Here is a 144,179-nt window from a genome sequence, read left to right on the forward strand (position 1 = left end):
TACTTCCGAAAAAGGTGGGAGATTTTCTTCCTTTGAGTAGGTTTAAGAATTATTTCAAAAACATAGTGTATGGGTTGCACAAAGTGTTGGGAAGTAATGGTGCAGAAGATCATGTTTATGGTTCTCTTTTTTTGATGGCATGTGATATACAGGACCCTTTCCACCATAAGGAGTATGATTATGTGGCCTTCATCATTGACAGTATACACATGCAGATTTGTAATGCAAAGAAGGGAGAGATGAAAGACTTCAAGTTCCACCATTATTTGGTGAGTTACCTGTGCAACTCTGGACTCATATTTGGCATAAGGATTTCTATTATTCAAATGCCCTTGTGTTCTTTAATTTGTTTAGTTCTACTATCATGAGGCAATTAGATCATACTTTCTTTAGGGCACCAAATGTTTTGAAGACTTTTCTTAGGCCCTCATTCTTAGATGAAAAAACCAAATTAGATCATAATTGGGGGAGTATCTTTTTGTTTAAGGAGTGCACTTTAATCAGAGTGTTTGCATGCCCATAGCATCCTCATCTTCTGCCTACATATTTACCCCCTAGATTGGCTATTATTGAATTCTTCTGGCAATTTTTATTGATGAATAAAGAAATGATCCCTCCCTCTTTGTACAAGCCTACTTTTGTCTGTAGAACCTTTAAAGTAGGAGATGTTGAAATAGGAAAGAATGCATTTGAGGAATTAAGTGAGTATTTAGGCTAGTACAAATTTTCTACTGGGCCCTATAGGATGTATGACCTTGACAATTACATTACCAATGAGGTCAAGGCCATTAGGGGATACATTTTGCCTCCAAGCAAGCCAATCCTTGTAGAGGACCTAATTGCCAACATAGTAGCAACATGGGAGGCAGATGAGTTATTAAGGAAATATGAGGAGACAAGGAGAGTAGAGGAGGCTTTGAAGAGGACCAACCCTAATTTTAAGGGTTTTTATACAGAGATTCCATATCCTAATAACTTGAGAAGAATGGTGGATAATTTTGACCACATTATGCCATAAATGCCACATGAACTAGTGGGAGAGGAAGCCATTGTAAATAGAGAATCCCCTAAGCTAGATACACAATTGGAGTTTGAGTTAGAAGAGGAGAAACCATTAGCTTCAACTTGGGTGCCAAAATGAAATAAGAGACAAAAGACAATGCACATCCCAGAAAAGGTGGTAAGCAGAGCCCTACAAGTAATGTCAGGGAGTAGTGAGTATTTTGCTGATATTAGGCAAAATTATTTACACCAAAGGGCTACAGAAGTAGGGAAGGCCTCTACTGATCTTCAAGTTGTAGCATCAAGATTGGATAGCAGGCTCATTCAATCTAAAAAGTTCATGGAAGATGATGATTTCATTAAATCATCAAAGTTTAAAAGTTTTCTTTATCAAATCAAACAAAATGAGCTCACATTGAGTCTCATGCTAGGAGAGGATCCAGAGAAGAATAAGGAATTAGTTGAAAAACTATTGGCTTATGATCTTGAGAGTGAAACAATGACTACAACAAAAGTGAAGGAGTTGGTACATAGGAGTGGTATGATTCTAATACCACATTGGGATATTGAGAGGGCCTTTGTTTTGGATCAAATGAGAAGACAAGACAAAGCCATTAGTTATGAAACCACTAGTAGTGAGGGTTTTAAAAGAGGGTCAAGTTTTAATATAGACACAAAAACCCTAGCAATATGGAGTGTAGCCCCTGACACTAAGAAGCCCAAAATGATGGATATAGAGGAGATTGTGCAGGGCAATATGATTGTGTGGACATTGGAGAGCACCACTGGGAAAGAGATTTCTAGTTTGGTTAAACACTTTTCTCTCATGAATGAGGAAAAATTTGATGAAATTGAGGATAAGCTAGCTGCAATGTGCAATGAGTGCCTTGACATTAGAATAATGTATGAAGAAGAGCTCAAAATGAGCCATGTATAGAAGTAGAGAATAGAAGAGTTGGAGGAAAAAATTAAAAATCTGGAAATAGAAATAATATCCCTCAAAGAACAACTCAAGACAGCAGTAGAGGTAGAACATGCACCGAGGAAAGAGGAAGAAATAAGGCACACTATAGAAGCAAAGGCCCAAATAGAAGAAATACCTATAGGGGTGATAGTGCTAGTGCCTGTGGTCAATTTGGAGTTAGGAATTTCTCAATCTGGTAGTGCCACCAAGAAATATGTTTTGATGAATGTATTAAACCATAGAATAAGCACTTTGAAAATGATATCTCAAGATGCTTATAATGCATTCATAAATCTACAGTCTAAAAAATAGGTATGTAAGGATGCAATTGGATGGCTTGAGCCAACTTTTCAACAATGGGGGCTATATATGCAATTCTTTGACAAACTGATACCCTTGTTAGCCAAGAAGCTAGATCTCCTAGATAAAGTTATTACTGTGAAGGAGGGTATGGATAAGGTGAAAGATTTATTGCAAATTTTCACAGGGAAGCTGGTAGTAATTAAAAGTAAAATGAAAGTATTAACAAGTGGTTTTTATTCTTTAATTATTTCTGTTATTAATCCTGATGACAAACTAAAAGATTTCAATGAATGGTCTAGTTTTTTTTTTATCATATTGTAGACTTGCCATAGGTGGCATCTATTTTTGTGGATGATATTGATTAATGTGCTTTCAATGAACTAATTGATACCCTATTCAAGGTTGAAACTGAAATGAATAGGTTTGTCATAGAAGGAAGGGTAATTACTGATGCCAGGTGGCAGAAAACTATTAGTGAACTAACAACAGTCAAGGAGTGTGAATGGCCCACTAAAAGAGAAATATTTTTTTGGGAAGCAATCACAAAAATTGAAGCTTTACCAATAGGGAGTAGTTAGAGAAAAAGACAAAGTTAAAGATTTTATGCTCCAACTGTCATCTACGATTGTTTCTATTGTTTCTTTTTGAGTTAAGGTGTCTAGATATTTTGTAAAGGGGTAGTGTATTCATTGTTGTAAAAGGATACCTATCAATCACATTTTCCCTTTGCTTTTTGCAACTCATGCCTATATAAGTGAGTTTTCAAGGCAATGTGAGGGTCCAAATTTTATATAATTTTGACTCTTTTTAGAAAATACAGTCAGTCCAATAGTGTGTAGTTGTTTTGAGCTTATTTTCCAATTGTACTTTCTGATGATATATTGAAAAGATAGAATTAGTAAGCTATTCTGAGCTTTCATTTCTATTGATCATTGTATTAGTCATCTAAAAGGATAATACAAAATGGTATTTGCAGTATATTTGTGTCATCAATTTTTGTCTCCATTTTATGTGTTTATCTGCTTTGAAGTCATTTAAATAAGGTTTAAATTGATTGAATGCAATCTGGATGGGTCGTATACTATTTTCATTGTTGCTTTTAATTCAAGGAATTATAGAAATGCTTCAGTAAATTAGTAGGGTTTATGAATTTATGAAAAGGATACTTCATAAGAATGGGAATGGGTGATTACAATTGATTAATTCATTTACAAGTTGTTTGAATCAGATCTCCTACCAATAGTTAATTTTCTGCCCAATGGATAAGGCACTGGTCATATAAGTCAGAAGTGAACAAGGATAAATTTTGCTACTACATATCAAACCAATTATAAAATTAAAATCATTTTTCGTTCAATTTTGTTCAAAGTTATAAATACTCGTCAATACTCGGTTATATCTATTCTCTGAGTCTTAGGTAGCTGCTATTACAAGGAATATTTGTAAATTCAAGGAGAATGACGACCAAATTTGCTGATAAGGGATGCATACAAGTTTGAGAACATTGAAAGAAGTGAGGTAAACTGCTCATGTGTTAGTGGGTAATAGATGAGAATCATAATGAAACTAAAAGAATCTCTCCACAATAGTTTGCATTAGAATCATCCTTAGGTATAACCGCCTTGGTTTAGTAGAGCCAAAAGAGTAGGAAATTATTCTTTCATTTTTTTGAAGTTGGGTCCAAATGGTTCACTTATGTAATTGATAATAGGAATTGGCTGATCCTTAGGTTATATGAGTGTTATCATTTTGGTATTGAACATTTTTTTGTTCAGTAGTTTGAAACACCAACACCATGCACATCAAGAGCTCTACTATATGTATTCATATATTTCACTGAGCTTGAACTATCTATTCCTCCCCTTGCCAAACCTCAATCATTGCCCATGATGCTCACAATAGTGTCCCACTCCAACAACACCAAGTTGGTAAGATAAACTCTAGATCTAGATTCAAAATACTTCTATACCAAAATTTGTGTTCTCCTTTGCACTTTAGAAACTCTCTGCTAGATATGGACTTGCAAGGATATTGTAGGCAACCCTAACTAAAATGGAACCTCACACTGGCTTCAATGATGGATTTGAATTTGGAAGCCTTGTTCTTGGCCCTTCACTAATCTTCTTCTTCCCTTTGCACTCATTTCCTACCATACACATGTCTTCTTTATTCTCTCAATTGAACTCTTTTTATCATTTGAGAAAGGATGACCAACTCTGAATTTTATCTATTGTATTTTTGTTAAATATTAACATTTAGAAATCACTATACTTTTCAAAATTTTAAATATTTATTCAAGTATATCAGTCTCAAGTTTGAATATGTATCTAGATTACATCATAAATTTAATATAAATGGATTAATGTAATCATTGGTTTTATTAATGTAATTATTATATCTACGTCAAGATATGAAAAGTGTAGATGTAAAAGTATAATAAAAATAAAAATATTAAGGATTTTATTTTCTAATTAAATCAACCACTTTAAAATTTGTATTGCATGCAACAACAAAAAAAAAACAAATTTTTCTAGGAAGATGAAGAAGGAAAGAGAAAGAAGGGTGCATGAGGAAGAGGGGCAAGGTGAGGAAAAGAGAAGAGGAAGAAACAAAGATATAAAGACAAAGATGGAGGGAGCTAGATACAACATGGTCATGCTAGCACATAAGTGAAACATATAGTTTCACTAAATGGATAGATAGATAGACTAGATTAAAAAGATATAGAAGAAATGAGATATATGTAAATAATGTAACTATTATTTCCACTAATCCAATTCTTACTGATGACATCTCCAAATTGTGTTAAAAGACTCTAATTGTTAAATATATATATTTCATGTCCATTTTTCTGTACTTAATTATTTATTTCTCTCTTCATGTGTGTATAATGCTCTCTATATTTCTCTTTCTTTATCACTTCTTGTTACAATCTATATCTTTCTATATCCCTCTCAATAATTTCTTAGAAGATATCACCCTTTTATAAATTTTTTAAAAAAACATGATTATATCCCTTATATAGAGTAATTTTTCCTCATTTAAAAGAAAATCCATAAGGCATCGATCATAGTTGTACTTGTTTGTCTCTCAAAGTTTTTATTTAATAGAGGTTGAATCTTTGTAGTGTGGGTATTAACCAAAAAATAATTACCATTTCTCTAGTTAAATCACCAAGCTTGGACATTTTCCTTGTAAATGGTGGCATTATACTCATAACTATTTAATAAGTGTTTGGAAATCCTAAACCCTATTTTCATACGTTTAACTCCTATTTTCACTGGGAAGAAAAATGTAATACAAATCATTGTGCCCCAAAATTCATTCCAGTCTCTATAGATATATTACATGCAAGAGAAACTTATGAAGGTAATGGGGGAATGAGGGAGATGAGGAAGAACACTTGTTATTATTTTAAGTAGCCGAGATAAATTTAGATTACTAAGGTCCAATGTCACTAGAAATGTGTATCATTGGTCTTCTAGCATACATTCCTTGATGATTACTGATCTTAATTGTTGCATTGCATTAGATCTTCTTTTCCCTTTCACCAAATGTAAATGAAAAATGATCACACTTGTACTACCTATATTTAAGGCAATGGCTTCTTTATCTTTGTTCAAAATTATTACAATAGGAGATTGATTTGATGACATGCTTTGCCTGCAAATAGGATAGCTAATATGGGATTGTAAGCACATATTTATGCACTCTGCATGAGAGCTGTGATTACAGTTTAAAAAAATCCTAAATTTCTCATTCTCTACAAAATTAGAGAGACATAGTAAGCATTTAAGATCTTCTCTCATATTCTATGATTTATATTCATACAATGGGTAGAGCAATGAGATACTCTTTATCCAAGCTAGTATTCTTAGTAGTTGGAAATCACAGGTTGGGTAATTAAATGTGTGTTGTGCCTTCTTAAGGTTAGAGTTGATCAATCGCAACAAGAGCACATTAATTTTATTTTTTTATTATATTTGGAAGACTGATCACATTGGCCAGGATGAACACATATTCAACCTGGGAAGTACATGAAAAGAAGCCATTAAGATAGCACTACAATGCCACCTTCATTATTTTCCACCTTTTCAGTCCTTTTTTTTTTACATAAGATGACTGCCATAAATTTTTCAAGTACAATAGGATGGATCTCTAATGATAGTAGACACATATGGAAACTTGCAATTACTTGTTAGGAGAAATCCATATTTTGGTGTCAGTGTGAAAAGTGTTTGTCGGAAATTTTGATGAAAAGAACTTCAATTTTTGCCTCCAAATACATATCTAGATTGTAATATATTCATACATACTAGTCTTACAATAAGTGGAAGTACTCCTAGGTTGGTTAGAAAATAATGCCAGGAATTATAACTCTTGTTTTTTCTTGCACAAGAATTTGTATGAAGTAGAGATTACAAAGCTCAATTTCTCTATTTTTGACAATTCACTTCAAAATCTCCATTTATTTTTATGAACATCATCAATAAAAGTTCTTACTATATTTACCAAGGAAATTTTTTCTTTATAAATGTAGTCATATACATTTTCTTGATAGAATAGAGTATACCAAATATTAGCAGGATATCGAATTTAGTTAGTGTAGAAGCTATTTCTGAGATTCTAAATGGTACACATATGGTGTAACATTCATGATCTCTTTTTTCCTACCCGAAAAAATGATGATTTACATTGTACAACTGATTAGCCTTTATTTTTTCAATGATCCACCTCAAATGTATTGAACTTATGGTTTAGCATTTCTTCAAACATAGAGAATAGTTATAAAAGACAAGTCTCATAATATAAAGAATAATTTGGAAAGACTAAATTTTCTTATATTTCTAATTTATCTATTGTCAAAAAGATCAAATCTCTTCTTTAAAATATAATCAAATTATTTCAAAAATAATAAATTTAAAATTTCTATTCTATAAAGTGCATCTTATAAAGATTTAGAAAAAAATTAATATTGAGAAAGTCTCTAAAAAGGGGTCTTATAATATAAATTTGTTTAAATGAATCATATTTCAAATAAATAATTTTTTTATTGAAAAATATTCAAAAATATAAATTGACATTTTATAAAAACTATGAGTATTTTCAAAATAGAAAAAAATTGTTTTAATTGATTTAAATTAATTTACTAATTGACACAAATGAATCCCATAAAATTGTTTCTACAAGTACATACAAAAACATTAAGTCTAAGAACTAATACAAATCTCCCTTAATAAATTTTCTTTTAATATTAATATTTATTTATTTGTTTTAGGCTGACTTCACCTACATTTTGAAGTAGTAGCTTCATACAACCCATCTATTTCACATAAATTATATACAATGTCTTAGTTTACTAAACATGCATGTGAACATGATAGAGCTAAAAAATTCTATTACTACCTCAAGTAGAATCATGTTAATATATTGTAGACATGCAATTGTATTCTCCTCACAATATGTCAAGGACATCTAAGTGGTTTCTATATCTAGAAGACATATTAGTACTAGATTTTTACATCTTACGAAAGATGTATTAACTTCGCATTTGGCTCTCCCATCACTTCTAATTGTAACTATTTGTCTCCACCACCTTGAGAGGTACTATCTCATGTACATGTTCATAAAATTGAATTTATTTAATTTTTCTTATATAGGGTTGCATTTAAATGGATTTTAAAATTGGTTGTCTTCATATTTTCTAGGATCAAACATGAATACATTCACAAAAAAATTGAACATAGCATTATTTACTTTTGAAATAAGATTCTTATGACTTATCTGTAAGGTTGAATTATATGTTAAAGAAATATTTAACCAGAACTATCTCTTTCTTAGTCAAATATGTCCATCAAAGAAGAGGACAAACAATTTCAATTAGGCACAATTTTGGATGAAGCAAAAAGTGAGGAGGAGAGCCAAGAAGAAATAAAGGCTCAACATAATGGATTACAAATATGAGTGGTGCAAATGTTAGCAGATGGAAATTGTTTTTTCAGAGCACTAGTAGATCAACTTGAAGGTGACCAAGAGAAAACTTAAAGTATCATAATATGATAGTGAAGCACATTATGGAAAATTGTTCATACTTTGAGCCTTTCTTTTCTTAGAAAGATGACATGAAGTTTGAAGAGTACTATGAAAAATGATAGAAGATGAAACTTGGATAGACCATTGTGAGATTTATGTAGCCTCCATGGTGACTCAATCTAACATTCATGTGCACTCTTTCAAGGGCCAAGAATCCCAAAACTACAATATTGATAGCTCAAAAATGTTAGAGTAATTATTTTGTTACACTTATTAATTAGATCATCTTGATTTAGTTAATTAAGTTATTTAGTACTCTAGTTACTTAAAATTACTCTTAGGTGCATATAATTAATATTTTTTATTAGTTATAATGCACAAACCTAGTTTTCTTTCCCTTTAGGGTTTTGTTCACCTTTAAGGTTGAACCTTTGTACTTTTTGTTTTCATAACTTGGAATACAATTTGGCTCTCACACCGTTGAGATTTTTCAAGCTCTGCTTTTTCATTTTCTAGTTTCTCTTCAATGTAGGTTATTTGGATGCAAGTGTTCTTGGTGATTTGTGAAGTTGGTTTTCTCAACTTCTACATGGTATTAGAGTGGACTTGTTGCTTCCTTGTCTAACGATTCTTGAAGCCATGATTCAAAGACAAAAACCCTAGCTTTTTTAGGGTTTTTTTCTTCAATAGGAAGAAGGGCCATTTTTTAGGCCACTTTGGGCCCAAATGGATGCTACCATTGAGTCCATAAGGCCCATTATAGTAAGGATTCATATAAAACTTTTCATTTTTGGCTTCCAGGCATTTGGGAAAAAAAATTTGGGCCCCTATAGGTGGTCGTACAGATTGTACGGGCTTGACACGCAAACAAATTAGAAAAAATCAAAAAATGTGTGCCACTATAGCTATGTTTAGTGACCACCATGACACCACTCCCACACCACCCATGCACACTCCAATCGGTAGGCTCTGCAGCTACCTCACTATCACTGAATTTCCATTTCTCGACCGCCACCAGCATTGTGCCCTATGGCCACCATGGCTCCATTCTGCCAACCATGCCACTGATAGCACCACTGGGTTCTCCTCTCAAGCACCATCTCTGCTAGTAGTGCCATCACCTGAAAACCTTACTAGCTAATGTCACAATCTAAAAACTCTATGTCAACATTCTGATCACTGACGTCATTTTCCAGTACTATGTGTTAGTGTAGTTTTTTAAAATTTCCTAGTGGGTTATTTATTTTTTCCTATATTGCTAGTTTTTTCCTACACTTTTAATAATCTTGCTTAGGTTAATAAAGCATGTCTTATGTAGAAAGTGGTTGTGAGGTGTCACCTTCCTACATATGAGCATCCATTATCTATCTTAGGAGGATACTTTGCTATCTTTAGTCTAATAGATGGTTGCTCCTCATTGGTTGGTGTTGCCACCTCCTCCCTCTTCCTAGTCTATATAAGCATGCTACTTGACTTGTATTTGTGATCGATTTCATTTGCATCCTCTTAATGCTATTTTGCTTCCAAAATTTGCATTACTCTCTTGGAGACTAACTCTATGTTGCTATTTTGATTTTATCAGTTGCATTCATAGTTTAAATATCTATTCTTTGCACTAGTTTGCTAGGTTATCAATTTTTTCAGATTCTAACACCATGTCACCCTTTTTTGGATGTTGATGTTATCACCGTTAGCATGTGCTGACATCATTTTCTAGCCAGGTGACATTATCTTTTTGGCTATTGATGTTAGTAACTCGACAGCCAATTTTTTTTTGGGGACTGGTAGTTGACTATTGTACGACCATCAAATTTTTTCCTGGGTCTGTAATTTTTTAGAGAGCTCCTTTTTTAGACCTATAGTTGGTTTTTTGGCCATAACTTGAGCATACATAGGTATTTTATTGATTTGAAAGAAGTGCTAGAAAGTTGGTTCAAAGATAGAGATAATGGTGCTAATTTCTTTTCATTCCAAGTTTATTTGAGCTTCCAATTTTGGAATTGAATTAGAGGCTTCTATTTCGCTCTTCTCTGCATTTGAAATCTAGGTTCTTTTCTCAATTTTTCTACTTTCTATAGTTGTTTTCTTTGGTATTTGAGGGATATCATTATCTATTGTAGGGGGGTTATTTTCTTTTCTATAATTTAATTTAGAATAAGACCCTTCTACTTCCATCTTCTTCTCTAAATGTTGGATCCTTCTATGACCTGGCTCATGCCACACAACTATCATAGCTAGAAAGCACAAATGACTAGGCTTCTCATGTCATGCAATCTATGATCATGACTGTATGAGAACCAACCTATTTAGCAGTGCCCTTTTGAGGTTTTTCAGCATAGAAACAAAATGGATGAGGGCATGGGATTGATTGCATTAAACATATCAGATAGTCTACTATTACACTTGGATGGTTTGACCACTCCTCGGGCTATTTGGACCAAGTTCTACAACTTGTTTGGCATAGTGAATGAGTTTTAGGCATTACAGCTTGATGTAGAGTTGACTTCTTTGTCACCAACTAACTTCCCCACCATTGAATACTTCTTGATGAAGTTCAAATCTTTGCGCATAGTTTTGTAGGGATGTGGTAAAAAAAAAATAGATGATGAGTGTATTTTTTTGATACTCTCAAAGTTGTGAGGATAGTATCAGATTTTTTCTTCCACTTTCTACTCCACTATGGATGCCTTGGGTAACAAACATTAGATACCTTCTTTTGAGACATTTTGTGATCAATTGACATGGGAACAGGCTAAGATCCAATAGGTGGATGTCTTTGGCTCTTTCAGCCAAGCATTGGTTGCTCAAACTTCTTAGGGGAAACCAAAATAGAAAGCCAAATAGAAGAAAGATACACCAAAAATTGATGCCAAACCTCCAACTAACCCTTCCAAGGGTAAATCTACTTTGAAGTCTACTGAGTCTACCTCTAAGAATAAGAAGAAATCAGCTAAGACCTATAGTTTTTGTGGAAAGGATGAACATCCCATTTCTAGGTGTTGGAAACATTTGGAGGCTTTAGAGGAAGCCATGCAAGAGCATCATATTTCAACTCCTAAGTCTACATCCACCCTATAGGGAAAGGTCACACTCTTACTGCACTAGCTATGACTTTTGGCCTACTTGGATTCTTGATTCTGGTGCCTCTCACCATATGAAAAACACTCAGCAGTTAGTCACCTCACTTGCTCCTTGTGCTACTTCACAGATTGCTTTTGGAAACTCATCACATCTTTAATTCATGGGTTCTGGTTCTTTTGCATTAGTTGGGGGTTCTTTTTAGGATGCACTTTTTGTGCCTGACATATTGATGAACCTATTGTCCATTTATCATATTTTCCACTCTGGCTCTTGTAAGATAGTTGAGTTCTCACCACATGATGTGGCTATTTGAGACTTACTTGATTTTTAGATGATTGTGACTACTAGGAGTGTTGACTCTGCATTTCACCTCTATAGCTTTGATGGATTTAAATCCTCTTGTGACATAGGTTCTTGTCTTGTAGCACATGTAGATTTAGTAAGAAAACTTTGGCATGAGCATTTTGGCCATGTCAATTACACATATCTTCAGTAGATGAGCACACAGGCACTTGTTCCTAGGCTTCCCTAGATTTCCTGCACAGATGGTGTTTGTCAAGTTTGTGCACTTGGAAAACAACATAGGGATCCTTTTTCACATGTACAAGCCACTCATGCTTTGGAACCATTGGAGTTGATTCATAGTGATCTCATGTCATTTCCCACTCCTCCTTTTTTAGGTGCCAGATATGTGCTTACTTTCATTGATGACTTCTCCAGATGTTCATGGGTGTACTTTTTGAAGTACAAGTCTGATGTCTTTGATTCATTTTGATTCTTTAAGACATTTTTTGAGAAGCAGTTTGGTCTTTCTATTTGGTAGATATGAACATATAATGGGGGGAAGTATGTAAACCAAGCTTTTAGGGATTTTTTCTTTGAACATGTTCTTCAACATTAGTATTCAGTACCCTACACCCCTCAACAAAATGGTGTGGTTTAATGAAAGAACAACACCCTTCGAGAGATGGTTAATTGTATGATTCAGTCTAGGTCCATGGATTCATGTTTTTGGATAGAGGCAATCAATTGTGCAACCTATATTCAAAATTGGATGCCTCACAAGGTAGTTCAAAATATGACTCCTAAGGAGGCTTGGGCTAATGTCAAGCCTAATGTATCTTCATTCTAAGTTTTTGGTAGTGAAGCATGGATATTTATACCAGATTCTCAGAGGAGAGCTATGGAGTGGAAGAGTAGACACCTCATTTTTTTGGCTACTACAAGGATGTTAAGGCCTATAGGTTTTTTGATCCTAATTCCAGAGAAGTCCTATTTTGATGGGATGTCCAGTTTGAGGAGTCCCTTCATGCAGTAGATACCCTGTCTCTAGAGTCTACTTCACTTACCACTACTCCCTCATCCTTTCCACTCTTTTTTTCAGATGATGAGGATGATGATCATGGTGATCCCCATTTACCTCCACCACAGAATCCTCCCAAGATGCTTAAATGGGCTTGAGCTACAATTGAGGCTGCAGGATCTCTAGTTGGTGACCCTACCACTTCTTGTCACACCCATTCACATACTGTGAGTACTAGTCTTCTTAGTCATGCTATTTGTGATGATCCTCAAAAATTTGTAGCAAAAATAAGAAATCCTAAGTGGGATAGTGCAATGGAGGAGGAGTAAGGAGTATTCTTCTTTGATGAAGAATCATACTTGGGATCTTTGTTCTCTTCCTAAGGGAAGAAAGTTAGTGTGATGCAAATGGTTGTATTGTACTAAGTTTTTTGCTGATGGTTCCATTGATAAGTGCAAGGCCTACCTTATTGTAAAGGGGTTTTCATAAGGTTGAGGGTATTGATTACACTGAGACATTTGCTCCTATCACCAAGATGAATTCTATTCATCTTGTTTTATCCAGGCTTGTAGCTTATTAGGGATGGCCCATTTTTTAGATGGATGTGAAGAGTGCATTCTTGCATGGTGATCTTACTGAGGAGATTTACATGGAGTAGCCTTAGGGATTTGTGCAAGATTCCTCCTTGGTTTGTAGACTTTAACACTCATTTTATGATCTCAAATAGGCCCCTTGGGCTTGGTATGAGAAGATGGACTCTTTTCTTCTTTCTATAGGCTTCACCCACTGCCATTCTAATCCTACAATCTACATTTAGCATCTTGAGGTTGAGGTTTTGATCTTTGTGCTATATGTTGATGATCTTCTTCTCATAGGTAGCTCGTCCTCTATGATTATGGCTATCCAAAGTGCATTGATGTATCAATTTGAGATGACTAATTTGGTTCTGCTACACCATTTTCTTGGTCTCTAGATTATTTAGTCCTCTACTGGCATTTTTGTTTATCAGCAAAAGCATGCTCTTGACATGCTTCAACGCTTTGAGATGCTTGATTGCAAGCTTGCTTGAACACCTTTTCAATCAAGTATCACCTTGTCTACCTCCTACCCTTCACCTTCAATGGATCCTACATTGTACCAGTGGTTGGATAGTAGCTTATTGTACTTGACACACACTCATCCTCATCTCTTCTTTGTAGTGGATCTTATCTCTTGGATCTCATGTGAGCCTCATGAGAGTCATTGGCAAGTTGCCAAGCATATTTTGAGATACATTCAGGGAACATTGATGTATGGCATTCATTACACATCAGGGACTCCTCACATTGTTGGCTACACTGACTTAGATTGGGCCGATGATGTTGATGATTGAAAGTCTACTTCTAGCTTCTTCTTCTTTTTTTGGCTATGGTCCTATCACATGGTCATGCAAGAAGTAGCATGCTCATGCACTTTCATCTATAGAGGCTAAGTATCAAGTAGTGGTGCTTGCTAGTCAAGAGATTTTATGGCTTCGTCAACTATTGATTGAGTTTGGTTTTTCTCCTGATCATCTCACTATTCTATGGTGCAATAATCAGAGTGCTATTCATATTTCTCGCAACCCAATGGAGCATCAATGCACTAAACACATTGAGCTTCATATGCATTTCATTCATCATTTGACCCAGGATGATGTTCTCTCTTTGGAGTACATTTCCATTGATGCACAGGTTGCCGACATCTTTGCCAAGTCATTTGCATCACCTCGCTATATTCAATTACGGTCTATACTTGGGGTTTCAAAAGTTGTCCTTGGGGGTTTTCTTGAGGCCTTCCTTACTTTATGTTTTTTTCAGTATGTTTGTTTTATCTCTTTTTGAAGAGGGTTTTTTCCACTGGGTTTTCTCCTTTGTCTCCAATTTATAGAGATTTCCTTTTTGGGTACCTAATTAGGCCTTGTTGCCGGGACCCATTTTCCTACTTTCATAACTTTGCTAGGTTAGCTTCCTCCTAAGCTTCGCTTAAGGGGGGGTGTTAGAGTAATTATTTTGTTACGCTTATTAATTAGATCATCTTCATTTAGTTAATTAAGTTTTTTATTACTCTAGTTACTTAAGCTTACTCTTAGGTGCATATAATTAATATTTTTTATTAATTATAATGCACAAACCTAGTTTTCTTTCCCTTTAGGGTTTTGTTCACTTTTAAGGTTGAACCTTTATACTTTTTGTTTTCATAACTTGGAATACAATTTGACTCTCACACCATTGAGATTTTCCAAGCTCTATTTTATCATTTTTTGGTTTCTCTTCAGTGTAGGTTATTTGCATGCAAGTGTTCTTGGTGATCTATGAAGTTGGTTTTCTCAACTTCTACAAGAAACACCCACACTTCATGTCTCATATCATGCTGAAACCACTACAATAATTTGTACTTCATTAATTAAAATACCAATGCTCATGTAGCACCCATACTTTTGGAGGAGGATAATCAAAGTACAAGCCATAATGACCAAGATCCTATCGAGTTCATTATAGATGAAAAAGGGTTCAAAGATACCAACAAAAGTTGCATAGAAGACAAATTATTGAAAAGAAAGGACAAACATTGATGAAAGAAAGGTTTAATAGGGTCTATTCCATGGTTAGAAAGGAAGAAAAAATAATAAAGATTTTAAAATTATCTTTCTAATGTTCTACTATGTATAGAAAATTTTATTAGAAATTTTATTGTGATATTATTTGATATATATAAAACTATCAATGTAACACTTGCACCCTTAAAAGGTGCAAGTACTAGTATATTCAAATAGAGAACTTACTAATGGAATGACTATGGGATATATACCTTAAAATCATAGTATTACCATTCAAACCTTGGTTGACTACATATATATGCTAATTCTTTAATAATTTTCAAGAGATATATCATGCTTTCCTTCTTTAAATATACATATATTTCAATGCCTTGCATTCTTATGTTACGATTGGCTTCTAATAATATTTTCCTTGATCTCTTTTGTTATATCTTTTTCCCCATGTTTTATACATGCAATGTGATGTTTTATTTACACCCTCACATGCCCTTTTCCCCCCTATATTATGTTCTTCGAATTCTTTGGATTCCAAAATGAATCCAACTCTATATTGGGAAAATTTGGTTCTGAATAAATAATAGGATCTAATTGCGTTCAATGCCACATATTTGGCATCAATACCTATGCCTCTTTGTCCATTTTATATTCTTCTTTATAACTCTTATATAACTCTTACTTTGTAGCTTAGGTATAACTTTTAGCACTTTCTTTCTAGCACTTTAATGTCTTCCCCACTGCTCATATATTTCTTAACTTTTTTTTCCTTTGTATCCCTCAGTAATGATATAAACATCAAATTTATGCTTTTAATAGTAATGGACCAAATTATTTGGGTTGGTTATAATTCCATGCTAGGTATTCTTTATTGTTTTCTTATTCCTTATCACCTTACTTCTCTATTTTGGTGATTGCCATAATATATATAAAATGATAGGCTTCTTCTCTATGAAATACTTTGGCTAGATTATTTGGAGAATTTAATAGTCTTATGCCATAGAAATGAAAAGTGGTGTCAAAAACATTCCTTTCTTGCATGGAATAAGTGAATTACATGTTATGAGTTTATAATTTGATATGTAAATTGGTGTTTGAAACTAGGACAAAATTAAGAAGTACAACTTTTTAGAGTATTAGTGTAAGCAAGTCACACTACTTCTCTGTCAACACACGACATTCTTTCCAATAGCCAACTGATAATAGAAACATTTTTTCTTGTTTGTCATTGCATATCAAATCTCCTCATGCATGAGCAAAATGAATATAATAGTTCCAAATCCCCATATTCATGAATAATTGGAGGAGGTGTAGTGATTTCCACATAAATTCCATCTCACAAACAACCCATATATCTTCTATTTGCTGCTATTTTTCAAGTCAATTTATCATTTATTCTCTAGAGTTTAGTCTCTATGTTCTGTATTAGTACATCATTACTAGTCAATTTGGAATGCTCCCTAAATTTGGCATATCACAATATCTGGGAACCTGAGCCATAAATTAGTTGCATTTTGATTTTTGTATGCACAACATTTTGGATACACACAAATGGTGATTGAGTAGAAGTGACACCAAGTGAGCACAAGAAGAAGATTAATGGATATTTACTATAGTTTTCTAATAAGGGACAATGGTAGGATGGGATTCAAACCCCTTCTATTGATGATATTTTCTCCAGTACTCCTATAGTTCAACCAATTACTAATGCAAAATGGACAAATTAGGGTGTCTAGAAGCATTCTTTTCAGAGACAATTTAATCATAAGAATGTAGGGGCTTGAGATAGAGAGGTGGATGATCTATACAAAAAAAAAAAATTGTAGGGTGGTAGTTTAACTTGCCCAACCATTTTTTTTCAATTCATGGTTTCATGTTAAGTTAGTCTCAACTACTAACACAAAGGGTTTCCTAGAGTCACATCACTAGGTGGTATTGGCTTTGTCAAAACACAAGGTAATTTCCAAATTTGAGGTAGGTAAAACTTTGGAATCAGGGGCTCTTATTGGATCTATGCTTAATCATTCAAATCTAAAGATTAGGAGGGAAAAGAAATTTTATGTAAAATCATAGGGATTCAAATAAGAAATGAAGGAAGTTAAAAGTGTGATCCACCAACAATTCAATATATGCTATCGGACACTTCCTAGATCTCTTGTAAATATTTTGGTGTAGGATAATGACCCTCTAGTGGTCAAATTTTAGGGCAACCATTACCACGTCAGGTCAAATTCTATACACCCTTTCAGTCTAAAACCACCATTACACAAGACCAAACTCATGTGGAGAAAGATTCAATAGATAAATCCACATACTACTAAGGATAAAGAATGTCAAGTCTTCTTTATAGATGATTTGATAAATAAACATGTGCACAATCTCAGAGAATGTGCTTTAATTGGTAAGTTTTTGAACCCTGCATTGTTAATCAATGATATTTCTATTCGAGCTTGACATAATTGGCTAGGATTAAGGGAGATTTTCATTTTGGATTCTTCTTTGGAGTTTTTTATTTCTATTTTTTAGTCTAAAGAGGACAGAGATAGAATTCACAAGGATATAGGCTGGTTCTATAAGGGATCAAGGCTTTTTTTCTATGGTTTGGTCCCCTAATTTTAATCCTACTAACAAAGTATGTCAATATTTTCCTATATGGATTCCCCTTCCTACTCTACCTTTGGAGTATAGAGAACCAGATCTAGTGGAAATTATAGCTAATCAAATAGGCATTTTTATAAAGCATGATCTGATTCTATTTGAGTTTCCCCACATGGAGGTAAGAGTTTGTCTTATGCTACCAATGACTAAGAAGCCTCCAAAAGAAATCCTTCATAAATCTAAGTTGGGATCATGGTGAAAATAGATTTAGGTTTGGCAGGAAAATTTAATTAATAAGTGCTAGGAAAAGCTAGGCCATTTAAGTACCCAATGTGGTTCTTGGCAGATTGCTTCAGCCAAATATGTGAAAGTGTGTAGTGATCACAATATAGATCCACCAAAATTTTCTTTTCTATTTGTTGATATCTCTTCATCTCCATGTCTACTTGGATAGTTGAGTCAATGATAGGCCAAAATCATAAATTTCTCCTTTTGACTTCCTCAAATCAAGAGAAATTATTGTGTCAAGAGTTACCCTTGGAGACATACATACATACACCTTCTCATGAGCTGTCAAAATTTCAAAATTGGGAAGACATGTTGTCAAAATTACAAAAGAAGGCAAAATATTCAAAACCTTTAGAAGTGAAACTTTTATTTGTGGCAAACCATATTTCTATCTTTGTGGCAGGACAACATTTTGATGAAATTGTTTATGAAGAAAGTGATATTGTTCATGTTCAGAGCACTAGACAAAAAAATATTAAGTCTGCCCTCAATAACAAGCTTTTATATGTTAATAGTAAGGTTTCAGTAGGACACTTAGGGGATCATTACCAAATCTTTTCTCCATGAATTAACTATTCCTCCTCATCCTCTTACTATCTCAGTGTCAATTCAGGAAATGGACTTATGCATTGCCCCAAATTTAGTTCTCCAAAACTTGACTCTTGTGGTAGAATATTTTAGTACATTTTTAGTTGGTTGGATCTATCCTTCAAAACATAAGGATGCGGCCCCAAGGGGATGTTGTTCTTGTACAAAGAAATAGCCAACATTTAATGTCTCAGCCACAACCACCCCCTAGTGAGTTTTGAAGGGTCTTAGATACACATGATTATTCTAAAGAATCCTCTTTTAAGGAATAAAATATGGATAAGTTGATTGATCAGATGGATTTTCACTTTATGAAACAAGATATAATTAACTTGCTATGGTTTCAAATTTTGATCCTTCTACAAAGTTATATGTATCTCATACTCCGCTATCTAATAATGTATTGATTAAAGCCCCCAAGGAAAGAGGTAGAAAACCAAAGAGTGTTAAAATCCAAAAGGAAATTACTACAGGAATGCAATCAACGCTTGATGGAAAATTTTCTTCAGTCCAAAGAGTTTTGAGGAGAACCAAATGTTCTCCTTGATCCCTGTGAGGATCCTTGCCTGGAATGTCAGAGGCATTAATGCCTGTGACAAGTGGAAAATAGTTAAACAAGTGGACTCTTTGCATGCTGATATAGTTCTTTTGTAGGAGACAAAACTTATAGTTGACTCATTTCACAAGATAGTAGATAAATATAATTTATTGGAGTTTGTACACTCTCCTAGAATTGGGACATCTAGTGGTATTACAATGTTTTCGAATCCTAAGACAATTTTTGGGAACCTCATTCAACAACAATAGAACTAGAAATTAATTAGGTTCAAGCATTTCCAACTCTCTTTCATGATACTTAATGTATATGGCCCTACCTTGGTTTCAAATAAGAGAAATTTGTGGATAGAATTAGCTTAGGTAATGCTAGATCATTAAGGTTCCAATTTTATCTTTAGTGGGGACTTTAATGCCATTTTCAATCATGAAGAGAAGCAAGGAGGTATTTCTCCTCCACTTAGGGTCATGGAAGATTTTCAAAATTTTATTTTGGATAATAACTTGACAGATATTGCTCCAAACAATGGTAAGATCACTTGGACAAATAGAAGATTGGGATTCCTTCATATAGCAAAATGATTAGATAGAGTTTTATTATCACATTCTTGGAAGTTGCTTCATCTCTCTGCTTCTACATAAATATTGTCATTTATAGGTTCTGGCCACTATCTAGTGCTTCTAAACATTTCTCTAGATTCCTTAATTCCAAAATCTAAGTCCTCTTTAAATATTTAGAATATGTGGTTTAGGTATCCACATTTCCTTTCACTTCTTAATCAATGGTGGACTAGTGCACCTTTTGAAGAGGGATCTAAAATGTTCCAATTTTTCAAAAAACTAAACTTCCTAAAGAGGCAAATTAAACGGTGGAACAAACATGCTTTTAACAACATCTTTGCTAAAAAAGAATGAGTGTCTTGTGATCTATAGCAAATCTATTCTCATATTATTCAATATGTGTTAGACTTAGCTACTTTTGTCAAACAAAATTTTTTGTAGGATGAGTGGGAGGAGCTTTGTGGGAGAGTGGAGGAGTTATAGAGATGAAAGTGAAGAGAAATTTGGCTTAAGGATGGTGACAAAAACACAATGTTCTTTCACATGTCTATTAAGAAAAGATAGGTTGCCAATGCTATTTTTTAGATTACAAATTCAAAATTAGGTATTTCTTTGAGTGAGGAAAAAGCCATTCAAGATGAGGGAGTTAATTTTTTTAAAAAACCATTTATCTCCACCCCAAGATCACTTGTCATCTCCAAATTTAGAAGAGGATTTTCTTTCATTTATTCCACAATTAGTTACTCCTCTAGATAATGCTAGATTATTGAAGCCATTCACTCTTTTAGAGATTCGAAAGGTTGTCTTTTACTTCCATCCAAATAAGGCTCTAGGTCCAGATGGATATACTACAAATTTATTTTAGAAATGTTAAGAAATAATTCATTTTCACCTTCTCTCTGCCATGGAAGAATCTAGGAAGCATGGTTATATGCTAAAAAAATTTAATACCACTAATATTGTCTTGATCTCGAAGTTGACTTCCCCAAAAACCTTTGTTGTATTCAAGTTGATCTCTTTGTGCAACATAGTGTACAAGATTTTTACAAAAGCCATGTACTTACATTTGTAAAAACTCTTGACTAGGATCATTTCTTTAGAGCAAGGAGGTTTTGTGTCTTGGAAAGAGATAATAAAAGGTGTTTTAGTGGCTCATGAATTAATCCATTCTATCAATGCACATAAAATTCCATCATTTGTAGTTAAACTAGATACAATGAAAGAATATAATAAAATAAACTAGAATTTTCTCATTAAAGTGCTTTTGAAATTTGGTTTTTCCACAAAATGGTGTAAATGGGTCAAAGCTTTCTTAGTTGGAGCTTCTTTTTTAGTTATCATAATTGGGGTTCCTTTGGCCTACTTCTCATCCCCTCAAGGTTTAAGACAAGGAGATCCAATTTCTCCATCTTTGTTTGTTATTATGGTTGAGGCCTTTAGAAAGGCTTTCTTATTTGGAGCTTCTTTTCTATTTATCATAAATGGGGTTCCTTTGGGCTACTTCTCATCCTCTCAAGGTGTAAGACAAGAAGATCCAAGTTTTCCATCTTTGTTTATTATTATGGTTGAGACCTTTAGTAGGATGATTACTTGGAGGCATGTACAATATTAATGGAAGGGTGTTTAGTGATGTAGTTCAAGGAAAGAGAATCCCCAAAGGAGATGTCCTAGCCCCTAGCAAATAACAACACAACAAAAACTCTTTCAAAGATTCAAGAGGTTATCTTTTCCTTGCATCCAAATAAAGCTCCAAGTCCAGATAGATATACTACAAATTTATTTTAGAAATTTTGGGAAATAATTTATTTTGACCTTCTCTCTACCATGGAAGAATCTAGGAAGCATGGTTATATGCTAAAAAAATTTAATACCACTAATATTGTCTTGATCTCGAAGTTGGCCTCCCCAAAAATCTTTGCTGAATTCAAGTTGATCTCTTTGTGCAACATAGTGTATAACATTTTTACAAAAGCCATGTACTTGCATTTCCAAAAACTCTTGCCTAGGATCATTTCTTTCAAGAAAGGAGGTTTTTTGCCTAGGAAAGTGACAATAAAAGGTGCTTTAGTGGCTCATGAATTACTCCATTCTATCCATGAACATCAGATTCCATCATTTGTAGTTAAACTAGATACGATGAAAGCATATGATAAAGTAAACTAGAATTTTCTCATTAAAGTTCTTTTCAAATTTGGTTTTTCCTCAAAATGGTGTAAATGGGTCAAGGCTTCTTAGTTGGAGCTTCTTTTTCAGTTATCATAAATGGGATTCCTTTGGGCTACTTCTCATCCTCTCAAGGTGTAAGACAAGGAGATCTAATTTCTCCATCTTTGTTTGTTATTATGGCCAAGGCCTTTAGAAAAGCTTTCTTAGTTGGAGCTTCTTTTCTAGTTATCATAAATGGGGTTCCTTTGGGCTACTTCTCATCCTCTAAAGGTGTAAGACAAGGAGATCCTATTTTTCCATCTTTTTTTATTATTATGGCTAAGGCCTTTAGTAGGATGATTACTTGGAGGCATGTAGGATATCAGTGGAAGGGTGTTTAGTGATGTAGTGCAAGGTAGGAGAATCCCCAAAAGAGATGTCCTAGCCCCTAGCAAATAACCACACAATGGAAACACACAAAAAAAAGCTAAACAAATGCAAGATCTAATACCAAATTAAAACTCTTTATTTATAAAAAAAAAAATTTACATGCAATATGTTTGACTATAAGGCCTTCTAAGTTAGGGCCAAATATAACAAAAAATACAATAATAGTTCCACAAGATCCCACAAGATCTAACTCACAACACTAATCCCAACTAGTCCAGATTTGCACTATAGTAGAAAACTCCAAGGAAGATATCAACTTGTGCTCATAAGTCCACCAAGAATTCCCCTTGTTTTCCAAGCCATAGCCACTAGCTCTTCAAAGTTCACTCCTACACTTTTTCCTTTTGTCCTAGCTGCTCTAACTCTAAGCCTAAACACCCTATCTATACTTGCCAAAATGACTTACAAAACATTCTATAACATTAAAAAATAGAAAGCTTGACCTAAAGATGGTTTGTACACATCCCAAGAAAGGATATAATCATAAATGTCATGATCAAAATTAATCTCACAAGTTAGCTCACTTTAAGAAACAAAACATAGAGTATGCATCTAAAATACTGACACTCGGCATCAATAGGAACACTTGGCACATGAAGGATCACTTGGCACACACTTTGGAACTTGGAACATACTGTAGAGTGTGATGGGATAACATGCTAACCTGAGTGTTAACATGATGTGGGATAACTTCAACTCAGCTTAAACTGCAAAATTACTAGCACTTGACAATTATTGAAACTCGACAACAACTAGCAGAATGAACACAAATGAGAAGGATAACACATCAACCCAAGATGCTCCTACATTAGACACCTCAAGTATGAAAAGATGTTCTAGAAGCTAGAAGAACATCTTTAAGGATTCAACACATAAATCCAAAATTAGTTCTTCACATACATGCCCTCCAAGTCTTTAACTTGCACACTCTTTCTCTTATTTTTCCCCTTCTTCTTCACATCCATCACAAGTGTTCCATAGGCCTACTTTCCATGTTGATCTCCAACATTACCAAAATCTACCAACTCAACTTGGCTACCAATACTTAGCTTTCTCTTACTGAGCTCTTCATTCTACAAAGGAATTAGGGAAAATTTCTTGCCACCTTTCTTAATAGTAAACACATTCCAAAAACAATCATGCACAACCCTACAATCATACTGCTAAGGTCTACCAAGCAACACATGACAACTATTCATGTCCATAATCACATAACACTTGATCCTTAGACTACCCAATCTAGAAATCAACAAGGCATTTCTCCCTCACTTCCAAAGCATGCTCACCTTGTAACCAACCAATTCTATAAGGATAATGATGTCTCACTCTCTTCAAACAAAGTTTCTAAACCATCTCCTCAATAACAACATTATTAGTACTACCACCATCCACAATAACCTTGAAAACTTTACCACCAAACTTACATTAAGTTTTAAACAAACTAGTCCTTTGCCAAGAATCTAGTGCTCTCTAATCTACCAATACTTGTCGAGACAACAAACTTTCTCCTTGCTTAGGCTAACTACCTTGGACTTCAACCTCATTCTCAACAAAAATTTCCCTACCTATAAGATATTCAATAGATCTATGACCTTCTTTGCCACATTTGAAATAATTAACTCTAAACACACCTCCACGTATCCTCCTTTTCTAATCAATAGGTTTTTGGTTCACCTTTTGCACTTAGTTTAGCTTGTGCTAAGCCATCTTACTTCTCCTTTCCTCAAGGATTACCTTGATGTTTCCTCTTCAACTTCTCTTCTACTCTCAAAGAATACTAATAAGTATCCTCCATCAAAGAAATATTTAGCATATCAACCTCATCTTGAATATTGAATTTTAAACCATTACTGTATCGAGCTACCTTCTCCTTTGGAAATTCTTTGTGCCCAGACTGAATAGTCAACTTTTAGAAATCTTCAGTATAATCCTTCATAGTCATATCCTTTTGTTTCAAAATTTTCAACCTCTTAAACAACTCAAGTTCATAATCAATAGGAATGAACTTAGCCTTGAGTTTAGTCACCATCAACCTCCATCTAGAGATCTTCATTTCACCTTCCTCCTCTCTATCTCTTTGTAGTTCCTTCCACCAAGAGTAGCATGTCCTTTCAACTTTGTTTGTGCCAACCTCACTCTAAGTGGATCCTCAATATCCTCAAGCTCAAATTAGTCTTCCAATTCACCAATCTAACCAATTAGGTCTTTAGGATTCAAAGTACCTAAGAAATTAGAAACTTCCATCTTATGCTTCAGCTTTAACTACCCTAATTCTAATAGGTCCCTCCACACATTTAGTTTTTCCCTCACCACTCTATCCAAAAACTTAAAAGTCTTCAAAAACTTCCTAATAACTACCTTTAGTACCTACATTCCAAGGTATGCCACCTAAAGCACTCACAATTTTAGCAATCATGTCACTCTTTATCAATGAAATCTCAGATCTGAACTCTGCTCTCATCTTTTTTGAGATCCATTCTTCCAAAACATCACTAAGATCATCGATCACCCTAGGGTCCAACCTTCTTGGAGGAATATTCCAAGATTTTCACAAACCCTAAGTAATAGATCCCCAAATCCAGAAGATCAATTGGTTCCACCAAATCAACCTTCTCCAACCCAAGATCCTAGTGTAGACTACCTCGGCTTTGGTGATCTGTCTATAGACATAGGAAAAACCTTCACTCTGATAATACCTAATGCAATGTAGGGTAGGATAATCCCCAAAGGAGATGTCCTAGCCCCCAAAAAATAACCACATAGTGGAAACACAACAATAAAGTAAGACGAATGCAAGATTTGATATCGAATCATAACTCTTTATTTATAAAAAATAATTGTTTACATGTAATATGCCTAGTTGTAAGGCCTTCTAGGTTAGGGCCAAATACAACAACAAATACAATAATAGTTCTGCAAGATCCCATAAGATCTAACTCACAACACTAATCCCAGCTAGTCCAGATCTGCACTCTAGTAGAAAGCTCCAAGGAATATCTCAACTTTTGTTCCCAAGTCCACCAAGCATTCCCCTTGTTTTCCAAGCCACAGCTACTAGCTCTTCAAATTTTACTCCTACACTTTTTCCTTTTTTCCTAGTTGCTCTAACACTAATCCTAAACACCCCATTTATACTTGCCAAAATGGCTTATAGAACATTCTAGAACATTAAAAAATAGAAAGGCCAACCCAAATATGGTCCACACACATCCCAAGACAAGATTTAATAATAAATGTCATGATAAAAATTAATCTCGTAAGTCAACTTGTGTTAAAAAAAAGGCAAAAAATGTGTCCAAAATGCTGACACTTGGCATCAACAGGAACACTTGGCACATGAAGGATCACTCGACACATATGATAGAGTGAGAGGGGATAAAATGACATAGGATAACTTCAACTCAGCTTAAACTACAAAATTATTGGCACTCAACAATTGCTACAGCTCGGCAACAACTGGCAGAATGAACACAAATGAGCAGGATAACACGTCAACCCAAGATGCTCCTACATCATTTAGATTCTTAAAAATTCTATTGTTGTAACACATTCTCTATTTACTAATGATACTTTATTGTTTGGGCATGTTGTAGTACAAGAAGCTAGATCTATTAAGAAAGTGTTAGATCTCTACACTTGAGTATCTGGCCAAAGGATTAGTGCTCCTAAATCAAAAGTTTATATTTTATTTACTAATGCCTTTATTTCATCCAAGATTGTTAAAACTTTGGGTTTTCAACAAGATCTTCTTCCTTTAGTTTATCTAGGAATTCCTTTCTTTGTTGGGAATAAGAAGTCAAATTATTGGAAATTTATAGTGAATAGAATTAATGGTAGAGTGTCATCTTGGAAGTTTAGATGGCTCTCCTTAGCATTCTTCTTATTAGAGATGTATTATCTATGATTCCTAATTATTTTATTTCTATACTTCATGCTCCTTCAACAGTTCTTAAACAAATCAAACAAATTATCAATAATTTTCTATGGAGTAGCAACATGACTAGGCAAAGAAAAATTCCCCTTATATCTCTAGATCAAATGGTGCTAGATAAACAAAGGGGTGATGGTGGCCTTCATGATCTTGCAATCTGTAATAAAGTGTATGGAGGTAAGTGTTAGAAATAGGGATTACTGAGGGGGGTTCAATTAGTAATCTACAAACTTTACACGCCAACTAGATATTCTTTCTTACTTTAAACCATACATAAAAAAGTAATAAATTAATGCTAAACAGTAACAATAACCATGCATAAAGATAACTCAGAACACCATATTATGTTAACAAGGGAAACCCTAGCCAAGGAAAAACCTTGGTGGGGACGATACCCACTAGATAATATACTGATATAAAAGTTCTTTATTAGAGGATGGACCCTATTTAGGAGTTAGTGAGAAAATTTAGTATAAAGAGTCCTTGTTAGTAGAATTTTAATCCCTATTAGGAGATTCCAACCCTATTAGGAGTTGTAGTACAGTAGATGCAAGATGAGCCCACTGCCCAAACATGCACTTCCAATTACAAGAAGAGCTCATTGTCCAAACAAGTAATCAAACTTCTGGAGTATAGGTACTATAACTTCTTCCTTGATTAATCTCTAATCTTTAGCTTGATCTCAAATCACAAAATAGATTTCACAAAACTTCACATATATCACTCTTACAAAAGTTCACATATAATTTCTCAACATCACAATTAGCTCATATGGTCACCACTTCTCATCGTAAGATGTCCTTTGCATAAATACCATACCTTTACACAAATCACAACTAGGTCAGCTAGGACCATAATATACTTTTCCAACTTAGAATAAACATCTAAGATGTCAGCCCTAATTGGAAAAGTACTTATTTTGTAAACAAAATAATCCTTTCCTTCAATTTTGTTGTCCTATTTCATTAAAACATGAATATCTTTGTTCCGTATAGTCCATACTAACTTTTGAGGTTATAAATTTCATCACCAACATGTATACTATCTTCATCTAGCTTCGCTAGTCATAATATGATGTCAGCAACAAGTTATAAACAAAATAATATACTAATATATACCAAATTCCATACTTAGTCAATTTTTTGATTACCAAATGCTAAGTATCTTTATCTCTAAGATTTCCTGTAAGCATGTACATCATGTGTTGCCATAAATGACAACAATTACATACCTCCATTAGCCAATTATCAACAATCTCCCCTTTTGGCATTGATGGCAACAAAATAGGGAAAAATGGCTAAGTAACAAATTTTTTAACAAAATATTTTCATACTACATCTATTACAATTTTTCCATCTTTACATATGCTTCCCCTTACAATATGCTTTACAATCCTTTTTACCTATTGTATCTCTCCCCTTAAATATACTTCTCCCCTTAACAATCTTAACAATTTCATGTGTACTTCTCCCCCTTTGACATTAATGACAAAGGTCAAAATGTCAAAATTTGTCCAAAAACTATCCATCTATTGTCAAAAATGTTGTCCTTCTAACTTAAGCTAGTTGAATCTTCATGCAATCATCAAAATTTTCCTTAAGATTATCCATATCTTTTGTCCATGTCTCCTTGGTTGATTCTTTTGGTGTTTTAAAATGCACTAAAACTACTAAGCAACAAAATGCTTAATATCAGAATGACAGTACATACACAATCTAAAGACTAGCCAATTCTTATTAACAATTGCATATGCAAAGTATTTGGACCCAACTTCAACAAAACCATAGATGGCTTTCTACTCTTTTGGCTCTGCAAAACCAAGGTGGGTATACCCAAGGATGATTCAAAACTGGAACAAATATATGAGGATTAGTCTTAGTTTCATTCTGATTCTCATTTCAAAAATCCTCAAACATATACATAATTCTTTACTAACTTGATAAATAAATCCCATAAAATAGATATGGCCAAGAATTCTTCTATAGATCTGCAAATGTTCTTAACAATAGTGGCTAATTGAAGCTAAAACATTCCATGTAGACAAGTACTAGCCAGCCTTTGAAGATCTACAAGAAATAAAAGTAAAATTTGATTTAATGCTGCATTTTGATAACCATTTATGATATATTTCTCCTTCAGCTGAATCAATTTTGATCAGTGCCTAGTCCATTGGGGTTCAGAGTCTATAGCAAGTTCTCAGATCTAGTTTGTTGCCTTAACAAAAATTCTATCAACAATTCTTATCAGAATTCAACATTCAAAATCTTTTCCACTACTAAAGAAACCTTATCATATTCATCAAAGCTTTTATTTAATCCATTGAATTAATAGCAGTGATAAATAGATATACAACCTAACTAGATTTCATTCAATTGCACAAGCCTTTACTTATACAATATCAAGACAACCAAGTAATTGGAAGGAGAGAAGATTTAGAAAAGAATAATATGGGGATAGTTCACAATTTGTATTCATTTTCTTTGAAAATGGTATATCATTTACAATAGACTCAATATGACCTTCAGAAAGAAACACAGCTCATTCTATATTCATTTATTCACAGAAAATTGACAGAGAAAATACATCATAAACTTGCTTTCAAAATTTGGACCAAAAATAGACTAAGCATATTAGCTAGAAAAATAAAATTCAGACCAGTCTTTAGCCTTGGAATCTCACTTAAATAGTGTGAGATGCAACAAGCTTTAGGCTAAAAGAAAGTGACAGGTGTCTTTTAAAAGATACTGACATACATCTGTCATAAAAGACAAAAGCAAATAACAGAAAGGCTATTACATCAAACATTCCTTGGTGGGTCCCTTTCTGTTATGCTTCTCAGTTGTTGAGACAAGAAAATATGATCTGATTCTTCATTTATTCTTCATCCTCAGAGTAAATAGCCATGAGGTTTGAAAGTGATGTATCATCTTCAATTACCTACAAACTTACTTTAACCTAGGGATTTTCCATGTCCTCATTACTAACTACAAGGGTAACTTTTACTTTTGCATCTTCCTCCTCATCATCTTCTGACATTTGTTCTATAAACTGATTTTTCCATTTATTATAAGCAGCATCATCTAGCCAATCAAAATTTAGAGCCTCTCTTTGTATAACCAGTAAAGAATTTGCAATTTCCTCTAAATCATCAAGCTCATTTCTGATGTCATTATAAAATAATTGTATCTTTACCAACTCTTCGTTTGTCATTGCCCAAAACTAGTGGCCAGTTTCACTCATGATGTTCCTAATCCTTTCATAAAATATTTCATCTAACTCCTTTTTCCACTTTTCTTTTTCCTTTATTGTATCAACAGATTCTAAAGAACAAGGAAATAAAGTGAATTTTTTAGCAATATACTTGGAAAAACAAAGTGTTAATCTTTTTTGTAAAGAATCCCTTTTATCATCAAAATCTTCTAGTTTATTTAACAAATCAAAAAATTTCTCTACTTGACGATAAGGCATTTGGATGGCAGATATACATATAATTGTAATATCATTATTCCTCTCCCTCCACTTCTATGCAAGGGGAGTCAATTTATCCTTATCTCTATTCAACTCATCCATGAGGGTTGCAATTCTTGTCAACTAATCAAAGAAGGTTGACCATTGTATTTTATCCCTTAAATAAATCACACCCTGCTTTAATTTTCCTTCATACTAATTTTTTAAGTCTACCTACAACTCATGTAATTTGGTTTTTTATTCTTCAAAGTCTTCTGCAGTATAGAATTGGGGCCTTTCAGGGGTGTCTAGTATTTCAGTAATAGGGGTTGCTCCAACAAATGACTATGAAGGGTATTCAATTCTAGGTGCATTGCATTCTCCCACCTTTCTTTTCCCAAGTATCTTCTCCATTTGAGACACCTTGTTTTCAAGTGACTGTATCTGTATACCTCTTTTCTCATATGCTTTTAAGACTGTATCTGTATACCAGTATGCTCTACTGTAGGAAACTCATGCATCTTGGTATTTTCCCTCTTATCTATGGACCATATAACAAGGGCTTGGTGGTCATCACTAAATTTGACCCCTCTATGAGCCTGTAGTACTTCTTCAGCAGTTGTTAGTTGAACATCCTTCTGCTTCCTTACTAAATAAAAAACAATAGCATTTGCTATATCCCATTCCAACAGAAGGAGGACTCCTGATTGTCTAACTATTTGCCTCCTAGCTTCAGGAGTAAACTGGGCAAAATCATTCAAACATTTTGACTTTACCTCTTCTTTAATAACCAGGTCGGGTTTATCTGGTTGCTTAGCCTTGATCTTCTCAGAGGCTTTCTAAAAAAAATTCATATTTAATCTCCACAAAAACTGTGCAAATGCTCTAGATCTTACAAAATTTTCATCATTAATAAATCTTTCAGAAGCCTGGGCAATGATTGGGTCAATTTCCTTACCTTGGTAATCAGAAATGGTTAGGTCTAAGGAAGGTATATGAAGTTCTTGTGGCTCTCCAATATCCAGGTCTGTAGAAGTGAAAATCACATCCCCTTCTCCACCCATTTGTCTAAGTTGTTCCCTTAGAGATGCCTCATCATCTATTTGGATTGGGGACTAGCTTGGGGAGTATTGTTCCTTTTGAGAAGAAGAAAACCCCTGCTCTAATTTTTGTCTTTTTGGAGAGCTGGCTGCAGATGGACTTCTTGACCTTGATTTCTTATGAGGGGGTGCCTGTCGCACATTTTGAATCATGACATAACCTACCCTTTTCTGCAATGTATATTGGTCAGGAGCTACCATATTTCTACGGCTTATTCTTCTTTGTACTTCTACTGCCTTGCCTGGATGTGCCTCAACAAACATAGCTTTCTTTTCATTCATGGTTTGAATTATTATGGCAAAATTATTCATTAATGCCTGTATTTTGGCTCCCCAGTATTTCTTATCTTTCAATGGGTCATATTGGGGGTCAAAAGCATTAATGAATTCCATGGTTTTACTAAAAACTATCCATTTCTCTTTCCTCAATTCTTGCTCCTGCAATGTGAAGATATTTTTTATTATATCTTCTGGATAGTAAACCTGATGTACCATACGGGAAGCTCTCACCCTTTCTTTTAATAGGTCATAGAATCCTTTAGGGTCAATAAATTGGGTGTGAGGCTCTACCATGTTATACCTATCCAAAAATAAAATTTAAGTGCTTCCACCCCTTTTTGACAAAGACAAAATCATGCACTACAGTAACCATTGGAAATAAAGTGCCCTTCTTAACCAATTCCCTCTCATCTATAGTACCTATCTGTGATAAGAGCTCAGCAATCCCTATCTTCAAAGGCACATGAAATGGTAGCACATGAGGTTTTCTCAAAAAACCATAAACTCTTATCACTGTTGAAATATTGTAGGGAATTATATCCCCCCAGTTATGACTGACAAGTAGCCCTTTAGCATGGTCCTTGGGTTTGACCAATTATCATAATGCTTGTGGGATTCTAGGGCTATCTCCTCTTAAAAGTAGTCTAAGCTTTGATGCAAAATACCTATCAAATCTTACATAGATAGCATTTGTGGCTTCTAAAGTCATATCCACACTCCACAACTACACTGGATTCCTCTCTCCATCCTTTGTTGTTTCCAACTCCATACCCTTGGAGAAGAAAGTATATCCTTTGTATAAGCATACATGCATCATCAATGAATACCAATAGAATGCTTTGTTTACTTTTCCCTTTGCTATTCCAACCAAACCATTGTGAATCTCTTTTGCTAGAAAAGTCGCAAAATCCAGAATGGTACTCATTCCAAATTGAAGGGTTTGAGCAATTATAAGGACAACAGAACCTGGAATTTGATCACCTTCATCTATCCCAAAGATCTTGCAAAGTGCTTGAGCTCTCAAGTTGAAATTTCTTCTCAACAATGGCTCTGGGGTACTAGCTATAATCACAAGCAAATTACCAACCTTGGCAGCATGCTCCTGTAGTGGCCATGTTCTCAAGTACATTCATTGTGCATCATATCTGGCTTGCAAATCATCCATATCAATTATTTCATGCACAACGTGGTTAGGGTTAAGGTTGAAAACCTCACTGAACAGCTTAGGACAAACCCTAAAAAGATTGACTCCAGAATGATTTTTTACCCATCCTGTGATAGGATCATACTTCTTTGCTAGGTCCATCAATAAATCACTATCAAGGAAAACAGTGGGGACTATTAATTTTCCAATATCAAATTCCCAAACATTTCTCATAGGAGTGTCCATTTTTCGCTCTGAAAACCATTTCTTAAACAACTCCAGACCTCCCATGGAAACCTGGGCATCCCTTATCCAATTGGCTTTGTCATAAAAGCCTTCTGCTACAACTATTCTAGGATTTTTAGAATGAGTTGCCTTCCCTTAGTTAATTCATGCACTAATAAGGCAAATTTTTCAAGAAAATTATCATGCAGAGAACATTTTAAATAATCCTTTTGACTAGTAAACTCTTTTCGAGGAGGCATTTTGAATGAACCCTAGGAAATTCACAATAGAAGATGCTTCAAATTTACTTAGAAAGTCACAGAGCACTTACCTACCAAAATTTACACTTTTGCACTATATGATGTCTTCTGCAATTTTACTAGATTATTAACCAAGAATTTTCGTGCCCTAGCTCTGAAATCTTGAATGCCCTAATGTTCTTTTTGCACTTTGGTGGTTCATTAATGGTGAAATCGTGGGCTCTTTTTATAAATTAAAACTGCACACACAAGGTATGAATCACATTTACTATCAGTAACTATTGCTCGCAATTTGCACTCAAGTTTGAATCCCATCCATAGATTTTCTCAGATCAGATGGTTCTGATTTAAAAATAATAAGCTTTACGACTTTTAGAAAAATGCTATGTGTCAAAAATGCACTTCCCTGCATTACTTAAAAACCTTCAACTTCATAATGCGTGGATGCATCGTCCGTTGATCAAGACAAGATCAACGATCAGAAATAGCCCTTTATTTCATGCTTGCATTATCCACTTGGGCCAATGATATGACTGTTGTTAATCCGTGTGTTCTAACTGTTGTATTTATTTCTAACACCTTTTTGGCCCACATGGATGAGTAGTTCCAACTAAGCACAATTATCAAATCCTATGGCATGACTTTTGCATTCTTCATAGTCTGGCCCCACTGTGACATGCGTCATAAATGTGCTTCCCCGCTTTACTTAAATTCCTACATCTTCATAATGCACGGATGCACTAACCGTAGATCTTTGAAAGATCTACGGTTGATAAGATTTAACTTCCATTCAGTAGCCAAAATCCTTCAGTGCATATTTGGCAGTACACGTCATCCATTGTTTACAGTGTAGCACACTAAATCAAAAATACCCGAACCCACTATGCCACACGTCGCAAATGCGCTTCCTCGCTTTGCTTAAAAACCTTCATCTTCATAATGGGGGGATGCGCTGGCCCTTGATCTCTGATAGATCAACGGTGTTTGAAAAAAATCTTCAACTTGGCATCCTTTCAAAAAGAATATCACAATTAAAGGCACATGAAAGGTTTATCACAAGGATTAAAAAATATTCTGATGCAAACAAAACATTAGGATAAAACATCCCACCAAGATACTTGAAGAAAAACCCCCCTTTTTTTAAAATTTGAAAATTAGGGCAACATAAAACCAAGGTATAAGGGTTTTTTATGCACTTAGGGCCTTTTTATGGATAATTTGAAAGCCAAACCCTGAGAATTTAAAGGGAAGATACAACTTACAGAACAGGGCATAACTAGGGTAATCTAACAATTTTCAGGATTTTACAAAATAAAACCCTAGTCTACAAGAAACAAAAACTTAACTAATTTTTCATCCAAATAACAAAATTTTTCTATACTGTGAAAAATCACACCAACAGTGGCTCTGTTTGGGGATGATAGACTACCTAAGTCTATGCAAGAATTCAGAATGTTTGGGAGAGTAGACCACATATTTGGTAAAATGACAACTTCTTCAGAGAGCACTGAGCAACACACAAAAACAAGGAACCAGACTGCACAAGTATGTTTACAAGGATTTACAGAATATATAGAATGTACAAAACACTAGGAAACCCTAAAACTACTATTCATGGATAAAATAAGTATCTTTTAAGAAAAATACCTCTTCAAGAACTGTCCATGAACTAGCAGTTCAAGAATATTGTCCAATAAATCTTTGAGTATATAAGAATCCTCACCCGAAGTAGTTTCAATCAAATAAGGGCCTAACCAGATAGGATAAAATTTTCCATGTTTTCCTTTATCTTCAATTCTGGCATTCCATATTAAGACTGGATCTACATCTTCAAACTTTTTGCTTATAGTTCTTTTATCATAGAATGTCTTGACTTGCAATTGCAACTTTTGGTTCTTTAGAGATGCTTCTCTCCTGATTTCTGTCAGTCCTACCAATTCATCCATTCTTTTTTTCATTTCATCTATAGTATCTTCATCATACAACTAGATGTAATTGTAGAGTCCCATCAAGTTGTTCTAAGGCACTCTAGCTTGAATTCCATACACTAAATCAAATGGATCTACACCAATTGCTTTCTTTATAGTTACTCTGTCAGCCCATATTGCCAACTATAACTTGGAATCCCATGCCTTTTTATTATTATCCAAGGTTCTCTTAATGACCTTCAACAGGCTCTTATTTGTGGACTCAACTTGTCCATTCCCTTGTGGATGATATGGAGCAGATGATGACCTTATTATTCCATATTTATCACAAAATTTGATGAATTCCTCAGACCTAAAGCACATAGCATTATCTGTTACAATTTTCTGTGGACAACCAAATCTAGAAATAATATTATTCAATAGGAAATTATTGACAACTTTACTTGTTGCATTTCTTGTGGGGATAGCCTCTACCCATTTTGTAAAGTAGTAAGTAGCAACTAGAATCCAAGAATAGCTAGTGCTAGACTTGGGGAAAATCTCTCCTATGAAATCCAGACCCCATTGTTGAAAAGGTGCTTGGATCTCCACTGGCTTCAATGGGGTATTTCCTGAGAACTTTAGCTTTCCAGCAAACCTTTGACAAGGGTCACACTTCCTAACCATAACTTGGGCATCCTTGAAAAGGGAAGGCCACCAAAATCCAGCCCTCATTATCTTATATGCAGTAGTTTTGGCCATATAGTGTCCCCCACACACTCCAACATGCATTTCTTTCAAGACCTCTTTTGCCTTTTCTTTATCAACACATATCAATAATATTCCCTCAAAATTTCTCCACCATAGGTTCCTTTGGACAATTACATACTTGATGGCTTGCAATTTAGTATTCCTCTTTTCATTTTCAAGCAAATGGGGAGGAGCTTCCATGTGTTGCAAGTAATATATGACATTGGTGTACCAATCACACTGGTCCATGTCACATAAGTCAGCTCTGAGATCATCATTTACTAGATTTATCTAATTAGCCTCTAGATTAGCTTCAGCCATGAGTTTGGCCAAACCTTGACCCCTTACTAACTTTGTTATCTATATAATAATGTTGAATTCCTAGATTCTATTGATCCATCTACATCTCCTGCCTAATACTTCCTATTGAGAAAATATATCCTTGACTACAACACTAGGTACAAAAGCGATAATAGTAGCACCTACCAGGTAACATCTGAAAGCTTTTATAGCCTTTACTAAAGCATATGCTTGCTTTTCATTTATTTCATACTTATGTTTAGCAGGTTGTAGTGACTTACTGAAAAAGGGAATAGGCTGCTCATATCTTTCTTGATTTTTCTGCAATAAGACTGCAGCCACAGTGTGGAAGGATGCAAAAGAAAAAATATGCATGGGTTTCTAAAAATTTGGGGCTCTCAATACTGGAGCATATTTTATTGCAATTTTAATATCCTAGAATGCTTGTGAAGGCTCACCATTCCAATCTATAATGGCTCCCTTTTTGAGCATCTTTGAGATAGGTCTGCTGATCTCAGAAAAATTTCTAACAAATCTTCTAAGGAAATTAACTTGGCCAAAGAAAGATTGAATTCTTTTACATTTTTTGGCTTGGGGACTTTTTCTATAGCCGCTACTCTCTCAGGGTCTATTTTCACCCCATCCTTAGAAACTATATGTCCTAGTAGTTTGCCTTCTGTGATCCCAAATGTGCATTTCTTTGGGTTTAAAGAAACTCCATATTCCAGAGCTTTGATAAAGATTTTTTTTCCAAATATTTGCAGTGATCCTCAGCCTTATTAGAATATGATGTAAGATCATCTTGGTACACAACCATAAATTTATCAATATAATCATGAAATACTACATCCATGGCTCTTTCGAAGGTAGCTCCTGCATTAATCAGGCCAAAAGGCATCCTCACATATCCATATGTTCCCCATGGGGTTGTGAAGGCTATCTTGAATTGTTCACTTTCCTTTACTAGAACTTGATTATATCCAAAGAAACCATCCATCATTGACATTAACTCATAGCTAGTCACTTGCTGCAACATGGCTTCCATATTTGGTAGCCCATAATTGTCTTTCAGAGATGCAATGTTTAAATTTCTAAAATCCACACATAGCCTAATATCTCCATTCTTCTTCTTGATAGGAACCAAGTTTGAAACCCAGGTGGAATGCCTGATTGGTTTGATTATCCTGCCATCCCTTAGTTTCATTAGCTCTTCTTTCATTTTTGGGGCTAGGGTAGGATTCACTGGTCTCTATTTTTGCCTGAAAGTTTTTACATTGTCTTTTAATGGTATAACATGCTGGAAGAGATCCTCCCTATAAGCCTTAAGGTCATCATATGACCAAGAAAAAACATGTCTATATTTTCTAAGTAGGTCAATTAATGTTTTCCTAATTTTAACAGGCAGATTTTGGCCGATATAAACCCTTTTGGGAACTTCATCAGTACCCAAGTTTATCTCCTCTAACTCCTAAGGTTTGGGGTCATTAACTCCTGATTTTACTCTATCCTGGTTATCAAAAATACTTTCCAAGACTACTAACCCCTTCTGCACCTTATTTGTTTTCAATTGCATAATCTCTTGACCAAAAATAGTTTCCTTTCCATTTATGGTTTCAATCAGTCCACTACAATCCATTTCTTGATTGTGGTACTTGTCTTCATTTAACAAAAAATTTGTAATATCTTTGTCATCTTCAAAGACCTGCCAATTTTCAATATTATCAGGTATGGAAGGTCTATTTTGCACCTCAATCTGAGAGATTCCTGCAAATGATATCTCTTTTGGCTTGATTGCTACGTTCGCTAACAAATCAGCCATCTTATTTTGATTCCTATCTCTCCATGATATCCCAAATGCATCAAAGAATTCTATCTAATCCCAAACTACATTTCTATATTGCTTCAATCTCTTATTCTTGGATGAGTAGGTTCCTTTGATCTGAGAGATAATTAGTTCAGAATCCCCTATGACACATAATTTCTTAATTCTATGATGTATGGAAACTTTGAGTCCTAGCAGCAATGCTTCATATTCTGCAATATTATTTGTGCAGGAAAACTTCAAAGTGAATGAATACCTAAAAGTGTTATTTTTAGGGGACACAAAAACTACACCTGCCCCTGCACCCTCTTTAGAACTAGCCCCATCAAAGAACATTGTCCATAATTTTGGTGAGTTCATGCAACATTCAACTTCATGTTCAATGATAGCAGGTAAATTTTCAACTTCTTGAATAATTAATTCAGCCCTGAAAGCATTAATCCCAGTATCTAGGAAACAAGTGGTATCTTTGTCAATTTCTTCTCCTAAAATGTGATTAACCCTTGGCTCCCTATTCACCCTAACAACTTTGTCCGCTATATGAAAAGTGGCATAAGTGATATCACATTGTAGGCTTCCCCCCATGGCAGCACTCCATTTCTTGGAGAGTAACATTCCATAGTGTAGAGGTATATCTACCACAAGGACAGACATGGTTAATTCTACTTTAGGATATGCAGCCAATTTGAATGGTAAGGCATTTATGGTACCTATGACCGGGACTTCCCTAGCATCCATTCCTCTACATCTGCCCTACTTGGTATCCACCTTCAAACCTAAGGCTTCCATTACTTTGAAAGGCATTATAGTGTTGGAAGCTCCTGAGTCTATCATGCAATTTTTTAAGGTCTTCCCTTTTATGATTAGACTGAGGAAAAAAGGATCAATATCTTCTATAAATGCCACTGAGGAATCATCTAAAAACATTTGAGGAATCTGGGATATGATACCACCATCCTCTATTACTAATGGGGTTTGTTGCGACACCATTTGATCTACAACAATATTATTGTTTCCTATTCCACCCAACAATGATAAAGCCTTGTTCTTATGCTCTTCAATTCTAAACAGTTCAAACAAGGGCACTTTTACAATAATTTGAGACAACATAGATATCATATCAATAGGTTCAACAACAGTGGGTTTTACAAGAGTACCTGGAGTTGGAATCTTTTGAGCAGCAGGCACCACTATCTTGATAACATTAGGTTCTGATTTCTTTGGTTGCATCCCTTGTCTTGTTACTTCACTTATCTGAAATTGAACCTTTTTCTTTGGTTCCCATTTCTTACCCTTATTTTCCTTGATCTTAGGCACATCTACATTGACTTTCTTGTTTTGATCATTCATCTTAGGATTGATATCTTTGATGAATACACTGGATGGCTTTCTTGCATCATTATTTACTACTCTATTTCTCAAATTGTAGTTACTATGGACTTGTGAAATCATTTGTGCTGTAATTCTATTAATCTCCTCTTTGGAGGGCATTCTTAAGCTTGTGAGACCTACATCAAAAAATGTACTGCATACCTTATCTGTATCATACCTTTCATCATCTGAAAGCACTTTCTAATGATGTAGATGTTAAGAAATTCTCTAGCTAGTAATATCATTTTTAGGTTCTTCTGAATCAAAATCTATCAAATCATCACACATGCTCACCATATTGCAACTTATGTCATCATGGCTTTTCTCTTTCGTTTCTTCTTCAGGTTGCACTCCTTGACCTTGGGCAAATGACTGAGAAACAACACAATAATTAGTAGAATGAGATGATTGAAATATAATTCACCATGGTACATCATCATTCATATTTACAGTGTTCCTTTGTAGGGGATCTGGAGTACCCTTATCCTTCACATTGTGGGTCTGGTTGGGAACTAGCTTACCATCTTTCCATTGAGTGGTGTAAGGGTAATTTTGCATTCTAGGCTACCTATTGAAACTATTGTTATTCACAAGGAGTCTTTCAGCAACATTTGGCTTATTGAAATTAGTGAGATTCATCTTCTTGAGCAATTCCAAAACCTGGCCTATAGTAGGTTCTTCAGGCTTCTTTCCTATAGGAGTTTTATCACCCTCACTTTTGTTATTGTTCTTAGGATTGAAAAGCTTAGGATCATCCCTCCTACCCAGTTTACCAGATGCCTTCCTATTATTCTCTATATTTACTGCAATTTTATAGGCATCCCTTAAAGTTTTGGGATCCTTATCCCTTAATTGATAAGCCATTTTGCTATAAAAAGAATTGAAATATTTTGTGAGACAGACATCTTCATTCAACCTCATAACTTGAAATAATTTGTACATACCTTTCTAGAATCTTACATTGAAATCAAATGTGGACTCATTTGGATTCTTCTTGATGTTGTTGAACTCATTCAACATGAATCCTGCATTAGTGTTGTCTCCATATTTCTCTTTGAACAATTTCTCCAAGTCACTCCATGAGGTAATACTATCATCAGGAAACCTCCTAAACTAGTCCCTTGCATCCTCAGTTAGTGAATGCACAAACAATTTCATTACCATATCTTCATGTTCAACTTCATAATCATTCAACATATCAATGAAAATTATCAAATGTTCTTCACCAGTAAAAGAATTATTCCCAGAGAACTTAACCACTTTATCCCTTAAATCAAACGATATGGGATGTGGAGCACTAGGAATACCAGCAAATGATATTTGTCTATACTTTTCTAGATATATAGGTTTCTTCTAGAAAATAGGAACATTTGAGGTACTAGCTATATTAGCTTGACTCAAAGGAGTAGCTTGGGATTGTTGAGGTGGGACAAATGGGACTTGGGTGCCAATAGTGGAAGATGAGGTAGGAGCAGATTGGGGTACTCCCTAAGTTGAGATTATTGGACCACTAGCTAGTGCAAGAATTTTAGGTGGGATAGAAAAATTGGGCCATGAAGCCAATGCAAAATTAGACTTTATGAATTGGATTTTTCTCCTAGTTTCTGTAGCTTGAGCTTCATTCTCAACCTTCTCAAGTTCTTTTGCAAGATCTTCCATCTCTTTTCAAGCCTTCTCTAGATCTAGATCTAATTTTGACATGGAGGGTTGTATAGGTTTGCTTGGTATAGCTTGAGGCTCATTTATTTGGATTCTTATAGCCTTGCCTTTCCCTTTATCTGGAGCTTTTGCAGTGGGCTCTACAGGATCCACTTGAACAGGTTTATAGGCTTGGATTTGAGCAATAACTGATTCTTGCCTTTGATTTGGGTGTTTCTCTTGTTCTTGAACTTTAGCTCTCAGATTATCAACATCTCCAAAAACATCCTTATGGAGAGTTGTGGTATTTTCTTCTAACTTTTTATTTTGCTCCTTCAAAGTAGCCATCCTTCTTAGCAAAGCATCCCTTTCTATTATGGCATCCAAGGTGGCTTTCTCCTTTTCTTTTTCAAGATGAATGCATTTAGCTTCTTCCTCAGCAATCCATTTCTTCAAAAATCTTATTTTAGAGTGCACTTCTTTAAGATCTACAGAGGTTGCCTCTGAATCAGTAGGGTCATCCAGATCTATAAGATTTGGCTCTACATAAGGGGGTGCTTTGAGATTAAAAGGATTATCAAATGAATTCCTAAATCCTAGCCTCTAGTTCATATCTGCTATAGGATTTGGCCTTGATGAAGCAATTCCCATAGTAGACACATTTTTTTCTTGAAAGACTCTCTCATCTGGTAATGGGGTACTAAAAATGCCTCCTAAGAGTCTTGTAGTTTTGGATTTAGAACTAAGCGAAGAAGACTCTCTTCCTACTACTAGTTGATAATGAGAATTGATGGATGCATTACCTCTGGGTTTCCAAGTGGGACTTGGGTCTGTCTTCTTCTTATTTTGGTTCTTCCTACCACCTTGGGGTAAATTAGTATACATTGATACATCGAGATTGGCTCTTATGTAAGCTCTTGTGTTCTTTCTCTTGTCATCCATGTTCACCTTTTGTTACAATAAGCACAAGCTTCAAAACCTTGACTGAGTCACCACCCTATCTTGGAAAAATATATAATAACACTTATTGCTAACTTAAGGAAAATAATACACAAGTAGATACAAAAAGATCTGGCATAGACAGACCAATTACTGATGTCGTAAGACTACAACTCTTGCTTGTTAGATAAGACACTTGGATAGGCTAGATATGCCAGTGTGTAACAATGGTACTTGGGCTTTATCTTCTTTAAATTATCAAGGTTTGTCACTAAAATATTCCCTTATAACCACGGGAAAAACTTAGATAACCTGACACACACGTACACAGCAAGACCAAAGAAACTGCAGTACTTTTTCACAGATGTGTTGGACAACTCCCCAGTAGAGTCACCATTTTGTTGGTGTTTTAAAATGAACTAAAACTACTAAGTGAAAAAATGCTTAATACCAGAATAATAGTAAATATACAATCTAAAGACTAGCCAATTCTTATTAACAATTGCATATGCAAAGTATTTGGACCCAACTTCAACAAAACCACCGATGGTTTTCTACTCTTTTGGCTCTGCAAAACTAGGGTGGGTATACCCAAGGATGATTCAAAACTGGAACAACTATATGAGGATTATTCTTAGTTTCATTCTAATTCTCATTTCAAAAATCCTCAAACATATACATAATTCTTTACTAACTTGATAAACACATCCCATAAAATAGATATGGCCAAGAATTCTTCTATAGATCTGTAGATGTTCTTAACAATAGTGGCTAACTGAAGCTAAAACATTCCATCCAGACAAGTACTAGCTAGCCTTTGAAGATCTACAAGAAATAAAAGTAAAATTTGATTTAATGCTGCATTTTGATAACCATTTATGATATATTTCTCCTTCAGCTGAATCAATTTTGATCAGTGCCTAATCCATTGGGGTTCAGAGTCTATAGCAAGTTCTCAGATCTAGTTTGTTGCCTTACAACAAATTCTATCAGTAATTCTTATCAGAATTCATCATTCAAAATCCTTTCCACTACTAAAGAAACCTTATCATATTCATCAAAGCTTTTATTTAATCCATTGAATTAACAGCAGTGATAAATAGATATACAACCTAACTAGATTGCATTCAATTGCACAAGCCTTTACTTATACAATATTAAGACAACCAAGTAATTGGAAGGAGACAAGATTTAGAAAAGAATAATATGGGGACAGTTCACAATTTGTATTCATTTTCTTTGAAAATGGTATATCATTTACAAAAGACTCAAAATGACCTTCAAAAAGAAACACAACTCATTCTATAGTCATGTATTCTTATAAAATTGATAGAGAAAATACATCATAAACCTACTTTCAAAATTTGGACCAAAAACATACTAAGCATATTACTTAGAAAAATAGAATTCAGATCATTCTTTAGCCTTGGCATCTCACTTAAATAGTGTGAGATGCAACAAGCTTCAGGCTAAAAGAAAGTGACAGGTGTCTTTTAAAAGATACTAACATACATCTGTCATAAAAGACAAAAGCAAATAACAGAAAGGCTATTATATCAAACATTCCTTGGTGGGTCCCTTTCTATTATGCTTCTCAGTTGTTGAGACAAGAAAATATGATCTGATTCTTCAATTATTCTTCATCCTCAAAGTAAATAGCCATGAGGTTTGAAAGTGATGTATCATCTTCAGTTACCTGCAAACTTACTTTAACCTGGGGATTTTCCATGTCCTCATTACTAACTACAAGGGTAACTTTTACTTTTGCATCTTCCTCCTCATCATCTTCTGACATTTGTTCTATAAACTAATTTTTCCATTTATTATAAGCAGCATCATCTGGCCAATCAAAATTTAGAGCCTCTCTTTGTATAACTAGTAAAGAATTTGCAATTTCTTCTAAATCATCAAGCTCTTTTCTGAAGTCATTATAAAATTACTGTATCTTCACCAACTCTTCATTTGTCCTTGCCCAAAACTAGTGGCTAGTTTCACTCATGATGTTCTTGATCCTTTCATAAAATATTTCATCTAACTCCTTTTTCCACTTTTCTTTTTCCTTTATTGTATCAATAGATTCTAAAGCACAAGGAAATAAAGTGATTTTTTTAGCAATATACTTGGAAAACAGAGTGTTAATCTTTTTTGTAAAGAATCCCTTTTATCATCAAAATCTTCTAGTTTATTTAACAAATCAAAAATTTTCTCTACTTGATGATAAGGCATTTGAACGGCAGATATACATATAATTGTAATATCATTATTCCTCTCCCTCCACTTCTGTGCAAGGGGAGTCAATTTATCCTTATCTCTGTTCTACTCATCCATGAGGGTTACAATTCTTGTCAACTGATGAAAGAAGGTTGACCATTGTATTTTATCCCTTAAATACATCACACCCTACTTTAATTTTCCTTCATACTGATTTTTCAAGTCTACCTGCAACTCATGTAATTTGGTTTTTTCTTCTTCAAAGTCTTTTGTAGTATAGAATTGGGGCCTTTCAGGGGTTTCTGATATTTCAATAATAAGGGTTGCTCCAAAAAATGACTATGAAGGGTATTCAATTCTAGGTGCACTAGATTCTCCCACCTTTCTTTTCCCAAGTATCTTCTCCATTTGAGACACCTTGTTTTCAAGTGACTGTATCTGTATACCTCTTTCGTCATATGCTTTTAAGACTTCTTCAAACCTAACATTAAGTTGGGTAAACTTATCTTCTTCCTGGCCAAATACAACACCACCCAATTTTAGCACTTTTGAGGCTATTCCCATTACTTGTTTACTACTTACCTCACCAGCCCTGTATATTGTCAATGTACCAGTATGCTTTACTTTAGGAAACTCATGCATCCTAGTATTTTCCCTCTTATCTATGGACCATATAACAAGGGCTTGGTGGTCATCACTAAATTTGACCCCTCTATGAGCCTGTAGTACTTCTTCAGCAGTTGTTAGTTGAACATCCTTCTGCTTCCTTACTAAATCAAAAATAATAGCATTTGCTATATCCCATTTCGATAGAAGGAGGACTCCTGATTGTCTAACTATTTGCCTCTTGGCTTCAGGAGTAAACTGGGAAAAATCATTTAAAAAATTTGACTTTACCTCTTCTTTAATAACTAGGTCAAGTTTATTTGGTTACTCAGCCTTGATCTTCTCACAGGCTTTCTAAATTTTTTTCATGTTTAATCTCCACAAAAACTGTGCAAAGGCTCTAGATCTTACAAAATTTTCATCATTAATAAATCTTTCAAAAGCCTGGGCAACGATTGGGTCAATTTCCTTACCTTGGTAATCAGCAATGGTTAGGTCCAAGGAAGGTATAGGAGGTTCTTGTGGCTCTCCAATATCCAGGTCTGTAGAAGTGACAATCACATCCCCTTCTCCACCCATTTGTCTAAGTTGTTCCCTTAGAGATGCCTCATCATCTATCTAGATTGGGGACTTGCTTGGGGAGTATTGTTCCTTTTGAGAAGAAGAAAACCCCTGCTTTAATTTTTGTCTTTTTAGAGAGCTGGCTGCAGATGGACTTCTTGACCTTGATTTCTTATGAGGGGGTGCCTGTTGCACATTTTGAATCATGACATAACCTGCCCTTTTCTACAATGTATATTGGCCAGGAGCTACCATATTTCTACTGCTTATTCTTCTTTGTACTTCTACTACCTTTTCTGGATGTGCCTCAACAAACATAGCTTTCTTTTCATTCATGGTTTGAATTATTATGGATAAATTATTCATTAATGCCTGTATTTTGGCTCCCCAATATTTCTTATCTTTCAATGGGTCATACTCGGGGTCAAAAGCATTAATGAATTCTAGGGTTTTACTGAAAACTATCTATTTCTCTTTCCTCAATTCTTGCTCCTGCAATTTGAAGATATTTTTGATTATATCTTCTGGATAGTAAACTTGATGTACCATACGGGAAGCTCTCACCCTTTCTTTTAATAGGTCATAAAATCCTTCAGGGTCAATGAATCGGGCGTGAGACTCTGCCATGTTATACCTATCCAAAAACAAATTTAAGTGCTTCCACCCCTTTTTGACAAAGAAAAAATCATGCACTACAGTAACCATTGGAAAGAAAGTGCCCTTCTTAACCAATTCCCTCTCATCTATAGTACCTATCTGCGATAAGAGCTCAGCAATCCCTATCTTCAAAGGCACATGAAATAGTAGCACATGAGGTTTTCTCAAAAAACCATAAACTCTTATCACTGTTAAAATATTGTAGGAATTTTATCCCCCCAGTTATGACTGACAAGTAGCCCTTTAGCATGGTCCTTGGGTCTGACCAATTCTAATAATGCTTGGGGGATTCTAGGGCTATCTCCTTTTAAAAGCAATGTAAGCTTTGATGCAAAATACCTGTCAAATCTTACATAGCTAGCATCTGTGGCTTCTAAAGTCATATCCACACTCCACAACTGCACTGGATTCCTCTTTCCATCCTTTGTTATTTCCAACTCCATACCCTTGGAGAAGAAAGTATATCCTTTGTATAAGCATACATGCATCATCAATGAATACCAACAGAATGGTTTGTTTACTTTTCCCTTTTCTATTCCAACCAAACCATTGTGAATCTCTTTTGCTAGAAAAGTGGTAAAATCAAGAATGGTACTCATTCCAAATTGAAGGGTTTGAGCAATTATAAGGACAACAAAACCTGGAATTTGATCACCTTCATCTATCCCAAAGATCTTCCAAAGAGAAAATATAGTGCTTGAGCTCTCAAGTTTAAATGTCTTCTCAACAATGGCTCTAGGGTATTGGTTGTAATCACAGGCAAATTACCGACCTTGGCAGCATGCTCCTGTAGTGGCCCTATTCTCAAGTAGATTAATTATGCATCATATCTGGCTTGCAAATCATCCATATCAATGACTTCATGTACAATGTGGTTAGGGTTAAGGTTGAAAACCTCACTGAATAGCTTAGGGCAAACCCTAAAAAGATTGACTCTAGAATGAATTTTTACCCATCCCATGATAGGATCATACTTCTTTGCCAGGTCCATCAATAAATTACTATCAAAGAAAATAGTGGGGACTATTAATTTTCCAATATCAAATTCCCAAACATTGCTCATAGGAGTGTCCAATTTTTGCTCTGAAAACCATTTCTTAAACAACTCTAGACCTCCCATGGAAACCTGGGCATCCCTTATCCAATTAGCTTTGTCATAAAAGCCTTCTGCTACAACTATTTTAGGATTTTTCGAAATGAGTTCCCTTTCCTTAGTTAATTCATGCACTAATAAGGGGAATTGTTCAAGAAAATAATCATGCAGAGAACGTTTTAAATAATCCTTTTGACCAGTAAACTCTTTTCAAGGAGGCATTTTGAATGAACCCTAAGAAATTCACAACAATAGATGCTTCAAATTTACTTAGAAAGTCACAAAGCATTTACCCACCAGAATTCACACTTCTGCACTATATGATGTCTTCTACAATTTTATTGGAGTATTAACCAAGAATTTTCGTGCCCTAGCTCTGAAATCTTGAATGCCTTGATGTTCTTTCTGCACTTTGATGGTTCATTAATGGTGAAATCATGGGCTCTTTTTATAAATTAAAACCGCATGCACAGGGTCTAAATCACATTTACTCTCAGTAATCGTTGCCTGCAATTTGCACTCAAGTTTGAATCCCATCCATAGATTTTATTAGATCGAACACTTCTGATTTAAAAATAACAAGGTTTACGGCTTTTAGAAAAATGCTACGTGTCATAAATGTGCTTCCTTGCATTACTTAAAAACCTACAACTTCATAATGTGGGGATGCGTCGTTCGTTGATCAAGACAAGATCAACGATCAGAAACAACCCTTTATTTCATGCTCGCATTATCCACTTGGGCCAATGATATGACTATTGTTAACTCGCGTGTTCTAACTGTTGCATTTATTTCTGACACCTTTCTGGCCCACATGGATGAGTAGTTCCAGCTAAGCACAATTGTAAGATCCTATGGCGTGACTTCTGCATTCTTCATTTCTGGCCCCACTATGACATGCATCACAAATGTGTTTCCCCACTTTACTTAAATTCCTACATCTTCATAATGTGGGGATGCACTAACTGTAGATCTTCGAAAGATCTATGGTTGATAAGATTTCACTTCCATTTAGCAGCTGAAATCCTTCAATGCACATCTAGCAATACACATCATCCATCATTTATAGTGTAGCACACTGAATCAAAAATACCCAACCCCACTTTGCCATGTGTCACAAATGCGCTTCCCTACTTTGCTTAAAAACCTTCATCTTCATAATGCGGGGATGCACTAGCCCTTGATCTCTAATAGATCAACGATGTCTGAAAAAACTCTTCAACTTGGTGTCATTTCAAAAAGAATATCACAATTAAAGGCACATGAAAGGTTTATCACAAGGATTAAAAAATATTCTGATGCGAAGAAAACATTAGGAGAAACCATCCCACCAAGATACTTGAAGAAAAACCCCCCTTTTTTTAAAATTTGAAAATTAGGGCAACGTAAAACCAAGGTATAAGTGTTTTTTATGCACTTAGGGCCTTTTTATGGATAATTTGAAAGGCAAACCCTGAGAATTTAAAGGGAAGATACAACTTATAGAATAGGGCATAACTAGGGTAATCTAATAATTTTCAGGGTTTCACAAAATAAAACCCTAGTCTACAAGAAATAAAGACTTAACTGATTTTACATCCAAATAACAGAATTTTTCTATACTGTGAAAAATCAGACCAACAAATTCAGCAAAGGTGAGAATTGCACATAAAGCATATGATGCAATCTCAATTGCATTCAAGTATGAATACAAAAAAGTTAGAATGAGTGTCCTTGGTCTTAACTCACTCCTCCAACTATTTCTAAACAAAATATATCTTCAAAGCAATAGACTCTCTAAAATTTGATAACCTCTTCAAAATTTGTTCCTTCCAAAGTTCTAGTTTTCTGATATCATTGTGAATACTAGCCACTTGTCCTTCAAAATCATCAACTTTACAAGATGGATGTTGTATCTAGTTGGATAGAGCCTCTAGCTCACTCATCTTACCTCCAATCTGACTGTCAATGTCCTTAATCAGTTTATATGATAAAGTACACTTAATGGACAATATCTTCCCATCTTTTTAACATTTCTAAAGTTCCTTGATACAAGTACCAAGACTAACCAAATCATTCTTAATATTTCGACAAATAGTGCTAAACAAGTTAGCATCATGTGAAATTTGTGCCTTTGCTTTTGCAACATTCAACAATTTAGTAAATTCTTCATCAAAGGAATTTATCATTACCTGTGCCCTCTATTCTAGATCTACTTCTGTGTGCTACACTACCAGAGTACTATGTAGTCTATCAATAAGCTCCATCAATGTCTTCTATATGCTCTTCACTATTCTATTCTTCTAAATAACCTTTAATAAGAATGAGATCAAATCAGTTTGATCATCATCATTAGTTGCTAAGCTAGCAAGTGAAAGTGAAGTAGATAAACAAGAAGGTTTAGTGTCATCTTCCCTTTGCTTCTTGGCTGCCTCTTTTACTATTCTCTGTTCTTCTTCTTTATTTTCTTTTTCCTTTCTTTCATTTTCTTTCTTCTCTTCCTCAAGCAATTTTTGCTTGGCCTCTTCCAGGTTCTTCTTTTCTTCTTCACATAACCTCTTTCCTTCTTCAATTTGTCTTAGTTTCTCTTCAATATCCTTGGTATTAGGTTCATTAAGTTTGGAACCTTCAAATGGATTAGTATCATCAATGCTAATGGTAAGATTGGTTTGATCTATCTGCATAGTGTCACCATTCACTAACACTTATAAGGTTTTGGGTGCTGATGGAGATGTTGTCTTAAATTCTGTCAACATCTAGTTTATTGCTACTATAGTCTTATTTCTTAATTTATCTTTCTCACCCACCTTAAACAGAAATGGTCTTGCTTTATTTCTTAAATAAAGTGCAAGATTATTCAACAATCTCTTAATCTCTTCTTTGTCATCTATCTTGCAAATAGTTCTTAGCATAGACTTCCAAAGTTCTAAATCTTCTTCTCTTGTTGGTGCCTTCTTCTCAATAAGTCTATCCTTTAATTTCAAGATTACTATTCCCTAAATATCTTTCAATTTCAAATTATTGGCTATAATGTATCTCACTGTAGAGATATCAATGTGATCCTTCTCAAAATTATTATATAAATCATAAAATTTGTTTATTTGAACAAAGTTACCTTCAATAGCAATGGCTTCTAGGGTTACTGAGCTTTTCCTACTGATTGCTTTGACGTTATCACCTTCTCTGCTTACTTGAATTCTTCTTCTTCTTCATTGCTAGATTTGACAATTGTCAACAATGCCTTTTGTCTCTTGCCTAGTCCAATGGCTTGTTGCTTGACCCTTTTTATCTTTGTGGTCACTGCTTCCACTAATCTCTTAGATTTTATCTTTGGCTCACTAGGTTGCACATTTGACATTGCTGCATATGGAATACTTTGTTCCGAAGATTTTTTTGCAATAGATACTGAAAAAGGTTGCACATTTAGTATTCCTTGTTTCATGGTTTGCTCGATTGCCTCAGACTCACTCTCAGTCATATTGGTCTCTGATAAAGCTTTCTTCATAATTGACTCTATCTTCTTGTGTGATGCCTTCTCCAAGGTTTCTTGATGAGCTAACTAGGTAATCTCATCATAGGTTCCAAATTTGTATTTTTCTTTATCCTTCTATGATTTCAACAATAAATCAATATACCCAACTACTATATCATCATTCAATTCATAACCCAAGGGATCAAGAAAATTTTCCCAAGGTTCTACTACTTGAATATAAGTCTAATATGTATCAACCATAATGCAAATGTCTTCTTTAAATTTATCTACAATTACAAGTGCAATTCTAAATCTCTATCTCATTTCATTTTGAAATGTCTTCATTATTAGGTTTCCACTATCCAATATCTTATTTGTAGGATGTCTTCTACATAGTCCCATGATCTTCTCCACTATACATCTATCACTACTCATTATCTCTATGATTGATAAACATAGAAATCTTTTAAGCACGTGAAAGAATATGTGATTGATTAGTGACTGAAATCTAAACACACTATTCTTAGTCCTCTTGATGTTTTCTAGGTTCTCGAGTAATTGCATTCTTAGAATCTCACTGGGGTTTACTTATTCCTTCTCTACACATATCTTATATGCTGCATAAATGAATCCAAATGATAATTCATAAATCTTTGAGCTTGCACATATAGAGTGGGCAATAATTCTAATTAGGAATCTTACATCATCTTGCTTAATGGTGTTGATCACCATAGCCTTTCCATTATACACTACTTTGGTATAGCTTTCAACTTTCTTCTTGATCATTTTCTCACCTATAGGTACACTGCCTTGTTTACTAAGATGAATTACCTCATGAATAAGGTTGGCAAAAATATCAATTACACTATCTTGCATCCATAGTTTTCCATCATGTATCCTACTTAATATGATCTATCTCCATTCATCTATGTCCAATTCATAGTAGAAATGATACTTGAATAGGTCTAGTTCCTTCAAATGTTCAAATCTAGGCTTCATAGTCATGTTGTGATTCAAAACTAATTCCATATCCTCGTTCATGTATTCACTTCCAATAGATTCAATTTTATTATTAAGATAACTTCCTACATCTTCCAAATACACTACATTGTTCAGAGTAACAGATAACACTAAGTTAGGGTTTCCTTCTATGGGTTTCATAGAAACAATCTTAAACTTAGGTTTGTCCTCATTCTCAACATTTTACACTATAGCATATCTATGATTCTATGAAATATAAACTTTTACCAAATAAATTTGTGGAAAAGTGATAAAATACCTTTTTTGAAAATAGGGTTTCATTTGAAATTGCCTTGACAAGTCACTTTTGAGTGCTCTTCACTTTGGATGTATTCAAAATGAAGTGAAAATCATTTTGTACTCCATTTATTCCCTCAACTTGAACTTCTATTAATTGCATACTTTACAAACACAATAAAGTTTTCAATTATATTTTGTAATCAAATAATTGCTCAAGATCATCTAACCGATCTTTAGATGTCACCCAAGGTTTACTATAGCCTCCTTTCATCATGAAAATGCTTGTCAAGACTTTTCTTCAATGAAATTCCCTACACAAAAACATAGTTTTCATCTTCTGCCATAGAACTAACCTTTTCTATAATACCAGTAACTCTTAATTCCTTCATAACTTGCTTAGACAAGCTCCAAATTACAAGCAAGCTTAGATACCATCTAAACTTAACTGGATACACCTTTTCCCAACTTTTCTATTTCTAACTCAATCTCATAATGAGGTTCTCAAATTATGATGTTGTGAATAAGATTAATTCAACTTAGTTGAATCAAACTCAATAACTGACTTTGATCTTCCTATCTCATCATCATCTAGCTTTTCTTTTGATATATCTACTCCTTTTAAAAATTTCTCATTGAGTTCTTCTCGAAGTTCATTAACTACATTTCTTTGTTCCTCATTGTCTTTGTTAGTTCTAGAGTTCCTTTCATGTTTCCTTATATCATTTTTGATGTTCTTTCCATCATTCCTTCTATTCCCAAAATTTCTTCCATTATTCTTTCTATCTACAAAGTTTCTACCCATAATGGAATACTTTTTAGTATGTCTAAAGTTGTTGTATAACTAACATACCGGTGCTCTTCTTCTAGGATTCTGTTGATCATCAGGTGCATCAAAATTTTGAGCAATTTGTCCAAACTTGTTACACTTATAACACATGATCTATCTTCTATCTTCATAAGGTCTTCCTACTCTTGATGTCCTTTCATTAAATCTTCTTCTATCTACATAGCTAGTATTTCTAGACATTCTATTATTCCTTCTATCATTATCATACTTCGGTTTCCTACAATCAATTTCTTTATGACCCATACCATGACAATTATGACAATAACAGTCCTTAACATGATTAAATGATTTATTTTTACAATCTCTTTTCATATTACCTATTTCATTACATGAAAAACACTTACCTCTAAATTCATACCTAGTTTCAATAGGAGATTCCACTTGCTTTGGTTCATCCAAAATTTCAACTTCCTTGTCTTGTCCAACTTCTTTAGGTTTATCAAAAGATTAATTGGATTCAATCTTATCATCAATTTTACCTTTTTCTTTTGGATCTAATCTAATCTTAGGTTTCTTCATAGATATGTTAATTAGATAACCAAGATTAGTCTTACCATAGGTAGGTCTCTATATTAACATTGAATCATCAAGCTTTTCTCTGCTAGACTAAAGCTTCTCAAGATATTGCTTGCATTGAGTTAATTCACCTTTCACAATAGTATTGTACTTATGAAGTTCTTCATGATCTTCTTTCCATGTTTCAAATTCAGATGTTTTCTTTGCCAAACTTGCTCTAAGATCTACATTTTTAGTCTTCAAATCAGATTCAACTTTGCTAGGATCATTTCTCAAAGTCAACTTTAGATTCATAATCTTCAATTCATGCTTCAAGATCTTGTACTTTGTCTTTAACTTCAAATCCTCATCATCACTAGTTCTAGATTTAGTAGATTTAGGCTTGGATTTGATATATTCAATCCTTTCCTTTAGTTGTTTGATGTAGACATTGGAGTCTTCATATCTATCCTTCAACTTATCTCTTTCCTCAGTATGGAGATAAATTTATTCAAGTTTCTCCTCAAGGTTCTTCATTAACTATTCCATATCCATAAGGATCTTACTGAAGTTGTTAAGCCTTTTCAAAGTAACTGTATTCTAATACCAATTGTTAGAAATAGGGATTACTAAGAGGAGGGGGGTGAATTAGTAATCTACAAATTTTAGTCACCAACTGGATATTATTTCTTACTTTAAACCACACATAACAAAGTAATAAAGTAATGTTGAGCAATAATAGTATCCATGTACAAAGATAACTCATAACACCATATTTTGTTAACTAGAGAAACCTTGGCCAAGGGAAAACCCTGGTGGGGATGATACCCACTAGATAATATACTAATATATAAGTTCTTTATTAGAGGATGGACCTTATTTAGGAGTCAATGAGCAAATTCAGTATAAGGAGTCTCTATTAGGAGATTTTGAATCCCTATTAGGAGTTGTAGTATAGTAGATGCAAGATGAGTCCACTGCCCAAACATGCACTTCCAATCACAAGAAGAACTCACTACCCAAAATAATAATTAGACTTCTAGAGTATAGATACCATAACTTCTTCCTTGATTGATCTCTAATCTTCAACTTGATCTCATATCACAAAATAGCTTTCACAAAACTTCACATATATTGCTCTTACAAAAGTTTGCATACAATTTCTCAACATCACAATTAGCACATATGGTCACCACTTCTCATTGCAAGATGTCCTTTGCATAAATACCATGCCTTTACACAAATTTCTACTAGGTCAGCTAAGATCATAATATACCTTTCCAACTTAGATTAAACATCTAGGATGTTGGCCCTAATTGGATAAGTAATTACTTTGTAAACAAAATAATCCTTTCCTTCAATTCCACTCTCCTATTTCATTAAAACACAAATATCTTTTTTCTGTATAGTTCATACTGACTTCCAAGGTTATACATGTCATTGCCAACATGTATACAATCTCCATATAACTTTGCTAGTCATAATATGACATCAACAACAAGTTATAAACAAAACAATATACTGTTGTATACAAAATTCCATACTCAGACAATTTTTTGATTACCAAACACTAAGTATCTTTATTTTCAAAGTTTCTTGTAAGCATGTATATCATGTGTTGCCATAAATGACAACAATTACATACTTGCATTAGCCAATTGTCAACAGTAAGTTGGTTTGGAACATGATTAAAAAGACAAATAGTACTTGGTGCAAAATTATGCAAATGAAGTATTTAGATACCATAGATCCTATCCGCAATATATCTGCATCTACTCTTCTACAAGGTTCTAGGGAGATTAGTAATGGACAGAAGGCCCAATTTTAGGAAGATTTTTGGAACAACTCCCCCACTCTTATTAGTATCCTTGAGTTTGTAGAGGTAACACAAATTTTCAAAACTAGCTAGGGGGAATTTTTTTTCATTATGTTGATCATGTGGATTCTCACTCTCAATTGGTCATTTGGAAAGAACCTAGCCTACTCTACTCCCTACCCCTAATTCCACTGCTAAGCTTTTTAAGGAAATTTTGAAAGATTGACAAGCATTCTTCCAAAATTAGGAGGACAATGTATTTTAGGCCCTAACACATGATGGAAAATATTTAGTCAAAGCAAAGACAATTGCATTAAGCAAAGTGGTGGATATTAGGATGAAAAGGAGAGCTTTTCTGTTATGCTAAAATGATTGCACATTGCCTAAAGATGGTTGTTTCTTGTGGCTTGCCCTTCGAAAGAGACTATTGACTAGTGATAGGTTGGAAAAATTTAATATTGCCAAAAGATTTAAGTTCTTTCTTTATCAACAATTTCTTAAGGATGTTGACCATTTGTTCCTTCAATGTGATTTTGCATAGCTATGTTGGAAGTTTATTTTGAGAAAATTACACTTTGTTATGCCACTTCCTAACTCACTATGGGACCTCTTCGAGTCTTGGCCAATTTTGTACTCAAATTCCCTCCTGGCCTCAAAATGTAAGTGCTTGCCATCTATTATTGTTTGGGAAATATGGCGGGAAAGAAACAAATGCATTTTTAGACAATCCTCCTCTTCAGTGGATGTTGTTAATGCAAACATTAAAAAGTCAATTTTAGAACTGGTTTCATTTAATATTAAGAATAACTCTTCACATATCTTCTTTTCCAATTGGGATGATTCTATGCTTAAGGAGTGGAAATTGATTTCTCTCCCAACTTTCTTGCATCTAAATGGTAATGTGTGAGGTATGGACAGGACTGAGATGAAATAGCTCCCCCTTAAGCATGGAGTTATAAAAAATAATTTTGACAGAGCCTTGAGAGGTAACCTAAGGAAATCAGGTATTGGTATTTGTATAAGAAATCACTTTGGGATTCCAATTGCTTTGAAATCCTCAACTATTCCACCAGACACAAATAATATTGTTGAAGCCACAATTTATTGTATGGGCTAGTTATGGCCAACTCCTTGAAGATCTCTCAAGTTCATGTAGAGGGTGACTCATTGGTAATTATTCAAGCATGTATTAAGAGAACAAATTTTAAACATAAGTTGACATTTATTGTTGTCCAAACATTGAGATTCTCAGATACTTTTGACATCTGTATGATATCTCATACATATTGACAAGGCAATTGTGTTGTTGATTTCCTTTCGAATTTAGGGTGTGATTGTATTAATTTGGAAGTCCATTCTACAAGAGATTTTTTTAGTTCAAATAAGGAGTTCGTTGATGTTCTAAAAAGTGAGCAATTTTTAGGTGAGGAATGTTGATCTAGTTGATGGATAATGATGATTATTTGTATTCATCTTTTTTATAATTGGGTAGGGAAATGCAGTTTTCTTCCTAGTTCTTTCCCTATGGAGCCCTCAAACTAGGTTTTTATTTTATATTTTTATATATGGTAGCTCCAGCTACATTTGCCCAAAAAATAAAATATAAAACAAAACTTTTTGGATACACACTTTTTTTTTTATGAATATATGGAACCCAATCTTGAATGGTGACCAATTGACTTATAATTGATAAAGCACCCAAAGTGATTCATTTTGAATTAACTAGAGAAACAAATAAATTCATTATGATATAACAACAATAAATCAACACATTTTTCTAAAAAGAAAATTGAAAACAAGAGAAAAAAAAAAAGGAACAAGGAATCATGCATGTGCCAAATGTGATTAAATAACATATAGTTAAACAATATAGATCTACAACTTGCATGCAATTTTAAAAGCTCTATAATATTGCAGCACTTATTACCATTAATTCCATATTTTAATCTAATTTCTTTTAATTTCTTTTATTTTAAAAGATCATATTAAAATAATTTTATGATGATGTAGAATTTAATGTATATGGTATATAAATTTTATTCATTTATCAGTTGAATTGGTGAGGAAGTAGAAATGTTTGAAGTCCTACAATTATGAAATATATGAAGTCATTTATTTTCTTGCATTTATGAAACATTCACTCAATTATTGGAGATCCTAAAGAAAATTATCTTGTGAGTGAGCCATTGTTAATTGATGAAATTATAATATTTTTAGTAATGATGCTTATCTATGAAAACACTAATAAAAAATTAAAAATTATTTGCTGAATAAAATACATATTGTGTGATGCCAAAATCTAAAAGCTTTACTTGACCAATAGAAACAACAAATATATTTGATGCCTCCATAAGAAAGTGAAATTCATGTAAAGTCTAAATGTATTTTATCTTCTAATATACAAGTTTAAAATTAAAATATTTATGAAATACAATTTTATTTGGGCATTATAAATTGAACAAAATATGTTTGAAAATAGTATTTGAGTATTGATATATTAACCATTGTGAATTGAAATAGAATACTAAGAGACAAATATATGAAAATGCTATGTTTATTATTTAAAGATCTAAAATGTTAAGATTTAAATGTTAGTTAAAGATTAATTTGAAATTCATTATGCATATGTTTGTATATTAATTAATAAAAATAAACAAATTATTATTCTAATAAATTAAATTTACCACTATGAACTATCCATTAATCATTTTTAATTAATAAAGTAATTAATATATTACAACTTACATTTAACAATGTTCAAGGGATAAGACTATATGAATTATAAATATCATTCAAATGTAGAAAACTAAAAATTAGATTTTAATCTAAACATAAATATATTTTATTAGTATTTATCATTTCACAAAAAAATTGAGGCTATACACAAAATAGATTTAAAAACCCTATTAAGAATTAAGAAAAATATTTAGAGCATAATTGTTTGTCATTATATAATAATTCAATAGGTTGTAGATGATGGAGTTGTTGTAATATGTGTAGACATCGAACAAGGTGCTATGATATAATTGGATGTTACTTCATGGAATACAATGATTTAGGGGTACACATTTGTAACTTATTAAAAATTATTGTGTAAAACCCCAACTCCAGTTAGAACATTCAAGAAAATCCAATAAATTTAAACTTGAAAACATATAGAAGGCATGCAATTAATTTGAAATTATAGTTTGTGGATTGAAGTAAAGATTGTGAGATCATGTGTGGCCTCTAATCGATTGTCACATGCAAGGGTTAATTATTTTTCTCTAAGTTTTAGTAATTTTATCAACATATAGAATTTATTGTATAGATAATAAAGTGTTATTTATGTAAGGATAATAGTCCATTAAATTTATTTTTAAATAATAAATTTACTTACCATCATTCAATAGAAAATTAATAATAGTTAGAAATTTAGCTATTTGTATAAATTAATCTAGAATAGCATTTTTTTTTAAATCGATAAAAGGCTGAAGCCTAGATTAATTATTGTTATTTATTGTAATTAATTATTTTTATGTGTTAAGAGAATTTGAACCTAAGACCTACCACATGAGAGGCTCACAAGTTACTGTTGTGTTGTAGGCTCTTGCCTAATTCTAGAATAACATTACTAAACATAGAGATAAGAGAACAAATGTACTAAATAAAGAAGAGAAGAGGTTTCAAAAAAGTATTTTGTGAATGATAAAGAAAAGAATAATGAATAAGGTTAAGAATAAAGTAAAATCAATTACTTATATTTAAAATGATAAATTTTTTAAAATTTAAATTCAAGACTCATAGTTTGTAAAACTAAAATTCATGATCGAAGGTGGCCTACAACTTTGTATAGATCCAACTCATCTAAGTTAGTGTGGCATGGTTGGCTGGCCTCGGTGGCCTTGCGTGTCATTGCTATGTTTTGTCCTTCATTTTTCTAATTGTCATGTCATTCTGTGGGATTGTTTGTTAAGTTGTTTTTCATGCTTTTTAACCTTGCCATTAGGTCTTGTCTTGATTTTCTTCTGTGCCAGTTTGGTTAGGTTGTTCAAATATTTCATTGGCTTGCACATGTGACTTAGAGAAAATGGACAAAAATGATAATGATGTGACTAGTGAAATAATAGGTGAGGATACAATGTGTGTTAATGATGATAAAGAGGCAGAGGAAAATTCTTTGGGTAATGACAAACTAGAGGATTCTAGTAATGATGGAAAGAACGACATTGATGAAGGTATCATTGGCAATACAAGTCCTGAGAAGAAGAGTGAGAAACCATCTTATAAGGTAGTTCTTATTGATATTTTAGTTCCAATATGTCTCATGTCAGTTTGTTTTGAGAGCAAGTTTGAAAAGAAAGTAGTTCTAGAGTGTTCTATTAGAGTGGGAAGATCTACAACCCATGGAAATCGATAGGATGTCATAGATGGTGTCAAAGCTACTTCTAGAGAAGGAGATGGTAGGAATCAATCTAATAGTTTCAAAACCCTAACCTTGTCTCCCAATAATGATATGGTTAAAGCAGTTAGAGAAGAGAAAAGTCGTTCAAGAAATATTGCTATTTTCTTTTTTTGCTTAGATGCTAATGCTTTACCTTTGTGTAAATTTCTTGATGAATGGTTGAATGTAGTTTGGGGAAAGAAATTTGGCTTACATGTTAGTTTTTGCAAAATGTTTCAAAAAGGGATCTTTATTATTTTTTTGAAAAAATCATAATATACAAGAGAGAGTCCTAAAAAATGGGTTTTCGAATGTTTGTCATTCTCTATTTAGAGCATATGCATGGTAAAAAAATGGGAATTTTGAAAAAATTATTAAAATATCCATGCCAAATTGGGTGGAAATTAAAAATATCCAAGCTAAATTTTGGCCTTTTATTTCACATATCTTGAGTGCTTTAGGTTCTATTTTGCAAATTGAAGAATCTAGAGTTACTCTCCCCCATTTGGATGCTCGTATTCTTGTGGCCCTTGATCCTAATATCATTTTTCCTGATATTATTTCTCTATATCTAGAAGGAGAAAACTTCTCATGGGAATTCCCTTTGTTAGGTAATCTACATGCTTGTTTTCATTATAAGCTTAACAAACATATAAAGAAAAATTATCTGGCTCTTAAAATACATTTTGATAAAGCTAAAGTGAATCTAAATAATGTTAAAAAACTATTTCTAGAGATGGTTAATGATGAATCCATGATTAACGATGGTTTACCACCTACCCAAAAGAAAATATGGATAGTTGTAATTTTAATCACTCTTTTCCCTTGAAGATTTCTCCTGAGACTAACCCAATTGAGTGTGGTGGATTTGTTTCTTTAGATAATACTCTATATGATAGAGAGTTTGAGTTGATTCTGGCTATACATGCCAAAATATTTTTGGTGAAGTTCATCCCATGACCCTCACTATGGCTTCTCCAATTGTTTCTACCTAGACTAGCCTTGGTGAGATCCTTACTAGATTGAATGCTCAACATGTTGGAAATGATTGAAAAAATCATGAATGAAGAGTAATGGAACTGGTAAAGAATGTTCTCAATCATTATTTTGTCATTGATGTCAAACTTGCTACTTGCAGGAATGGCAATTGCTTTAGTGATCCAAATACTATAAGTTGGTTGATTGACAAGGAGGTGGCAATCAATATGATGTAACTAGAGTACCTAGACAAAGGTTGAAGTTATGATGTTGTAATGAAGTATAAGGATCAGCTAAGCCATTTATGAAATATTGTATTGATGACATACTCTAAAACATAGAGGATGGACACACTAAGACATATCAAAGATCTGAGGTTTAGCTAAGTCATTTGTAAAGCCTAACTAAGTTCATTAGAAAGAGCCAAGCAAGCTAGTTAATGCCAAAAAGATTCTCAGTTGAATTCGAGCAAGTTCAACTTAGTGTGTGCCGAGTGATCTTCAGGTGGTGAGTAGTCTTCAGGTGCCGAGTAGCAGAAAAGAAGTAGGTGCCAAGTAAGTCTTCAAGTGCTGAGCAAGACATAAGTGCCGAGTGATATTGAAGTGTCGAGTTTCACAAAATTTCTTCTGGTGTTGAGCATCAATAAATCAATAATGCCGAGTTGTTGCATTATTTTGAAAATTGAAGATTTGTTAGATCTGAGCCGACATGGTAGTTATCTAGAATTTTGTGAATTAGATAGAAGATAAGAATGATGAGCTGATGGCATAGAACACTATGTAAACCATCTTTGACAAATACAATTTGATTCTAGATAAAGTTTCTAGATAAAAGCAAGATGTTGGATAGATACATTGTATCTTATCTAACCTATTGAAACCCTAAAGTTAGAGAGGGAGAATTGAGCAGGAAAGTTGCTCCAAATTTTTATTTAAGGATTCATAAGGTCACAGATACTCTTCTTTGATAGGTGACCATAGATATGATTGCATTGGTGTGATGAGTAAGAAGACTCAAGATGACAAAGCTTGAGATGACAATCTTTCAGAGCTACAGTGATTAAAGCCAAGAAAAATATTGAACTGAAGTGTGATCTATAATCTACAAGATATGTTGTAAGTTTTATTAGATCAAAAGCCATTGTTGTTACTCTCTAGCAATTGTAACAGTTAAGATAAATCCTATGGACTTATGTTGGTTTAATAGCCATGTTGTAAATCCTTTAATAGGGTAACATTCCAAGTGAATGTTCCAAAGTCCTTTAACTAGGCCCATTCCTAACAGTATGGTGAAATCCTCTAACAAGGTCACATTTAACAATGTGTTGTAACCTTTAATAGGGCAGGTCTTTAATAGGGCAGACCATCAGAAGTGGTTGAAATTAATTGTGCAGTTATTTTGTGGGTATTATCCCCACTCCAGTTTTACCTTCTTATTCTTAGAGGGTTTTTGGGTTATCAAATTCTTAGTGTTATGGTGTGATGCATGTTTACTTTTCATAGTTGCTTAAATGTTTAAATTTTGTGCATGATAGTTTCAGTTATGTACTATTAAGGATTTGGAGAAAAAGTGGCATTGGACCTTGGATAACTAATTCACCCTGACCCCCACTCACTCTCAGTTATTCTAAAGAATTATAACAATTGGTATCAGAGCATTGCTGCTAATTTAGTTTAAAGGGACTAGAAGAAAAAAAGATCAAAATGCCTAAAAGAGAAGTTCCCAAGCTCAACAAAGACAGCTTTGTTGCATGGAAAAGCTTGATGAAGTTACATCTTGGATCCATCAAAGATTATGCCCAAAACTCAATTGTTACTGAACATGCTGATCCAACTGGTACTCTTACTATAGAAGATTTGAAAAACAAACAGGAACACAATCAGACAATGTTGGATATTGCTTCTGCACTCAACTATGTTGAATTCGATGATATCAAAGGATGTGACACTGCATTCAAGATGTGGAAAGCCCTATTAGACATTTGTGGAGGAGATCAAAATGTCCAAAGAGAAAAAAGAGAAAGCCTCAGAGGAAAGTTCGATGATATGAAAATGGAAGAAAGTGAGAATGTTGTTCAGTATGCCTCTAGAATAAAGGAAGTGGTAAGTGTAATAAGATGTTTGAATGATCAATTAGATGATGATACTATTAATAGTAAGTTTTTAAGAACCTTGCTTCCTCTCTATGCTAATAGAGTATCAGCTATACAAGAGCTAAGATGTGTGCCAGGAACCAATCTAAGTTTTGAAGGTATAGTGGGTAGACTCACTACATTTGAGTTATCTAACTTTGACAACTACAGACCTGAGAATGTTGAATCTGCTTTCAAGGCCAAGCTATCACTGAAAGATGCTGATCAGGTGAAATCAAGGAAGGGAAGAAAGATGAAATATGTATCCATGATAGTAGCACTGATGAGGAAGATGTGGATCAATAAGAAGCTTTACTAGCTAGAAGATTTCATAGAGGCAAAGGAAAATTCAAAGGTAAGTTGCCTATCATTTGTTTCAATTGCAATGAAGTAGGACATATTGCTACAAGGTGTACATAGAAAAAGGAATACAAGGAAGGCAACAAATACAAAAATAGAAGAGAAGATGATAAGAGAGATTACAACGACAAAGGCAAGAAATGCTATATTGTTGAAGAAGATTTTGTTAATGATGATGAAGTTGTTTATGTAGCCATGAAGGACCAATCTGATGAAGAAGAGCCCATAGCACTGGTAACATGTATGAACAAGAATGACAGATGGATCATAGACAATGGATGCTCACATCACATGACAAGAGACAAAATTAAGTTTGTCAACTTTATTCAATATAATGGAAATAGTGTTAGATTTGATAATGATGCTCCATGTCAAATCAAATGAAAACGTTCCATTAAGCTTACATAGAAAATTTCATGTGATAATGCATATTATGTTGAAGGACTAAACTACAATTTGCTAAGTGTCTCACAATTAGGCAATGTAGAGTGCAAAGTAGAATTTGGAAATAAAACTACAAAAATCTATGATACTAATGGTAGATTGATAGGAAAAGGAGATCAAATAAGAAGTAATCTATTTTATCTTGATCTGGAAAATACTTCTTGTCTTGTTGCAAAATTTGATGATGTGTGGTTATGGCATAGAAGGCTATGTCATGTCAACTTTGATAATCTGGTCAATATCAATAAAATGAAGAAAGTTAGAGGTTTACCTAAACTAAAGAAACCTAACAATATCATGTGCAAACAATGTCAGCTAGGAAAGATGACCAAGTCAAGTTTCAAGAGCAAAAACTATACATCTAAAGAAGTACTTGAGTTAGTTCATACTGACTTATGTGGTCCAATAGAAGTATAGAGCTACAAAGGAGATAAATATATAATGCTATTTGTTGATGATTATTCTAGGATGATGATTGTCATGTTCTTAAAGCAAAAATCTGATGCTTTTCAAATGTTTAAGTGGTATGTGGCTAGAGTTGAAAAGGAAATAGGAAAGAGTTTGAAATGCTTGAGATCAGACAGAGGTGGTGAATTCACATCAAATGAATTTGAGATATTTTGCAATAACAAAGGAATCAAGAGACAAACATCAGCTCCTAGAATTCTCCCACAAAGTGGAATTGCTGAAAGAAGAAATAGATCTATGATTGACTGTGCCAGAACATTAATGATGGAAAATATTATTGCTCTAAAATATTGGAGAGAAGTTGTAAGTGTGGTTGTTCATACATTGAACTAAGTACAAGTCAAGAAAGGTACTAATGCAACACCTTTTGAATTATGGTATGGTCACTCACCCAATGTAAAGCATTTCATATTATTTGGTTGTTTTTATCCTTAGAGATGCTGGGAATGGAAAATTTGATGCAAAAAGTGATGAAGGCATATTCCTTGGTTACTCCACTAGAAGTAAAGTGTACAAGTGTTTAAATACTAACACTGACAAAATTGTGGAAAGTGCAAATGTAAACTTTGATGAGCATGTAGATGTTCAAGTTGAAAAACCAAAGAAAATGGATGACTACAGAACCTTTGTGTATTCTTATGAAGGAATGCCTATTGACTAAGGTACTATCAATCAAATTGGAATTCAACAGCAAGTTTTAGTCTCAGTCGAATCACAACCAGTGAATGTCAAGCTGCATTCAGAAGCCAAGCTACAGAATGAAGGAAATACTCATTCTGACTCTGAAGTTAGTACACATGACAGAGATGTAGAACTACCTGACAACAAAGTGCATAGTGATCCTGAATCTGAAAGATCAAAATGGAAACAAGGATAGAACTAGAAGATTGTCCAAATATGTGAAGAGGCATCACCTTATTGAACAGATAATTGGTGACAAAGATGCAAGACCAATGACAAGAAATAGACTAAGAAATGAATCATATCTGTTAAGAAAATTTGAACCTAAGATAGTGTATGATGCATTACAAGATGGTGATTGGTATAAAGCTATGGAAGAAGAGATTGATCAAATAAAGAAGAACAAAACCTAGAGTTTAGTTCCCAAACCAGTTGACAAGAATGTGATTGGCACCAAGTGGGTATTCAGAAACAAGCTAGATGAGAATGGTGAGATAACTAGAAACAAGGCCAGAATAGTATGTAAAGGTTATGATCAAGAAGAAGGATTAGACTATGGGGAAACATTTTCCCCTATTGTGAGAATGGAAGGAGTAAGAACTTTACTTACATATGCTACATATAAAGGTTTTAAAGTCTATCAGATGGATGTAAAGTATACTTTTCTGAATGGTATATTGGAAGAGGAAGTCTATATTGAACAACTAGAGGGATTTGTTGATGAGAACAATAGGGATATGGTTTGTAAACTACATAAAGCACTCTATGGTCTGAAACAAGCACCTAGAGCATGGTATGAAAGACTTCAAAATTATCTAGTGCAAATATGATTTGAAAGAACTGATGATAACATCAACATGTACATCAAATCAAAAGAAGGTAAGGATATTATTGTATCTGAAATCTTTGTGGATCACATAGTGTTTGGAGGAAAGGAAGTGCTTTGCAAAAGTTTTGCTGACAAAATGAAACATGATTTTGAGATGTCTATATTTGGAGAAATCAAATTTTTTGTTGATTTCCAAGTACATCAACTAAAATAGGGTATATTTATGACACAATCAAAGTACATCAAAAAGATACTTAAAATGTTTGGATTAGAAGACTCCAAACCAATTAGCACACCAATGGCAACAGGACATAAGCTATCCAAAAATGATGTATCAGCTAAAGTTAATCAAAAAATGTATAGATCCATGATTGGAAAACTACAATATGTTGTACATAGTAGACCAGACATAGCATTCGCAGTTGGAATAGTGGCCAGATTCTCTACAAATCCTAAAGAGAATCATCTCATAGTAGTAAAAATAATCTCAAAGGAACTGATGATTTTGGCCTATATTATAAAAAGAATGAAAATTTTGAGCTCAATGCATACACAGATGCAGATTGGGGAGGCAATATTGATGACAAAAAGAGCACAAGTGGAGGAGCATTATTTTTAGGTAAAAGAGTAGTTACTTGGACTAGCAAGAAGAAAACATGCACATCTCAGTCCATTGTAGAATCAAAATATGTGGCAGCAACAGTCAATTGCACAAATATTGTGTGGCTCACACATTTATTGAAAGGAATGAAAGAAGAGGTAACCAAACCTATGATATTGTATTGTGATAATACAAGTGCTATAAACATATCCAAGAATTCAGTAGTGCATGCGAAAACCAAGCATATTGCAATTAAGTATCACTATGTCAGAGAATTGGTAGAACACAAACAAGTGAAGATGGAGTACATTCACACAAAGGAACAAACTGTAGATATCTTCACCAAACCATTGCCCAAGGATGCTTATGAATATCTTAGAGGCAAGTTGGGGGTAATGCCCCTAACTAAAGCAATTTAAATCAAAAAAGAAGTTTCCCTACATCAACAGGAACAAATCATTGAAATATTAGAAGAATGATGCAGAGGATGACAAAAGGAGTAGGAACTCCAAAATCAGTCACAAGCATGGTGACAGAGGGAGACAATATGAGATGCAAAGCTTATATTTCACATGTTAAAGATGTTACATCTTTAGCATTTACGTCAAAGAGGGACATATATGTAGAAAAATGATCATCTATACAAAGTAAAAGGGAGCTATTTATGAAAGAGGGAGATGAAAGGTAAAGATATGGAGATATATGAGATTAGTAGTAGAGGATGTAGCAGTCAAGAAGGAAGCAAAATGTAGCAGAAAATTTTGGTGGTAACTAAGTTGATCAAGTGATCATTTTGTTTTGCCATCAATTCCAAAGAGGGAGATTGTTAGAAATTATTGAAAAACTCATGAATGAAGAGTAATGGAACTAGTAAAGAATGTTCTCAATCATTGGTTTGTCATTGATGCCAAACTTGCTACTTGCAGGAATGACAATTGCTTTAGTGATCCAAATACTATAAGTTGGTTAATTGAAAAGAAGGTGGCAATGAATAAGATGTAACTAGAGTACCTAGACAAATGTTGAAGTTATGATGTTGTAATGAAGTATAAGGATCAGCTAAGCCATTGATGAAATAGTGTATTGATGACATACTCTAAAACATAGAGGATGGACACACCAAGACATATCAAAGATGTGAGGTTTAGCTAAGTCATTTATAAAGCCTAACTAAGTTCATTAGAAAGAGCTAAGTAAGCTAGTTAGTGTCGAACAGATTCTTAGTTGAAGCCAAGAAAGTTCAACTTAGTGTGTTTCGAGTGATCTTTAGGTGCTGAGCATTCTTCAGATGTCGAGTAAAGATCAGGTGCTGAGTAGCAGAAAAGAAGTAGGTGTCGAGTAAGTCTTCAAGTGTCGAGCAAGATATAAGTGTCAAGTGATATTGAAGTGTCGAGTTTCATAGAATTTCTTCTGGTGTTGAGCATCAGTAAATCAATAATGTCGAGTTGCTGCATTATTTTGAAAATTAAATATTCATCAGATCTGAGCCAACATGGTAGTTATCTAGAATTATGTGAATCAAATAGAAGATAAGAATGATGAGCTAGTGGCACAGAACACTATGTAAACCATGTTTGACAAATACAATTGGATTCTAGACAAAGTTTCTAGATAAAAGCAAGATGTGGGATAGATACATTGTATCTTACCTAACCTATTGAAAACCTAAAGTTGGAGAGGTAGAATCGAGCGAGAAAGGTATTCCAAATTTCTATTTAAGAAGTCATAAGGTCATAGATACTCTACTTTGATAGGTGACCATAGATATGATATCATTGGTATGATGAGTAAGAAGACTCAAGATGATGAAGCTTGAGATTACAAGCTTTCAGAACTGCAGTGATTAAAGCCAAGCAAAGGATTGAATTGAAGTGTGATCTATAATATGCAAGATATGTTGTAAGTTATATCAGATCAAAAGCCATTGTTGTTACTCTCTATCAATTGTAATAGTTAAGATAAATCCTATGGACTTAGGTTGGTTTAATAGCCATGTTGTAAATCCTTTAACAGGGTGACATTCCAAGTGAATGTTCCAAAGTCTTTTAACCAGGCCCATTCCTAAGAGTATGGTGAAATCCTCTAACAAGGTCACATTTAACAATGTGTTGTAACCTTTAACATGGTAGACCATTAGAAGTGGTTGAAACCAATTGCACAGTTATTTTTTGGGTATCATCCCCACTCTAGTTTTACCTTCTTATTCCTGGAGGGTTTTTGGGTTATCAAATTCTTAGTGTTATGGTGTGATGCATGTTTACTTTTCATAGTTGCTTAAATGTTTAAATTGCATGCATGATAGTTTCAGTAATGTGCTATTAAGGCTTTGGAGGAAAAGTGGCATTGGACCATGGATAACTAATTCACCCCCCCCCCCCCCCCCTTCAGTTATTCTAAAGAATTATAACACAACAACCTATCATTAGAACCATTAATGAGAAGGCACAAGTTATTAGAAGTACTATTGTTAAACCTAAGGATGTCAGTATTCCCTAACTTTTGATTTAGAAGACTTTAGATGTAGACCCCAAGGGGGGATTCACTAAAGTTGTTAAAAAAGAAGAAGAAAGACATATGAGAAGAGATCTATCTTTGGTAGTGATGGTAGCAAGAATGCTATCCCAAATTGTTTTAATAGACTTTATAAGGCTCCAAATCCTCTCTCTAAATAATCTTCCTCATGATGATCAATATCCATAATTGGAATGTTAGAGGACTTGAAATGGCAGACATGAAATGTATTGTTAGAAAATGGTGTAATAAGTTTCAAGACAAGGACATCATACATCTACAAGAAATTAAAGTTATTAGTTTTAAAGAATCTTGTATGAGAGAATTTCTATGGGACAAACCCATAGGGTTTCATTCTAAGCATAAAAAAGGTAAAAGTGGAATAGCCATTTTGATTAGCCCCAAATGGGCTAACTCCATCTTTTATCATGGTTGCTTGCCATGTCAAAGAGCACTTTGGGTGACTTTCAAGAAAAATGAGGATTTAATGGGGGTATGTAATATTTATGCTCCAAATGATTACAGAAAAAGAGCTAAGTTATGGGATTTGTGCTCATCTAAGTTGCCTAAAACATACTGGATTTTTATAGGAGATTTTAATATGGTGGAATTCAATTGTGATAAAAAAAGGTGGTTTAAAACACTCATGGAAAGTTAATGAACAATTCTTGTGGTTAAAATTCAAAAGATGCTTTAATTTAATAGATCCTCTTGAAAATAATAGGGAGAACTTCAAAGGCATTTGGTTCACTTGGTGCAATAATCAAGGAGTTCATAATAGATTCTTCTATAGATTGGATAGGGTATATTATGAATTTTCTTTTTTCCCCTTTCAATCTGAGGAGGGCCACTCTCCAATAATTATTTCACCTGTTGCAATGTCAAATCACTCTCCTATTTCTACAAGGATCCTAATAAACAAGGATGAAAATTTAAGCAATGAGAGTATTAGATGAAAAATATTTAAGTTAAATACTTCATTTATCAAGGATCCTAACAATAAAGAGGCTATTAGAATGGTGGCATTCTTGTCAAAAATGTGTAATCAGTCTCAAAGGCTAGTTAAACAAGGGTCCCAATTAGTGGACACTTGGAGGAAAATGTATTAGATTATTGGAAAGAAAGTGGCTAAGGATAGAAAGGAGGAAGATAATGATCTTCAAACCAAACTAAATGAAGCAGAGTATGCACTTTAGAATAAACATGATGACCTATTTCTTCTTCATGAATTAGTCTATATCATGCATCAATTAGGTTTTCTTCAAAGATATAAGATCCAAGGCCAAAGGCTTCAGGCAAATGAACTAGTTAAGAGAGGGAGATATAGGATGCAAATATTTTTATAATATCATTAGGGCTAAAAAAAATATAGAAATGATACAAGGTATTCAAGTGGAGGGTGGTAGAATTAATGACCCAAAGGTGATTAGGGAGGCTTTTTTTAGTTTCTATTCTAAATTGTTTTCTTTAGAGTTTAATCAAGATCAACAAAAAGAGTTGAACAATTGTTAAAGATGACCCCTACAAAGGTTTCTAAAATTGAAAGTGATAAGCTTAATAGAAATATCTCATTAGAGGAGATTCAAGAGGACTTCAAAGCTATGGCTAATGGCAAGTCACTAGGACTAGATGGGCTACTTGTTGAATTTTATAAAGATAATTTAGAATGGATTAGGGAAGATATTTTACTAGTTTACAATAATGCCTTTGAGTATGGTTCTTTAGGAAACACAGTGAATAAAAGGGTCCTTAAATTGCTTCCTAAAGCTGGGGATAGATCCCTAGTTAAGAATTGGAGGCCTATCACCTTCTTTAATGTATCTTATAAAGTTATTTCTAAAGTGTTGGCTAGAAGAATTGTAGAGATTACAAAGAATATTATTTCAGTCACTCAAACTAGTTTCATAAAGGGAATATATGTTTTGGAGAACCTTATCACTAGTTGGGAAGCTATGAATTGGGCAAAGGCTAGTGGACAGGATGTGGTTATGATTCTTCTTGATTTTGAGAAGGCATATGATAGAGTTGAGTGGCCCTTTATCATTGGAATGTTGAAATTTTTTTTATTTCCTCCTTATTTCTACAAATGGATTGAATTTTTTTTTCAGGATTCTTCTACTATTATTGATGTGAATGGGAAATTATCAGACCCTATTGTTCTTCAGAGGTCTATCAGAAAAAGTTTCCCTATTGCACCCTTTTTATTTGTGATTGTTGTTAATTCTCTCTTTTACATACTAAGGGATTCCTCTTTGGGACCTCCTATTAAGGGTATTACTCTCCCTAGTTCAGAGGAATTGATTAATGGTCAATTTACAGATGGAACTACTCTCTATTTGGAATTGTTTAAAGATAACTTATCTTTGGCTCTCAGTAGACTTAATTTTTTTTGCATTATGTTTGGAGCCAAAGTGGCCCCCAACAAGTCATGTATTATGGGATGGATGGAGATACCTCTTATTTGGTTACTCAAGATGGGTTGGAAATGGACTAGGCCTAAAACCATTACTAGATATTTGGGTATCCCATTTTCTTTGGAGCCCCCTTTTCTAATATGTGGGTGTGAATTTCAACAAAAGCAATAGAAAACATATCAGATGGAAAACTCATTCCCTTTCATTGGCTAGGAGAGTTCAGTTTGCATAGAAAGTTCTTTCTTCTCATCATATTTATTTTTCTTTGACTTCGATGTTTACTAAATCTCATTTTGGTATGCTTGAAAAAATTCTCAAATATTTTATGTGGTCAGATGGTTTGGGATTCAAAAAAATACAATGTGTTAAGTGGGAGTGGTGTTGCCTCCATAAGTAGTTAGGGGGCCTCGGAATAAAAGACATTAGAATACATGGGCTTTCTCTTGTAGCTAAATGGATATACAATGATTTTTGAGGGAATGAACCTTAGAAGATTATTGTGAGAAACAATTTAGTGATTAAGAAAGGTAAACACTTGGCTAACATTCTATTTTGGGATACTATTATGGGAGATTTTAATATGAAGATTTTTGGGTATAAAGTGTTCAACTCCCTATGGTCTTCATGGTCACAAGTGAGGGAGTTCATCTCCTATAGGAATGCCACTAGGGGGCCTCCTAAATATGTTATTGTTGAAAAATCAATCTGGTGAGGATTGTATTTGAATAATAAACTTCTTGTTCTTACTTTGAGTTGTTTTGCAAAAAAGTAGATTGACAACAGTATTTCTTTGATTGGTGATTTCATGGTGAATAACAGGCTTGGGTCATGAGATGAGATATCCAATAAGTTTGATATCCCCAAATCTCAAAAGAAGACATATACTCTTTTGTCCAAAGTGATAAGCAAGGAGAAAGTTGGGAAAATCATGAATGGTGATACTTTTATCAAAAATATAAAATGGAAGGATGGTACTAGTATTGATAACACTTCTACTAAATAAATTTATAGAATGTTTAAAAATGATCACTCTATGTTTCTGTGTATAGTTAAATGTTGGGGTCTTGACTATCCTTTCTGAAACTAGCATTTTTTCTTTGATTATTTTTGGAAGGTTCCCTATGAGCCTAATGTTATTCATTTTAGATGACTATTATTGATTAAGAAGCTTGATGTCAGGTCAATTATGTCTTCCATTAATGTAGGGTCTATGACCTGCAAGTTATGTAATAAGTCTGATAGTTTTGAGCATGTTTTATTTTAGTGTATTTACGTAAATAAAGTTTGGGCTATTTTCTTTGGGTCTCCAATTGATTGAAAGAATAGTATTGGTTTCTCTTGGTGTGAAATTTTGGGTGGTTATGTGAGATCTTTTGACTTATCTTTTAATAGATTTTTGTTTGCTCTTACTGGTGAAATACTGTGGTTTCTTTGGAAGGAAAGGAACAAGGAGATATTTCAAAATGTCAGAAGGTGCCCAACTGAGTTTAATCTTAATCTCATACATTTTTACATTATGTCATAGGTGTCCTTCTACTTGGAGATTCCAAAGTCCAAATTCATGAAGCTGATGTGTGATGGAGTTGTGCAAATTTACAAAGATGAAGTTAAGGCAACACAATATATTGAGAAATATCAAATTTTTCTTACACGAGCAGAGATTGATGAGATTAGAAGTCTTCTAGAGAATTGTCATCTGGATCTTGATGGAGATAATACAAACATCACTATCAAGAGAATATAAGTGATAGAGGGGAAAACACATGTATTGTCTCTACAACACCACATGTTGATACTACTATTTAGCCAAGTCATGGTTATCAGAAAACTTAGAATATACTCAATTTTTTTTGTCTATGTTAATATTTACAAATCCAGTGATGTTTTGGATGCTCATGTTAAAAACAAAATGTGCATTTCCTTTTGGGCTAAATCCCTAGATGGTTCAGGCACCTCCCTCCATTTTTGTATATTAATGAAGGTTGGTCTATGGCTACACTGAAATTTCTCTATATTGTTGTTTATACTTTTACAATTAAAAATAAATATATTCAAAGTTGAATACAAAATCTTGCATAAATCTATAACACACTTTATTTAAATTTTAATTAACTTTTTTAAAAATAAAAAATAAAATTTGTCAATGCTTTCATCTACATACTGAATTATAGCTTTGTAGTAGTTCAAATAAATATTAGTATTTAGAAAATACTATATATTTTATTATTATTAAATATTATATTCCAAGTATATCAATTTCAACCTTATTTCTAGCTTGTGTCATAAATCTAATATAGATTATTTAATGCAATCATTGATTTACTAATGTAATCATTATATCCACCTTTAGAAAGTGTAGATGTATAAGTATTAATTTATCTATATATATATATATATATATATATATATATATAAATATAATTATTATTTTCCTAATTAAGACAACCACTTTACAATTTGCATTACATAAGCAACAACACCTCATGTGCATTAATCATGAAGAAATATTTAAAGATAGAGAGATATGGAGATAATAAAGAAAAGATGGAGAAGAAGATATAAAATGACATAGACTAAGATGGAGGGAGCCATGGTTGTGATGGCACACAAGTGGAATATATAGTTTCACTAAATGGATAGATAGATAGACAAGATCAAAGAGAAATAGAAGAAATAGGATGTACATAGGGAGAGGTGAAAGGTAAATAGAGGGGTAAGATAAAATAGAGATATGATGGAAGAAAGAAGGGTCTACTTGTTTGAGTAAAAAATATTTGACATTGACATGAATGCATAACGCTTGATTACAATCTATGATTGGATATTGTCTAAGCCATAAATATTAGCCAAAAAGTGTTCATTCAGACCTTCTTTCGATGGAAAGATGTCCCTATGCCACTATCTATTGTTTATTGCAATATATCCTCACCAAAGTAATAAAAATGACCTTGTATTATAATGTATATTTTTAGGATGAGAACTAACCTTAGTATGTTTTAAATATCAAAATTTATAAGGTTTTCAAATCCTATAAATATTTCTTTTTGCATTGAACCCTAATTCCCATGCAATTTAAATTAGTAGTAAAAATTAACAAAATGGAAAGAAAGAGAGAAGGGTGTCAGGAGTAAAGATTATGGTCAAAATTTTCACATCACCAAGACAATGACATCATTTAATTTATATAACACTATCGATGTAACCCTTGCACCCTTCAAAGGTGCAAGTGCTAGTTTACTTATTTCCTTGTTATGTCCTACTATTAATATAAATAGAGTCAAATTTTTTTGGCTTGACCATTAATATAATATTCCACAATTATTAAAATTGATAAGTATATTATTCCTTGCTAGAGTATATAATAGTTGGTATGATTTCTGACTAATACTTCTCTATGGAGGCTCAAACATAAATTCTTCTCCAATTTTTTTTTAGCTTGACTCAATCTCCATTCTTAACCATAAGTGAAGATGATAAGAGTATTAGTATTGTAGTATGGGACTATTGTACTTAGTGCATGAAAATTATGTTCTTCTTGCTATGATATATGACATGACAGGATTATATGTGTTATTCTTGTCTTTCCATCAGTGTTCCTAATGATCTATATTCACTAATTATATTTTAATGGCATGCCTTAATATATTTTGTAATAATTAGTGTGGTTGAATAATCTTTCATCAAGTCTAGTATTCATCTTCATTTTGCACACCCAAGTGGGATGGCCAGACCGTAAGCAGTACCATTCTATGAACATTGTTATTAAAATTAGATATATTTTGTAATTATGACATATATCAGACACAATGATAGTCAACCTTAAGTGGTTATTCCGATCATCTCATACATAATCAAGTATGATTCAAGAATAGTGGAATTCATGGTCCATGTCTTCATGATAGCTGAATGAAGTTTAACTCCCATAAAATTACCCATGACAATGGATGGGTTTGTACCTATAGTTCCATTGATCTTAGTTGTGCACCTCCTATTTTATGTGATCCATTCCAGATATTCCTTATAATTTTATGCAACTCTCATATCTTGTCCGTTTGTGGTTGACTTATATTACTTTCTCTATTTGATTGTCTTTAATCTTAGTCAATTGCTCTAAGTTTTTTTTCCTTATTTTATAGATTGTCATACTTTGATACCACTTGTAATGTTCTTGATTTTTATCCTTCAATTTTTGCTTTCCACTTTTGTAGAAGTTTTTAAATGTCTTTTCTTTGCATTAATATTCCTTATATATTTTGTTACGAGAAAGGATGTGTCCTTTCATATTAATTTTATTGTCTATTATTACCATGTTGTATTTATATTAATTTTAGCATATATATTATTATTAGAATTTTTAGAATAATTGAGAGGGGTGGGAGGGGGGAATTAGTTATCCTAGGTCTAGATGTGACAAATCAATAAATAAACACTTCAACTACTTCATATCTAAGCATCCATTAGCTCAACCTCTAGAAAATTATCAACAACATCAACTAGTAGTCCAATGTCCTAATAATAATTGACTTTTAGAATGTAAAATATTAATAGTAAATCATCACAAATAATATCCACACAATTTGACACTAGGATTTAATGTGGAAATCCAATTTGGGAAAAAACACTGGTAATATGTCACCAATATTTCACTCTTTTGAAGTGAGCTCCATTAGGAGCCAACCCTGTTAAGGTTACAAAATGTACTGTCAAATGTGACCTTGTTAAAAGATTTAATCACCTTGTTAGGAGTGATCTTGTTAGAGAACTTAAGAACATTCCATTAGAATACCACCTTGAGTAAAGGATTTATATATGACTATGAGTTCAACCTTGTTTAAAGGAATTCAATAATAATATAATGGTTAGAAAGTAATAGTAGGTTTTTATTTTTCTAATACAACTCATTTGAAAATACATATCACAATTCATCTCACACATTGATCCACTAACTGGCTTCCATTGTCACCTCTATCTCTAATCTGCTTGGCAACCCTTCAAGCAATCACTCTTCACCTCTTCATATCACTTCAACCTCCTTCTCAAGTTTTCCAATCAATATCATTAACAACTACTCCAACCTTTCTAGGTTAACCCTTGCACCTCCTTAAACAAGTAATTCTAATCTTTTGTCATTCAAACATCAACATAGATCTTAGGGTTAGGTAAAATTCATCAATCCTTCCATTATATTGTCTCCTTTTTTGTCCTCTAGAAACTTCTCAAAAATTATCCTTAAATCCTTTCATAGAAACACACAAACATAGTTTCCCTTGAGTGTTGTCATTGATTGGTAACTGGTAGAAGTGGAAGTCAAGGTTGCAAGTCACTACAACCACTGGTAGGATTGAGTATTGGTCAAGATATGTATGGTGACTTAGTTGAACTCATGATAGGAATAAAAAATGAAGTGAGAAATGAGGTAAATATCAAGTGCAAAATGTTATATGGAAAGGTTAGTTATTGAAAGTTGGGGGGTGAATTAATACCTACAAATTTAAAATTTATATAGTTTTGACCATATAATTTAACTTCCTAATGTTGGAAATGATTGAAAAGATCATGAGGAAAATTGTTGGAATGATCATATGGAGCTGGAAAAGAATATTCTCAATCATTTTTTTGTCATTGATGTCAAACTTGCTACTTGCAGGAATGACAATTGCTTTAGTGATCCAAATACTATCAATTAATTGATTGACAAGGAGGAGGCAATCAATAAGATGTAACTAGAACACCTAGAGAAAGGTTGAAGTTATGATGTTTTAATGAAGTCCAAGGATTAGCTAAGTCATTGATGAAAAAGTGTATTGATGACATACTCTAAGGCACAGAGAATAGGCACATTGAAACATATCAAAGATGTAAGGTTTTAGCTAAGTCATTTGTAAAGACTAACTAAGATCATTAAGGAGTCGAACAGATTCCTAGTTGAAGCCAAGCAAGTGCCGAGTGAACTTTAGATGCAAAGTAGAATCAAGTGTCGAGTGCTGAGCAGAATCAAGTGCCAAGCAGAATCAAGTACCGAATCAAGTGTCGAGCAAATACAAGTGCTGAGTAACACAGAGATGTCAAGCATCAGTAAACTAATAGTGCTGAGTTGTTGCATTATTTAAAAAATCAAAAATTTGCCAGATCTAAGCCGACAAGGTTGTTATCTAGAAATTTGTGAATTAAATAGAAGATAAGAATGATGAGTTGGTGGCACAGAACACCATGTAGAACATTTTTAGAGAATACAACTGGACTCTAGACAAAGTTTTCTAGATAAGAGCAAGATATCGGGTAGATATATTATATCTTACCTAATCCATTTGAAACCCTAAAATTGGAGAGGGAGAATTGAGAAAAAAAGGCAAACCAGATTTCTATTTAAGGAGTCATAAGGTCATGAAGCAATGAGAGGAGAAGGTGGTCAAGCATAAAAGCATAAAGTGCTAAAGGAGGTGCTAAGGAGAAAGAGAGCACAGTTACTCTGTTTCAATAAGAAGACCCCAGATATGATTGCATTAGCATGATGAGTAAGAAGAATCAAGGAGACAAAGCTTGAGAGGAAGACAAGCTCTCAGAGCTGAAGTGATTAAAGCCAAGCAAAAGGATAGAACTGAAGTGAGATCTGAAATTTGCAAAGTATGTTGTAAGTTGTATTAGATCAAAAAGCCATTATCGTTACTCTCTAGCAATTGTAATAGTTAGTTTAAATCCTTTGGACTTAGGTTGGTTTAATAGCCATGAAGTAAATCCTTTAACAAGGTGACATTCCAAGTGAATGTTCTAAAGTCCTTTGATTAGGCCCATTCCTAATAGTTTGGTGAAATCCTCTAACAAGGTCACATTTAACAATGTGTTGTAAGCCTTTAACAGGGCAGGCTTTTAACAGGGCATCACTTTAGAAGAGTGAAAATAAAGTAGCATGTTACTGGTGGTTTTTCCCAAATTAGGTTTTCACATAAATCACTATGTCATGTGTTGATCTTGCATGTCTTATTTTTGCATGTTGATTTGCTATAACTTGCTAAGATGGTTGATTTAAGTTTGGATGGATGAAAAGTTTATGGGCTCACTATAATTTGAGAAAAAATATTATTAGGAAATTTGGATCTTGGATAACTAATTCAACACCCCCCCCCCCCCCCTCTCTCAATTATTCTAAAGAATTCTAACAATTGGTATCAGAGCCAAACTGTTGATTCAGTTTAAAGGGACTATAAGCAGGAAAGAGCAAAATGCCTAAGAGAGAAGTCTCGAAGCTCAACAAAGAAAATTTTGTTGCATGGAAAATTTTGATGAAGCTACATCTTGGATCCATAGGAGATTATGCCCAAAATTCAATTTTTACCGAACATGTTGATCCAACTAGTACTCTTACTGTAGAAGATTTAAAAAATAAACAGGAACACAATCAGACAATGCTGGAGATTGCTTCTGCACTCACTGCATTCAAAATGTGGAAATCCCTATCAGACATCTATGGAGGAGATTAGAATGTACAAAGAGCAAAAAGAGAAAGCCTCAGAGGAAAATTTGATGATATGAAAATGGAGGAAAGTGAGAATGCTACTCAGTATGGTGCAAGAATAAAAGAAGTGGTAAGTGCAATAAAATGCTTGAGTGGTCAATTGGATGAAGATATTGTTAATAGTAATTTCATAAGAACCTTGCTCCCTATCTTTTCTATTAGAGTATTAGCAATACAAGAACTAAGATGTGTACTAGGAAACAATCTAAGTTTTGAAGGAATAGTGGGTAGACTCACTACATTTGAGTTATTTAACTTTGACAACTACAGACCTGAGAATGTTGAATCTTATTTCAAAGCCAAGCTATCACTGAAAGATGTTGAATAGGTGAAATCAAAGAAGGGAAGAAAGATGAAATATGTATCCAGTGACAGTAGCACTGATGAGGAAGATGTGGAACAACTGGAAGCTTTGCTAGCTAGAAGATTTCATAGAGGCAAAGGAAAATTCAAAGGTAAGATGCCTATCATTTGTTTCAATTGTAATGAAGTAGGACATATTGCTGCCAGATGTACACAAAAAAATGATTACAAGGAAGGCAACAAATACAAATTCAAAAGAGATCATGAAAGAAGTGTTATATTGTTGAAGAAAATTATGATGATAATGATGATGAAGTTGTTTATGTAGCCATGAAGGACCAATCTGATGAAGAAGAACCTACAGCACTGGTAACATGTATGAACAAAAATGACAGATGGATCATAGACAGTGGATGCTCACATCACATGATAGAGACAAAAGTAAGTTTGTTAACTTTACTCAGTATGATGGAAATAGTGTTAGATTTGGTAATGATGCTCCATGTCAAATAAAAGGAAAAGGTTCCATTAAGCTCACAGAGAAAATTTCATGTGATAATGCATACTATGTTGAAGGATTAAACTAAAATTTTCTAAGTGTCTCACAGTTAGGCAATATAGGATGCAAAGTAGAATTTGGAAACAAAATTGCAAAAATCTATGATACTGATGGTAAACTGATAGGAAAAGGAGATCAAACAAGGATTAATCTATTTTACCTTGATATGGATGATGTCTCTTGTTTTGTTGCAAAATTTGATGATGAATGGTTATGGCACAAAAGGCTATGTCATGTCAACTTTGACAATCTAGTCAATATTAGTAAAATGAAGAAAGTTAGAGGTTTACCAAAATTGAAGAAGCCTAATAATATCATGTGCAAAAAATGTCAACTAGGAAAGATGACAAAGTCAAGTTTCAAAAGCAAAAGCTATACATATAAAGAAGTACTTGAGTTAGTTCATACTGACTTATGTGGTCCAATGGAAGTACAAAGCTATAGAGGAGATTAGTATATAATGTTGTTTATTGATGACTATTCCAAGATGATGACTGTTATGTTCTTAAGACAAAAATCTAATGCCTTTCAAATGTTTAAGTGGTATGTGGCTAGAGTTGAAAAGGAAACAGGAAAAAACTTGAAATTCTTGAGATCGGACAGAGGTGAATTCACATCAAAAGAATTCGAGATATTTTGTAATGATAAAGGAATCAAAAGACAAACGTCAGCTCCTAGAAATCTCCCACAGAATGGAATTGCTAAAAGAAGAAATAGATCTTTGATTGACTATGCTAGAACATTAATGATGGAAAAGACTATTGCTCTTAAATACTGGAGAGAAGCTGTAAGTGTAGTTGTTCATACACTGAACCAAGTACAAGTCAAGAAAGGTAAAAATACAACACCTTTTGAATTATGGTATGGTCACTCACCCAATGTAAAACATTTCAAAGTATTTGGTTGCAAATTCTTTATCCTTAAAGATGCTAGAAATGGAAAATTTGATGCAAAAAGTGATGAAGGCATATTCCTTGGTTAGTCCACTATAAGTAAAGCATATAAGTGTTTGAATACTAACACTAACAAAATTGTGGAAAGTGCAAATGTAAACTTTGATGAGCATACAGAAGTCCAAGCTGAAGAACCAAAGAGAACGAATGAATACAGAACCTTTGTGTATTCTTATGAAGGAATGCCTATTCATGACGATGTTGTCAATCAAATTGAAACTCAACAACAAACTTCAGTCTCAGCCAAGTTACAACTAGTAAATGTTGAGTTACATTCAGAAGCTGAGTTGCAGAATGAAGGAAATGCACAATCTGATATTGAAGTCAGTACACATGAAATAAATGAAGAACAACTTGACAACTTAGTACATAGTGACCTTGAATCAAAAAAATCAAACATGGAAACAAGGACAGAACCAAGATTATCCAAATATGTAAAAAGATATCACCTTGCTGAATAGGTTATTGGAGACAAAGATGCAAGACCAATAACAAGGAACAGACTAAGACATGAATCATGTTTGATTAGTAAATCTAAACCTAAAATAGTATATGGTGCATTACAAGATGATGACTAGTATAAAGCTATGGAAGAAGAAATTGATCAAATAAAGAAGAACAAAACCTAGAGTTTAGTTCCCAGACCAGTTGACAAAAATGTGATTGGCACCAAGTGGGTATTCAAGAACAAGCTAGATGAGAATGGTGAGATTACTAGAAACAAAGCTAGACTATTATGCAAAGGTTATGCTCAAGAAGAAGGACTAGACTATGGGGAAACATTCACCCCTATTGCTAGAATGGAAGGAGTCAGAACTTTACTTGCTTATGCTGCATATAAAGATTTCAAAGTTTATCAGATGGATCTAAAGTTTTCTTTTTTAAATGGTATACTGGAAGAAGAAGTCTACATTGAACAAACAAAGGGATTTGTTGATGAGAAAAACAAGGATATGGTTCGTAAGCTACATAAAGCACTCTGTGGTCTGAAACAAGCACCCAGAGCATGGTATGAGAGACTTCACAAGTATTTAGTACAAATAGGATTTGAAAGGACTGATGATAACAACAACATGTACATCAAATTAGATGAAGGTAAGGATATTATTGTATCTGAAATCTTTATGAATGACATAGTGTTTGGAGGAAAGGAAGTGCTTTGAAAAGACTTTGCTGAGAAACTAAAACATGAGTTTGAAATGTCTATGTTTGGAGAGATCAAATTTTTTGTTAGATTGCAAGTACATCAACTAAAACATGGTATATTTGTGACACAATCAAAGTACATCAAAGAGATACTTAAAACCTTTGGATTGGAGGAGTCCAAACTAGTCAGCACACCAATGGCAACAGGAAATAAGCTATCCAAAAATGATGAATCAGCTGAAGTCAATCAAACAATGTACAGATCCATGATTGGAAAACTATAATATATTGTACATAGCAGACTAGACATAGCATTAGCAGTTGGAATAGTGGCTAGATTCTCTGCTAATCCCAAAGAAAATCATCTCATAGTAGTAAAAAGAATAATGAGATATCTTAAAGGAACTGATAACTTTGTTCTATACTACAAAAAGAATGGAAAGTTTGAACTCAATGCATATATAGATGCAGATTGGGGAGGCAACATTGATGATAGAAAAAGCACAAGTGGAGGTACATTATTTTTAGGTAAAAGGCTAGTTACTTGGACTAGCAAGAAATAAATATGCACATCCCAGTCAACTGCAGAATCAGAATATGTAGCAACTATAGTAAATTGCACAAACATTGTGTGGCTCACACATCTATTGAAAGGAATGAAAGAAGAGGTAACTAAATTTGTGATACTATATTGTGATAATACAAGTGCTATAAACATATCCAAGAATCTAGTAATGCATGCAAAAACCAAGCACATTGCAATCAAGTATCACTATGTCAGAGAATTGGTAGAAGACAAACAAGTGAAGTTGGAATACATTCACACAAAGGAACAAACTGCAGATATCTTCACCAAACCATTTCCCAAGGATGCTTATGAATATCTTAGAGGCAAGTTGGGGGTAATACTCCTAACTCAATTAGTTTAAAGCAACAAGGATGCTGCCCTGCATCAATAGGAATAAATCATTGAAATATCAGAAGAATGATGCAGAGGATGACAGCAGGAGTAGAAACTCCAAATCAGTCACATGCATGGTGACAGAGGGAGAAGACATCAAGAAGCCAAAGCTTATACTTCACATGTTAAAGATGTTATGTCTTTGGCATTTATGTCAAAGAGGGAGAAATATGTAGAAACCTGATCAATACAAAGCAAGAGGGAGATACATATGAAAGAGGGAGATATATGAGATTAGTAGTAAGGATGCAAGCAGCCAAGAAAAGTAGCAGACAACGTATACAATCTTGATGGTAACTAAGTTGATCAATTGATTAGTTTGGTTTTTCCATCAATGCCAAAGAGGGAGATTGTTGAAAATGATTGAAAAGATCATGAGGAAAATTGTTGGAATGATCATATGGAACTGGAAAATAATGTTCTCAATCATTGTTTTGTCATTGAAGTCAAACTTGCTACTTGTAGGAATGACAATTGCTTTAGTGATCCAAATAGTATCAATTAGTTGATTGACAAGGAGGAGGCAATCAATAAGATGTAACTAGAACACCTAGAGAAAGGTTGAAGTTATGATATTGTAATGAAGTCCAAGGATTAGCTAAGTCATTGATGAAAAAGTGTATTGATGACATACTCTAAGACACAAAGAATACGCACATTGAAACATATCAAAGATGTAAGGTTTTAGCTAAGTCATTTGTAAAGACTAACTAATATTATTAAGGAGCTGAACAGATTCCTAGTTGAAGCTGAGCAAGTGTCAAGTGAACTTTAGATGCCGAGCAAAATCAAGTGTCGAGTGTCAAGCAGAATCAAGTGCCGAGCAGAATCAAGTGCCGAGTAGAATCAAGTGCTGAGTGCCAAGCAGAATCAAGTGCCGAGTGCCGAGCAGAATCAAGTGTTGATCAAAATCAAGTGCCGAGTAGATACAAGTGTTGAATAACATAGAGATGTCGAGCATCAGTAAACCAATAGTGTCGAGTTGCTGCATTATTTTGAAAATCAAAAATTCACCAGATCTAAGCCGACAAGGTTGTTATCTAGAAATGTGTGAATTAAATGGAAGATAAGAATGATGAGTTGGTGGCACAAAACACCATGTAGAACATTTTTGGAGAATACAACTAGACTCTAGATGAAGTTTTCTAGATAAGAGCAAGATATGGGGTAGATACATTGTATCCTACCTAATCCATTTGAAACCGTAAAATTGGAGAGGGAGAATTGAGTGGAAAAGGAAAACCAAATTTCTATTTATGGAGTCATAAGGTCATGAAGCAATGAGAGGAGAACGTGGTTGAGCATAAAAGCATAAAGTGTTGAAGGAGGTGGTAAGGAGAAAGAGAGCACAGTTACTCTATTTTGATAAGAAGACCCCAAATATGATTGCATTGGCATGATGAGTAAGAAGACTCAAGGAGACAAAGCTTGAGAGGAAGACAAGATGTCAGAGCTGAAGTGATTAAAGCCAAGCAAAAGGATAGAATTGAAGTGAGATCTAAAATCTGCAAAGTATTTTGTAAGTTGTATCAAATCAAAAAGCCATTATCGTTACTCTCTAGCAATTGTAATACTTAGTTTAAATCCTATGGACTTAGGTTGGTTTAATAGCCATGAGGTAAATCCTTTAATAGGGTGACATTCCAAGTGAATGTTCTAAAGTCCTTTGATCAGGTCCATTCCTAAAAATTTGGTGAAATCCTCTAACAAGGTCACATTTAACAGTGTGTTGTAAGCCTTTAACTAATAGGGCATCACTTTAGAAGAGGGAAAATCAAGTAGCATGTTACTAGTGGTTTTTTCCAAATTGGGTTTCCATGTAAATCACTGTGTCATGTGTTGATCTTGCATGTTTTATTTCTGCATGTTGATTTTTTGTAACTTGCTAAGATGGTTGATTTAAGTTTGGATGAATGAAAATTTTATGGGCTCACTATAATTTGAGAAAAAGTATTATTAGGGCATTTGGACTTTGGATAACTGATTCACCCCCACCCCGCCCCCCCAAGTTATTCTAAAGAATTTTAACACCTAATTCACCAATATTTTGTTCAATATTGTTAATATGCTAAAATAATAACATAAACTAAATAATAGTAACAAAAAGACTCACACACTCATTACATGTTGATTTTTGGTCCTCCAAAAATTCTTCTCTAGAGTAAAAAAACTATGATGGTGATGCTACCCATGACTTCTTCACTGTAGTAGAAAAAAAATTTCATCTAAGGCTTACAAGATGTCATCTCATGAGTGACTCATTTGGTAAGGAGTGACTGATACAATGTGAGTTGTATCTATAGTCTTATTAGGATTACTCTGTTAGGAGATTTTAGACTAGGAGCCTTTGGTTTAGAGTACCAACCTTAGGTGATTACATTTTCCCCTATTTGAATTGATGTGCAAAAAGCACATTTATTCAAAGAATATTCAATTTTGAAGTGTAGGACCACTTGATATGGATTGAAGAAGCTATTCCTAAAGAGATTGAGATATATGATGAACTTTGATCGTGTTTTGATAAAGATCAATCAATGAGAGATAGATCGACTTTGAACTTGATCAAACAAAGATTGATTGAAAAGAAGTCAAAATATTTAGTTTGATATGGATTATTATGAAACTACACATCTGTAGATATTAATGATGATAAAAAAATAATTTTATATGAGTTTAATGAAATTGGCTATCATCACGAGTTTGATTTTGAATGAATAATAAGATTGATATGGTTCCTGATGGACTTGATTATTGTTAAGAAATTGATTAGGATGATTGACTTGATATGGGTCATGATGATGCCAATCACCTGATTGATATGACAATATTAGATTGATATAGGTATTGATGAACCTATTATTCCCCAATAGATTTGGTTTCTCAAGACACAATAGCTTAGATGTCCATTAGAGTGGTTTGATATAGATTTTGATGAAACCACTCATTTAGAAAGTTTGACTAACCTCAAATTTATATAGATTTCAATAAAGTTGAGATAGGTTAGAGATATTAGAGAGTCTTAGCTCGATAAGGGTTTTGATGAAACTAAGATGCCCATGGTGATGAAATTGCTAGACCTATCAATAACATTGGCATAAACATCATAGACCTTGAGTGTTGCCATTGATCGGCAACCAATAGAAGTGGAAGACAAGGTTGCAAGTCACTACAACCACTAGTAGGATTGTGTACCAGTCAAGATATGTATGTTGACTTAGTAAAAGTCATGATAGGCATAATAGGTGAAGCAAGCAATGAGGTAAAGATCAAGTGAAAAATATTAAATGGAAATGTTAGGAACTGAAGGTGCGGGGAGGTGAATTAGTACCTATAGATTTAATTTTTTTACACTTTTGACCATATAATTTCACTTCATAGTTCACTAATATTGTGTTAAATATTATCGATATGATGAAATGAAAACATAAATTAAATAAAAATAACACAAACATTCACACATCCATAATACATAGATTTTTGGTCTTCCAAAAACCCTTGGTTAGAGGAAAAAACTATGGTGGGGATGGTACTCATGAATTCTTTACCAAAATAGAAAAAGGTTATCAGTTAAGACTTACAAGATGTCACCTTCTAAGTCACTCGCCTAGTAAGGAGTGATTGATACAATGTGAGTTGTATCTACAGTCTTAAGGAGATTTTACCCTCCCCATATTTCATTCACCTATTAAATTATTTACAAAAATGCTTACAATGAACTCAATAGTCCTATTAGAGACTAACTTGTTAAAGGATTTAGAATATAGGTCTTGTAGAAAATTAATTAGGATTCCTTACAAGATAATTGACCTATTTGTTCTTTCCTCCAAATCTTGTCAAATCCCTTATGCTCACCATTCATTTATCCTGCTTACAAAAGCTTGATGAGAAAATAAAGAACCAAAGATTAATAATTAGAAAATGTTAAGTGGATGTGTAAGTATGTAAAAGTTAGATTTCAACAATAGTTAGACTCATGGGTACGTGCAGGATCATGGTCAGCCAAATTATGGCCTTAAGTGGCAATGAAAAACCAGCAAATCAAGTTTATGTCAACTTGACACATAATTTTAAATTGGTTTTGGACTTTATATCAAAAAATTGTAATAAAATAATATGTAGGAAATTGAATGTAATTTCTAAACTACTAGGCCTTATCTAAAGAAAAAAATATTTGATTGGTTAAAAGTTTGGATTTTAATGCAATACTATGAAAATTTTAAGGCAAAAATAAAAAGTAGGTGTATGTCTAACCATCTTAATCAAAATCAAATGATAATATTTTTTAATACAATTATAGATATAAAAAGTAGACTCATGCTCGGATGTGACGCATATTTTTGGGTATTTTTATTCCAAATAAATAATTAAATATGAATTTTCTACTCAAACTTTTTTGGAAAAAAATTCCTGTGTTTTACCACCTTAACTAATAGAAAACTTTACCAATTTTATTTTTTCCCGAAGCATAAAATGTGATGCAACTTTTGGATTTAAAAAATGTTATATTGTTTGAAAGTTATAGCTATTTTTCAATCAGTATATCAATCAACACTTTGCAATCATCTTCATTGAACATTAACAAATAAAAACTTATCGAACTTAGAATTTGATAGCAATTATATCGATGGAATCTTGAGAGTGTTATAAAAAAACCCTTTTTCGTTTCATTCAATTTTGATGAAAATAATATTGTCATATGGCTACCCGAAGTCTGAGTGTCAATGAAACCGTTCTCAAACACATTTTTTGGGTTGACCAAATAGGCTTGGTAAATACAGAGCCTAATCGGATACCCAAAATCAAATCAGGTATCTGATCTAAAATCGGATACCCGATATGAAATCGGGTATCCAATCGCTGCATGATTTTTCAATTGCAATTTTGGAGGGAAATTTGAGAGGAAAGATTTTCCAATTGCAATTTTGGAGGGAGGAAAATTTGAGATTAAAGAAATTTTCAAATTGCAATTTTGGAGAGAAATTTGAGAGGGAAACTTTAGAGGGTTTTAGAGAGAAATTTATTTGGGGGAAGTGTGGACATTAATATTATTATTACATATGATTATGATTATTATTATTAACTATTATTATTATATATGACTATAATTATTATTATATATAGTAATATGTATGATTATTATTATTACATATAATATAGTTATAAATATTATTATTATTATTATAAAAAAATATAATATAGTAATATATATAATAAATATTATTATTAAATATATATATAGTAATATTATATGACTATTAATATATATAATAATTTATATGGTTATTATTATTATTAAATCCATAATCTAGTGACATATATGATTATTATTGTTATATAATCTAATAATATATTATTATAATATTAAAATATATAGTACTATATTATTATTATCGATGCATTTCATGACAACATATCTCCCTAGGGCCCCTAGTGACCCCTTTTGACACATTCCCAATGACTCCCTAGGGGTCCTAGGTCCCCTAGGGACATACATTGTCATGAAATGCATTGAGAGGGGTCATAGGTTAACTTATGACCCCTCTCAACGCATTATAACCAACCAAATGCACATACATTGTCATGAAATGCGGCAATAGGGGTCATAGGTTAACCTATGACCCCTCAAGATGCATTGGAAGCAACCAAATGAATCCCTAGGGGCCATAGGACACCTAAGGACATAGGTTATCATGACATGTGTCGAGAGGGGTCATAGTTTAACCTATGACCACTCTCGATGCATTGGAACCAACCAAATGTGTTCCTAGGGGTCCTAGGGCCCCTAAGGGCATACGTTATCATGACATGCATCAAGAGGGGTCATAGGTTAAGCATTGGAACCAACCACATGTATCCCTAGGAGTCCTAAGACCCCTAGGGACATACATTGTCATGAAATGAATTGCCTCTTGATGCATTGGAACTAACCACATGTGTCCCTAGGGGTCCTAGAGCCCTTAGGGACATAGGTTGTCATGAAATGTGTTGATAGGGGTCATAAATTAACTTATGACCCCTTTCGATGCATTGAAACCAACCACATGCATCACTAGGGGTCCTAGGGCCCCTAGGGACTTAGGTTGTCATGAAATGCATTGCGAGGGGTCATAAGTTAACCTATGACCCCTTTTGATGCGTTATAACCAACCAAACACTTCCCTAGGGGTCCTAGGGCCCCTAGGGACATATATTGTCATGAAATACATCAAGAGGGATCATAGGTTAACCTATGACCCCTCTTGATGCATTATAACCAACCAAATGCATCCCATTGTCATGAAATGTATCGATAGGGGTCATAGGTTAACCTATGACCCCTCTTGACACATTGGAACCAACCAAATGCATCCCTAGGGGCCCTAGGACCCCTAGGGACATAAGTTGTCATGAAATGCATCAAGATGGGTCATAGGTTAACCTATGATCCCTCTTGATGCATTATAACCAACCAAATGTGTTCGTAGGGGTCCTAGGGCCCCTACGGACATACATTGTCATGAATTGCGTCGATAGCCTATGACCCCTCTTGAAGCATTGGAACCAACCAAATGCATCCCTATGGGTCCTAGGGCCCCTAGGAACATAGGTTATCATGAAATGCATCGATAACCTATGACCTCTCTTGATGCATTATAACCAACCAAATGCATCCCTAGGGGTCCTAGAGCCCCTAGGGACATAGGTTGTCATGAAATGTGTCAACAGGGGTCATAGGTTAACCTATTACCCCTCTCTACTCATTGAAACCAACCACATGCATCCCTAGGGGTCCTAGGGCCACTAGGGACATAGGTTGTCATACATTTCTTTGAGAGGGTTCATAGGTTAACCAATGACACCTCTCGATGCATTAGAACTAACCACATCTTGCAGTCCTAGGACCCCTAGGGAAATACATTGTCATGAAATGCATTGAGAGGGGTCATAGGATAAGCCATGATGCTTCTCAATGCATTAGAACTAGCCACATGCATCCCTAGGGGTCCTAGGGCCCCTAGGGACATACATTGTCATGAAATGCATCAAGAGGGGTCATAGGTTAACCTATGACTCCTCTCGACACATTATAACCAACCAAATGTATCCTTAGGGGTCCTAGGGCCCTTAGGTACATACATTATCATGAAATGCATCGATGCATTATGACCAAACAAATGCATCCCTAGTGTTCCTAAGGCCCCTAGGGACATACATTGTGATAAAATGTGTCAATAGACCTATGATCCCTCTTGACACATTGGAACCAACCAAATACATCCCTAGGGAACCTAGGACCCCTAAGAACATAGGTTGTCATGAAATTCATTAAGAGGGGTCATAGGTTAACCTATGACACCTCTCGACACATTAGAACCAACCATATGCATCCCTAGGGGCCCTAGGACCCCTATAGACATCGGTTGTCATGAAATGCATCGATAACCTATGACCCCTCTCAATGCATTATAACCAACCAAATGCATCCCTAGGGGTACTACGACCCCTAGTGATATAGGTTGTCATGAAATGTGTTGATAGGGGCCATAGGTTAAGCTATGACACATCTTGATGCATTGGAACCAACTACATGTGTCCATAGGGGTCCTACGGCCCCTAGGAACATAGGTTGTCATGAATTGCATTGAGAGGGGTCATAGGTTAACCTATGATGCCTCTAAATGCATTAGAACCAACCACATGCATCCCTAGGGGTCCTAGGACCCTTAGGGACATACATTGTCATGAATTGCATCAAGAGGGGTCATAGGTTAACCTATGATGCCTCTTGGTGCATTAGAACCAACTACATTCGTCCCTAGGGGTCCTAGGGCCCCTAGGGGCATATGTTGTCATGAAATGCATTGAGAGAGGTCCTAGGTTAACCTAGGATGCCTCTTGATGCATTATAACCAACCACATGCGTCCCTAGGGGTCCTAGGGCCCCTAGGGACATAAGTTGTCATGAATTGTGTTGAGAGGGGTCATAGGTTAACCTATGACCTCTTTTGATGCATTAGAACCAACCAAATGCATCCCTAGGGGTCTTAGGGCCCTAGGAACATATGTTGTCATGAAATTAACCTATGACCCTCTTGATGCATTGGAACCAACCACATGCATCCCTAGGGGTCCTAGGGCCCCTAGGGACATAGGTTGTCATGAATTGTGTCGAGAGGCAATGCATTTTAAAACCAACCAAATGGATCATAGGTCATAATAGTAATAATAATAATATATTAATAACATATATAATATATTACATTATTATATATAATAATAATATAATATAATAATCAAATGTATTAATATATATATATATTATATTTATAGATAATAATAATAACATATATTACATTATTATATTTAATAATAATGGTAAAAATAATAATAATATAATATAATAATTTCATATATATATTAATATATATTTTATAATAATAATAACATATATTACTATATTTAATAATAATATATTATAATAATCTCATATATTAATAATAATAATAGATCATAATAATTTATAATACATAACTCATTATAAATGAATTTTTATCCTAAATAATATTATACATAACTCATTATACATTATACATTATAACTCATAACTCATTATACATTATAATTTTAATCTTAATCCTTATTTCACTCCAAAATTTTGGCGTGAATATTAGATATCCGATTTGAAATCGGATATCTGATTTATTATTAGGTATCCGATCTCAAATTGGATACCTGATCATACTAGCATGATTTTCCCAAAATATTCCCTATGACTACAGACCTGATGACATCACTTTTTGTGGGTCATTTTCACGGGTTTTGAGAAAAGTCACATTTTTGGGCCCAAACGATTGAAAAAAGTTTGATAATATATCATTAGGTGTCCAATATTCTCATCTAAATGGGAAGCAATAGTCGTCAAAAGGCTAAACGCAAAAGGAAGCTATCCAATCAAGACATTGCGGCATATAGGGAAAGGGACAAAGTAAATTACCAAAGGAAAAGACAAGGTATGTTAAATGTGAGTCAAGTTGACGATGAATTAGTCAAAGGTGAAATCATAAAGTCAAATAATAAATATGTGTAATTAGGGAATGAAAATGTACCAATTGAAAACAATAATGCCAAGATTGAAAATTTTAGAGAATGAAAATTTGGAGGATGAAATGCTACTGGGTCATAATCTAAATTGCATGATTGACCATACTGAACATGACAATGCACAAGAACCTTACATATCTCCTAATTATAATCAACATGAAGGTTCTAGAACACCAAAATGGATAATTGAAATTGATGAAACGATTATTATCATTTTGGAAGGGAAAAAAATAGAGAAAGCCATTCAGTTATGGGCTTCAAGACTATATAAGATGTTTTTCGGCAACAAGACACTGATGGAGCAATGTCAACTTTTATGCAATTATTAAAGATGCAAAAGATGAGACCTATGCTTTCCAAATTAAAGATTTGTGTCAATAAAAAATTGGAAAGAAATGACATTATTGTGAGAATCTTTTTAGTGCTCTCAATAGCATTGGAAAAAATAGTAGGGAGAAGGATAAGAGAGTTGCTTGAAGGGTTATTACAACCTCTTTGGTAAGTCATCATTTGAGAAAGGATAGATTTATGAGACAAACTTGTGTTGACTTGAACCTAAATCGTACCACTTTGAAAAGAACACTTAGGAGATGAGAGAGAATTGATGATCCTCTTCAAAATGAAATGTGAGCATTTGGTGGGAGACTTCCACATTTTGATAAGAAGCTATTCGATGATGTGAAGGAAGAAATTACACAATTTTGGCACTCTAGCTCATGAGTATCACCCAATTCTAAAGACATGTTAAATTTGAGAATTGACATCAGAGACAGCACACCACATCCTAAACACTATTTGGAGGTAAGTCAAACTATGTTAATACCATGAGAAGATTTTTTGGAGCTTGATTGTGTCACAATTTTTTAAGCATCAAAGTTTCAAATCACACATAGTGATCCATCATCAGGATGAGGAGTGCAAGAGAATAGAGAAATTCTCTTGCTTTTCTCTATTCTCTTGCACTCCTCATCCTGATGAAGGATCACTATGTGTGATCCAAAACATTGATGCTTAAAAAATTGTGACACAATCAAGCTCCAGAAAATATTCTCATGGTATTACTAATGGATTGTAGAAATCAAATGACATTAATCAAACTATTTTGTTCAAACAATTTAGAGAGAGTCATCCAAGTCTTCATATATCACAAAGGGCTTTTGAATCTTTGAAGCCATTTTATCGTGTGCTACTTAAAATTTGAAATATATGTTGTTGCAAATATCATGTCAATTTTTCTATGCACCATGAACTATTATGCTCCATCCATTCTACTTTGCATAGTAAAGAAATGTTGGAGAATTGTGGTGCTAGTGGGCTTCCAAAATCATCAAGAGACTTGCTAGATCAATTTTTATGTCATAGAGTTGATGGTTGTTTCTTTTATAGAAATGCTTGCTTAAATAAGAAGTGTTCAGAATGTGGTGGCTTATCCAAGTTTGACACATGTTTCCATGAGGGGTGTGAACAAGGTCTTGGAAAGACAATAGTAAAAAAAAAAAAGGTATATGAAATGGTGAAATACACATTGAAGAGTGGGGGTAAGGGCTCTAGATGTGAATTGGTTGCAAAAAAAATCAGTGTGGCTAGTTTTATTTTAGATTTCAAGGAAGATCTTTTCTACAAGTATGCAAGACATAATTATAGGTCCTAGTGGTTGGATCAACGATTTAGAATGTATAAGGAGACTTTTCCCATTGGCACTATTATATTAGTTATTGACTTTTCTGAGAACTACACATTGCAACCTCAAAATGAGACATAATCTCAGTATTATAACTCCATTTAGATTGCTATTTTTGTCCACATAACATATAGACATGCCCTTGATAGTGCAGAAGATAATCAAAAGATTATTAGAGAGTATCATTTTTATATGAGTGATGATAGATCTCACTCTCACGAGTTAGTGCAACATTGTTTCAAGAATTATTTTGATTTCTTACAGGAGCATGCAATTTCTATGGATAGACATATCATTTGGTTAGATAACTATATAGGTCAATTCAAGAATGTGCGCATATTTTATTGGTTGTGTAGGATGCACGTAGACAGGGGGTGCCTCATATTTGGAGTTTTTTTTTTAGTCTGGCCATGGGAAAGGGGAACATGATGGAGCAGGGGCATGTGTGAAGAGAGCTCTAGTTAAGGAGCAATTGAAGATTTTGACAGTAGAGATTCTTGATGCTCGTAGCATTGTTGATTAGAGTAGTTTAGCATTATCACAAGGGGGGAACTCTTGATTCAATGGTACGCAAGTTCTTTTGGTTGGTTGAGAAAGGGTCCATAGGTGATAGATCAAATTGTGCTATAGTGAGAGACTCATAAAAAATGCATTCATTCCAGAGCTCTGACTCTAGTACATGGACCATTTGGACATGATAGCTAGCTTGCTTTTGTCCTAGTTTTTTTTAGTGTGATTGGGATCAATGTGAGTCAAGTGAGTGGGTGGACACATGGCTCCACATTATCTTACTCCATTGTCTATCATACCCTCTATCAGAAATGATGGCATGGAAAGTTCACTTGAGCATAACCATCTATCAAATCTTGTTCAACCAAGACATGTCTTTGCATTGGTTGCACCATAGGGGAATGATGAGAAATTTGATTATTGGTTAGCACATTGTGTAAGAGATAAACAAAGCTTGTACAATTGATCATAGATGATGATGGATTCACATATCCTACTAGTTCAGTGGTTGTCACTGGAACATGGCTGTGGACATACATGCTTAGAAGGAATGGAATTCTTGCATTCGAAGACTATCAGAAGCACAAAATAATTCTCATATATTTGCATCTTATTATAGCAAAAAATGTAAATTTGTTGAAGCATCAAGGAAGACCAAAAGTAAAATAAATTTTTGCTATTACTAATGCTGATCATGAAGCCCTATTGGAGACCCTAAAATAGAGTGAGGACCCTACTAGAACACTGAACTAGGTATATTTACTTCTTATGTTATTTTCTTCATAATGATTCAGTGAATTGATGATTATCTTATTTAATACAATAAGTTACTAATATTTTTTATGATATTGGAATGTAGGTACATCATGAAGAGTAGCCAAGCATGAAGATAAAAAGCTAAATAAGGAGTAGAATGAAGAAAAATCTATTCTATTTTTGACACCATGATTTTTTTAAATACTTTTATTGATACTATGATTTTTGACACTACTATTTATGACACAACAATTTTTGTTAGTTGTGTATTGATGTAATAATGATGAAACACTTGAGATATTGTAAATGTGAACTTGTTGATTTAATGTAAGAAACTCAGAGCTTGTCTTTTTCACTCTAAATCAAACTTCTCTACATGCCCTTCAGTCTTCAATTTCCATTTTTCACTCTAGATGAAGCTTGGTCCTCATGTCAACAATTTTTCCCTCATGCTCAACGTGACCTCCACCTACTCTTATTTGCAGCTCCTCATGCCAAATTAACAAAGAATGTGCATCCTTTCATCGTCATGGGATGCCCATGATTATCAACGAAGAAAAGGGAGTAAAATTGATTGGTTGGCCCAACAATGTTCATGCAAAATACATTTGTCAATTATTCACATACCAAACACATCTCAAAAAAGAGATTTTCCTTGCAATATTGCATACAAAATCACATACATTGTGTGCACATGCTTACATGGAACACCAAAGGAGTTGTAACGACACCATCGATGCATTTACAAGACATGGTAGGTATCGTTGCATTCCAAGATTGGGAATAACACACATTAATCAACACCTTTCATGCAATTATATGCATGATTTAGGTTCTACATTGACCCAATGTCCTTTTTGCCACATTAATCTATAAATGTGCTTTGTTAATGTTCTTATTAAAATTATTGTCATTGTGATGTATGGGAATGGTGTATGATGTTGAGAATTTTGTATGCCTTGTAATTGGAAACTTAATCAAGCAATGCAACACATATTTCCAGATACACATCCATAAATGTTCATAAAAATAACATTCTATGACATTAAAGTATGATAGTCCATTTGCACACACTCTTTAGCATCTCCAAATGAGATATTCATTAATATGGTGATTTAACATCACCAAAACATGTTGATCGCTTAGGCCCACCCCTTGAAACAAGAGTAAAATCAACAAGACTCCCTTTGCATATAGTCTCAAGCCTCCCCAAATGAACTAGTCATTACCAAGGTGGTTCAACATCACCCATTAGTGTTGAATCCTTAGGCCCACCCTTCCAACTCAAAGGAAAACCAGTTCTTAGTCCAATAATATTAATGAAAAACAAGGTTGTTGATCATCCATATACCTAGTAGATCTAATAAAAAGAGTTTTCAAGAATGCATGACATGTTTCCAAATCCATATCCATAAAAATGCACAAAAATGAAATTGTACAATATTAAAGGATGCTAGTCCATTTGCACACACCCTTTAGCATCTCTAGAAGAGCTAGTGATTTTTGTGTGAATTCAATATCACCCAAACATGTTGAGCCCTTAGGCCCACCCATTTGAATTAGTAGGAAAATTGATTGGTTATCCAACAATGCTCATGCTAAGAAAGCTTGTTAATTGATCACATACCAACCACATCTCATCAAAAAAAAAATTCAAGTAACACATACATGAGGTATGCACAATCACTAACCATTCCATGCACTTTTTTATCACATCAATACATGGAACACCAAGCAAGTAAAGATGAGATTTTTAATGACACCATTGGTGAACATACTTATTCACAAATATTTTAGTGCCACCCAAACCTCGCTTCTTGTGAAGGTAATGTAGCCATGGACTCTAGCTTGGATGTAGAAAGAGATAATCATAACTGCTATACCAATGTACTAGTGTTAATGTATAGCCATTTATAATTGTGAATGAAATAACACCTAGCTACATTAATGGGGTTACTTGATAATTCTAGTTAATAACTGATCGAGATGACATGTTGGCTAAAAAAAATCATGGAATGCTGATTATTTAGGTGGTTTCTTACATGTTTTTAAATCATTAATGTACTAATGCACACATCTACTAATGTTTGGTAAACAACATACTAATGTTACTGGTTCTGTTAGAGTTTGTTTGATGTATTTGTACAAAGACAGATTCACTTATTTGTGAGATCCACATGATGTCTCTAGTCCCTTTGCTATTTGATATATGTGCATGTACTTTGGTTCTTGTACTAACAAACTAGGCATTGGATTCCCTTGAATTGGTAGGGATGAGCTAGCATACCCAAAAAAATATATAATAATCGAGATGGTGGTTAAATGTGGAGTTAATTGAATGACCAACTAATTTCCTTATCCATAATTATCATTGATGGTTTGGGCAACAATTGACATATTGTTTATTTTGGCCTATCATTTACTAAGTGGTAATAATTGAAGCCCTCACTTCCTATGTTGTGGTTGTGAACTAGTTGCATCATCTAATGTATGATGTGTGCAGTGGTCTCAAGTTGGCATGTGAGTTCATTTAAGCATTGGTTCATTGCAAGGAGTTGCCAACCAGTGTTATAATTATTGTTTGTTGTCATGGACTAGTGTTTTTTAGGGCAATATATTTTATTCAACAATTTTAATACTTCAATTTTGGGATTTAATTTTAGATTTTAATTTAGTTATTTAGTGTATTTTTATTATTTTAAATTAAATCTTTTGATTAAAGGGAAAATTTCATCTTTTAGGATTATCTAGCATTCTTCCTTCTTTTAATTCTTCTTAAAGTTTTTGAAAAACTTCTTGTTGAATTCAAATTTAGCTTGGGGAGGAAAAAAATGATGCAAATTGTTTTGTGGGCATTTTCTCAACAAATTTCTCATGCCAAACTTTTTCACCTCAAGTTTTTTCTTGGTCGGTTATGAATTTGTTATTTTCTTTCATTTTCTTGGTTTTGGGCATTAAACAGTTATTTTGTCTTCCAAAATATTGAGTTAGAAATTAATTAATTGGTTTAAGAATGATTGAGAGAATATTCTTTGATAAATTTTTATCTTATTGAAAATAACCTCGAGTTATATTGGTGAAGATTTGAATTTTTTTTCATGTGAACATTTTTAGAAAACAACAGTTTTATTGCTTTCATGTGCTTCCCTAACTTCCTCGTGTGTTGATTTGTTGATATGCTTTGTTTCCTAGTCTTTATTTTTCTATTTGGGGGTCTTGACTTTATGTGATTTGTCATCTTGTGTATGCATTTTTTACATGTCATGACAATCTATATGCACTTGGCTCTTGCAATGCTTCAATGGTTCTTTACTAAATGTGAATTTGTAAATGTGCTCTATTAATGTTCTTATTAAAATTATTTTCATTGTGATGTATGTGAATGGTGTATAATGTTGACATTTTGTATGCCTTGTAACTAGAAACTTAATCATTTGTTGATCAATTGCATGCCAAGCACAACACAAGAAATGCAACACATATTTCTAAATACACATCCATAAATGTGCATAAAAATAACATTCTATGATGTTAAAGGATGATAGTCCATTTGCACACACTCATTAGCATCTCCAAATGAGCTATTCATTAATATGGTGATTTAACATCACCAAAACATGTTGAACCATTAGACCTACCCCTTGAAACAAGAGTAAAATCAACAAGATTCCCTTTGCATGCACTCTCAGGCCTCCCCAAATGAACTAATCATTACCAAGGTGGTTTAACATCACCCATTAGTGTTGAAATCTTATGCCCACCTTTCTAACTCAGAGGAAAAGTAGTTCTTAGTCCAATAACATTAATGAAATACAAGGTTGTTGATCATCATAACTTGGAGCTCATCAGGGCTATCGATGAAACATCAAATGTTATAGGACAGTGATGTTGAGGCCTTTAATAACCTATCTCATTTTGTTAGGATTAAACCATAGACAAAAAATTAAAATTACATGCATATATAACCAATAACAAAAAATAATAGAACACACAAAATGGAACACAAGGCACCAAGATTTAACATGGTTCACCAATCCCTAGGCTACACCCACCAAATAGCAAGTCTGATATTATTACAATCCAGTGATTACAACTTGATTACAATCTGTAACCCCTTACAGCTCAATACCACCACAAGAACCTATTTCGCATCACCACTATGAAACAATCCTAACCCTAAGCCCTTTTATACAAGTATTAAACTACTTTAGGGCTACTACATGTCGACCATAAAGTAGCCATTACTTTAGTGGCAAATCTATGAATGGTGAATCTACGAATAGTACCAAGAAAATCTATGAATTTTTGAAGTATGTATAGTACTTTCCTGATCAATCACCACATACTAACAATCTCCCACTTGGGGACTAATCAGGCTCCACACTAAACAACAATATTTGTACAACACTTTCTCATTGAATATGACATCCTGACTTCTTAAAATTTTATGATTTTCAAAATCCAAAAGCCTATAACCAAATTCATTAATGTCATATCCAACAAATACGCATTTCTTTGACTTAGCTTCTAGCTTGATTCTATTTTCAAAATCTATTTGAGCAAATGCTTCACAGGTAAAGGTTTTGAGAAAAAAATAACTCACCTTCTTACCAGTCCATGCTTCCTCTAGAATACCACAGCCCAAAGGAGTCGAGGGACCTCTATTAATCAAGTATACAATAGTATTGACAACCTCCACCCACATGTGTAAGGGCAACCCAACATGCAACCACATGCTCCTTACATGCTCCATTATAGTCCTATTCATACGTTTAGCCACTCCATTTTTCTATAGAGTCCTTGGAATAGTTTTTCGTGTACAAATTCCATTAGTGAATCAATAATCTTCAAATTCATGACTTCAATACTCACCACCATTATCAGATCTGAGACATTTTAATTTCTTACCAGTCTCATTTTCAACCAAGCATTTTCATTTCTTAAAAGTTTGAAATACATCATATTTCTATCTAGGGAAATAAACCCATACTTTTCTAGTTGTGTCATCAATAAATGTAACATAATAATGAGAGCCACCAAGGGAAGATACCTAAGTTGGTCCCCATAAATCGGTATGCACAAGCTCTAATTTCTCTTTTTTGTTTTCCTTCCCAATCTTCACAAAACTCACTCTCTTTTGTTTTCCATACACAACTTTCACAGAAATCCATATTAACACATTTCAAACCTAGTAAAACTTTCTTTGAATGAAGTACTTTCATACCTTCTCACTCATGTGCCTAAGTTTGTTGTGCTACAACACTGTATTAGAATTTACAATAGCTATTTGTTCTCCCTACTCAATTGTAGCAATTGTTCCTAAACATTCATTTTTCTCAGAAATAATTAAAGTAGAACGAACAATATGACTTGTACAAAGATATAAGGTGCCTACTTTCACACCTTTTGCTACTACAAGGGAACCTTTTGAAACCTTCCAATTTTTATCATTAAAAGTAACTATACAACCCTCATCATTGAGTTGCCCTGCTAAAATTAAATTTCTACTTAGCCTTGGAACATGTCTTACCTCGTGTAGTAGCCAATGATTCCCATTTTTCCACTTAATCTTAACTTTTCCCTTTCCAACAATCTGATAGGGTTCATTATCCCCAAATAAACAAGCCCAAAATCCCCTTGAACATAATCAATGAAATAACCTCTATGAGGTGTAGCATGAAAAGAAGCACTAGAATCTAAAACCCATGAATCATCAACACTTTCTAAAGATAGAAGAAGAGCACCCTCTTCGGATTTGTTACTTACCACATTTGCCTCCTTGTCTCCATCTGATTTATCTCCTTCATTTTTCTTTCAATTCTAGCAATCTTTCTTTTTATACCCTGGTTTCCCACAATACCAGCAATCATTTGGTCCTCTCAATTGAGACCTCCTCCCCTTTGACTTTTCTCTTGATTTCTCACAATTTCTAGAGTCACTTCCTCTCTTAGTCATTCTGCCCCTACTTTGTGCATTCAAAACACTTCCTAATGTAGATCCACCTAAGGATTTCCTACGAGTTTCCTCACTCAAAACAACATTGATCACATCTTCACATTTTAGGGTACTAGATCCAAGAACATAATTACTCATAGCCATTACTAAGCCTTTCTAGCTTTCAAGCAAAGAACACAAAATCAAAAAAGCCCTAATTTTTTCATCAAAATTGATACCCACAGAAGATAACTAACTAGTAATAGTATTAAACTCATTTAAATGATCTGCAATAGATCCACCTTTTTAAATTTTCATATTAAATAAACACTTCATGAGAAATACCTTGTTTGAAGCAGAGGGCTTTTCATACAATTTCACTAGGGTTTGCATCAATTCTTCTATCATCTTTGCTTTTGTAATATTAAATACTACCGATGGTGCCAGGCATAATCGAATGCTTCCAAGTGCCTTTCTATCCAAAAGATCTCATTCATCATTTGACATAGATCCCTGAATTTTGGCTTTGCCTTCCAACGGCTTCCATAAATCCTTCTAATAAAGATAGTCTTCCATTTTCATCTTCCATAACTGGAAGTTCTGCTCGTTAAACCTATCAACCCTCAGCTTACCATCGTCTACCATCTCTCCCACTTAACCATGAGACTTTCCTATAGAGGATAACTAAAAAAATAACCTTGCTTTTATACCACTTGTTAGGATTAAACCATGAATAGAAAATAATGATTACATGCAAAAATAACCAATAATAGAAACTAATAGATCACACAGAAAAGAACACAAGGCACCAATATTTAATGTGGTTCACCCAATCCCTGGGCTACGTCCACCAAACAGCAAGTCCAGTATTATTACAATCTAGTGATTACAACCTGATTAAAATTCATAATCCCTTACAGCTCAATATCACCACAAGAACCTATTTTGCATCACCACTATGAAACAATCCTAACCCTAATCCCTTTTATACAAGTATTAAACTTCTTTAGGGTTACTACATGTTGACCATAAATTAGCCATTACTTTAGTGGCGAATCTATCAATGGTGAATCTATGAATAGTACCAAAACAAATTTTTAGGACAATGCCTCAAGCTCCAAAGAATTTATGAAGTATGTACAGTACTTTCTTGATCAGTCACCACATACTAATTCATTTTTGAAAGATCACATTCCATTTGGATTCAGCACAACGATCTCACTTGATGCCAAAACTCGTAGTGTGCCTCAGTTCATAGGTGCACCACAATGTAACTTTGAAATCACTAATCTTGGCATCAAATTGTTAGCACCATTAGCTCTGAATGGGTAGGTGAACCCTAGTGACACCCTTATTTCAGTTGTGGAGACCATCCATTGTCCACAGCCACTTCGTACTGAGGAGTCTCCAAGGTGCTCTAAGTTCTTTTTGAGGCCAATTTTTTGAGGGTCGTAACTCGGAGCTTGTGAGGGTTATCGATGAAATTTCAAATGCTACAAGATGGTGATGCTGAGGCCTAAAATAACCTATCTCATTTTCAAGAGGTCACATTTCATTTGGATTCGGCACAGTGATCTCACTCGATGCCAAAACTTGTAGTTTGCTTTAGTTCATAGGTGCACCATAGCGTAACTTTGCAACTGCTGATCTTGGCAACAAATCATTAGCACCATTAGCTTCAGATGGGTAGGTGAACCCTAGTGACACCCTTGTTCCAACCATGGAGACCATCCATCATTCGCAGCCACTCTGTACCAAGGAGTCTCCAAGGTGCTCTAAGTGCATTTCAAGGTCAATCTTCTGAGGGTCGTAACTCAAAGCTCATAAGGGCTATTGATGAAATGTCAAATTCTATAGGACTGTGATGTTAAGGCCTAAAATAACCTATCTCATTTTTGAGAGATCATATTTTATTTGGATGCAACACAGCGATCTCGCTCGATGCCAAAACTCGCAATGTGCCTCAATTCATAGGTGCAGCACAAAATAACTTTAAAACTACTAATATTGGCATTGAATCATTAGTTCTTCAGCTCTAGATGGGTGGGTGAACTATAGTGACACCCTTTTTTCATCCGTAGAGACCATCCATCGTCTGCGGCCACCCCATACCGAGGAGACTCCAAGGTGCTCTAAGTGTATTTCGAGGTCAATCTCCCAAGGGTCATAACTCAGAGATCGTGAGGGCTATCAGTGAACCATCAAATGCTATAGGACAATGATCTAGAGGCCTAAAATAACCTATCTCATTTTTGAGAGATAGCATTCCATTTGGATTTGGCACAGCAATCTCGCTCAATGCCAAAACTTGTAGTGTGCCTTAGTTCATATGTGAACCACAATGTAACTTTGAAATCACTAATCTTGGCATCGAATTGTCAATGCCATTAGCTCCAAATGGGCAGGTGAACGCTAGTGACACACTTTTTTCAGTCATGGAGACCCTCCATCATTCACGGCCACCCCATACCAAGGAGTCTCCAAGGTGCTCTAAGTGTGTTTCGAGGTCGATCTTTCAAGGGTTGTAACTCGAAGCTCGTGAGGGCTATCGATGAAATGTCAAATAATATAGGATGGTGATGCCAAGTCCTAAAATAACCTATCTCATTTTTGAGAGATTACATTCCATTTGGATTCAAAACAGTGATCTCGCTTGATGCCGAAACTCGTAATGTGCCTCAGTTCATAGGTGCACCACAGTGTAACTCTGAAACCACTGATTTTGACATCGAATCATTAGTGCCATTAGCTCCAAATGGGTAGGTGAACCCTAGTGACACCCTTGTTCTAGCCACAAAGACCCTCCATCATTTGTGGCCACCCCATACCAAGGAGTCTCCAAGGTGCTCTAACTACATCTTGAGGTCAATCTTCTGAGGGCCGTAACTCAAAATTTGTGAGGGTTATCAATGAACTATCAAATTTTACAAGACGGTGATGTTGAGGCCTAAAATAACTTATCTCATTTTTGAGAGATTACATTCTATTTGGATTCGGCACAGTGATCTCGCTCGATGCCAAAAGTTTTAGTGTGCCTATATTCATAGGTGCACCACAATGTAACTTTGAAACCATTGATCTTGGCATCAAATCATCAGTGCCATTAGCTCTAGATGGGTGGGTGAACCCTAGTGACACCCTTATTCTAGCCACATAAACCCTTCATCGTTAGTGGCCACTCCATACCAAGGAGTCTCCAAGGTGCTCTAAGTGTGTTTTGAGGTCGATCTTCCAAGGGTCGTAACTCAAAGCTCGTGAGGGCTATCGATGAAATTTTAAATGCTACAAGACGATGATGTTGAGGCCTAAAATAACCTATCTCATTTTTGAGATATCATGTTCTGGTTGGATTCGGCATAGTAATCTCGCTCGATGCCAAAATTCCTAATGTGCCTGAGTTCATAGGTGCACCATAGCATAATTTTGAAACCACTGATCTTGGCATCGAATCATCAGCATCATTAGCTCTAGATGGGTAGGTGAACCCTAGTAACACCCTTTTTCTGACCACAGAGACCATCCATCATCTATAGCCACCCCATATTGAGGAGACTCCAAGGTGCTCTAAGTGCATTTCGAGGTTGATCTTTCGAGGGTCATAACTTGGAGCTTGTGAGGGCTATCAATGAACCATCAAATGCTAAAGGAAATTGAGTTGTAACTTTTTCTTGCAAAGTGAAAATGTGTGCAAAGAGTCAATTAGGGGTTTGTGCATGACAATACAAGGTTGGAAACACCTATAGAAGGTGTGAAATGATAACATGCCTTAATGAAGCCAGTTTTGTTAAGTGGATTAGTATGGGTAATCTGATCAATGTGAGAAATGTATAGATGTTATTCATATGGATATGGTATTCTGGAACCAAGTTAAAAATATTTTATCCAATCAAGTCTCTTAAGTTGGGATATTTTGAGGTTATGTTGAAATTGAAAAGTTGTAGTATGAGGATAGTAACAAAGTGAAGGGCTATTTATCAAAGATTATGAGTCTAGGAATGAGTTCATGGTTGGGAATAGAATCCATGGTTGAGGAGTGGAGTCCTTAAGTGTGTTGAGATTAGATTTAAAGCCAAGAGTTAGTTTCAAGGTTGAAGGTGGAGTTTAAAATCAGATTTGGGGTTATGTGAACCTTGTGTAGAAGGTTATTAAGTGTGTTTATGTCATGATAACACTTCAAATTAAACATTGTATCCAAATTTGATAATAAAGGTTGTTAAAATTTTATTCACAAATTATTTCATTTGAATCAAATATAACAAACATGATCAAAATTAATGATATTCCATAAACATGAACAATACACATGATCCATGATAAGTTGAACAATACTAGATATTAAATTAATATGTATATCATTGTGCACATAAATGACAAAAATATATATCAAAATACACGTATCCATAGAAAAATTACACAAAGATATATCAAAATTCATGTATCCATAGACAAATTACACAAACATATATCAAAATACATAGATCCATATACAAAATGTGGCTGATCATGCCATCAAAATGTGTATAATATTAATGCTTCTATAAATAATGTGGCATATGCCATCTCAAAATGTCTCATCACACATCCTATGACAACTGTACTATCCTAGGTTGCCAGTGGATGATCAAAATGCAGCCTCTTTGCTGCACTAGGTGATCAGATGCCTCTTACATAAACAAAAAAGGAAAAGACTACTAAATTTATATGATTCTTTGTATGTAACATTGAATTACTCAAATGCATAATGATATTTTTTTTAATGATATTTTAACTATTAAACGTTCATAATAAATACCTCTCTCGTCAACCTCCTGTGTTGGTCAGGAGTCCTCTCATATGCCCTTAGCAATGCTTGTACCTTGCTGATTGTGGCCTGTATATGTTCAAATATGTTTGTCAGATGAATCTACAACTTAAACTATAACATTATAATTCATAGAATGCTAAATTTATAACATATTAAATCAAGAATTCAAACTACAACTTACTAGTGTAGGCTCCTCCTCGGGATATAGTGGCTACATCATCAAAGATACAAAACTCTCCTATCCAACCTCATGTGCACTAGGACTTTCCTATTAGGTAAAAAATAGTAGTTGTTCATATCACATAAATTAGTTTTAAATTTATTTATGAAGATAAGGAATTTTTTTTTAAATGATATTTATACATACAATGGGGCTCTCATTGCGAATAGAAATTCTTGAGTGTCTACGATGCAGAATCTATATGGGCTCATCACTAGTAGCCACGCCCTATACAATAAAGAATGTAATTAAATTTCATGACCACAAATATTTTATAAGAATGCAGCAATATTTAATCAAATAGAAAGCACCTAATTACCTTTCCTTTGTCAATTGGTCCTGGCTCATACCCCGCACTTTGTCCCCTAGAGACAGGTGGTACCTACAAGATAAAAGAAAGATTAGAAATCATATATGCTACAATATCAAATAGAAAAAAAAAAAAAGAACACAACATGATGTACTGTAGATGTCTCAAGGCCAAATGAAATAGCCAAGAGTGTGGCATCATCAACCTATCTTAGCTCCTCCTCAGTCATCAACTAAACATGATGAAGATCACATACATGTATAAGTCAATATGGCTTAAAAATTAAAATTACTCTATTATAAAAATTAACTTTAAATCACATATGTCATAACAAAAGAATGGATCTTCAGTAGCACCGGTGAATGGAGGGACACCCTGGTAAACAAGTACCTTAGAAGACCCACTCTTCTTTTCACCCTTTTTAATGAAGATATCCCAAAAGGATCGAACATTTGGAATGGGATCATGAAAGCCAGAGACCTGGCTAAGGCCAGGATATCATGGAAATTGGGAAATGGGAAGGACATCCAGTTCTGGTCGGATAGATGGCTTTCCCAAGATCCACTTATCAATAACCCTGTTTTTGAGAGATGGATGCAAGCTTGTACTGATCAAATTGGGTCCAAAGTTTGTGATTATTGGAATGGCCAGGAATGGAGTGACCTGTCCCTCATCTCTGAGGACTTGACTCCTATAATGCTTATGCTCAATTCCATGATTCCTATCAATTTGGGGGATGAGCTGGTCTGGAGGGATAATCCCAATGGAAGATACTCTGTTGCCTCAGGCTATAATTCCCTTTGGAGCTTAAAAGAGAAGGCCCCTTGGGAGGAGGCTTGGATTCTGGGTCTCACTCCAAAGATCAACATTTTTTACTGGCTGGCTCTTTAGAACAAAATCCTTACTCATGACAATCTCATGAAGCGAGGACATGTTATGCCCAGTAGATGTCCCTTGTGTAAGAATTAGGCTGAGACCAAAAATCACATTTTCATCTTATGTGACTATGCCAGGGAGGTGTGGAATGTCATCACACATGATAATGAAACCTTCTGGTGCAAACCGGATAATCTCATGGATTTTTTCCATCAGTGGAAAGGTCTTTGTAAGATTGCTGGTCGGCAGGATCACTCGGACTGGATTTTACCCCATTTTTGCTGGGGAATTTGGAAGGAAAGGAATAATAGAATATTTAGAGACAGAGAGGAGCCGGCTATAATCCTTGGTAGGAAGGTCTCGAAGAATATAAAGGAAAATCTCCAAGTGCTGAAGGAGGAAGAAGAAGAAGAAGGGGACAGAAAGATAGCTAAAGAAAAAGACAGGAACCTCAAAAGGCAGGATGCTAGCTGGCTTCTCCCCCCAGATGGTTGGTCAAAAGCCAACTTTGATGGGGCTTCTAAGGGTAACCCAGGCCCTTCAGGTTGCGGTGGAATCATAAGAAATAGCTATGGGGAGGGAATAGCTGCCTTTGCTTCCTCGCTGGGAATCCAGACTATTCATCTGGCTAAAGCTAGAGCTGCGAGTAAGGTGGTCAAGTTGGCTTTTGAAGCCGGGATTACTAAACTCTGGCTTGAGGGGGACTCCAAAAACATTATTAATACCATTAATGGTATTTCCCCTCCCTCGTGGACGATTGCGAACATAATTGCTGAGACTTGCGCCACTCTCACAAAGTTTGATAAGGTCCACGTCACTCATGTTTACAGAGAGGCAAACCCATTCGCTCATTGGTTTGCTAATAAAGGGGTTAACACCACCAATAATCTGTCCTGGCATGCCGGAAAAGATTTTTCGGCGGAGGCAAAGTTGCTCATCGACCAAGATAAAATCTTGGGAAGGACGGCTCAAATCCAATGCAATTATGGATAATAAAGATTGCTTAATAAATGGTAAGTGCCATTATTGGCATCGTGATTTGCACCAGCAAAAGGGGTTTCGTCTGACTTTTTGACACGTTCGAAAGGATGATACCATTATTTTCAGAAAGGGGTATACTCACGGGTATCATAAAAGAAACATCACCATTTTTTTGAATGTAAATAACTTGCAAAGATCAGAGTTCATGAGAATTGGGGAAGTTGATCAGGTAAACATGACGGGTGAGAGGAGTAGAAAGGAGCCGGTGGGGGAAGTTCAGAAGTGGAAGAACAAGGCTAAAGTTTGGAGAGAGCTGGAAAAGGGTGGGGTTACTAATTTCTTCGAGAAACTTCATGGCTCGGATCCTGAGATCACTAACAGCATGGTGAATTCATGGAATAATGGTAAGGTTAAGGTGAACGGGGTCTACTTTCAAATTACTGAGGATGTGGTTGCTGAAGTCACGGGGATTCCGATGGAGGGGCATAAATTCTTCAGAGACAAGAAGATGTCTTCTAATGCAATCAAGGATTTTGTGAAAAATACTGAAGAGCTGAACAAGCTGGGCAAGAAAGAGACATTTTTTGTAACGGATACTATAAAGAAGCTCTGGAGGTATGTTCTCTACGCTGTCATTGAATATATACCCTAGACCCCAGGTTTGATAGGGTTAGGACTCACCATTTTGTGATTCTGAATCATTTTCGCCATGGTAGTAAGATCTCCTTCCCGTATTATCTTTTTAACTCAATGAACAAGGCCATTTCTAGTTTTAAAAAGAAAGCTACCGTCAACCCGGCACTACATGAGGGTCTTCTGCTTCTGATTCATGAGCATTTCCACGCTCAAACCATTAGCAAAAACCCTACCTAGGGGGCGGATGTTGACAAGAGCAGCTCCAATTTTTCCTCAGATTCTGACGATGTCGAGAGCATCAGCTCTGATGAGGTTTTTGAGCATTCAGGTAAGAAGACTAAAAGCCATAAGAAGGATTACCCCTCTATCAAATTACCCATCAGAAAGAGCCCTAGAGGTCATACCCCAGCTAAAACTGGCTCTGCTGAGGTGGAGGAGGAAATGGATACTGATGATTCTGACAAGGTTTCGAAGGAGGAGCTGGATGAGGAGAAACTAAGAAAAAGACAGAAGAGGGAGGGAGAGAGCATGGAGCGCTCCAGTAGTCAGGGAAAGGATTCTCTGCCCATTCCCCTCTCCCCTATACATCCTCAGCCTCCTTTGGAGGAAAATGATAACTCTGGTCAGATTGAGGGGGAAGTGCAAGTTAATAACAGAAGGAAGGCTTGGAAGAACTTCAATGTGAGAATGGCCACTATGGGAATCTACAAAGAGGCGATGAACCCCCAACTCCTGGTGGACGACCTCGAGAAGCCTAGACTCAATGAGCTAATTGACCTGGCTATGGTGGCTATTTCTGATAATGCAAGAGAAACGGGCATGAATATGTTGAACAATGCCCGCAATAGCATGATCGACAACTTTAGATCAATTAAATGGCTTTTCCATGAGCTTGAGGATGTCAGAGATAGGGTTTCCCAAATGGAAAAAATCAAGAGCAAGACAAGTGCAGAAAGCCAAGGCGACCGGAACAACTGGGAGACTCTGATGGAGAGGAGAGTAAAAAATATTGATAACTACAATCACAACCTGGCAAGTCAAATGATCTCCCTCCTCGCTTCGATCAACGACAACATCCTCTCTCTCTTGGAAAATCTCAAAGACAGGAACCAGATGGAGGAAGATGATAAACAGAATAGAGACAAAGATAGGCTGGATGTGGATAAAGCCAAGGACAGCACTGTGGAGCAGGATTTGATGAACGCCCAGGATCATAAGGAAGAAGAGCAACAAGAGTGCGCCGAAGCTGCCCAGACCATGCTCGAGATGGAGAAGTAGTCTGCTAGGTTGGGTCTCTGTCCTTTGGTTTTTGTTTCTCCTGGCTATGGCTTTTTGTCTGGTCTCTATTTTTCTGGTTGGTTCTCTGGCCTTTTTTGTGGGCAGTTGTTTCGGGCTGGGCCTTTGGGCTTATTTTTCAGCCGTAAGGATTATGTTTTGGCTGGGCGTTTTTTCGCTTATTTTCAGCCTATCTTGTTGTTAAACTTATGGGTTTCAGGACCCCTTAAAACCTGTTTACCTTATCAAAAACAAAAGAATGTATACACGTACTAACATAGAAGGAGTCCATGCCTCTACATGCCCCTCCTCTCTCGCATCAGGGCCTATAGCCTCTGCATGTGCATCTAGTGTATCCTCATCTAATACAAACTGATACTCAGGAAGATCTCCTATGGGACCCAGACAAATATTCTTGCATGTAATGCAAGTATGAGGCACACAAATGTGTGATGAGCTAGTCGATGATGAACTCACACCAGCATCATCAACACGGGGAGGTAGGACTGACCTAGCCTGAGATATCAATAGGCTACTCAGTCTATGGATGGCTCTAATGGTCTAAGAGCTAGCCTTTGCAATAATATCAAGATGCTACACTCAAGGAGGGGGGGAGACATTAGTAGGGGGGATAAAAGTGCCAGCTTTCTTCCACTAGGAAGAGGGTCTATCCTAAGGAGCTCCTAGTCCTACACCCATGTTGGGCTTCATGCTCCAATAGTTCACTTTCAGTTTCAACACAAATTCTGCATACAATTTTCTAAGGAAATAAAATGGCACCTCTAAATTGCTATGTGGAGGGATGTCAAAAACCATCTACCAACAATCCCAAAAGTTCACACATATGGCATCATTTGTGCACCATTTAATTAATAGTTTGGGCTTTTTGCAGTCAACTGGTAAACCAATTTTTGGGTTTGCAAAAAGGGCAACCAAATCATCTTTACTTATTGAGGGCCACAACCTCATCATAGTCCAAGCCATCATCAAACATCTCATGCATTTTGTCATGCCAAAAAAGAGTGGTATTTTGTTCCTTGGTTAGTGTTTCAATGTTATCCACTATGGTGTTTAACATGGATAACATAGGAGCCAATGCAGGTACATTATTATATGTTGTTTGCAAGGCCCTCAATTCGATGATATTTTCAAATATCAAATCCTTGATTTGAGGAGGGTTATGAGGTGGTAAAGGATCATTTGGTGGATGATTTTGTGGGGGCACTAGATCGTTTGGTGGGGGGTTATGAGGAACATCATTCCTTGCCTTAGTATCATCATTTTGGTCTGCCATACCTATTAATTTGCAAAACATAATTTATATTTAAAAAAACCTAAATTTTAACAATTTCTATAAAAAAAACCTAAATTCTAACAAATTCAGCTAAAACTAAAATTTTTTTAATAAAATTTAATAAATTTATACTAAAATTGATTAAAAACAAAGAAAACTTACCTCTTATCGTGTATCTGATCGAAAAATGGATATCTAAGTAAGAAAATGCAATATCACTATGAAAATACAACCCACAGGTTGTGTTTTTTTTAAATAATAGTGACAGTTATCAAGTATTCGATATGATATTGGATACTCGATATTATCAGATATTTGATATAATATCAGATATCCAATAATATCAAGTATCCAATATCAAATTGAATACTCGATAAGGGTTGGAGGCCTACTTTCCAAGTTTGGTATTAGGATGGGTCGAAAAAAGTTAGAGCAAGTTTTGAAACGCTTTTAGACATTTTCAAACTTCTTTTTTTCACATCACTACTTTTTGGCACACCATGATCCTACATATACCCTCATAACTACTTTAATAGTATGTATACTTGATGAGACTTTCTAATTAAACCAATCTATCTTAAAATGAAAGCATGCCAACATTTATTCTTGATAAATACATGTACATATATACAACTGGCATGTATTTTACTTATTCTATGCTAATGAACTTTTAGTTTTAAATAATAATTTTCTTAATGCGATCAGATTTCTACAATCCATGATAGTTATGGTGCTAAGTTTCTGGATTAGATTGTGTAAAAAAAGATTTCCATCAACATTTTGAATCACACTATGTGATCCATCATTAGGATGAGAGAGCAAGAGGTGTAAAACAATGTAAGTTGCAGATTTAGCACAGGCTCATGAAATAAAGGAGACCAGGAGGAGAGGGATTGCACACAACCCAAAGCAAGAAAAATAATAATAAAATTAAAAATAAAGGGGGGGGGGGAGACTACACCAATAAAATCAACATTCAAACACAATAAAAGCACAAATGGAAGATAACAAAGTTAATAATTATTTATGTAATAATGATAAAATAAACTAAAGTGGGGGGGGTGGGGAAAGACTAACCAGGAAGGCACCTCACAATTGTAAGTAAAAAGGGTTAATAGAAGGGGGAAAAAAGGAAATTGATCTAAATCTAGGTGAAGCCAACGCATAGATTAAGAAGGTAATTTTATATTTATATATATATAGATATATATATAAGTATGCATTATATATACAATATATACTTATATATATGTAAAATATATTATGTATATATAAGTATATATACATATATATAATATATACTTGTATATATATATATATATATATATATACTTATATATATCAATACAAGTATATATTATATATTCACATATATACTTATATATATATATATATATATATATATATATATTTGTATATATATAGATATATATGTATATATATAGATATATATGTGTATATATATGTGTATATATATATATGTAGGTATATATATATATATATGTATGTATATATATATATATATATAATTACCTTCTTAATCTACATGCTAGCTTCACCTAGATTTAAATCGATTTTTTTTTTTCTTTCCTTTTCCCCCCCTTCTATTAACCCTTTTTACTTACAATTATGACGTGCCTTCCTGGTTAGTCTCCACCCCCCACTTTAGTTTTTATTTTATTATTATTACATAAATAATTATTAACTTTGTTATCTTCCATTTGTGCTTTTATTGTGTTTGAATATTGATTTTATTGGTTTAGTCTTCTCCCCAACTTTTAGTAGTAATTTTATTATTGTTTTCTTGCTTTGGGATGTGTGCAATCCCTCTCCTCCTGGTCTCCTTTATTTGGTGAGCTTGTGCTAAATCTACAACTTACACTATTTTACACCTCTTGCTCTCTCATTGTGATGATGGATCACGTAGTGTGATTCGAAATGTTGATGGAAAAAATCTTTAGACAATCTAATCCAAAAACTTAGTACCATAATATTTTTCTTATAGAAGGTTTTATAACTTTTTTGATTTGGATATCTACTTGATTAGAGAGCACAAGCCATCGGTTGAACCTCTTCACCCAAGTGTTGAGCCCACTAAATTAATGTTAGACACAACCTCATGTCTAATCCCTTATGATGTCAAAACCTTGAAATTAGCAAGACTTGATTCCTTATGGGTTCTTTAGGAACCATTCAACTTCATCATAGCAATTATTCTAACTAATTAATTGTGATATTTCTATTAGTATTAAAGTGTGTAGTTTTTGAGTCAAACTCATTGATCCATATTTCACGAGTAGTTATTCATAATAACCCATACCTCATGTGAACAAATAGAATATTTGGCATTCATTGTCATGTGAGATTGGTTGGTTGATTTGACAATGGTTAAAAATTTTGCTAATACACCTCTCAAGTTTTAGAAATATTTTGATTTATAGGACAATATTACCATATACATAATAAACTACTAGTGAAAGAGACTTGTAGATAATTTTCCTCCTAAATTTCACTCACACACACACATTCCCTCCTCCTCCTCTTCCTCCTCCTCTCTCTCTCTCTCTCTCTCTCTCTCTCTCTCTCTCTCTCTCTCTCTCTCTCTCTCTCTCTCTCTCTCTCTCTCTCTCTCTCTCTCTCTCTCTCTCTCTCTCATATTAAACTAATTTGTCTTATAAATTAAAATCATGTTAACATTTATTCTTGAAAATATAGGTACAACTAGTGTGTATTTTTACTTATTCTCTATAATGAACATTTAATTTTTAAATAATTTTTTTTTATGGAAGGTTTTATAGAAATCTAGATTTGGATATTTACTCAATTAGAAAGCACACACCATTGGATGAACTTCTTCACCCAAGAGTTGAGGACTAAGAAGTACCAATTCCACTAAAGTAATGCAAGACACAATCTTAGTTTTGACTCCTTAAGATATTGAAGCCTTGCAATGAGTACTTTGGGAACAATTCAACTTCACCATAACTATTATTGTAACTAATTGATTAATTCAAAATTTTCTATTAGTATTCAAGTATGTATATTTTGAGTCAAACTCATTGAGCCATGCTTAATGATCACTCATAAGAACCAATATCTCATGCAAATGAATCAAACACTTAGCACTTAGATTGGTTTGTTGACCTCTCTGAACATCACTTAGATGTAATGAGTTCTCAATGTTTTATTAATTCTCATGAGATATTGGCTCTTGTGAACCATTACCCCTGAAACATGCATCAATGAGTTTGACTTGAAAACTAACCAATTGAATCTTGATATATAAATACCAAAATTTGACTTGCTCTGAAAAATACCTCTTGCTTATTAATTAATTTTATTTTTTGGTCGATATATGATTCATAATGTATGCGACTACCTCATACTCTAATTGTAGGAGGCTTGTGACTTTATAATGAAGTAAAATTTATATCTTACCAAAGGAAACACTTAATATTTTTTCAAACTTTTTTTTCATATTTTACAATTTCATTTGTTGGATATAAATTATCCTCAATAATAAGTAAACTTACACATAAAAGTCAAGTTGGAAGCTTCCAAAATTGGTAGGGAAGAGGAGCAACAAATTACTTCTTCCCTAACACCATGTTACTCTCACAAAATTATCTCTTATCACCAAAACGTTTTCTATAAATATGAATTCTAATATTATAAATTATTAAAAGAATACTTATTCATAAAAAAATTGAACTTATTAGTTCCTGCCTACAATAGGTAACTTATGGATCCACATGCTTCTAAAGTTTCAATTTTGTTGGTGTAAATAAGTATTTACTTATTACACTTACTTATGTTTACTTACATTAATGCATTATTTAATTATTTTGCATTATTTTATTTAGGTGAGACACTTAGGAGTTTGTGTACTCTTATGAGTTATGCAACTATAATTATGCACACGGTGTTTATAACATAGGAGTTTGCATTAGTCACTGAGTTGTCATGTTGAAAACATAGTTATTTGCACTCCTAATTTAGTACATGTTGTTCACACCACTGATTTGCATGCTACACCGTTGTAGGCTTATCCTCACATCATCACACTTAATTCTGTGCTTAATGGAGGATAACCCATATTTGTTGGACATGTGCCTGGTTGTATGACTTATCATGATATTGACTTCTATGCACTCTAGAAGCTTTCCTAAGGCCTTTATATACAGGCACTCCTAGTGTACTCTCAAGCTAGCATATTGAATGAATATTGTCATTTTGATCATACTCTCTCTATTTTGGTCTACTGTTGTGCTTGTTTTTGAATTCCTTGATCTTGGGTGAATTCTAGCCTAAGCCAATTTCTTACATGATATTAGAGTTGAGGGAGATTCTCTACACATAGCCGTTCAAGATCGTTCATGCTTTAGCACCTCAACCTGAATCTAGAGGATCTGTAGTAATTGGGAGCATCTAGAGCCAGATCTAACCTCACTGTTGCATCCAAAGTGTCGATTCAATGAAGATCAACTATAAATTTGCCTATGTTGGGTGAAAGTTGATTGTGAGGCAAAAAAAAATTGCAAATTGGAACTTGGAGGCCTTGATTTGCAGTTCAAGTATGGTCAATTAATTGATCTGATTATTTATTGTTCAGATTTGCATTTTATTTTTTCACTGCATTTTTTTTCAAACTAGTATTTTTGGATTTATTGATTGCACAGGCAGAGAAATTTTTTTTGGCAAATCGAGCAGTGACACCCCAGCTCGGCTCTGTAATTTCAAATTTTAGATTCATTTATTACAGGGTATTATTATTATTTCACGGGCTAAATTATCCTCATCAGCTATGCTCTAAATTCAGCATCAAATCTGCACATAGTGGTACCATCAAAATCTAGCCCTAGCTTTGGCTCGACAACACATTACAAGCGAGAGGCTCAACAATCCAGTGACATATTCCACACACCCACTGGTGCCCTTTTCTTTATTTACAACTACATGAGTTAACACATTTATACACCCGCGGGTTTCAAAAACCCATGAATGTGGGACTATTTAAATATATATTTGACAACCTGCAAGAAAATCTAGCCCCCACCAATACCAAACCCTCACCCTTTTTTTGGAAACAGTCAGTGCATTAAACCTGACATGCGGCACACGTTCCTTCGTACACATGGAATGAGCCCACCTATTGCCATGTCACACATACAATCATCATACGTGGCAGCCATGAAAACAATGCTAGCAAGGATGACACATGGCATTCATTGATCAACTCCCACCTACCAAGTCATCGATCTATGCAGCAATATTTTATTTGCTTGGATAGACCCAGTCACTAGACATGTCAATAGCCCAGTAAGCAGTCCAGTCAGCATCTGAGTACCCTACCACATCATCAATTTTTGTACAATTCTATATAGTCCATATGGTATGGCACTACCACACAAGATGTTGACATCATCATCTGTATAGATGATGTCATCAAAGGCTTGAAGGTGTACTGACATCATCCTATTCATGAGCCTAAAATTGACGGCCATCTAATCATCATTCTTAGCTAAATTTGAGCTATTGTGATGGTTGTATGACCATCAAATTTAACCCTGTCTTTTGCTGGTTCAACCCCTTTCTAGATTGATTTTGGTTTTTGCAATCTAACTTCAGGAGGCCATAACTCAAACATCCAAACTCCAAATCAAGTGCAATTTTATTTTGAGTTGGGTAGAATTTCCTAAACTTTTCAATGGTGTAGCTTTTTTCTAGTTTTAATGCATAGATTGTTTGTAATTTGCATTTTTTGGTGACTGTACCTACATAATCCTACATTTTGTAACTTCAAATACTCCGTATAGGCACATCTAGAGACAAAAATAGGTTCTATTTTTTTTGAAAGTGTGTTATTTTTTATCTATTTTCTGGATATGCTATTAGATTGTAGGGTTGTGTGGACAAAAGTGTCACTTTCAGCAATAGGGCATTTCTTTGCTATGTAATGCTTTAGAATTGTAGCACATTGTAAAGTTCTAGATTTGTAGTCCATCAAGAGGTTGTAACAAGAAAAATCAAAAGTCCATGAAGGCCAAAATTGGAAAGTGGCCCATTGTAATTGCACTACTAATAAAGTGCACAAAGCATCTATTTTGGGGGGGTTTCTTGATTTAGTGAAAAGGGGAGGTGTTCTTGGTGTTGTGTTCTCTCTTTTCTACACTTTTCTTGCATTCTCTGCATTATGGGCAACTTTAAGTTTCCTAATTAACTCCTCATAACTATGCTACATGGTCCATCAAAATGTGGTATCACTTAATGCATAATGAAGTTTCACAATATGTAGATGGTACTCTTCCTAAACTAGTAGGTGATAATGTATTAGAAAGTGATATTTCAGCTTGGGTAGCTATGGATAGGAAAGCCTCAAGTGATATATGTTTGGGGGTAGATGATAAGATCGTGTATCAAATCAAGAAGTCTTTTATATCCAAGGAAGCTTGGGATACCCTCGAAAATCTTTATGGTAAAGTGTCTGAAGAGGATGTGTTCAAAATTGAAGATGAGCTTGTCTCCTTAGATCCTAAGTCATATGACTCCATTCAGGATTTCATCATCCAGCTAAATGAACTAAGGACAAAGCTTACTAATTGTCGAAGTTTTATCAATGATGATAGACTGATCTATCTCATTCATAACAAGTTTCCATCAAAGTATTCCACATTTGTATCTTCTTTTAACAACTCAAAGACTACCTTAGGGTCTGCCTATAAGAAAGTCACTTTTGATGAATATGCTAAATTATTGGATAATGAAGAAAAGAAGTTGAAATTGGTGGGGATTCTCAAATCACCTCAGTCTAAAGCATTGGTGGCCAACAATGAGGGTTCTCAACATTCAGCTAGACAATCTTCAACTAAAGGAAAGGGTAAGAAGAAATGGAAGAACAAATTAGAGGATGCAGAAAAGAAAACACCACAATCTAATCAACAAGGCAAGTCCTTGAATTCCAACAAGAAAGGAGACAACAATAAGGAGAAGAAAAAGTTTACTTATTGCAATAAATTGGGTCATGAAGAGCATGGGTGTTATCTTAAAAAGATTGATGAATTGACCAACATCATGAAGAAACATAATGCTCCATTTCCTAATGCATATAAGGATAAAGGGTCTTTTTCAGATTCAAAGGGCAAAGGGCAAGCACTTAGGACTAATTCCAACTCTTCAAAAGAATGGATATTTGACTCAAGTGCCTCATATCATATGGGTTCTTCAAAGGAGGATTTTTCTTCAATGAAGTAGTCCAAGGTACCACACATCTTCATAGGAGATGATAGCAAAATGGAAGTTGAAGAAAAAGGAAATATGGAGAAGTTCAAGATGTTCTCTATGTTCCAAACCTAAGTTCAAATCTCCTTTCAATCTACCAAATCACTCACCTCGAAAATGGACATAGAGTTGAGTTCCTTCTAGACTCAATAAAGGTGCACATTCTTAAAAATGATTCCTTGGTTGCTATGGGAAAAGTGAATCATAACAAAAGGTTATTGTAGACACTTAAAATCATCCCTAAACACTATATTAATTAATTTTACTATTTCCTGTGACATCATAATTAATTATTAATTAATTAATTATATTACTCACATTCCTCTACTTATTTAATTAAACTAATTAATTAAATGAGTTCATTCTCCTAGGTATTTAAATTTAATTTAAATATTCCTAGCTCTAATGTGTTAAATTAATTTAACACATGATCCTCCATGTCTCCCCTTTTTAAATAAATTTTATTTATTTAAACCCTCACATCCCATTAATTTCTCTAAACCCATGATTAAATTAAATTTCATTTAATTTAGTCTTAAGCCTAACCTAAAGCCTAGTCTACACCCATCATTTTCATCCTCTTAAACCTATTTCTTCTCTAATCCCACTTAATCATTCCTAATCATCTCCCTAATCCCCCTCATTAGCCTAAGAGTGTGCTCACACATGTGTGAGATGGCATGCCTACACACTCTTGTCTCCCACTCTTCTTCTCAAGTTTTCTCACACATGCATGGCTTGCATGTCACCTTATGTGGCATCTACATGGATGCCACCTCACCAAGCCCTCCCTCAAGCCTATAAATAGAGGACTTGTCTCAAGCATTTTCATTTCTCATTATTGCATTGTTACCATGCCATTTTTAGTTTTGAGTTCTCATTCTAAGAGTTTGCATTGTAGTTTGATTTTCATAGAGATTTTTAGGGTCATACTAACAATTTGGTAGCTAATTTAGTTTACATCATGCATTGTTAATCTAGTTTCTACATGCATTTGTAGCTTCATTTTAGCTTGCATTTTTATAATAGTTGTATATCTAGTTAGTTCTTTCATTGCATATCATCTTCATCCTTGAATGCTTTCAAGAATGGCTCTCTCCATAGCCATTTCTTGAGGTATTCTTCATCTCATTTAGTCTAGATTCATATCTTACTTGCATACACTTGCACTCACTCACTCAAGAGATTTCATTATTGTTGTGTTTGGGAGAGCACACCAAATATACCTCCCCATCCTAACACACCAACATGGCCTCTCAGGGGTGCCTTTGTTGAGCTGTAGAGGTGGTTGGAAGGTTGGATTTTTTGGTTGCTTAGGGTTGCAAAACTCAAGCAAGCATTAGTTAATATTTGTTCTTTTCATGTTGATGAATGCTTGATGCATTTTGAAGGTTTTAAGCTAATGTTTGTTTGTTAACTTCTGCTCTTAACAGGTCACATTTTCTAGCACACATTTTGGCATGCCGGTGGGACTCATGTCCCTAATTTTATTTCAAAAATTTGCAAACAACCTTGGTTCAGTCGTAAAACATCGCATTGTCATCTTCGCAGGCCATAGCGTCGTCTAAGATTGTCGTCTCTGTAGACCAGCATTTTAGCAAACTAGCATCTCTGCTCTTTAGCGTCTGTGCAGTAGTGCAAAACCATACTTACATTTTTGCTTAAACCATTCTGTCATCTATGTAGATCAGTATCTGCGCAGATTAGCATCTACACATATTCATGTCTTCGCATTTTTTTAAATTTCTATTTTGTCATCTTCGCATTTTCTCTAATTTTGTTTTGTCGTCTCCACTTTGTAGATTGTCGTTCGCATTGTGGGCGCACTAAACTGTCATCTCTGCCCTCGAGATTGTCATCTGTGCTTTTCTGGCAACCTCCTATTCTGTCGTTTGCACTATTTTGTCATCTACAATTTTTCAGCGACCTTGTTCTGTCGTCTACGCTTTTTCGATGACCTCTTATTCTGTCATCTGTGTTGTTTTGTCATCTCCGTATTCTGTCGTCTTCGTCTGCATTCTGTCATTTGTGATTTTTGCTCTCTCTCTCTTTTTTTTTTTCTTTTAAAGTATAAATCAACTTTTGACTTTTGGTGGTTTCGTGGAATTGAGGTCATTCTAAGCCTATTCATGTATAGAAAAAATTACAAAAAAAGTTAAAATAAAATTTTCCCATAGTTAGCCTTCATTTTTGAGATTTTGTTGAAGTTAATTAACTTGTTTATTGCAACATTGTAGATGGGAGAATTTTAAACACTTAACCATATTTTCTTGCAGGTTTTCTTAATATTTTATTGCTTTTGAGAATTAACCTTGAAAGACTTAAAACAAAAACAATAGTGATTTTTATCACTAAGAGAGTTTGTAGTGATTTTTATCACTTAAACCTTTAGGGCTAATGAACTTGTATGGATTTAAACACTTTCATTTGAATGCATGAATGTTTAAGTTAGCTAACATTTGGACTTTGGTGCTTAAAATTGACATGAATGTGTAGAATATAGCCAACATTTGGACTTTGGTGCTTAAAATGGACATGAATGTGTATAGTAGCAAACATTTGGACTTTGGTGCTTAAAATAAACATGAATGTTTAGGGTAGAAGACACATTTGGATTTGGTGCTTAAAAAGAATTCACACCATCTTGAATGCTTTAAAGGATAATGGACATGTATGCCTAGGCTAGACAATATTTGGAATTGGTGCTTAAAATGGACATGTATGCCTAGGCTAGATCACATTTGGGTTTGGTGCTTAAAATGAAATCACACACTCTTGAATGCCCTAAGGTAAATTGACTTTATTTCTTGCATCTTTATTTTCAACATTTTACTTTCATGCACTTGCTTTACTTTATTGTTGACGAACCCGCGTTTTCATTTACGTTGGCACTATTTCAAGTTGGAAAGAACCTTGCATGTTTTAATCACGAGTGTCTTCAAGTAGATAGAAAACTTAAAGCTTCATTGGGAAAGAACAAGTGTCTTTTAAACCTCAAGACCACTTATGTATTCTCTCCCCTCACGCCTTTGGGCGATCTTGGGTGCACAAGAAATAAGTGGTTTTGTTTTTTTTTTTTTTTAGGAGGCCTGCTTGGGAATTTCATCACCCCTTGGGATGACCTCAACTCCAGCGTTCTAGCAGAGTATAAATAGCAAGAGGTGAATTGAAAGAAACCTCTCTTGGAAGCAAAATATTGTTACTCTTGGCTAAGCCTCAAAGAACTTTATACCTTTGGGAAGTGAAGGAGGAGATTTGGGTTACCATCTCCCCCCAACTATGTGGCAGTGTTTTCTTTCATCTACATATTTGGGCCTCACATACCTTGCGTATATCAAGGACAACCCCTAGTTGATCCTTGTACATCCTAGTTGCAACCTTATAGGTTTGTTGGTGTGTTCTACATGCTTGAATGTTAAAAAACCTCCCCATTCGAAGGGGAAAAACACCATCTAAACTTGTCTTGTATATATTTCCTTGTTTGATTTTGCATTCCAATTTTGAAAAATCCAAAAACATTATAAAACGCAAAAATCCAAAAACATTATAAAACGCAAAAATCCAAAACATTGTAAAACATAAAAACCTAAAAAAAAATCATAAAACTTCAAATATCCAAAAAAATTAAAAACATTTCAAAAACAAGCTCATGTTTTCTCCATCACTTCTTCTATCCATCCATCCCATCATCATGCATCTCTTGTCTTAATCACATTCTTAATTGCTCAAATCTTTCCTCAAAACCTTAATCATTTCTATTCATCCAAATCATTTCCTCATTTTCTTAATCATTTGATAAAATTCATAATCTTCATCCTAATCATGGTTCATAATCCGCATCAAGATCCAATTCCTTCATTCAATGATTCATCCTCATGATTCTTAATCCAATCCCCTATCAAATTCATTCTTTTCAAATCAATTTCTAATTCAATCCATTTACATCTTCCTGCATGATCAATCTTCATAATTTCATTCAAGTCTTCTTCTAATTCAACTTTGCATCACATCTTCTACTTTGGTCATAGGAGCATTGTCATCAACATTGGACTTTAATTCAAATCCAACATTCACTTGTTTGCAATATCATAGGGTTTTTATCACATCAAATCAAACCCTGATCAGATCAAAATCAAAATCAAATCCAACCAATATCAAGTGCAATCCAATTCAATTCAAATCAATACAAAGTCCAAATTGCTCCTAGTCCCAAGTTCATATTCCATCCATTATCAAATCTTTCATCACTCTTCATCTAACATCTATGGATCCGAGCTGGCTTAATCAAATGGTTGACAATCTTCAAAGACAATATGGAGTTATACCTCCCATTCAACTAGCATATCAAATCCATCCTCACCACTTCATATCCAACTCTCATCCACCTCATGTTCATTATTCTTCTACCTTTGACAAGGTAAATCCACCTCATTATCTTTCAACTCCAAAAAATTCTATTCATAGCCCACACAATTCTGCAAACACAAATGACCTTGCTAAGGAAATGGAACAACTAAAGAATTATCTTTTAGCAAGTCAATGGAAAGAAGCCTCCTTTCATGCCATGTGTCCTCTTCCCCCATGTTTCAAAGATGTTGGTCCTCATGTCCCATCCAACCCCAACCCCCCATGCAATCCCTTAACCATAGTTCCTCCTTCACACGATCCTAATCCTCCAAAATCCACATCCTCCCGACCTCATAAGGGGTATTTTTCATCGTTCTTGGCTAAGTGTGCCAATCACCCAAAGCTATACACTCAATTCCATCTCAAGACCTTCCTCCAAATCATGACATTATAGATGCCTCTTCTCCTCTAGATCTGAGCATTTCTCCATCTCATTGTTCCCCTATCCCTCAAGATCCATTTATCCCTCCTAGTCCATCTCCTGATTCCCTTCCTAATCCAGATCAAGACATTTCATTTACCATGCACATTACTGATTCCATTCCCTCTCAAGAGTTAGCCTCCATAGCTCCTCCACTTCATGCTGAAGTTCCTTCCACTCTATCCACTCATACTCCATGTCAAGATCAAATCACTCCATCTCATGAACCTATTCCATCTCATGATCCATGCATTCCACTCCATGATCCTCTTTTAAGTCAAGATCAAAGCATCCCTTCATTTGCCTTTCATGATCCCACTCCATCCCAAGATCCTATTATCCCCCATAATTCCCCTTGCGATCCTAATCCTCCATATGATCCTATCACACCTATCCAATGCACTCATGAACCCCATCTACCTGGACTCCCATCTTGTGTTGAAAATGATAAGTTAATGTCTCAAGATGTTGGTATTCCTTCCACTTCTCCCAAATTCAAAATTCCTCCTTCCAAACCTAAAGCTTCCCACCCTTCCTCTTCCAATTCCATTTTAGGACCTTATATCCCTATTCCCATTCCTTCCTCCCTTCCATCTATTCTAGGTCCTTATGTTCCCCCACCAAACCCTTCATCCCTTCCTTCCATTTTGGGCCCTTACATACATCCATCCACCATATCCATGTTTTCCGCTTCATCCCCTCATGGCCCCAGTCAAGATCAACAAAGGCACACATCCTTGACTTCCTTCCCACATTCACCATCCATAAGCTCTCCACCCCATTTATCTTCATGCACCCATATCATAGCCAATGGAAGCAAATTGGATGCCAAAGAAAAAGAGAATAAAGACAAAAATCCACAAAAATCTAAGGATCAACATGTCCCTTCTAAACGACATGTTCAAGAAAAGAAAAATCTGATCCAAAGCAACATCAAAAGGTTGCAAAGGCAAAAAATCAAAAATGAAAAATTTTTGTGGATCCCAAAGCTACTTAATGTAGCAATGAATCTCAAAGAAAGATTCAAAATGACATCCCATTTCGCTAATCCAAAGGCTTCCCTCATTCCTAAACCATCTGAGCTTCCATTTTCCAAATCCATTTTGGGTCCTTATGCCCCAAAATCCACCATCCTAAATCCATCGTCTCCTTCATCTATTTTGGGTCCTTATATCCCAAAATTTAAACTTTCTCCTACATAGCCCCCACAAATTCCTCCTTTCCATCACCCTTCAAGGTGTGTGCCGATGACGATCTTTCCAACTCCTTCATCCACTCATTCACAAGCCTTCTAACCTAGCATCCATCAACCATGTCTTCGTCCCTCCCACTCCACTCACTTAATCTAAACTATTTCATAAGTCATTTTCCTCCATTCCCCAATCCACTTCCTCCTTCTTTTCACTATCCTACCAACATCTATGAGAAAATAGTAAAAATTCCTTGAAAATTTAAAAAAAAAAGAAAAAAAGGAAAGAAATATCAAGGGATAACATCCTCATATCTAGATGCTTGAGTCCTCCCTTCATTTTCCTACCATGTCTTCCACTTTCACTTATCCATCCATTTGCTTTCCCTTCTTCCAATTGCACTCTACACTAGGGGCAAGCTCCATCTATACTACCTTTCCATACATATCCTATACGCTTCCATCTACCATTCATCATCATTTTCCCTCTTTGATCTTGACATTCACTTTTCTTTCATCCATCCGTACACACTTTCCATGTCCCTTTCGCATTATCCCATACATTTTCCTACATGCTTCCATAATCCTTCCACATATTTGATCTTGACATGCTATCCATCCCCTAGTCCTTGTCATGTTCATCCATTTTCCATCCATACTCCTATATACTTCCAATCCCCTTTCATGTGTCCTTGGTCTTGGTTATCCCTTCCATTTCATCCATACCCTTCATATCATTATCCCTTTTTCATACCTCCCTCCCATATCCCTTATTCATTCCACTTTCATTCCCATGCTCATGATCACTATTAGAGGCACAATAGCAAAATGTTTATAAATTCTTTGGAAAAGACATGCCTTCTTGTCCTCCACATGCTAACCTTCGTACCATCTTTCCATTTTCATGCATCCTTTTCCACCATATTTTCTTCCATTTTCCTATCCTTTGTATGAGGCATTTGGACTCCTTCGAAACATGGTCCTTGGCTCTACATTTTCCCTCATATCCTTTCACCATTCCTTTCATCCACCAACTCACATTGTTTTTCCTCCATTTACCATTCCTTGGTTCTCCCTTGTCATTGGTCTCCATCTCTTATATCATGCCTCCTTTCATATCAAATTCAATCCAAGTCTTCCAATCCATTCAATCAATTCAATTCTCCTCTAATCTAATCATATTCCCTTCTTCTAATCATTTCATTCAAATCATTTCCATAATCAAATCCTTCATTTTTCTATCTATTTGCGTATACCTTGATCAAATTTCTAGTCTTCCATTCAACACACTTTCCTCTATAAAACATTTATCACTTTCTCCCTTGCATTCCTCTTCCATTCCAATTCAATTCATCCATTATCATATCTTATCCAAATTCTTTTATTTATCTCCTGACACTGAGCTTCAACCCATCAGACTAAGCTTATCAAAATAGTGATTGCAAACAAACTTACACAAATTCACACTGAGACTACATGATTTAAGAACATTGTTCCTTTCACACTATTTCCAGTGAACAATCACAAACATTTCAATACAATTCAATCAAACAATCAATTTTTGCCTTACAGGATGAATCCTTCCTACACAGGCTTAACAAATTTCACTATCGTAATCAAGTCAATGGCAAGAACTGGGAATTGAATGACTACTTGGTCATAAAGTCTTTTTGTCAATTTTATCTTTGTGTGTCAGTAATAGCCTCTCCATGTGTGCCTCGATATTCAATATCTTGGTATCATTTGAATGGCTTAACCTGATTATGCGTGTCATTTTGCAATATGATCTATTTTCATGATCTAGTCCATGCAAATGAATATTGTCATCTATGCTACTATAGCATTCGATGCATAACTCCTCTTACAATATCAAAATAAGGTGTGCTCTCCACATGAACACAACTAAATCTCATGCATTCATGTAGTTAAGTTGCATTTAGATTAATCATTATCCACTTCACCCCGCTTCATGTCAAGCTTACCAACAAGTCATGCAAGGTCATCTTTCAAGCCTTTTCTCTTTCCCTTTTCCTTCCTGTGTCTATTTTCAAGAAAATGGGGTAAAATATATTCATTTTCACCCCATTTCCTCGAGGGGGCACCCTCCTCCCTTTTCATCGCTTTAGCACAACTCCTAGGACTCCTATCCTTCTCTGGGGCAACCTTTTTTTTTTTCTTTGATATGATGTTGTCACGACATCACATCAAAGAGGGGCAAAACGTAGACACTTAAAATCATCCTTAAACACTATATTAATTAATTTTACTATTTCCTGTGACATCATAATTAATTATTAATTAATTAAGTATATTACTCACATTCCTCTACTTATTTAATTAAACTAATTAATTAAATGAGTTGATTCTCCTAGGTATTTAAATTTAATTTAAATACTCCTAGCTCTAATGTGTTAAATTAATTTAACACATGATCCTCCATGTCTCCCCTTTTTAAATAAATTTTATTTATTTAAACCCTCTCATCCCATTAATTTCTCTAAACCCATGATTAAATTAAATTTCATTTAATTTATTCTTAAGCCTAACCTAGAGCCTAGTCTACACCCATCATTTTCATCCTCTTAAGCCTATTTATTCTCTAATCTCACTTAATCATTCCTAATCATCTCCCTAATCCCCCTCATTAGACTAAGAGTGTGCTCACACATGTGTGAGATGGCATGCCTACACACTCTTATCTCCCACTCTTCTTCTCAAGTTTACTCACACATGTGTGAGCAAACTTTGAATTTTTGACCATTTGCATGGCTTGCATGTCACCTTATGTGGCATCTACATGGATGCCACCTCACCAAGCCCTCCCTCAAGCCTATAAATAGAGGGCTTGTCTCAAGCATTTTCATCTCTCATTATTGCATTGTTACCATGCCATTTTTAGTTTTGAGTTCTCATTCTAAGAGTTTGCATTGTAGTTTGATTTTCATAGAGATTTCTAAGATCATACTAACAATTTGGTAGCTGATTTAGTTTGGATCATGCATTGTTAATCTAGTTTCTACATGCATTTGTAGCTTCATTTTAGCTTGCATTTTTATCATAATTGCATATCTAGTTAGTTCTTTCATTGCATATCATCTTCATCCTTGAATGCTTTTAAGAATGGCTCTCTCCATAGCCATTTCTTGAGGTATTCTTCATCTCATTTAGTCTAGATTCATATCTTACTTGAATACACACTTGCACTCACTCACTTAAGAGATTTCATTATTGTTGTGTTTGGGAGAGCACACCAAACATACCTCCCCATCCTAACACACCAACATGGCCTCTCATGGGTACCTTTGTTGAGCTGTAGAGGTGGCTGGAAGGTTGGATTTGTTGGTTGCTTAGGGTTGCAAAACCCAAGCAAGCATTAGTTAATGTTTGTTCTTTTCATGTTGATGAATGCTTGATGCATTTTGAAGGTTTTAAGCTAATGTTTGTTTGTTAACCTATGCTCTTAACAGGTCACATTTTCTAGCACACATTTATACTTTTTCTCCCATTTTGTGTCCAAGTCTCCTTCAAAGGCCTTGTTATCTCAATCCAGTTCAAACATGCAATTATGGCATGAGCGGTATGGTCATCTTGAATTTTGCTATCTTCAACAAATTTGCACATACAGAATGGTCAAAAGTCTACCTCAAATCAACTTTTCTAAGGGTGAATATTCAATAGATTCAATGGATATACATCTAGAGGGGAAGTTACAGAGAGAGAAGTCTTCAAGAGTACTAGGTGTTCTACAAATGGTTCACATGGTATTAGCAGGTCCTTTTGAATTCAACTAGGGTCACTACATACTAACTTTCGTTGATGACTTTTCAAGATACATTGGGTCTACTTTCTTCATAGTAAGGATGAAGTGTTGGAAAAGTTTCTAGCCTTCAAGACTCATGTAGAACAAAAATCCAGAAAGGCCATCAAAGTACTACAAATGGACAATGGAAGCATGTATGTGAATAGAAGACTTAAGGACTTTTGTAGACTCGAGGGAATTGATCTTTAGACTCCACCAACATTCAATCTGCAGAAGACAGATGTTGCAACTTTGAGGATCCAAACTCTTAAGTCCATGGCAAGTTGCATGATATAGGCCAAGTCTCTAGATCCATCATTAGAATTCGAAGCAATCTCTAGTGCCACTCACATTTTGAACAGCTCTCCTCATCCAGCCTTAGATGGAAAGATTCCTTTTGTGGCATGGTGCAGCAAAAAACCTATTGTGACACACTTTAGAGTCTTCAGTTGTCCTACATGGGCAAAGATATCTTCCAAGAGTTGCAAGGCATAGTCACCTCAGCCTTGTACCTTTATTGGTTATGAAGATGGTGTGAAAGCATACAGACTTCTAGATCCAGAGACACATTAAATTTTTGTGGAGAAGGATGTATACTTTGAGGAAAGTTCATCCAGCTTGTCCTCTACTCCTCTCTGCATATCATACAGTGTGGAAACTGATAGTAACACCAGTGGTAGTGCTTCAATAGATTCGGACATTTGGGATTCTATCGACAGTTATAGTGAGAGGTCACTACATTAGTTCAATCGGCATGCATACATAGCCACAATGATAGGTCCAGCAGAGCAAGGTACATCTAGTCTTCCAGATACAGGTTTAGTAACATATTTGGGGGACAATATTGATGATATACCTCTTCTTCTTGATGTAGAAGTTCCTTCTTCAGTTGTTACAAGGGCTCAACCTCTTGTTCATTCTCTACATGATCGATCGTCATAGTTTGAAGTGATTGTGGATACTTATGATCAATAGTTGTAGTAAGGTTCTTCATCAGTTGCAGAGACAAATAGTTCTTTGAGAAAAGTTCTTTAGCTAGTTGAGTAGGTTTCAAAGACATCACTTATCCATGGGATTCTTTCCATGCATAGGTGAAGCGTCTCATTTATACCTTGGCATTGTTTCTTCCTAAGGAGAGGAACACCATTCTGTAGTCTTGGATCAGCGTCTTCATTGGAGCAGTCACTGTTTGAAATTCTTCTTTAGGGAGAGGATCCTATCTTGTCTCTCTTCCTCTTCTCATCATTCTCTTATGTATATACTGTATGTATGTTGTAATGGGGGGGTCTTGATTACTCCATCCATCCATGCATCCCTATTTATCTCTCTTTTTGGAGGAGGGTTTTTCCCATGAGGTTTTTCCTCTTTCTTTTCTTTATGAGAGATTGCATATCATTATGTACATGGGTACCTAAGATGGCCTAGTAGCTAGGACCCATCTTGCATATCATCCTAGATTTTGTAAGCTTAAGGGAATTCCCCTAAGTTGCACTTAAGGGGGGGTGTTGGTGTAAATAAGTATTTACTTATTACACTTACTTAAGTTTACTTAGGTTAATGCATTATTTTATTTATTTTGCATTATTTTATTTAGGTGAGACACTTAGGAGTTTGTGTACTCTTACGAGTTACACAACTCTAATTATGCACATGGTGTCTATAACATAGGAGTTTGCATCATTCACTGAGTTGTCATGTTGACAACACAGTTATTCGCAGTCCTAATTTAGCACATGTTGTCTACACCACTGATTTGCGTGCTACACCATTGTAGGCTTATCCTTACATCATCGCACTTAATTCCATGCTTAATGGAGGATAACCCATATCTAGTGGACATGTGCCTAGTTGTATGACTTATCATTGTAGACACCTAAATTTGATTACACCACATTGGTAATCCTATTTAGTTATCTCTAAAGGCATCATTAATTAAATTTTTATTTAATTAATCCTTTGCCATCCCTAGCTGATTAATTTAATTAATCATCTATAGTCCTAATTGATAAATCAAATAACCTATCATTTATCAATTAAATCCTATTCTTCTATCTAATTCCAAAAATCCCCATTTATTAAATAAATCTATTTGATAAATAAAATCCTCAAAAAACCCTTAACTTATCCCTAATCCTCCATTTAGCCTAATCCACCCCATCCACCCATACTAACCAAGCTTAGCCACTAACTCACCCACTCTCATTAATTTCATCCACTTGCACATCTCTAACATCCCTAATCTAATCCTAAACCCAAGCCTAATCCACCCCCTAATGTTGTCACATTCCCTAAACAAGTTTAAGACTTTCCTAAACCAAACCAAAGTCTCCCCTCAAAAATTTCAACCACCAAGTCATGAGTGCTCTTACAAATCATAAAAGACTCTTACAAGCCCACTCATGACTCTTACATCCATCTTCCACACTCTTTCCTCTTCCACACTCATTCCTCTTACATCTCTCTTACTTACTCAACCCCACTCATCATGCCTTTAACCAACCCTTTACCCTACCCTCTCACACTCATCCTCCTTGTGACAAGTGTCACCTTCCCATTGGTGCTAAACAAGCAAAATCCATGTGCTCCCCTTTGAGTGCATCTTAGCCCTCCTTAACCATCTCCCCATCCTTTCATCTAAGCCCTCCATCCCTCTACCCCTTGGCCTATAAATTGAATCCCATCCCAAGCCATTTCAACAACAATCTTTGAGCTAAAGTTATCATGCCCTTTTGAGAGCCAAAATCTATACTCATACCCTTATAATGCCAAATTGAGAGCTCACAAAGCTACCAATTTGCCATTTACCCATCTCCATTGAAGCCATTTGAGCATTTGAGCATACATCCCCAATCTACACATAGACACATCTCAAAAACAAGAGAACAAATCTCATTGAGAGAGCCTATCCATGGCTCACATTCTCATTCTCATTTGTCTTCTCTTAGTCTCTCTTATATGTTATGTTAGTTTAATGTGTAAATGCTTTCATTGAATTAGTATTTCTAGCACATTAGATTAGTGTATACAATCATGATGCCGACTTCTATGCATTCTAGAAGCTCTCCTGAGGCCTTTATATACAAGCACTCCTAGTGTACTGTCAAACTGGCATATTGAATGAATATCATCATTATGATCATACTCTCTCTATTTTGGTCCACTATTGTGCCTGTGTTTGAGTTCCTTGGTCTTGGGTGAATTTTGGCCTAAGCCAAATTCTTACAAATTTGACTAGTCAACTAATCACTTAACAAACCAACCACAATAAGCTATTAAATGTTATTGAACAAAAAGATTATAGTTAGTTATTAAAAAAAAAATTAATAACTAATAAACGTGATTTTTCTATTTTTTGATTGGTTGAAGCAATGAGTAAAACCATATTTTTTAAACAAAATAAAAAAATCCACACTCCATTAAAGCTTTAAAAAGTAAATTGAAGTCTGGATGTTTCCCAAATTAAAGTCAAGAAGTTCTCAAAGTTTCCATTGGAATTTTCAGCTAGAAGTTTCCACTATCAGTTCTTTCTCGAAGTCAATCTCCTTTATTCCTTAATTGAATAGTTAAAGCTTAGAATCCCTGGTAAGTTTTTACCTATTTTTTAATGACTTTTTCTTCCTTTTGGTTGATGTTTGAAGTCTAAAATTTCCTTTTGATTCATGTTTAAGATCTAAAATTTTCTTTTAGTTCATGTTTGAATACTAAAATTTTGATCCCTAAGTCTTATTTTGCAGGAATATGTAATTTCAAATTGTATGAGTTTTTTATAATTTATTTTTTAAAGTTTTCTATTTTGATTGTCTAATACTAACAGAGGTAGTCTGTAGTGGATTGTTATGCTTCTTTACATTGTGCATGCAAATGTGTTCACAACTTGATTTTCATTTTTAGATCTTTTCAACTCTCTTATTTCATAAGAAAATATATATGGAATTAAGGTATTAGAAAGAAGGGGGTGGTTGAGTGCAGAAAAGAAAGCCACCACAAATAGAATGTACCATTCATCCCTCCTCTCAAAGTCTAGGAGCCTTCTACTTATGAAAATAAAAAAGTCTACTATCTCTGAAAAATTACAATTTTATAGTTTATTTTTTTGGATTATACTTAGACTAATTTTCTCTAAGTGGAAAAGCCAAAGGAATTGATTGTTTAGGATTATGAATGCCAAAAAATTATAGCACAATTTGTTAATGTACTTTAGTATTAGATTTGTTTGGTTTTATTTCTATACATTGTGAGTTCCCTTACTATCTTCATGTTCCACTTAGTTTCATCATCCTTTCTAAATAGTTATAAGAGTATAAAGACAACTTAATTTTTACTTTGTAATCCCTCATATTCTCATTGTTTTTAGACACAAGTGGACTGTTTTACATTGAATGTTTCAAAGTGGTGTGATTCCATGGAATGTAATATTGTGGAATTTGGAGAGAATGATTTAATTATAATTTAAATGCACTCAATCAGATCCTTGAGAAGAAGTGGAATTAAACATGTGGGGTAAGCCATCATGCCATGAAGCTCAAGAGGAGATACATAGCCTAGTTATATGGATAAAGGGTGAAAGTGCATCATTGACTTCATAAAAAACTAGATAAAATATTAAAAGATGGGACAATTTTTTTTACTCTATTCAAATGAAGAAATAATAGATACATTACATAGTTCTCCTCTTTATCTGCTAATGTTGATTCTCGTGCAATTGACACTAGATATTTGAGGTTTTACCCTATATAAATCTTGTTAATCATTGACCAATGAGAATAAAGTCAAACTTGATTAGTAGTTTCTTGACACATTGTAGCTAGTATTGCAATGTTTGAGGCTTTTGCCTATACTATAAGGATAGGCATCTCAAACACATCATCTATCTTTTTGGTTTTGAGATTCTTTTCAAGCTCAGCAAATACAAGTAAAGTAGGTGTTGATGATGCAGTGAAAGGCAATAGAATCTCCAAAGGAGGAGATGTCCTAGCACCCAACATATTACCACATAGTGGAAACACAATAACAATGCAAGATCTAATACCAAATTACAATAATTTATTCATAAAATAATTGTTACACGCAATGTGCCAGGTTGTAAGGCCTTCTCGGTTACAGCCAAATATAAAGCAAGTAATAATTCTACAAGATCCCTTGAGATCCAATCCAAACCCTAGCTAGTCTAGATCCACACTATGGTAGAAACCTCCAAGGAAGATCTCAACTTGTGCTTGCAAGCCCACCAAGCAATCTCCTTGTTTTCCAAGCCGTACCCATTAGCTCTACTCTAACTTTATCAAAGATCTAAGTGTAAATTGCTTCACATTTGGTGCTCTATCCACACACTCACAACTTCATCACAATCCTATTGTAGACAGCCTCACATTCAATGCTCTGTTCATAGACTCAGGAAGAACTTGCTCTCTAGCTGCTCCCCACACTCACTCCTCTTCTGAATGAATGAATCACTCCATGATAAATGAAAAAAAGACTCCATAAGACCCCCTAATTATACCCAACTAAGCCACAAGTCTTCCTAGAAATTAAAAATTAAATAAAACTAACATTAAATACTTGAAGAGCCACAAGTCAGCCTCCAACAACAATTAAATGACCAAAAATTGATACCCGAGAAAAATCATGATATCTCATAGCTATGATTGAATTAGAACTCATGCTTTGAACCAAAGGTATATGTTTAAGTCCTCTAAAACTCTTGAAATGCACAAAGGCTGAATCATCAAGGATATCTATGCATCTATCCCAAAAGTCATGAACATAAACCTATCACACAAACTGCCAGAAATTGATACTCTAAGAGAATTTCCATATATCCCAACTTATAATAAATTAGAACTTTCACCTTTGATAAATGGAAGTACTCTAGGCCCTCTTCAATCCATGAAATGTGCATCCTCTCATTCATTATGAAAAATTAGTTATACAGCCTACAACAAACACCTAGAAACCAGAAAACACAATTCCAACACCAAAGCAAAAATGGCTCTAACTTCAACATGATAACTCCAATATCTATGTGCACATAGGAAAAGGTTCCCCAATGTGTCTCCAACACATCCCTAACCATGAAAAGCATCACACTACCAAAATCCAATCTTGATGCTCCTGCATCAGTTGACTTTAACAACAAGTTGAATTACACTCATTCTATATAAAAACATCAGAAACACACATGCCCTAGAGGACCATAAAGGAATCTATACTAGAACTCATCATTATGTTACTTTAATTCAAATAGAAATTTGGAGAAATCTCAATCTTACATGTGTAAAAGTCACACTCCATCATGACAAATATAAATGCACTTGTCTAAAAGCCCTCACACTATGTTTTCACTACAGTATAAGATGTGGAAGCATAAATAAAACATGCGGTTAGCTTCAAAAATGCCACAACATAGATGAAACATAGATCTTGCATCTACTATATCGTATCAATTTGTTGTACAGTAACCAATATATTCATAACTGAATATGTATAACTATATATATCATCCATGATATATGAAATGTATTGATCCACACAGAGCATGGTTAGTTTTTTTATGGGAGGAAGAAAACCCCTTCAATTCATAAATACATCATTCCTGAGGAAGAAAAATGGTATACCATGAAGTACCATATGTTCTAAGATATTTGAAATTGATGTTAGCTTTGCAAGGTATAAGTTTGAGATTATAGGCGATCACATAAAGAATAGTTTGATCATGAAACAAAAACTTGCATTTAAAGGAATTTTCTATGAAAAATGAACCTCAAATAAACAAAGCCAAAGACCCCCAATCAAGAATGATGACCTCCATGTTTGAAATTGTACCCAAAGTAATTAACCTCAAGTTTTGCTAAGGTTTCCAAACATTTTGTTTTTAAAGTTTGAAACAATAGGAGATAATATAACTAAATAAATAACTCACATACATACAAACAAACCATAAACATATTACATCTCTTAAGGGTCCCATGATGTTGAATCACATATATATAAGTTTTAATAATACAATATCTAATACATAACAAATCCACATCATAGATAAACCACAAGTACAAATCTAATAACATACAATTACTTAAGATGTCATTTGGCATAACTAGAATGCATTATGAAAAGATCAAATACTATACATCATCTCATAAGATCTCTGATAATCAAGTACAATACAATAGAATATAACCATCCAACAGAAATACAAGTTCAAAATGAAAGGAACAACTACACAAGTACATCTAGTAACAACATCCAGATGTTAGATCTCAATGTTATAAGAAACACTACTACCTGACCTCGTGGAACCTAAATGGACCACTCCCACTGTGCTAAGGAGATAATCTCAAGTCTCATACATCTATCAATCCACAATTCATAGCCAACATCTAGGTCAAGGAAAACCTAATAGTAATCTATCTCAAAGGTACCAAGACACAAATGACATCTAAACCCAAAGCCAACAAAGACATGTAGGAAACCTAATATGCATGTGGGCAAGTGTCATCACATGAGTCAACTCTAAGGTTACCCTAGAAGCCTCTCTAGACTTCGACCCCCTAGTGGCTCTATGTGGCATCAATATCCTTTCTTACAAACAAGGTATACTAACAAGACAATGTCACAACCAAGCATCCTTTCTACTCCCATCCTAGCTTGTACTAGCACTCAAGGCATGGATGAGGTAAAACACTGACTCTTGTTAATCCATTTTAACCCATTTTATTAAATGTTATCACTTATTAATACAACTTACAATAGGTTACCCATGCAACTTCATTAGGGCTCCAACCTCCATTGCAAGCCACTTCCCAATAGACACATAGATAACAAGTACCCTAAGCTCATAAATGTATATCTCATAAAATCACAATATTCACCTCACTCCTATACAAACAACTAAAAAGCATCAATTGATAACTCACAATATTCACCTCACTCCTATACAAGAAACTGGAAAGCACTAATAGATAAATCACAATATTCACTTCAGTCCTATACAAGTAACTAGAAAGCACCAATAGATAACCGATTGAAAACCTCATGGGTTACACTAAGAAAATCACAATACATGACCTTACAAAAAAGAACTCGATCTCATCACACAAACACATGGATATGGCACATTGGTTGAGAATAAAATAATTGTGACAAAACAACATCACATAAAAGTATCACAAAAAAAACTTCTGAAGCCTCTGGTAAACATGCCTATATGGTCAAACTACTAGGTTTCCCCCAAACCCACCACAAAATAAAAAATGACATCTCAACACACATTAAAAAAAAGTGTAGTTATTTTGTGCTTTAAATTTTTTTAATTATTTAATTTTTATTTTAAATATAGTTTCATAAAAATTGATTTGCGTCAAATTCAAGTTTTTATTTCATAATTGTTTCACAATTGGATAAAGGTTATCAATCATGCAATATTATCATGTTATTAATTTAACATAAATGTATATTATTAGATAAAATCTTAATATCAATTCATTTTTGATATATTAATTTGACTTCTATTTAAGTCTAATATTAATATTTACTTTTCCCTTAGTTCATAATGCAACTCGAGATAAATCAAACTTGAAATTATAATTATAATTAAGTTATCTACAATTTCTCTCATAATATTAAAAATTCATAACTAGATGATTATATAGTGAACTCCACTATATCTTCTCTTAAAATATAACTAAATTACAATTATTTATTTATTAACTTCCCACTTGCATTAATAAATATAAAATCATTTGTATGCAACTAATAGTTTAACTAAACTTAAAGATTCTTTAATACCATATCCACTTTACAACTAAATGAGTAGTACTAATTTAATTTTTGAAATTAATAAATAATAATATTTTTTTCAATTTAAAAATAATAATAATTTTAATTTTTTTTTGGAATTAACAAATAATTCCAATTTTTTATTTTTTATTTTTTAAATTATTATTTTTTAAATAGTTTTGAAAATTAATTTTTTCATAATAAATAATCATTAAAAAATAGTTTTAATTTTTAATAATAATAAATAAATCTGATAACTATATTATATTTTATAAAATAAAAAAAAATATACCAATCAGTATTTTTGCATACATTTGATCTCTCAAATCATACAACCATACTATACTTAGTTTTAGTTTTCACATGCATACATATGTTTAGTTACAACATGCTTTCCTCTCAATTAATTTTTTTTTTCCTAATAAATTTTACAACTAAATTATTCTAGATATAAGAAGAATATTTATCTTTATTTAAAAAGCTTATGATAATCACATTACAAATTTAAAGTTCAAACACTAGCTATTCAAATTTGTTGTTTTATTCCAATTTTCTATAATCGAATTAGAAAGGGTTTTAAAAGAATATAGTCATAATATTTTTTTATAATTTTCTACAATTTTTCCCAATCAAGTTTTATTGATTAATAAGTTTTCATTTTCAAACTCTATAACATAATTTTTTATTTAAAAATCAATACGATAAATTAATAAGCATTATACAAGCACCCAAGAAGACACAAAGTAGACATATATTTCTATAATATTCTATAATGGGTTTTCAAGCCCTACCTTAAAACCATAACTAAAATCTTAGATAATCTATGAATGCATGCAAATTTGAACCCTTTGAAACTTTTAACAATTCTAAATTTTGCCCCCAAAACTTGTGAGTGGAGAAATGAACTCTAATATTTTAATAAAGAATTTCTCAACTTAGGGTTTCAGTTTTACAGACTTGCAAAAGTCTTTTTTTTTTAAATATTTTAATTAATTTAATTATTTATGCATACTTTTTACATTTTAATTATAATAAATTTTATTTAATTTATTCTCTCTTTTATTAAATCACAAGATGTCTTTAATAGTATTTATTAATTTAACTAATAATAATATTTAGAGTTTATTATTAAAATGAAAATCCTAAATAAATTATTATTAAATTAAATAAATATAATTATGCTAAAATGAGAACTTTAATTAAATCTTTTAAATTTAATTCTTTTATTTAATTAATTTCTCAATTAATTAAATGCAATTAAAAATTCATTTTTCTTTATAAAATTTTCATTAAATTAAATCACATAATAATCTTTTTATTTGATTTAGTTATAATTGAAAATCACAAAGACCCACAAATCTAAATAAAAAAACTCATTTAAGAGACAAAGTATTAAATCAAACTCAAGGGTCAAAATCTCAAATTCACGTCACCTGACGAATTTAGAAGGGTAAATAACTCAGATACTTGTGCTACTTTCTAGGACAATTGGCTTAGGTTCAAGATTTGGACTCAAGAACTATATCCCCTCTTTACCATGAGATACTGCAATAGGGCACACTCATCCTAGCCTACATAAAAGTCGAGCATATATATAAACTAAACATAGAATGGCAAGTAGTGGTGCATCGTGTAGATCCTGACTAGTAGGTGACTACAACCCCTTCCCTCAACCACATCAAAAATGTCAAACATAAAGTAAAATATATAAGTACACCATACACATGCAAGTATGGGGTAAGTAATCATAAAAATTGCATATAAAATCATCCATATATTATCATCATGAAATAATTGAAATCACTATATGAACATACATATATCATCATCGAAAGACTAATCATGAACACATGAAATAACATCCAAATCAAATCCAGTAACCAGGTACTACTAATCATAAAACATTACCATAAAATAGGCCTAAAAGAATTTGACAATATAACATGAAAGGTAAACTAGGGGTAGGCATTATAGAATCAAGCTTTTTTCAACAATACTGTAACTAAAAAATGATTTTTCCTTTATAAAATTGTATATATTTTACCTAGGTGGGCTTCTTCCCAGATGTTGCAAGTTAAAACAACCTCTTTCCTCGTAACATAATCACATGTATTTAAATCTCATGAAAAAGCCCTTGTGAATTATTGAAATCCTTTTGTTTTGACATTACAAGTGAAATGAATTCATTTTAATACAAGGGGTGGGTTTTAGGTGCCACAATATATATGTAGAAATTTCGCATTCCTTTCAAAGTCATACCAATGCCCAATGATAGGATTTTGAGTTGCATCTACAAGTTAAAACATTATTTAAGTAGTATAGACAAGCTCTTATGTAGCTACCACAAATGCTCGAAGCTATAACCAATAAAAAAATGGGCTATAAATTTCCAAAAATACAACATTTTAGTGATCATTGAGTATAAATAGATTTTTACTAGACATTTGTGAAACTATTTAGGATTTTAATAGCATTTTACAAGTCATTTCAATATTTTAAAAACGTGCACTGCTCCTCAAAATTGTCGTGCATACTCATATTATTAATTCATTCCAAAACTGCATTATAACTCATAACCATAGAGAAGCTAATGGTTTGCCTGATTGGGCTTCGAATGTGACATGTTTAAATGATCACATTATCATTTGGGAGTCATATAATTCCCTACCTCCAGATGGTTGTGGTCATGTCAATCATGATAAATGGAGATCTCAGCAAAAATCCTTTAATTATAATGCTATTAATGAATTATGAGAATGACTCATTTGGTGTGAGGTGGGTTATAATTTTTAGAAAGGTGGGTAGCTCGTATGGATTCTAGGTTGTTTTTTCCTTCCCTCTTTTCGGCAGTGGTGTGCATAGAGAATTTTGGGGTTTACAGAGAAAGAATACCAGTGTTTTTGGCTCTATAAGTATGGGGGGGAAAAGGAAAAGGGTGGAGTCACCTAGTTGTATGGACTGGAAGAATAAATCGGAGGTGTGGGACATTCTAAGGCATGATAACTTCACTATATACATGGAGAGGCTCAAAGGAAATAACCCTGCAATTACACAACAGTTTGTTAAATCATGGAAGGATGGCTCTATGATGGTCAGGAACCAGCATATGGAGGGCACTGAAGAGGTCATTGCGGAGGCAATAGGGTTGGATATGGATGGGTTAAATTTTTATAGGGAAAGGAAGCTCTTGGATAAGGCCATTGATGACTTTGTGGAGACAAAACAGAAGAGGAATCAACTAATTAAAATAGGTAACTCGTATTATAACCTGGCCTCTCGACCTTGGCATTTTCTTCTCTTTGTGATTATGGAATATTTGACTCTGGATGGGAGATTCACAGAATTGTATGGTTATCACTTTATGCTGGCAAATCATTTTCGACATGATATTAGGATCAATTTCCCTTTCTATCTCCTACAGTCTTTAAGTGTTTCTACACAGGCCATTCAAAATGACCCCAATGGAGAGCATGTCTGCAATGTGGGTCTCATGGTTTTGATTATGAATTTGTTAAAATCCAAAAAAGTTATAAAACCCAAGAATTTGAAAGGGGCTGATCAGGATACAGAAGGGAGCATTAAGGAAAAGGGCCATGATTCTGAGATGCAAGATGAAGCTGAAGGGGGTATGGTTAGTTTGAAAAAGGGTTTGGGTGGAAGTTCAAAAAGGAAGAAAAAGATTGTTGAGTATGTTGATTCTGATCATGACCATGAAAGTGACTTTGTGGAAGAAATAGTCAAAGACCATTATAATAAGAAGAGTGGCGGCAAAGGAAAGGGCAAAGGTTGTCAAGATGAGCAGACCTCTGATCCTTCTGATGATGAGCCTCTGGCTCGACGAATGGAGAGAAAAAGAAAATCCTTAAAGCGATAGGAGGTTAGTAAAACAAAGAAGAATGGGGATTCAGACAATGAGGATGATGGGGAACAAGAGCATATGTCAGACTTGGGCGATAAAGCTAAAGGTGGGAGAGGGTCTTCCAAGGGTTTGTTTGGCAACCCAGGTTCTACTCTGAAGGAGATTGGTATCCTCAAGCAGCAAATGCAATTGCTGGGTAAGGAAATGGAACAACTGAGCAGAACTTCTAGAGGCGAGCGAACTTTAGGCCAGCATATTGACAAGCTTTCAGAAGTTATAGGGAATGTTGAAGAAGTGAAAAATCTCATGCATAAGGTCCCAGTGATCAAAGCTAAACAAAGGGTCATGGATAAGGACATTAGCAACATTTAGGGGAAGGTGTCCAAACTAGAAACTAAGATGGGTAACATGGAGAAATTGGTCAAACAACTGGTGGATAATGTGAGTATTCTCTTGAAAAGGAATGAGCTTGACAAGGGCCAGGATTCCCATCCAGTGGTTGACTCTCAAGGACCAAGTAAACGTACCTGCACTCACTCTAAGAAGAATGAGGAGATTGGTAAGAAGGACGAGGTGAAGGCTACTGCTGATAATATGCAAACTCTGGTGGATCAGGCTGTTGACCTGATAAATACCTCTTAGCTGGTCGGTTGATGTTCCTTTGCTGTACTTTTTTTTTTTTTTTTCCCAGCTCTGTCTTTTGTGACCTCTTGGATGTTTTTGTTGGAGGTCTGTTTCATGTTGCTGTTGGATACTTTTCACTGTTGCTCTGTTATTTTGTTTATCTCTAGACTTCTATTGTTGTAATGGTTTCGGGTCCTTTAAAAGCTATTTTTACTTAATCAAGACAACGCATTATGAACTTTAATGGATATGTCATATGTTAAAAATAACAATAACAAGTTCTAAGTCAGTTGTTATATGTAATGACCTAAAAAATTAATTTTAATTGTTTAGAGTTCATGACATGAGTTCTCATTGCATATACAACTCACAAATAAACAATTTGCTTTAAAATGGATTTGTCATTTATATTTACACATATTTATGCCTTTTCAAATTTAAAAGTTAAAATCTAAATTGACATAATCTTTTATTGTTACATGATTTAAGTTTGAATAAACAATAAGAAATGTTAGTTTTTTCTTATGAAAATATATAGCTAATATATGTTTTTCAATATTATTTATCTTTTTTTAGTTGTTCTTTGTTGCTGCTAATAGGACAAATCAATATTTTATTACATTTAATGTTATTATATTTTATTTTTCAATCAAAAATAAATAGCTAATTCTTAAACCATTATTTAGTATGCTTATATATACTACGCTCATTTTATATTTCTTTTATTAAGTTTAACTATTTATATAAATTCTAACCCTACCTTTGCTAGCTCTCATTGATTATATTTATTTTCTTTTCTTTCAGAATTTAAACTAAGATATTTCATTCCAATGATATTTACTTGCACCTTTTTTCAATAAGGTCTTTTCTTATCTATATTATCATTTTACTAAATCTTTCTCCAAAAGATATCATGCTATAGAGAGGAACTTTGATGCTTGGGTTAAGCTTACAACCTGTGTCAAAAGTACCAATTCTCAATCATTGTACTAATTTGAACCTTGTCCATTATAAAACCTATCATCTTTTCGTACTCTACCCCATTGAAATTCCTCTCCATCTATTGGATCCTCAACCTTATTTACATTCGCCATTAATATCAATTATGTCTAATATCTATTATGTCCACAACCCTATTTACATTCTTCCCTCCTTACATTTCGGTTAGATTAGAATAATCCAAAGGATAGAATAATAATACAAATATAACAGCCCCCGCTCTTGTCCGTGCACAAAAGTCGAGGGGCAGGGCAGCTGTGTGAACAAAAGTCCCGGGCAGGTCTGCCCGTGAATGGAGGCGGGAATTGGATGGAAATTGGAATAAACCAACAAATTATTTTGCCGGACAGCGAAGTGTTTGGAATCAGATTGACTCCATAGACGAGTCATGTACGAAAAGTAGGGTGGAAACAGAAAGCGAAAGCAATGCTTTTTTCCACTTAGCTTTTCCCCACCACTTGACACTCATTCTCCATTTTCATAACGCCTCCCGTGACCCCCTCTTTCCTTTCCTTCGCTTTCCTCAGTGCACGCCAGCCTGGCACTTCCTTAACCGAGTCCAGACTCCACTCCAGTTCACACGCTCCACCCTCACGAAAACGTGAATCCTCACTCCCTATATATATATATATATTTTTTGAGAATTTACATTTACAGGCAGAGGAGGCAGTCTAGTTAATGGCTCTGTCTGGCTTTAAGAACACAATGGCTGCAGGGAGTGGTGGTGGTTGTACTGCCTTAGGAGTCTTCTTCTCTTTGTGTTTGTGTTTGTTGGCGTCACGAGCTCAAGGCCGTTACCACACTCTGCACGTCGCCAGCTTCCTTCGCAACAGCTACCAACAGGACCTCGCCGCATGCTCTGCTTCCACTGCAGGTCGGGTTCGTTAATGTTTGTTTGAAATCAGGTTGATTTGCTGTTAATCTCTAAGGTTGGTTGTAAGGTGTGGGCTTTTGTGTTCAATTTTGAGCTTGAATTGTGAGCTTTGTTGAGTCTTTGCTTGAGAAAGGCCTGGACGAAGTTAGGAGTTATAATATTAATGTTTTTCTGAAATCGTTGATAGATATTGATTTGCCGTATATCTGTAAGTTTGATTGTAATGCGTGTGCTTTTGTGTTGAATTTTGAGCTTGAATTGTGAGATATTTTGATTGAGAAAGGCCTTGGCGAATTTAAAAGTCTGAAATCATTGATAGAGGCTGATTCGCCGTAAATCTGCAAGGTTGATTGTAATGTGTGTGCTTTTGTGTTCAATTTTGAGCTTGAATTGTGAGCTTTGTTGAATCTTTGCTTGATCAATGCCTGGACAAATTTAAAAGTCATAATATCGTTTCTCTGAAATCGTTGATAGAGGTTGATTTGGCGTATATCTGTAAGTTTGATTGTAATGTGTGTGCTTTTGCGTTCAATTTTGAGCCTGAATTGTGAGATATTTTGAATCTTTCCTTGAGAAAGGGCTGGACAAATTTAAAAGTAGCTTTAAACCTGTACCTGTAGAAAGTTATGGCAAATCATAATTGACAACTTTCTTAGCAGACGCCGCTTTACAAGTTTCAGGTCATTGTAGGGTTACACAACTTCTTGATTTATTTTGTCCTTTCAGTTATTGTAGATTTTGATCCGAGAAAAAGCCGGAAGGTAAATTGTGGCGAAATACTTGATTAAATAGTAATTTTACCAAAATTAGCTTATAAATTTTGCAACATTGATAGAGAGTACACGACCTTTCTATGATTCCTTGAAAACTTCTTATCGGTAGCTAGTATCAGTACCTGAAAATCTGTACCCTATAACGCAGCTGCTTCTAGATTTTGAGATGTCATTTGTAAAACTTTTATGTCCATTGATTTGTTTTGTGCTGGTACAAGCTACATACATAGCTTCCGGGGTTTTTTTTCCTTTCAGCTATTTAGGTTTTGGAAAATAAATAAATCTCGAAGCTAAATTTTTAGCAAATACTCAATGAAATATTAATCATTTCAAAAGTAACTTTGATTTTTTGTCGCTATGATTTCTTATTTGAAAATTTCTTGTCGCTAGTTTTCTCTCAGTACCTGAAACTCTTCATCCTATAACATAAGTACTGCTAAGTTTTAAGATCTTATTTGTAAAACTCGTATGTCCATTGATGTTCGCACTGGTAGAAGCTACCTACAAGCTACAGCATATGATTGGCTTCAGAGAGGCTCTAATAAAACAAGCTTTAATTCTAATTAGCGGGACATTTTACGGTTACGCCGCTTCGTGGAAATTTTTATCTTACAGCTATTCTACAATTTTCTAATAAAATCCTGCAAGCTAAAATGTGACAATCTTCTTGATGAAGTAGTAATTATCTCAAAAGTAATTTGCAGAACTTTGTTCCAGAGCAGAAATCTTTAATATGATTCCTTGTTTACAAACTTCTTGCCTCTAGCTTTTCTTAGCTCCTGAAATTCGTCAGCTTATAGCGTAACTGCTTCTGAATTTTGGGACTTACATTTGTGTAATTTGCATGTTTCTTGATTCATTTGTACTGGGCCCTGGTACAGGCTACCTGCGGCATTGGATTAGCTTCAGAAAGGTTGAAATAATATTAGTTCTTAGTGTAGATTCTGATTTGTAAGTAATAATTTTTGGGGTACTGGTACAGCATATTATTAGTT

At 34.3% G+C, this 144,179-nt stretch overlaps 1 protein-coding gene across 1 annotated transcript in view; it reads left to right on the forward strand.

Moving 5' to 3' along the window:
* The first annotated feature begins 142,184 nt into the window (after nt 1-142,184).
* LOC149557202 (aspartyl protease family protein At5g10770-like) overlaps nt 142,185-144,179 on the forward strand; it is a 3,868-nt gene continuing 1,873 nt past the window's right edge. The window contains exon 1 of the mRNA XM_089831919.1: nt 142,185-142,411. Within this exon, the coding sequence (XP_089688045.1) occupies nt 142,216-142,411 (196 nt within the window). The 5' untranslated portion in view covers nt 142,185-142,215. The remainder of the gene's footprint in view (nt 142,412-144,179) is intronic.

Source organism: Cupressus sempervirens, chromosome 5 (genome assembly GCF_028749045.1).
Source record: "Cupressus sempervirens isolate cs-2001-9-10 chromosome 5, ASM2874904v1, whole genome shotgun sequence".
Classification (NCBI taxonomy): Eukaryota; Viridiplantae; Streptophyta; class Pinopsida; order Cupressales; family Cupressaceae; genus Cupressus; species Cupressus sempervirens.